Source organism: Equus asinus, chromosome 2, assembly GCF_041296235.1.
Source record: "Equus asinus isolate D_3611 breed Donkey chromosome 2, EquAss-T2T_v2, whole genome shotgun sequence".
Lineage (NCBI taxonomy): Eukaryota > Metazoa > Chordata > Mammalia > Perissodactyla > Equidae > Equus > Equus asinus.
The window spans coordinates 121525442-121651761 of NC_091791.1; the positions used below are offsets into that span (position 1 = coordinate 121525442).

The window sequence follows — 126320 nt, forward strand, 5'->3', positions numbered from 1 at the left end:
CTGGGTAATCTAGTCTATTCCATTGGGAAATCTGTACATCCCTTAGCAAATATCATGCTATTTTAATTAACATTGCTTCATAGTGAGTCCTAACATGTGACAAGTGCCCACATCCCTGCTCTTAATTTTCTGAAATGTCCTAGCCCTTCGCTTTCTTTTACCTTTTACTTTAGAACTGCCTTAACAAGCTCCATTAGAAAACCTGGTGGGATTTTGAGTGGACCAGCTTTGAATCTATCGGTCTATAAATAACATCTTTATGATAATTGTCTTTCTAGCATGAACATGTCTATTTATTTTGGTCTTAGTTATTATGCCGAAATAATGCTTTAGAGTTTTCCTAAAGAGGTCTTTGACATATATTGTTAATTTTCTAAGTACCTGGTATTGATACTATTCTAAATGGTGTTTTTTAGTTATGACTGCTGTAATGAAATGCAACTGGCTTCTGAAAATCAATGTTGTATCTAGCTACCTAAACTTTGTATTTCTAGTACTTTCTCTATAGAATTGGGTTTTCTACAAAAACAAACATGTAATGTACAAATAGTGTTTCCTCCTTTCTACTTCTTATGACTTTGTTTTGACTTACTCTATTTTCTAGGATCTCCAACACAATTTTGAATGTAAGTAGTGATAGCAGGTAGCCCTTTTAAAAGTGAATGAGTTTTTTTCTTTCTGGAACGTGCTTGCTTTTTTGTTTGGTTGGTTTTACATAGAAACTATCAGCTTAAGGAAACTCCTTTCTAGCACTAATTTATCAACAGTTTTTATCATAAATGGATGTTAAACTCTATTATATACGTTAACTGAATCTATTGAGATTGTTATACAGTCTTCTCTTATTTTAATCTGTTAATGCGATAAATTACATTTACAGACTTTAATCCTAAGCCATCATTACATACTAAGATAGAACACACAAGTAGAGTAGTAAGTAAACAAATTTAGGGAGCTGGCCCCATGGCCAAGTGGTTAAGTTTGTGCGCTCCACTTCAGCGGCCCAGGGTTTCACCGGTTCAAATCCTGGGTGCGGACGTGGCACCGCTCATCAGGCCATGTTGAGGCGGCGTCCCACACGCCACAACTAGAAGGACCAATAACTAAGAACATACCACTATGTACTGGGGGGCTTTGGGGAGGAAAAGGAAAAAAATTTTAAAAAAAAACAACAAATTTAAACCTATAAATTTATATTGTAAAATACTGCTTTCATCTGTTTTACATATTTCATGTTGAAAAAAATGGTTGCTGGCAAATAAGTTTGAAAACCACAGGACAAATGATCTTGAGGGTCTTCCTACTCCAGAATTTTCTAATTGCCATGTTTGAATTATGCTCTTTCAGTTTCTCTAATCTTACCAGAAAAAGAAGCTTTTACTAGATGCTAATTCAATGAGAGAGTGCAGAACAGAAAATCAGGCAAGAAAATATGACATCCAAGTGATAGAAAGAAGTTCCTGGCTTTAAAGAAACGCTGATATCTTCAATTTACAGGAATCTAAGAATACAATTTATCATCAAAAGATTAGTGATAAATAGATACAAGATGAATGACAGTAGTACTCTTACAAAATTAATAAAGTAGAAAACCAAAGGACCAAAAATCGAAATGAACTACCAGAAAGAATATATAGAAAAAGTAACACAAGGGAATGCTACGGTTTTCCTTTTTATTTAATCAAAGACTGGTGGATAAACATAAATACAGCACAATTACTTCAGATCATTCTTCATATTGTATATACAGACTGATGAACGTAATGTGAAAGAAACCTGCAGTCAGCAATGAAACGCATACAGCTTTTCCTTTCCCTTGCTCAAAAAAATTTAAAAACACACAAACTTAGAATCTCATCAGCACACACTCCCTTGTGACAAATGATTCAGACATAAATAGTGGGTACAAAGAAACTATACGCTAACATATGTATAACCTTTGTTAATGAAAAAACAGAAGCAGCCATGATGATTAAGATACATTCAGTTACTGATAACTAGTTGTGCCCTCAAGGGCATTATCGAAAGAGAAATCATGCTGCAGAGAAAAAGCTATATATACATACACAATGAGAAAATAAACTGCAAGATCAACGCATGCATGTTTAATACTGGGAAAATCACAACCCTCCAAAATTTCTCCATATTTGTTATAAAAGCCCTCTGCACTCAACTAAAATTAAAATGATCTTAAAGGATAATACTTGTAAAGTTTACTTAAGTCTTTTCGGCCACAGAAACTGCAATGGAAATAAATGTTCAGAGTCATTTTCAAAACAAAAACAAAAATCTATTCTTCTGATGACATGCATGATTAAAAGTTCTATGCAAGATACATTGCTCTACATTCCCAACGACTAGGAAAAAAAAACCTCAAGTCAATTTTTAGTTTGCAGATGGTCAAAGGATTTTGTATTCCAGCAGGAGTTCAAATCTTCTGGATCTTTTCACCAACAACTACTGGATTTTCTTTTCTGATTTTCTCAGCAGCATCAGCTTTGTAATTGTAAGAGCAATTGTGTACATCTGAGTAACGGTGCACACCACAGTAAACATTTCCACACCGGCATTCAAAGCCTGAAAATGGATTAACACACATATGTGAGTTGATGGAAGGTCTAAGTATTAGCTCCTCAGCATAATTAATGGGAAAAAGATCACGTATTTAGGGCAGCAATCTAAGAATCACTCTAAACAAGCAGTTTCATGACCTAGTAACGTTCTCAAAATTCACTACCTGATAGCTCCATTTCTTGTTCCTATATGCAAACATAGGTTTGTACCCCAGCAAGGCATACCCACTTCTCTGAGCTCAAGTTTTTCCACCTGTGACACAGCCACAATTACTTCCTATAAAAAACTGGATTGCTAAATTGAAAATGTGAAAACATTTCTCGAATACAAATACTACAATAGGAAAATAAGCATATGCTTAGAACGCAATCTTAAAATTTAATTAAGAAAGACGAAATGAAATTTCTGACAGAACTGTTAACACACAACACAGTATCCGTATTACTTTCCTTAGGTAACCTCCACTGGAGATGCTGACTATACTTTGGCTGAGTGATTAAGTGCATGGGATCTAGAGTTAGGTTGCCCAAAGCATGAATCTCCTTACTAACATAGGCAAATTACTTAACCTCTCTGAACTCAGCTTCAGCTGAGTTACAGCTACATTCCCCATTTATGCTCCCTGAATATGCCTTATTCTTTCCTTTCTGAGTTTTCATTCAAGCTATTCTTTCTGCCTGAAATGCAGAATTATAAATCCTCCCTATCCTTCAAGACTCAGCTGAAACATTCTGCCTTCATACATTCCTTTAAAGACCTCTACTCCACACTTCTCTTATAAAAATTAATTCTCCTGTCCCTGAATTCCCAAAGCAATCTATCTGACTGCACTCAACGTACTTTCTTTACTAAATACCCAAGTAGTCTTTTGAACATTTTTTCTCCCTCTCTTAATAACAATACCATCTAAGAGCTCTGTTACATTAGTCAACGTATACTCATTACTTATTGTGAGGCAGCACGAGGCTAATCACCTTACATGTATTAACTCACTGAACCCTCGCAACAACCTATGATTAGCCATTTTATACAAAGTATCTCACAGCTCACCAAGTACTTAAATATTCTCTCTCATGCACATTTTCTGGCTCTTTGAAGGCAAGAGCCACATCTTTGCCCTTTCACAGCACCTGGCACACTGACTTTATTTGTCTAATATTCTCAAACTCAGCTGAAATGAATTTTTAAAAGAAAAGCTATTCATTTAACTTTTAGGTATACAATTAAAGCTACTTTTATTTCTTCAGGAAAATTCAGAAACTGATGCATACCCAGTATTAACTATCATGGGAACAGAAACAATCTTAATTGAAGCCAGTAATAGTAAGCCATGAGTTATTTTAAAACAATCTTAATTTTAAACCATTTGATTTAGGCCCTTACCAGTAAGTCCCACTTTCTTCCTGCACATGAAACAGCGATTCTTTTTCTGTTTTGGTTTATCAAGAGACTTGCTTTGCTCTTCAGATGGCTGCTGTGCTGTATCTGATACTGAAGCTGACAGAAATAGGAAGGTGGTAAAACTTATTCAGTAAGATTTGATATTTGGTGGTGGTTGTCCCCTGACCTCCACTGATCTGTTATTCAGAGAATAACCGAGAACTTTATCTATTAGCATGGAAAGATGCTCACATTAAGTTACAAAGTAGTTTATACAATATTACCCCCTTTTTGTTAAATGTATGTACGTATATATGTATGTATACATACACACATGCAGATCTAGAAAAATACATTGACGTGCTAACAGTAGCTCTAGAAAGTGCTGTATTTTCTAATTTTTCTAAAAATTATGTATTTGACCAATAAAAGGCACGTGCGCATGCATGCGCGTGCACACACACACACAGACACACACACAGACACACACACAGACACAACTTGGGTTTCTAAGAGAACGTATAAGAAAATGGCCATGTGTAAACTTCTAAATATTGCTGGGGTCAGAGCTATGTAGATTTCTCAGAGAACAAGGAAAAAAAGGCTGAAACCAAGATTCAGTGGAATACTAAGTATGTTTAAAATTCTCAGAATGTTTCAAATAATACCTTTAAAATGCTAGGAATAAGATAAATTTATTAAAATGTTATAATTAGACAATAAATTGCATTAACGTAGTGAAATCAAGGCCAGCTGCAACAAGATTCAAGTCAAATTACTGCCCGTACATCCTAAATAATGTGACCCCCTCCCTCCCGTCACTAACTACCCTGGCCTTCCTGAATTCTATCACCAGAGTAGAGTCCATAAACATGACCTAGCAGACATGACATCTTGCTCTAAAAACAGTCAGTGGCCTGCCACAGATCAAGTTGATATTGTGTCACCAACCAGTCCTTCAGGAATCTACTGCTCAACCAATCTACGGGGCTATACTAGGCACCTCTGCTCAGACTGTTACCAATTCAAAAGGGCTTCCTTTCTCTCCTTCATTTCATCTAGGTCCTCTTTTTCTTTTTTTTATGATTAAGCTCAAGTATCCCTTTCTCCAGGAAACTCCTGTCTCTGCAGCTTTTCATTCTAATTACCATTAACTCCCTTAAAAGTCTCTACCAAATACTGGGCACTTCACAAGAGCCCCCTTTTCAATCCATGCTTCAGATATTGCATCTAATCATCTGCCTTAAGTGAAAATCTAATGATGTGCCCCCCAACGTTTGAAGTTCTTTGATGACTTCCCACTACCCCCCAGGATGAAGTCCAGCGGTGCTTCATGATTTTTCTCATCCTTCTTTCTCTAGCCTTGTCTCTCACCATTCCTCAATAATACTCCATGCTTCAGTTGTACTGAAGTATCTGTAGTATTCCTGAACATACCAAATTCTCTCTTCCCTCTGGGCTTTTGAAAAGTTGTCCTTTCTATGTGGAACACTTTTTCCATGCCTTCTTGTCCCTCTCTTTATCTGGCTAAGTCCAATTGTCTTTCTTGTTTACACTTATATCAACAACACTTACTCCATTCCCTTCCCCACAACTCAGAATAGGAAACCCTACTATGTGCCCCAACTGCACTTTCCACACTATTATTAATTGCCTATTTGACTTGACTTAGCTTTACGTGAACTCTTTCAGGACAAGAACCTGTCCTTTTCATCCCTGTTACCAGTGCCTAACCCAGTGCCTCCTATCACACAGCAGGCACTCAATAAAGATCTGTTGAATTGAATTACTGAATTACTTACCTTTTGTATTTATGTGCCCTGTTTCCCCAACTACACTGTAAGCCCGTTGAGGAGAGGGATGGTATCTTATTCCCTTTTTGAATCTCCAGCACCTATCATAGTGAACTACACATAGCAGATGCTCAAACATTTGGTATAATGGATTCTAAGCTGCTTATGTTAACATGTTATCTCATATTTTAAAAAAACAGGACAAAAGGCAAAATTCCACAAACTAACAAGTAAATATGCAAGAATGAAGAACCCTATAACACGATTACTGCACCTAAACATTCTGAAGCTAGATGGGAGACAGTTCTACTAATATAAACATTTTATTTTTGAAACAGAATATGGACACATAAAACCTTTTATTTTTAATAAATATCTCTAGAATGTAAGCTCCATGAGGCAGGGGCTGAATGTCTTATTTATTGCTTTTTATCCCCAGCCCCTAGAACAGTATCAGATAAAGTTTAGCTTTGTGTAAAGAGCTCAAAAATAGTTTAACTTGAAATCAGGAAATCTACTATATTTATTGTCTTTGAAATCTATAAGCCATAATGTCTAACCTGTTTTCCCAAGAGTCTGATATTCAAATAAGCAAATATAAATAATGCTTTAATGGCAGTAACAACGCTACCACAAGATTACAATTTTAACGAAACTGGCTGTAACCACTGAGACACAAACTTTGAATGGTATCTGGAAATGGAGAAGCGTGGAAATACATTTATCTGCTATGCATAGAAATGCTACTGCATACCTCAACAAAGACATTTCACAGTATGAACCCCAGAGATCCGCCCAAGGGAAAAGGTTTCTTTTTAACTAAGGCAAATGCACAACCTTTAAACTTAGGGATCAGTTAAATATTGGCAATGTAAATGCTTTTTTTAAGCTAGGGCTCAAATTTGAGGCTGATCAATGTCCACTATATCCCCATTAGACCAAGGTAACCTCAGCTTACCTTAAACTAGTGGCTGTCAGCCTGAATTTAAACATTCACCAAATGAATTCATGGGCAAGATGACATAGTACTCTGTAAAAGTCTATGATACCCAGAAATTACCCCACTTTCCTGTTTATATATGAGATTTAAGACCAAAGCATGATTTATCAAACTCTAAGTTATGTAAAAGGAAACAATTAAATCTTTTATAAGGGCCGTATACTGGATTAAAGGCCAAAAGATCATAATCTTATTGAACTTGAAGCCAAAATATGGACAGTTTCCTCAGAACTAGGCAGCTTTTCACATTCTGAAATGAGAATTGGAAACAGATCACCTGCTTGTTAATGATTAAGAACAGGCGGCTGCCTATGTTGCATCCACTGGTCCTAAAGGTCTATTTGGGAGGCCAAAGCAATGGCATAAAAGCTGTGAAATAAACTGTATAGCACTTGCTAACTTAATTTTTAATGGGAATCCCAACTAGACAAAGTCTGTTGGCCACTACTTTTAAGATACTTCAAACAACACCAGGCAGGTAAAATTAGTTTAACTACCCACATGGAGGATCACATTCAAGAGGAACAAGGCCCTCTGCTCTGGGTCCTGTAAAAAAAGAAAGAAAGAAAGAAAAAAGTACACAAATATAACAATGAGTACACAAAACTATTTAGCACTATCTTGGTTTGGAGGCATAGTCATACACATGGTAAAAAATAAAACTGAACATAACATTTATAGGTAACCCCCAAACATTACCTTACAGTAGATACAATATCTCTGTCATGTATACCTTCCTCAGAGTCATGACAAGTCTCCTCATTCAAGGATTAGACTAAGCATTTTGAGGGGACTATTTCTGCTCACCATTGTACTCCCAGTGCTGACACAGAACAGCTGTTCAACAGTTACTTATTGAATGAGTGTACACTTTTACAATGATCCATTGTGATAAAATTCATTTCCTTTCTCTGGACCTCATTTTCTTATATGCAAAACAAGAAGTTGGACCAACTGATCTTTAAATTATTCCTAGTTCAAAAATTCTTTACAAAATGAGAAAAACTTAAAAATTCAAGAGAAAAATAAGCCTGTATAGTAGCAGGGTCCAAAAGAAATATAATGAGTCATATATTTAATTTTATATTTTTTAGCAGCCATGTTAAAAAGTAAAAATAGATAAAAATATATTACCATATAAAATGTAATCAATATGAAAAATATTTCTGAAATACTTCACATTTTCTTTGGTAATAAGTCTTCAAAACCCAGTGTATATGTTACACTTACAGTGTAACTAGCAAATAAACATGTACTAAATATCTAACTTTGGACTAGCCACATTTCAAGTGCTCAGCAGCTATACGAGGCTAGTGGCCACCATCCTGGACAGGGTAGCTCTGCAGTGAGATCAGTTTTTATTAGCAGCTATCTGGGGGGCAAGAAACTCTTAATCTTCTCAAAAAACAACTTTGTGTCATCTTAAAAACCAAACAAACAAAAAGGAGCCAATCTTCAAAATGTCTCGCTACCTTGACCACTGATAGAAACAAATACCTTAGGGATTTCCTATGATCTGGTTCTAAATCACCTTTCCGGCTTTAGTTCCAACATATACTTGCCAGAACTAGCCACCGCAGCAGCTGTTGTTCTATTTCCCAAATTTCATCTTTTCCTACCTGTATGCTTTTGCTCTCACAATTTTTTCGCCAGCAAAAAAGCCCTCTTCACTATGCCTATCTTTCATATAAACGGAATCATACAGTATGTGGCCTTTTGTACCTGGCTTCCTTTATTTAGCATGTTTTCAAAGTTCATTCATGTTGCTCTATGTATCAGAACTTCATGCCTTTATATGGCTGAGTAACATTCCTCTGTGTGGATATACCATACTTTATTTATCTAATGATCTGCTGATGGCCGTTGGGGTTGTTTCCACATTTTGGTAACTATGAATAATAATGCTATGAAGAGTCTTACACAAGTTTTTGTGTGGACACATATTTTCAATCTCTTGGGAATTCGGAATGGAATTTCTGGGTCATATAGTTACATCTGTTTAACTTTCTGAGTTAACTTTTTAACTGCCAAAGTGTTTCCCAAAGTGGCTGCACAATTTTACATTCCCTACAACAATGTGTGAGCGTTCAAATTTCTCCACATCCTTAACAACACTTGGCCATTTATATATCTTCTTTGGTGAAATGTCTATTCAAATCTTTTATCCTTTTAAAAATTGGGTTGTCTTTTTATTGTTGAATTGTAATTTTTTTTATATATTCTTACCACATATATGATTTATAAATTCTTTTTCCCATTCTGTGGGTTGTCTTTTCACTCTCTTTATCATGTCCTTGGAAGCAAAAGTAAGTTTTTAATTTTGATGTAGTTCAATTTATCTATCTTTTCTTTGGCTGCTCGTGCTTTTTAGGTGTCATATCTAAGAAACAATTGCCTAATTGCCTAATTGAAGGTCATGAAGATTTACACCTGTTATCATTTGAAAGTTTTATAGTATTAGCTCTTACATTTAGGTGTCTGAAGTATTCTGGGTAGCTTTTTGTATATGGTATGAGGGAGGGGTACAAATTCATTCCTTTAAACGTTTCAGCATTGGGGCCAGCCCTGTGGCCAAGTGGTTAAGTTCATGCGCTACACTTTGGTGGCACAGGTTTGCTGGTTTGGATTCTGTGCCCAGCCCTACACACTGCTCATCAAGCCATGCTGTGGCGGCATCCCAGATAAAAGAACTAGAATGACCTACAACTAGGATATACTCCTATGTACTGGGGCTTTGGGGAGGAAAAAAAAGAAGATTGGCAACAGATGTTTTCTCACCAAAAAAAGCATACTTAAAAACAAAAAAAGGTAACAATCTAAAAAAAAAAAAGTCCCAGCATCATTTGTTGAAAAGACTATTCTTTCCCTATTGAATGATCTTGGCACCCTTGTTGAAAATCAACTGCCCGCAAAAAGCAGGAGTGTATTTCTGGACTCTCAATTCTATTCCTTGATCTGTGTAACTAGCTTCATGCTAGTACCACGTAGGCTTGATTACTGTAGCTTGTATTCAGGTTCTGAAGTTGGGAATTGTTAGTCCTCCTCCAACTTTGTTCTACCTTGTCAAGACTGTTTTGGCTGTTCTCACCCACTCGTTAAAATCAGAACAAATCTCGAATTTTTAATCTGGACAGCTTTCCTAAATTAGTCCAAAGGGACTGTTTCTGATTGTTCTGAACCACTGATTTGACAATTCAACTCTGTGTAAAGTGAGGAACCCTCAGAGCTGAAAAGAGTCTGAGAATTATAGTTCACTCTGCCACTCAGGGCAGCAATCCCCTCTACATTGTTCCTGACAATAACTCTAGCTTTCCAGAATGTTTCAGTGATGGAGAGCTTACCACCTTAGTATGTGATTTCATACTACTGTTGGAAAGCTTCAAGATTCTCTTATCCTAAGCCTCCTAGAACTCCCAAGTCACTGTTGCATTATAAAGAATAAGAACATCCTTTGTAGTTTACAAAGCTCATTTTACCTCCATTATTGTACTGACTTCTAATACCCTATAAGGTGGACACGGTTATTATTCTCCTTTAAAAGTAATGAAAACAAGGCTTAGAGTAGTGGGGGGTGTCAAGATATGAAAACAGAACCTCTGAAACCAAATTCCATATTCCTTTTACTATGTTCCAATCTTTGATGGACAGAGAGGTCAACAGAAGTTAAGCATTTTGTTCAATAAGGCAATCAGGCAATCAAATATGATAGTTTAGAGCGGACCAAAACACTTAAAAGTTTTTTTTTTTTAAAGCTAGCTTTTGTGAACTGGAAATCTGACATTCGTAAGTGACACTGTGTAAGTGAGGTACTGCTATTTGTTAAATTAAAAAGCATAATTAAATGAGAAACATGCTAAATCCCCAATTAAACATGAGAATAAAATGAAGAATAAAAATTCTTCAGAGCCATGTCTTTGGAGCCACAAGGACAAAATGAAAGCAGTATCACCCACCTGGTGGCAACATATCCTAACTATAAGCAGGATATCTACTGAGAAAAAAGCTACTTCAACGACACTATTCTGAAAAGTCCAATAAAAAATGTTAGGAAATTCTGGCTTAGGCACACAGCTGCTACTCAGGTACCCTCTTCCATCTGGGGTGGTCTTCCTATCTAAATAAATTTCCCTTGAGGGATGCAAATAGAGTAAAAAGGAAGAAAACATATATCTGGGTAGGTCACCAAACCAATTGATCCTACCCTGTGAAGTGAGAGGGGCTGGATGTGGCAAGAGGAACACATACATCCACATCCCAGTCCAGGAAGCACCACAACTGTCTAGGAGAAAGAATACTGGCCTACAGTCAGGTGCCTGGGTTCAAGTTCCAGCTCAAATGACCATAGGACTTGAGTCAAAGACTTTGTCTCTCTCTGTCTCTTTTCATCCATCTATCAAATAGATGGAAAAAAAATTCTCTGCGTGTGTTCCTAATAAACAGGAAAATCACAAGCACATTTATGAGTTATGAGTGTATGTATATATATATATATATATATATAGACACACATATTTGTGTGCATGTTTATGATAAAAAAAGACATTAATTCAATAGTATAAGTAAGATATTTTTTAAAACCAAGCTGTTAAGAGATTTTACATATTGAAAACTAATGCTCTCAAAGTCAGATGAAACTTGCACCTGATTTTTTCAAAGATTCTGCTATGCTGAAATTATGAATGCTGGTTTTTAAAGATACTTAAAAGTTAATACTGGTTTAACCTGAAAGTCATTGAAATCACACATGACAAAAGGAGTCTATAAATTCTTAAAACCCCCTACAACTTTTCCTAACATGGTATCAAGACCACCTTTTGCATTAATGTACTCAGGGCTAGGTGGAGAAAACTATGTTGTTCTTTATTTACCATGAATGGTATAAAAGCATTTCATATTATGATACTTCACCAATTTATAATCTTCACTCTTTGTCACACTTGTACAATAACTGCTATTGTATCCTTGAGCAGCATACAGTTTTTCACTACCAACATTCTAAAATTTGTTCTATCATAAGACAAAAGTAACATTTTCATGATTAGCAGCCTGTTTCCATTCTTCCTTACTTGGCCATCTCTCAAAACTGCTAAGCAACCCTTGCTTCTTGAAATTCTCCCTTGGCATCTGTAGCCGAAAACTAACCAGGATCTAGATGACTTCTTCCTTTCCCCTTCGCTGACTCATTATCCTACTTGCTCTTCTTGATTTTAAACTCTCGTTTTTCAGCCTGTGCCAAGGACGTCCAAATCTTAGACATAAATACCGATCAAACATTTAAATACCTATTATCTACCTACAATTTCCAATTGAGCTCTTTTAGTTTTGAAATTTGATCACTTCCAACTTACTATATCTAAAATCTTGTCTAACAATATTCCTTTCTTCAGTCTCCTTGTTTAAAGCAATCACATCATTGCCACTGTCATAAAATTGAAAGCTTTAACACCACCCTTGTCTCATTTCCCATGTCCAATGGATAACTACATCTTGGGAATTTTTCTATTCCTACTTTAAAAATATCTCTCATTTCTGCTCTTCCTTAAACTTGTCTTTTTAACTAAAAAATTAATTATTTGCTTATAATATTTATGAATTTATAATAATATGCTGGATGGAGTAGAATACTTATGACCAGGATAGTATATTTTCTTGCTATAGCAAAATCTACAGATAGTAAAATTGTGCTAATCATTTCTTGGGCATGATACCAGAGCAAGGGGAATTACCTAGCTTAACTACATTTAAACTTAAGCAAACTAAAGATTGCCTGATATATCTGTTGCCACCCTGTGACACCATGTACAATGGAAGGTTTCACTGGTCAGAGCATCTTCTCTCTTTAAATCATTCCATAGGCAAAATGACACAATGCTCATCCTTGGGCTTGTCTTTCCAGAATGTCCTTCTTGAATTAACACATTGTTTCTACACACTGGTAGAATATAACTAATTAAGCATAGATTATTTAACAGCCTCCTGAATGCTTCCTCTACTATCTCTGTCCACTAAGAAAGCCTTCATACACATTTTCAAGTCTTCCTAGATCACTTTGATCCACATAATGGAGATATAAAGAGCACAGGCAAGAATAAGAGGCACTATGCCGGAGACACAAGTAATTGAATGTGACTATTGTGCTGTAAGTCACAGATGGGGAAAGAGGGGTGACTGCTAGTCAAGTTAAATAGTCTCTTAGACAATCTGAGTCATAAAACAAGAGATTTCTCTCAAGCCAGCAGCCCCAGTTTGCTTGGAGATGAAGTACTATTTAGATTAAACTGGCCAAAATAGCAAAAGAGAATAGAATACCACCACTCATTCATTTAATTCTATTTCTCAAAGTAAACAAATTCTAAATTTTCTATGTTTATGCCAATGATATAATTATATATGTGAGAAATGACTCCCAACATTTCAGTCAATTAAATACTTGAGAATATAAAATATTCTGCTCACAAAGAAAACAAATAGAAAATTATGTATTTTAGGCAGGTAATTTAAAAAATATACGCAGCTAGGACAGGGCCTGGCCTGTGACACTCGAATGTTAAACAAATGACAAAATACATGCTAGTTCATTTGCAAACCTTGCAGGTCTTCTGTTTCAGGTATTGCTTTGTCCACAGATGTACTGTCCACTTGGGAAGATGCTACAGATTCTGATAAAAGTGACTGATTTGATACAGGGCTAGAAAAGCAAATATATTTATAGATTTTAAAAGGTGATCTCTATGTATGAATAGTACCTAAAATGACATAAGAAGAGTTCAACATATCTAAGTAGATCAGTAAGACAAGAAGTAACACAAGAGATACTTTTTTATAACTTAGACATAACCATAGAGCTTTGAAACTAGAGACCAATTTGGACCAGAAGTTTATTTCTTTGGAAATAAAGGAAGTGTGCGTGTGTCCTTTGTGTATGAATTCGCTAAATGAAAATTAGCATGCTAAAGATCTGCTTAAGGGACCCTAAAACGAAGTTGTAAATGATATACTGGCATAGCAGAACTGAACATTTCTTATTATGAACTGCAAGAAGGAACTACAGAGTAGAAACTTAATATTTGTTTCCTAACAACAGAATAAAAATGAAACAAATATTTCTGTATTTTCAGGCTTCTAAATGATGTGAATTCAAAGTTAAAAAGGAAAAAATACATTACAATACAAATAAATATGAGTATGACGTCATGATATTGAATAAAGAGAATCTGTGACAAGACTATTTTTTTAATACAAAGTACTAATACTTGCAAAATAAGACTATAATTAGAAGAACTTAACTTCAAAAGGACTTCAGGGATGGGTCAGGATAGATTATGAGGAAGAATAAAGGAAAAGCTGTCTAAAAAGGAAATCTGAGACTTAAAAGACAACCTCCCACCTCCATTCCAATGTAAAAACAATGAAAAGCCCTTTTTAACTTGTCAGCAATAATAATGAGACAGATACAATTTTAGGCCAATTAATTCTAAAGTGACTTTATATAGTTTTCCTTAATAGAATTGATCAAATAAATATAGTCTTTATTTTTCATTAGCTTTCCAATCAAATTCAGAGACTACATCTTACCTTGGCTGCACAGATGAAGACGTAGGGTCTAACGTTGACTGAGCTTCTGGGACACTGTCGTTTGTGCACTGAACTGGTAAAGATTCAGACAGACTACTGACAGAAGTTGCTGTAACAGTACCACATTTCACATTACAGATTCTGTACTCTGGGCAGTCCAACACTTTATCTCAAACAACCAAGATCAATTTTCCACAAAATATAGTAAGGAACATGCTGACTTTTAGTTTAAAATTTTTCAATAGTTGTCCAATGAAAAAATGTTAATTTTAAGCAAGAAGGAAACCATATACAAATTGTATGTATTAATAAACTAAACTCCTATTTCTCAGGACTCAATATCACGCAAACCCTTTAATTAAAAAAAAATTTCCAAGTACTAGTGTACAAATGAGTTATTTAAAATAAAAGACAACTTAGCAGTAAGGGAAACAGGTTCAGAATTAAAATCCGTGCTCAGCACATTGGGTTATATTATTTTCCATGTTTTTCGTAAGGCAGAAAGATAGCTGATGATTTAATCAAAAAAAGCTTATATTCATCTGATCTCAGCCTTAAGAAAATTTGAAGAAGTTTTGATTAAATGGTTTTAGCTTTTGGCTTAAACATGAAAGCAGTGACGAGAAAGACTCCACACCAAATTTTAAAACTAAGTAACAGCCTGCACTTTCATTAACCACAAAAATCTATACATTTAGGCATTAACCTATACAAAAGTATCCTAGATGAATACTATTAATACTTTACTTTTGTAAAGCTTACAATCCTCAAGATCATTACACAACTACTGAGACAAACGCCCACCTCAATTCCAAGAGAAACCTTTCACACAAAAGGCATAAAGAACTCAAGTGAACTAGGGTTGAACATCCCTTATTCTGAGTCAAATTGCCACATCTCTCCTTTCTAGTGGAGCAAGGCTTTGGCTAAAGTCAGCTGTGGCTATCTATAACCCACTCTGTCCGTCTACAACTATTTTGGCTTCAAAACTCAGATAAAAGAACCAACGTCCTCTTATAGTCCCCACTGCCTTACACCTTACTTTCCAAGATAGCTATACTATATACTTGAAGTATGCCTCGATTTTAATAAGACAATAGAATTCTGTAGCACAGCAAGTAAGACTACAGAATGGATTTATAGTAGTTATTTTCAGTGGGGAAGGATACTCTTATTTCTGTTTCCCTAACACTGAGAATCACAACATGTAATAAAAAATTTTCCTGATATGAATACAGTAATATAACTACAATGTGAGAGCAGAAAAAGGTATATTGGGTACATTGTGCTATCCAAGTGTAACTCAATTATGAATACTACTATGTTTTAACAGAAATACTTACCAGGTGGGCTTATTCTACCATTACTACTATTCTGTCTTTGAAGATGTTCTTTATAACATACTGAACACATGCCATTTGTACGAGGGTTTCCATAAAATCCGCAGCCAGTAGAACAAAGCATAGGCACTTGGCTGTGATTAGTTTCTTGAGCCATGTTCCTCTGTCACACACCTGAAATTTACATATAATTAGCAAAGAACTCAGATACACACTACAATCATACATTATGTAAACTTGCTTTACATAAGAAAGGAAAACCCACATACGCTTCCCCCTTAAACCATTCTATGCAGCTGTCTCAAGACCTAGGGCTAAGATAGAGAGAGAAAAAATAAAGACCAAAAGGATACAAACTGAACTTTTATGTCCAACCCACTCTACACAAACAGGTTTGTACTGGCTCAGAAAGTATAAAGATCTCCTAGAGAGGTATCTGTTCTGAAGACTCCACACTATCAGAATCTTAAGGAAAATCCTTTGAGTCTAGTTCAGTTTGGACTCCTAGTAATAAGAAATATAAGTTTTGCTATATGTTACACTATTAATTTCTAAGCATTTAGACTTTTGCTCAAAGTTCATGTTTTAACTCATATAATTTATTCTGTTTAAAAACCATGTAACATAATATCAATGCTGGTGAAGAAATGGGCAGAATGCTGGTAAAATGAGAAACTGGTTCAACCTTTTTGGAAAGCAACTTAGCAATTCACCTTAAGAGCCTTGTAAAAGACTGCCCTGAACTAGTCATTCTCCTACAGGGCTCTTGAATAGAATAACTAGGGTATAGTCAGAAAAGAAAACAAAGGATAATATACAAGATGGGGCTGGCCCAGTGGCCGACTGGTTAAGTTTGCGTGCTCCACTGCAGGCGGCCCAGTGTTTCATTGGTTTGAATCCTGGGCGCGGACATGGCACTGCTCATCAAACCACGCTGAGGCAGCGTCCCACATGCCACAACTAGAAGGACCCACAACAAAGAATACACAACTATGTACCAGGGGTCTTTGGGGAGAAAAAGGAAAAAAATAAAATCTTAAAAAAAAATAAAGATAATATACAAGAGATGTGCTTCACAGCATACTTATAATGTTGACAAATGTAAAATAACTTAAACATCCAACATTATGAGAATGGATTTTTTCAAAAGTTATGCCGTCATTACAAATATCTTAGGAATACTCCCTGAAGGAGAAAAATGCTGATGTAATGAATGAAAAGACACAATATGAAATGTATATACAATATACTGCCAATTAGGACAAAAAAGAGCATCTATTAATCATCAGAAAGAATAGGAAAGAATATATCCAAGGATGGCAAAGCTAACGGTGACTTTTCCTCTGATTTGTACCTTTTCAGTACTTTTAAAGTCCTCTTAAATGAAGATACTACCTGGCTAATTTGGAACAAATTATTTGTTTATTTATTTTAGGAAGATTAGCCCTGAGCTAACATCTGCTGCCAATCCTCCTATTTTTTGCTGAGGAAGACTGGCCCTGAGCCAACATCCATGCCCATCTTCCTCTACTTTATATGTGGGACGCCTGCCACAGCATGGCTTGCCAAGCAGTGCCATGTCCGCACCCAGGATCCGAACTGTTGAACCCCAGGCTGCTGAAGCAGAACATGCGAACTTAACTGCTGCGCCACCAGGCCAGCCCCTATTTTCTAAAAGTATTTAAAATTTAAAAAACTAACAGGACAGAGGAACTGTTTGGAGACCACATGAAGGCAATAATCAATTACAGCAGATGGAAGAACCCCACGTGTCATTTCTCCCATACAGCAAGTGGTTCTTTGGCATGAACAACATGACAGAATAACAGGTTCTTTGATATAAAAAAAACAAAAAACCCTCCTCAATGAAATGAAGGCTACTCCAAAATAAGTTCATGTATGTTTACAGATGAGTCTATGTTCAAAGATCATGAAGGAGGGGGCCGGCCCGGTGGCGCAGCGGTTAAGTTCGCACGTTCCGCTTCTCGGCGGCCCGCGGTTTGCTGGTTCGGATCCCGGGTGCGGACACGACACTGCTTGGCAGCCATGCTGTGGTAGGCGTCCCACGTATAAACTAGAGGAAGATGGGCACGGATGTTAGCTCAGAGCCAGGCTTCCTCAGCAAAAAGAGGAGGACTGGCAGTAGTTAGCTAAGGGCTAATCTTCCTCAAAAACAAAAAAACAAAAAAACAAAAAAAACAAAGATCATGAAGGAGAAGACCATCAAAGGAGGACAACGTTTTGCCACTAAAGTCTCCTTGAATTGATAAACACTGAAGGAAAGTATTCACTGTTTACCATTAACAGATATTTTCTTCACCTAAATCATTTGAAAAGACTGTTGTGGGTTGGGGGGGATTTAACGCAAATTTCAGAACCAAGAGCAATAATGCATTTGACCAGATTATAAAACAAAGCAGTAGGCTTAGCATTTGCCTTTAAAATGAAATGTCCTAAAACTGCTCAGAATATTTAGACCTTTAGCCTAGGAATACAATTTGGGAGTTTAAACAAACATCCTTCTTACTCCATGATGGCAAGTCATTTCAGAATTCAATCTTTGCTGCTCTGCTTTATAATACATGACACTTTAGGCACCTCCCTCTCCTTCTGTTCTGCAATATACATATCAAATAAAAAAATAATGATGGGATAGAAAAGCTAACGTTAAACAAAACTTCGTTGAGTTTTTTGGCCTACGTTCCTAGAGATAGCATGTGTTTGGTTTTTGGTATCAGGGTAATTGCTCAAGGTCATGGAAGTAGCTAATAAGTGATGGAGCTGCCATAATTCAGTAGAGGTAGTCTGGTTCCAAAGTCCATGTTCTAAATCAGTGATTTTCAAAGTGTGCTCCATGAATCCCTAGGGAGGTCAAAACTGTTTGCACACTAAGGCTAGCTAGTTATCTGCCTTTTTCACCACGCTGACGTACGCACTAGTGGTGCAAAAGCAATGCTGGGTAAAACACCTGGAGCCTTAACAGGGAGCCAAATTAAGACAGTGGCACCAAAATATACTACTAGTCATATTCTTCACCACCACACTCTCACAGTAAAATTATTAATTTTATTAAATCTTGACCGTGAACACACACATCTTGTTAATGTTTTGTGACAAACTGGGAAGTACACAGAATGCATTCCTGTTGCATAAAGTATGATGACTGTTTGAAGAAAAAGTACTTGTGCAACTGTTTGATGCAAGCTGATCAAGTCACCTTTTTCATGGAACACATTTTTTATTTCAAAGAATGACTGACAAACTATGGTTATTTAGAGTTGTGTACATGCAGACATTTTCACAAAAATGAATGAAGTCAGTCTGTTAATTCAAGAAAAACAGCTAATCGTATTTATTGGCAAGGACAATATTCAAGTGAAAAAAACCTTGACAAGTAGCTCCAGTTTTTAGTTTCTCATAAGATCAGTGGTGATATTAATGATATGTTAGTAGTTGGTACTATATATGAACATTTGGAAGATCTGCAGAAGTCAGTGAACCCAATATTTTCCAAGCGACGAAAGTACAACAGTACAAAAGTACTCATGAACAAAAGATAATTCAAAGCGAAGGATAGGTCAACGAATTTTAAAGTAACAGGACAAAAAGTTTTTATATAGTTTGAGATTCTACACTGCAACTAACCCTTTAAGAAACTACAAATTGTCAAGTTTTGGTGTAATATCAAACAGCAACCTCTATTGTCTGAAAAGGTTATGAAAATACTCCTTCCTTTTCCAACTACATATCTGTATGACACTGTTTTTTCTTTCTAAACACTGTAAGAGATTGAATGCAGAGGCAACTATGAGTATCTTGCTGTTTGTTATTAAGCTAGACCTTAAAGAGATTTGCAAAAATGTTAACAATGCCTCTTCTCTCACTAAACCATAGGTGGGAAAGGTAATTTTGCATAAACTATTTTTAAATAAATTAATAAATATTTTGTAATTTTTCTCAGCCTTAATTTGAAATATGATAAATACCACTAGATATAACACACATAAACAAAAGTTCTTCAGAGTACTCATTAATTTTAGAGACTATAAAGGTCCTGAAGCCCAAAATTTTAAGATTCCACTGCTGTAAACTATGAGAATCAATGCAGGCAGTTATCACCTCAAGGGAACAAACACTGACTCTTTAAGGGAAGGGAGCACGAAAAAAGATTACTCTTTATGTATAAAACACAGATATATATACATAATACATAATTAGATATATAGTATATCTGTGGAATTAAAATTTTATGAAGGTGGGAGGCTGATTAGGAAAAAAACTGTTTAAAAAGACTCTTTAGCGGGAGGAACAAAGAAAGATTAAGCAACACTGTTCTAAACCACCAACCCATTCTATGCTGCCTATTAATGACATTAAAATGATATAAGAAAAGAAAATTAAAGGAAGTTTCTCCACTGGTACTGATAAATTTTTCAGTATATAACTGGCAATCACAAGCATCCAGAAAAGAGAAATATTCTATTTCTATAAAAACTCAAGTAAATGGTCACAGATTAAAAGCACAATATGACCACCACGCCTTTAAAGCACAGTACCTACTACTGAACAATAAGATTAAAATTCAAAAATATGTAACACTAGCAATTTCCCCAAGCCAAACTGCCCTGCGCAGTAGCAAATTAACAATGATTCTTATAAGAGCTTTCCTATTGTAAAAAACTATCATTCAGGCAGACAAAAAACACAAAAGGATTTCACGGGTTACTTAGAAAAGAAAAGAAAAAAAATCAACCTTATTTATTCATCTTTAGACCACTAAATGTACCTTTCCATGAAGATTCAGAAAAAAAACAAAAATCATAAAAGGGTATCTTAGTACATCTTAGTGGCAAAGATAGGGTAGCTATGGAGAAACTGGAATTCTTGCTTTCCTCTTGCTACTGTACCTTTTTGTTGGTAAACAATTTGCAGGGCCCATCAGTCTGGCATTCAGGAAGGAAATGAGGGAAGGGAAGAGAATGAGAAGGCAGAACAATTCTTTAATTGCTATATTGTGAGATTATAATGCTACAAAACCAAGGAGGTAAAGAATGAGATTACCAGACATAAACAGAAAAATTGATTATCGTGGTATAATAAAAAAGCCTTATGAATTGCAGAGAATTCAGAAAATGTGATTTCTGATTCAATAACATTCATAGTCAATCAAAACCACAACCAATTGCCGTCTCTACCCCCTCGGTTACTACTTAACAGTTATTCAGAATTTACTATGGGCCAAGAACTGTTTTTGTGGTTTATTTATATTATTTCACTTAATTCTCTCCAGAACCCTATGATGTTGGTGCTATTGATATCCTCATTAAAAAAACGAGGAGAGAGACAATCGAGGAGACTTAATAACTTGCTCAAGGTCACATATCTAGTAACCAGTTGAATCAGTCTTTTTCTTTACCTAAAAAACGAAGCGAATGATGTTACCTCATCTTGTCCCTAGCAAATCTGTAATTTTGTGAGCATTCATAAATTCTCACTTTTTTCATTTAAAGACAATTTAAAATTTCATTCATTCAACCTTAAGATATTATGCAGCTTTGGGGGCTGGCCCGTGGCTGAGTGGTTAAGTTTGCATGCTCTGCTTCGGCGGCCCAGGGTTTCGCCGGTTTGAATCCGGGGCGCGGACATGGCACTGCTCATCAAGCCATGCTGAGGCAGCATCACACATGCCACAACTAAAAATACACATCCATGTACCAGGGGGCTTTGGGGGAGAAAAAGGAAAAAAATAAAATCTTTAAAAAAAACCCGAAAAAAGATACTATGCAGCTTTAATTAGCTTAACCAAGCTCTTCAGAAAATTTATTTTTCCTTTAAGTCTTTTTACCTAAGAAATTCTCATTAGCATAAAAAATTCAAGATCAAATATTGTAAGACTGCAAAGAAAATTCATTAGCAACTATTAAAATCCTGACCAAAAAACAGCAAGGAAGGAATGCAACACAGACAATTGTAACTGCAAATACATGTCAATTAAACCTATTTCCCTCTGCTTCATTCTCTCAAGTCACCAAGTTCCAATAATTTTCATTTTGAAATGTCTCATTCTTTTCTCTTTTCCATTCCAATTCTGATTCTCATCATTTCACACCTGGGTTATTTTAACAGTTTTTTTCTTTCTGTTTTATTGTCCCTCCTAACAATCCATTTATTTAAATTCTCCTAAAACACCCGCTGCTCATCATATTACTTCTGTTTTAGTTATTGTCCCAGAAAGGAGCACTAGACCTAGCATTCATGCTCTACATAATTAACCCAACCAACCCAATTTCCCTACAAAGTATGCTGTGTGAAAAGAAAATGGGCTTGGGGTCAGATTGGCATCCCAGCTTTGCCGTTTTTATTACCAATAAGCGCCTGGACGTGTTACTAAACCTCTTGAAGTGTCAACTTCCTAAGAGGGCACTTGTATCATCTATCTAACCAGATTAAATAAGATAATACAAAGAGAAAGCATCTAGACAGTGCCTGGGACATTAGCAGAAACTCAGTTACTGCTCTTACTCTGCTTTTCCTAAAAGCGCGGTCCTTTGCTCCCACCTGTGTGAAACAAATCATACTCATTGCTGAAAACAAGCTGGTAGTTCATGCTGCTCCTTCCTTAGTAAATGCTATGCAATTCTGCACACTGCCTATAACAATTCTATCTACTTCAGGAATCAGCTTAAATTCTATTTCACCTAGGTCCATTTCTGCCCACCTTGATCTTCTGCTGCTCTGTATTTCTAAAGAATCTGTATGTACCACCTTTTTGGGGCCCCTAAGCTTATCACTACTCAAGTGTTTTACAGGTAACAGAAGTTATTTCCCAGCTATATTGTAAGTTTCTTCTTCAAATCCCCTTTATGCCTAATATGAATTCCACAAAATATTTTGTTGAATAAACACATTTCATTATTGTTTGAAGTACTGATGTCAGGCAAAAAACAGTTATTTTCCATTGAAAGGGGGAGAAAACAGACTGAACAAAAATGTTTCACCCCACAGTACTCATAATTTATATACTGAAACAATCATTCTGCAAGAATGACTAGTAGCCCAAGCCAGTTATAAATGCATATATTTTTTTCATTTCATTGTTTTTCTCCCTCCTCCTAAAAGAAATAGGGAGGAAATATAATTTATAATGACAAGTTAGTCCACAGAAGTTGCAAACTGGCAAATGAGTTAAACCTGATCCATAGCCATGTCTGGTTAGCCAGTAAAGATTAATTTTTTTAAAATTAGTTGTTAGCATTCAAGAAATGGGGAATATCACATAAAAATTCCAGATTTCTTGCTTCTCTTGAAAAATAGCAAGACCTGACAACAGTGGACTCCTGTTCCCAAAATTAAAAGCCATCAACTAGGACCCCTCTCAGACAGAGCCTGTACCTCCAATTCAAGAGCACCTTCACTTTCAGTTACCTGACTAATCTTAGAAGCATCAGAGTTTTTAATTCCTAGCTTAACATTTATGACCTTTTCAATTGGGAATCTTTACTATTAATTTCAAAAAGAGAAAATATACACATGTTGAGTTAAATAAGAATACACACTAAACAGTGAACTAGTACTGCATGCACAAAGTGATAATGCCTACCTTTTTAAATCACTGGAAAACCATTCAGAATTGGTTAATCTTTGTAATTGTATCAAATAGAGATTCCCAGAAAAGAGCAAGGTAGAATTTATGGTCTATCCTACTGTAATTTTTTTTTAATAATAATTGATCAAAAGAAGAATACTCATCCTGGCAGAGATGCTTTAGACTAGTATTTTCTGGTGGCATACAGTAATTTCCCATAGAGTTCTGAGCATCTGGATCTACCAGCTATCATATGAGCAATACATGTAGGTTCTGGGGGTCAAGAACCTTTGCAGAGATGACAAAAAAAATCCAGGAAAGTTCATATAGCAAACAGATCAGAAAGTATAAAACAACATAAAACACTTGGGATGAACGCTACTCACTCTGATAAAAGTATAGGGACTTTGGATTAGGGTTCCTACTGTACTGAGGATGCTCTGTAGTTCTCTCTCTGTATAGTAGTCCCCAGTTCCCTATGTCAGGTTGTCTTTTCTGCTGTTGCTTGGGCTGAAAGACAAAAAGGCGCGAGTCTAGCTAACATGAGAATAACATCTTCGGGGATACTACATATTCTTTCCCAGCAAGTAATTAATTCATCATTTCCAGTGTACTAGGTTATATAAAAATAAAAGACTCCAAAGTTAATTCTAGTAAATACAAACCTCACTTTCCCAGTTACTGCTATAAGGAAAGTTTTCACTGACTAGTATAATCTATCTCACAAAAAGAGGCTACTGTATATTATTTGCAGCTGAAGAAGACAGGTTTTAGAAAAACTCTGATTGGCATTCCCATCTTAGATGGCTCTCATTTGTTCCATTCTGCCCAAACATGCTTAAATCAGGGATTGGCAACAACTTTCCTGTAAATGATCAGACAGGAAATATTTTAGGCTTCACAGGGCATACAGTCTCTGCTATAACCACTCAACTCTGCTGTTGTCATGCAAAAGCAGTCACAGACAATATGTAAACAAATGAGGATGGCTGTGTTCCAATAAAACTATACTTATGACCATTAAAATTTGAATTTCATACAATTTCCACATCAGAAAGTGTCACTGTTTTGATTTTTTCCCCAACCACTTAAAATGCAAAAAACATTCTTAGCTCATGGGCTGAACAAAAACAGATTGTGAGCCAAAAGTCTGCCAACCTCTGGATTAAATAAGCAAATGACTTTAGTGTAATCATCACTACAGATGATGCAGGGAAGCTATGTACACATGGGACTCAAGTATAGGTAGTATTAACTGTGGGATTCTCTCATCCAAAGCTGAATGTGAAGTATTATTTGCTATTGCTAAGCAGCTTCATCTCTTAATTAAGTACATGTTCATCACCCAATAAGGGGAAAGGACTAGAAAAGACAATCTCATCCAAACCTGTATCCCCAGGCCTGGTTTATACGGAGAGTTACAGCTATGACGTAAAAAACGACAGTAATGCTCTTGGTACAAACCTGCCTCTGTTCAGCACATTGCTTTCTTCTCAACAAGGCTAAATGAATCCATGATGTCTTAATAATTATAAAATCATTCAGTAACTAAACCTGGAAGGTATCTGTATTCCTGAAACTGCTAGGTTTTCTCTGCCTAGTACATTTTCCTTTCTCACTCTTTCAGGTAACAGAATCTCTTTTTCTTATGTGAGGACATTTCATTTGCTTTGGGCAGGCCTCCTTCTCAGGGCCAGACCTGTCTCAGGAGTGGGCACATGATCCAAGCGTGGGCATGTGACTCACGGGCCAATCAATCAGTCCTCCCTCAATTTTACTGGTACTACTGGGAAAGGAGGCAGACAATGTTCTGGGATTACCAGTTGTGAAGACAATACAATGTAAACCTGGTGCTGCTGGTGGCCATCTTTGCCACAAGGGAGGAAGAGTCCATTCAACAATTAAAATAAGGTAGGCAAAACCAAAATGGGTAAGGAGGAGAGTGCTAAGACAAAGACGGGTTGAACTCCTGCGTCCACCTTGCTGAGGACAGATAGCTCCACCCCTTAGACTTGCCAGTTATGTTTATGTGAGACAAATTCTGGTTTTGCTTTAGTTTGGTTTGAGTTTCTATCACCTCCAGTGCAAAGTCCTTAGTAATATTAGAATTAAATGCTAAACATTGCTCTACTAAAACTCTCAAACCTAAGAGAATAATCAATGCATATCAAAATGAAAGATACTCCACGAGTTCAATTGAGATGTCCTATAGCAAAGAAACCTACAAAAGAAACCAATAAATCCTATTCTTTTACTTTTAACATATAAAAGTACACAAGTCACAAATGTAAAGCTTAAATTTTCACAAATTAAACCCAACTGTGTAACTAGCATTCCAATCAAGAAACAGAATATCATCAGTACCCCCCAAAAGCTTCCTCACACTCTTTTCAAGTTATTACCCTTTCCCCCAAGGATAACCACCATGTTGACTTCTAACACCTTACATCAGCTTTTCCTGTTCTTGAACTTTTATAAATGGAATTACACAGTATATACACATTGTGCCTGGCTTCTCTCAAATTGTTTTTGAGAGTCAACCATGCTAACCAAACTGTAGTCCATTCATTCTCATTCCTATCTATTCTAGTCCACTGTATGAATAAACCACTACCCATTCTAGTGTTAATGGGGATTTAGGAACTTGCCAGTTGATGACTATGACAAATACTGCTATTATGAACACTACTGTATGTGTCTTTTGAATAACATACATACACATTTCTGCTTAGTATAGACCTAGGAGTAGAAATGCTGGGTCATAGGGTATGTGTATGTTCACCTTCAGCAGATACTACCAACAGTTTCCCAAAGTAGTTATACAAATTTACTCTCTCCTGGCAACTTAAGAGCCTTGGCAATGTGTGAGCATTCCAGTTACTCCATATCTCACCAATACTTGTATTGTCTGCTTCATTGGGCTGAATGGTGGCCCAAAGATGTGTCTACATCCTAATCCCTGGAATCCGTGAACATGATCCTATACGGCAAAAGATGTAATTAAGGGTCTCAGGAGGAGGAGCATACCCTGGATTATCCAGCTGGGCCAAAGATGTAATCACATGTATACTTATGAGAGAGAGGCAGACAGACTTTTGAGATAGACACACAGAGGAGAAGGTGATGTGAAGACAGAGGCAGAGACTAGAGTGACGTGGCCATAAGCCCAGGAAACGCATGCAGCTACCAGAATCTGGAAGCAAGGAATGCATTCTCTCCTGGAGCTTCTACAGGGAGCGTGGCACTGCCAACACCTTGATTTCAGACTTCTGGCCTCCAGAACTTTGAGAATAAATCTCTTGTTTTAAGCTGCCCAGTTTGTATTAATTTGTTATTGCAACCCTAAGAAATTAATACATCAGCCTTTCTACTTTAAATATTCTTATGACAGTGCAGTGATAACTCATTGCAGTCTTATAATTTTCATTGCCATTAAGAGTAAGGCAGCTGAGCACAACTGCATATGCTATTGGCCATTTGGGTCTCCTCTTTTGTTAAAGTTCCTATTTAAGTTTTTTGTGCATTTTTTCTGTTGGATTGCCTTCTGCTTATTATATCTTCTACTCTGGCTGTCTTTCCCTTTTTAACGGTGTCTTGAAACCAAAACACCTTACTCTAAATTTTGATAACAATTTTCCTTTATGGTTAGTTACGTAATAAATCTTTGCTTACTTCAAGGTCATGAAGATGTTCTCTACTTTTCTTCTACATTTTATTATTTTACCTTTCACATTTAGATCTGCAATCCATCTAGGGTTTTTTTTAATATATAAAACGAGGTAGGGATTAAGATTCATGTTTTCCCCAATATGGTTATCTAATTAACCCAAAACCATTTATTGAAAAGACCAACCTTTCCCTATTGCACTGCAGTTTCACCTTTGTCCACACACTGGGTACTATACCCGTACAGGTCTTTTCCTAGATTCTCAATTCTTTCCACTGGTCTACCTGTTTTAAATTACTATAGATTTTGGATCTCTAGTATCAGCTTAGGTTGGGATATCTGGTATCAGTTTTATTCTTCCTCAAGATTGTGTTGCTTATTCTTGACTCTTTGCATTTCCATGCAAATTTTAAATTCAGTTTGTCAATGTCTATTAAAAAAGAAAAAAAAAAAGACCTGATAGGATTGTGTTGGACACATGGTGTTTAATCTACAGGGGTACAAACACAGCAAAATATTCCTCAATTTATTTAGGTCTTAAGTTCCCAATAATGTTTTATAGTGTTCGTGAAGAGGTCTTACATGTCTCTTGCAGATATCTGTAGGTATCTGATTTGTTAAAATCGACTATATGTAGTATCTTTTAAAAATCTCACTATCTGTTTGTTGCCAGCTTCTAAGGTGTCCCCCAATGATCCCCAAGCCTCTTAGTATTAAGTTCCCTCCCACATTTTATCAGCATTGGTATGGATGATCAATAAGAATACTGTGGAAGCGATGGTGTGTCACTTCTGAGTCTAGTCACAAAGACATAGTGGCTAGTGCCTTGCTCTCTTCTCTTGGATTACTCACTCTGGGGAAGCTGGCTACCATGTCGTAAGGAGAGGTCCACATGTTGAGCAACTGAGGCCTCAGGCCAACAGCTGTATAAGTGAACTTGGAAGCAAATCCTTCAGCCCTGGTCAAGTCTTTGGATGACTGCAGCCTTGGGTGACAACTGGACTGCAAACTCAAGAGAGACCCTAAGTCAAAACCACACAGCTAAGCCACTTCTATATTCCTGACAAAAACTCTGAGATAATAAACGTTTGTTGTCTTAAGCCACTAAGTTTTGGGGTAATTTTTATGTAGCAATTAATAACTAATATAGTTACTGGTATATATGTATCTTTGCTTCTGTTCTTGTCCTCCTATGGTCTATTTTCAATACAGCAGCCAGTGATCATGTTAAAATCTAAAGTAAATCACACTGCTTGCTTACTCAAAATCCTCCAGTGGCTTCCCAATTCACCAAGAGTAAAAGCCAAATTCCTTACCATGACTTGAAGGCTCTTCATAATCTGGTCCCCCATTACCTGACCTCCTCTCCTACTCCTACTCCTCCCTGATCATATACACTGCCAGGTATGTTCCTGTCTCAAGGCCTTTGTACTGTCCGTAACCTCTATGCTCCAGAAATCCTTATGACTAGGCTCCCTCACCTCCTTCAGGCATATGTTCATATGTCATCTTTTCAGGGAGGACTTCCCTTACTACCCTATTTAATACTGCCCCCAGCATCCTTTATTACCATTTCCAGTTTTTTCTTCAATACCCTTATCTCAATCTTAATTTACTATTAAATTACACTTATTTTGTTTATCGTCCCTTTACTAAAATGTTACCTCTGTAATGGCAGGGATTTTGTCTATTTTGTTTACTAATGCTTAAAATAATGCTTGGCACATGGTACGCATTCAACAGCTGTTGAATGCATGAATGAAACTGCACTGCCACCTTGCCAGCACAGAACCTGTAGTAGCCAAGTATTTACCCCAAGGCAAGAAACTGGAATAGGCTCTTTTTAAAGAAACTGAATTTGTTATTTGAGAAGAGATCTAGGTGTGTCAGCAGGGGCTGCTACATGTGGTTACACAGTTTGTGCACTGAACAAAGATGTTTGGCCTCATGCTCCAAGCTTTTGGGTATTTTTCCCAATTCACTCCACTCAGAAAGGGGTTTATTTAGCAATTCGCCTAATTTAGCATACCAAACATAGTAATTTTATAATTAAACTTAAGTTGTAGTCAATTTTATGGTCTCAAACTGACCTAGGTTCCATATCACATACCTTAAAGAATCAGACATAGCTATCAGCTGCACAAGGTAACCCAATATTGTTTGCTGCAAAAGGGGGGACCCACTCAAATTTTCCCAGTGGTTTCCACATTGATGGGCTTTCATTCACTTTTCTTTTCAAAAAGACTAACATAAGATAAGATCTATATATGCAAGATCCATATATAGATCCTTCTTTTTACTCCCTCCTCTTTGACCTTAAAGCTTATAATTCGACCATGCAGACTTCACCTCCCTGCCCTAGGGGAGGTGAGAGATCTCATCTCCTAAGGCAAATCTCTAACTTAGTTTCCAATATTTGTAAATGAATGTCTCTCCCTGATTTCTTCCACTTAATATGGTCATTCTCCCATTCTTTCTCACCATTCACCAAGATAAACTCAAAATGGATCAAAGATGTAAAGGTGAGACCTGAAACCCTAAGGCTTCTAGAAGAAAATGTAGGCAGTACACACACTTTGACAACAGTATTAAAAGGATCTTTTCGGACACCATGTCTTCTCAAAGAAGGGAAGCAATAGAAAGAATAAACAAATGGGACTTCATCAGACTAAAGAGCTTCTTCAAGGCAAAGGAAAACATAATTGAAACAAAAAAACAACCCACTAATTGGGAAAAAATATTTGCAAGTCATATATCTGACAAAGGCTTAATATCCATAATATATAAAGAACTCACACAACTCAACAACAAAAAATCAAACAACCTGATCAAAAAATGGGTGGGAAACATGAACAGACATTTCTCCAAAGAAGATATATGAACATGAAGATATATGAACATGTGCCAATAGGTACATGAAAAGATGTTCATTATCGCTCATCATCAGGGAAATGCAAATCAAAACTACACTAAGATATCACCTTACACCCATTAGAATGACAAAAATAACTAAAACTAATAGTAACAAATGTTGGAGAGGTTGTGGAGAAAAAGGAACCCTCATACACTGCTGGTGGGAATGCAAACTGGTGCCGCCACTATGGAAAACAGTATGGAGATTCCTCAAAAAATTAAAAATAGAACTACCATATGACCCAGCTATCCCTCTACTGGGTATCTATCCAAAGAGCTTGAAGTCAGCAGTTCCAAAAGTCCTACGCACCCCAATGTTTACTGAAGCATTATTTACAACAGCCAAGACATGGAAGCAACCTAAGTGCCCATCAACAGATGATTGGATAAAGAAGATGTGGTATATATATACAATGGAATACTACTCGGCCGTAAAACAGAACAAAATTGTCCCATTTGCAACAACATGGATGGATCTTGAGGGAATTATGTTAAGGGAAATAAGCCAGATAGAGAAGGACAATCTCTGTATGACTCCACTCATATGAGGAATTTAAAAATGTAGACAAAGAGAACAGATTAGTGGCTACCAGGGGAGAGATGGGGTGGGGGGTGGGCACAAAGGGTGAAGGGGTGCACCTACAACATGACTGACAAACAATAATGTACAAGTGAAATTTCACAAGATTGTAACCTATCATTAACTCAATAAAAATTTTCAAAAAAACAGGGTCATTCTCTAAACTTAAATGTCTTCTGTTCCCATCAAACTTTGTACAACACTTTTTCTACAAATAACTGGCTTTACTATTAACTTTATTTAACAATATTTGTATATTGCTTAATGTGCCAAGCACTGTTGTAAGCACTTATAAATATCAACTCCTTTAATCCTTGTAACAATCCTATGAAACAGGTATTATAACCATCCTCATTTCACAGATCAGGAAACTAAGGCATAGGAAGGTTAAGTGAATTGCTCAAGGTCACACAGCTATTAAGTGATGGAAGTGAGAGTCAAGAACCTGGAGAGTCTGGCTGGATTCCATGCTCTAAATCAGCAGTTCTCAAAGTTTATCTGTGGGCCCCTGGGGATCTCTAAGATCCTTTCAAAGATCCAGGAGGTCAAAACTATTTTCATAAAAACAAGAACTTGTTATTTGTCTTTATCTCTGTGTTGACTGGCAGTATAAAAGCAACAGAGGGTAAAACAGCTGCAGCCTTGGCACGAATCAAGGCAGCAGCACCAAACTGTACAAGTAGTCACTGTATTCTTCATCACTATACTCTCACAATAAAAAAGCCACTTTCACTTACAAATATTCTTGATGAAACAATAAAATTATTAATTTTATTAAATCTTGATATTGATTACATTTCACTGCATTCTTCCTCTCTGACCTAATTCTGGGATACTGGCACCCATTCAAGCTTCCTCTCCATACACCCCAAAGGGAAGTCCACCCTTGGACAGAATCTGGGCACACAGCTCCCAATCAGTTTCCCATTTTAGGGACAGGCCGACTAAGGAAATATACTTGCACAAATTCAGAGGAAAAGAACTGATAGCTACTTACAGTAATCAATATCATTCTTCAACATGAATTGAAATATAAACAATGAATGAATATGGAATGGTGGGAACTGATCCTAGAAAGAGAGTAAGGCCACACCATGAAGGCTTGGTATCCATGCTAAGGAATCTAAATTTAAACCTGTAGGCAATGGGGAATCCTATCATCCTAGAATGGAAAGGAGGGTTTAACTAAACACTTCACTACCATTTTTTATATATCTCAGGTTGTTTTGAAAAGGATTCAAGGTGCCTTTAAAAAAACACTAGATGAGGGGGCCAGCCCAGTGGCATAGTAGTTAAGTTTGCACGTTCCACTTCAGCGGCCTAGGGTTCACTGGTTCAGATCCCAGGCGTGGCTCATCAAGCCATGCTGTGGCAGCACCCCACATACAAAATATGGAGGAGCACTGGCAAAGATGTTATCTCAGGGCCAATCTTCCTCAAGCAAAAAGAGGAAGATTGGCAGAAGAAGTGAGCTCAGGGCCAATTTAATATTGTACTTTTCTAGCCCAGTAAAGTTAATTAGCTTCTTAGCACTTTTCTCTATCTGTTTGGTAGAAGAGTAATATAGCACACAAAGAATCATCTCAGAGAAATGGAAATTGGGGACCTATTTACCATCATGCAATCTCCCCCAAATCCTCTGTGGTTTTAAAAGCTTCTCTCTTTCCTAGTGTGTCCTTTCTGCCTAATTTCATATTAAAACTCTAAGTTTCACTAGTATGTTCTAAGGCTGTGTTCACCTTGATTTTGCTTTCCTTCTTCCTTTTTCTTTTTAAATTGAGTTCATAATAGTTTACATTGATGTGAGGTTTCAGTTGTACGTTATTTCTTGTCTGTCACCACATAAGTGCTCCCCTTCACTCCCTGTGCCCACCGCCCACTCCTCTTCCCCTGGTAACCACTGAACTGTTTTCTTTGTCCACGTGCTTGTTTATACTCTACATATGAGTGAAATCATCTGGTCTTTTGTCTTTCTTAGTCTGGCTTATTTCACTTAGCATAATTCCCTCCAGGTCCTTCCATGTTATTGAAAATGGGATGAATTTGTCTTTTTTATGGCTGAGTAGTATTCCATTGTGTATATATATGCCACACCTTTTTTATCCAACCATCACAGTGGATGGGCACTTGGATTGTTTCCATGTCTTGGCTATTGTGAATATTGCTGCAATGAACATACGGGTGCATATGTTACTTTGGATTGTTGATTTCAAATTGTTTGAGTAGACATCCAGTAGAGGGATAGCTGGGTCATATGGTGGTTCTATTGTCAGTTTTCTAAGGACTCTCCATACTGTTTTCCATAGTGGCTGCGCAAGTTTGCACTCACACTAGCAGCGTATGAAGATTCCCTTTTCTCCACACCCTCTCCCAGATTTGTTACTTTTAGTCTTAGTGATTATAGCCGTTTTAACAGGTGTAAGGTGGTATCTTATTGTAGTTTTGATTTGCATTTCCCTGATGATCAGTGGTGTTGAACATCTTTTCATGTGTTTATGGGCCATCCGTATATCTTCTTTGGAAAAATGTCTGTTCATATCCTTTGCCCATTTTTTTGATCAGGTTGTTTTTTTATCGTTCAATCGTGTGAGTTCCTTATATATTATGGAAATTAACCCCTTGTCAAATATATGATTTGCAAATATTTTCTACCAATTGGTGGGTTGTCTCTGTTTTGATTCTAGTTTCTTTTGCCTTGTAGAAGCTCTTTAGTCTAATAAAGTCCCACTTGTTTATTTTTCTCTTGTTTCCCTTGTCTGAGAAGACATGGTATTCGAAAAGAGCCTTTTTTAGTTCGATGTCAGACTGTACTACCTATATTATCTTCCAGGAGTTTTATAGATTCAGGACTTATCTTCAAGTCTTTGATCTATTTTGAATTTATTTTTGTGTATGGTGTGAAATAATGGTCTACCTTCATTCTTTTGCATGTGGCTGTCCAGTTTTTCCAACACCATTTATCAAAGAGATTATCTTTTCTCCATTGTATGCTCTTGGCACCTTTGTTGAAGATTAGCTGTCGGTAGATGGGCAGTTTTATTTCTGGGCTTTCAGTTCTGTCCCACTGATCTGTATGCCTATTTTTGTACCACTACCATGCCATTTTGATCACTATGGCTTTGTAGTACATTTTGAAGTCAGAGACTGTGATACCTCCAGCTTTGTTCTATTTTCTCAGGATTGCCTTAACAATTCAGGGTCTTTGGTTAGCCCATATGAATTTTAGGATTCTTTGCTCTATTTCTGTGAAGAATGTCACTGGGATTCTGATTGGGATTGCATCGGATCTGTAGATTGCTTTGGGTAATATGGACACTTTATGTTTATTCTTCCAATTCATGTGCACACAACCTTTTTCCATCTCTTTGTCATTTCTTTCAGTAATGTCTTACAGTGTTCACTGTATAAGTCCTTCACCTCCTTGGTTAAATGTATTCCTAGGTACTTTATTCTTTTAGTTGCAATTGTAAACAGAATTGTATTCTTGAGTTCTCTTTCTGTAAATTTGTTATTGGACCATAGAAAAGCAACTGATTTTTGTAAGTTGATTTTGTACCCTGCAACTTTACTGTATTTGTTAACTACTTCTATTAGTTTTCCGATGGATTCTTTGGGGTTTTCTATATATGACATCACATCATCTGCAAACAGTGAGAGTTTCACTTCTTCACTCCCTTTTTGGATTCCTTTTATTCCTTTCTCTTCCTCTGGCCAAAACCTCTATTACTATATTGAATAAGAGTGGTGATTGTGAGCATCTTTGTCTCATTCCTGTTCTCAGGGGGATGGAGCTCAGTTTTTGTCTGTAGAGTATGATGTTGGCTGTGGGTTTGCCATGTATGGCCTTTATTATGTTGAGGTAATTTCCTTCTAACCCAATTTTGTTAGGAGTTCTTATCATAAATGGCTGTTGGATCTTGTCAAATGATTTCTCTGCATCTATTGAGATGATCATGAAGTTTTTATTCCTCAATTTGTTGATGTGGTGTATCACATTGATTGATTTGAGGACACGGAACCATCCTTGTGTCCCTGGTATAAATCCCACTTGATCATGATGTATGATCCTTTTGATGTATTGCTGAATTTGGGTTGCCAAAATTTTGTTGAGAATTTTTACATCTATGTTCATCAGTAATATTGGCTTGTAGTTTTCCTTTTTTGTGTTGTCCTTGTTAGGCTTTGGTATTAGAGTAATGTTGGCCTCGGAGAAAGTGTTAGAAAGTGTTCCATCTTTCTGAATTTTTTGGAATAGCTTGAGGAGGATAGGTATTAAACCCTCTCTGAAAGTTTGGTAGAATTCCCCAGGGAAGCTGTCTGGTCCTGGGTTTTATTCTTTACGATGCTTTTGATTACTGTTTTAATCTCTTCCCTTGTGATTTGTCTATTCAGATTGTCTGTTTCTTCTTTGGGAGGTTGTAAGAGTCTAAAAATTTATCCATTTCCTCTAGATTATCCATTTTGTTGGCATATAGTTTTTCATATTATTCTCAGCTCTTTGTTTCACTGGTCCTCTCTACTGCCTTTTTTGTTTCAATAGCATTTATTTCTGCTCTGATTTTTATTATTTCTCTGCTTCTGCTGACTTTGGGCTTTAGTTGTTCTTTTTCTAACTCAGGTAGGTGTAATTTGAGATAGCTTATTTGGGATTTTTCTTGTTTGTTAAAGTGTGCATTGAGATGAATTTCCCATGTAATATGACTTTTGTTGCATCCCATATGAGTTGGTATGGCATGTTATCATTTTCATTTGTCTCCAGATATTTTTTTATTTCTCTTCTAATTTCTTCAATGATACACTGCTTGTTCAACATCATGTTGTTTAATCTCCACATCTTTGTCCCTTTCACAGCTTTTTTCCTGTAATTAATTTCTAGCTTTATAGCATTATGTTCAGGAAAGATGCTTATTATTATTTCAATTTTCTTAAATTTATTAAAGTTTGCCTTGTTTCCCAACATATGGTCTATCCTTGAGAATGTTCCATGTGCACTTGAGAAGAATGTGTATCCTGCTGTTTTTGGATGGAGTGTTCTAGATATGTCTATTAAGTCCAACTGGTTTAGCTTTTCATTTAATCCCACTGTGTCCTTGTTGATTTTCTGTCTGGATGATCTATCCATTAATGTGAGCAGAGTGTTGAGGTCCCCTACTATTATTGTGTTGTTGTTAATATCTTCTTTTAGGTTTGTTAATAGTTGCCTTATGAACTTTGGTGCTCCTGTGTTGGGTGCATAGATATTTATAAGCATTATTTCTTCTTGATGGAGTGTCTCTTTGATCATTATATATTGGCCCTCTTTGTCTCTCTTTACCTGGTTTATCTTGAAGTCTACTTTGTCTGATATAAGTATTGCGATACCTGCTTTCTTTTGTTTGCTTGGAGTATCATCTTCAAACCCTTCACTCTGAGCCTGTGTTTGTCAGTGGAGCTGAGATGTTCCTGGAGGCAGCATATTGCTGGGTCTTGTTCTGTAATCCATCTTGCCACTCTGTGTCTTTTTATTGGATAATTCAATCCATTACTGTTTAGGGTGATTACTGAGGTATTAAGGGCTGAATGCTGTCATTTTATCACTTGTTTTCCGGTTTTCCTGCATTTCCATTGTTTCTCCTCCTGTGTGTTTTGCTCTACCCATTGAATTACGTAGTTTTTTATGATGTGTTTCTTTGTTTTCTCCTTATTCTTTGTGTCTCTGTTCTTTTTCGTTTAGTGGTTACACTGAGGTTTGTATTCAGAATCTCTGTATATCACTGTCCATTTTCTGATGGCCTATTTCCTCAGTCGAAACCGATTCAGTCCCTTTCCTCCTCCCCTCCAAAGTTGTTTTTCTCATATCTTATTCCATCTTGCATTGTGAGTTTGTGGTTAAAATGACAGGATTATCTTCGTTTTTGGTGTTTTCTTTCCCTCTAGCTTAATGCTATAGTTGAATATTTGCTATCTTACTCTGATTCTGTCTACCTGTTTATCTCCTTACTCTGTGTTTTGCGACCCCTTTCTCCCCGTTTTGTCTCTCCCCTTCTTTTTCTTTCAGGTATGAGGGTGTTCTTGAGGATTTCTTGTAGGGAGGGTCTTGTGACTAGGAACTCCCTTAGCTTTTGTTTGGGAAAATTTTAACTTCTCCTTCATATCTGAATGATATTTTTGCTGGATAGAGTATTCTTGGCTGAAGATTTTTGTTTCTTTTAAAGGTCTGAATATGTCATTACATTCTCTCCTAGCTTGTCAGGTTTCTGCAGAGAAATCTGCTGGAAGCCTGATAGGGGTTCCTTTGTAGGTTATTTTCTTCTGCCTTGTTGCCCCTAGTATTCTTTGTCATTCATTTTTGCCAGTTTTACTACTACATGCCTTGCAGTAGGTCTTTTTACATGGACAAATCTAGGAGATCTGGAAGCCTCTTCCACACAGATGTCCCTCTCTTTCTCTAGGTTTGGGAAGTTCTCTTCTATTATCTCTCTGAACATGCTTTCTGCTCCATTCTCCTTCTCTTCTCCTGGAATGCCTATAATTCTTTTTTTTTTTTTTGAGGAAGATTAGCCCTGAGGTAACTACTGCCAGTCCTCCTCTTTTTTGCTGAGGAAGCCTGGCCCTGAGCTAACATCCGTGCCCATCTTCCTCTACTTTATATGTGGGATGCCTACCACAGCATGGCGTGCCAAGTGGTGCCATGTTCGCACCCGGGATCCGAACCGGCGAACTCCGGGGCGCCAGAGTGGAACGTGCGCACTTAACCGCTGTACCACCAGGCTGGCCCGCTATAATTCTTATGTTGCATTTCCTCATTGAGTTGGATATTTCTCGGAGACTTTCTTCATTTCTTTGTAGTCTTAGTTCTCTCCTCCTCTGTCTGGAGCATTTCAACATATCTATCTTCAATTATACTGATACACTCCTGTATGAAGTCCACTCGAGCACTCAGGGAATCTGTATTTTGTTTTATCTCTTCCATTGTGTCTTTCATCTCTAATATTTCTGATTGATTCTTCTTCATTGTTTCAATCTCTTTTGTGACATAGGTCCTGAATTCGGTGAATTGTTTCTCTACATTCTCTTTTACCTCTTTGAGTTTTTGGATGATAGCCATTTTGAATTCATTGTCATTTAGACTACATATTTCTGTGTCCTCAGGACTGAATTCTGGGTGCTTGTCCTTTTCTCTCTGGTCTGGAGATTTGATGTAGTGTGTGATGTTGCTAGAGGTAGGCTGGGTCTTACGCATTCTGATCTTAGTCAGTTACAGTTACCACCTAATGCCACCAGGTGGGGGTCGAGAGCAGCATATTCTGAGTCCTCCAGCCTCAGCCGATATCTCAGGCAGTGGAGCAGTGTGGGGCTGGTGGGTGGAAGGGCGCTTTCTCCTGTATGCACTCCAGGCTTTCTCGATCAGCTCTCGCTATCTGGTCTCCCAGGGTGTTGGCTTGATGAGGTCACCCATTGCAAAAGCTTTTGCCTGTTAGAGGGCTTCCCTCTAGGCTGCAAGCATGCTAGGGAGCCCTTGGTGAGCTCATGAATGAGTGATCCCTTTCCCGTTCCTTCCGTCACGGAACCTCCCTCGGTCATGATCACAGTCTTTAGAGGAGGAAGCAAAGTTCTCTCTTACCCCATTCCAGCTCCTCTGAGCGGGGCTCCAGCCTCTCTGCCCTCCATCGTATGGCTGCATATCTCTCCAACGTTTTTGTGTTGTTAGGATGTCCCCTGTTGGAGTATGGGTGCCCCTTTTTGTCGTATGTTGGAGGGGAGTGAGTCCCAGGCAAATTCACTCTGCCATGATGCTGACGTCCCTCTTTTTTTTTTGAGGAAGATTAGCCCTGAGCTAACATCCACCTCCAACCCTCTTTTTGCTGAGGACGAGTGGCCCTGAGCTAACATCTGTGCCCATCTTCCTCTATTTTATATGTGGGATGCCTGCCACAGCCTGGCTTGATAAGTGGTACGTAGGTCTGCACCTGGGATCCAAACTGGCAAACAGGAAGCGAAGCACGCAAATTTGACCACTATGTCCCTGGGCTGGCCCCGAATTTTATTTTTGACACTAATTTAAAGAGATGAAGGAAGAGTATTGGAGTACAGTAAACAAAATAGTAGCACCAAATTAAACTCAGCTCTATAACTGAAATGCCAAATGACTAACTGGAGAGTTAAATCTCATACTCTAGACCCTAAAACTTCATTAAAGTGAGACTTGTCATCATTAAACAAGGAGATTACATATTTCTTCTTTAGAGCAATTGAAAGATTGGGAACTAGATAAGCCCTGGAGACTCACACAGTGCTATTTATCTTCTGATTAATCCAGAAAGGAAAAAAACTGGGCAAACTGAAACCTCGAGTTTTTAACTGCTTTTGAATGCAACTACATATATCTCCACTTCTGCCATGTACCCTTTGACTACTTTCCTATGAATATCCATATTCAGTGTATATTCTTCATATACTTTCTAAATATCTTCTCATTCACTGATTCCAAAGAGTCAATTTTGATTTTCCTTCAGCCAATACATTTGTGATGTGAAAGAGAAAGTAAGTTTATCTTAGTGCAAATAAGATTCCTTCTACTCCATGTCTCCCTAAACAGTTAATAAGAGTTTATAAATGTTTATCCACATGCTCATCATTTTGCTGAAAGCAACATCTTATATTTTAATCATCTCATCCATACAAACCATACATTCCTCTAAGGGAGTAGGGAAAAAATCAGACCCCTCCAACTGATTCTTGAGGTGGTAACTTTTAGTAAAAGAAAAAGAATTTTTTTTTCTTCAATATGTATTTATAAAGCACTTTTAAAAAACAAAGTTGACAAGTTTAAAAGACTTCCAACTGCATTTAGGTATCAAGAGTTCCTTTATTTTGAAGTATATGCTCTTTCTGATTAAACAGAGCTATTCAAAAAATTATTAATTATAATTTAAATTATTAAATTATCTTCAAGAGCAATTTTCTATATTAATATATAAAATTATATTCCCCAAATACATTTTTATCACTGTTTGGCCAAAACATTACTTTAAAAAGGCAGAAATCAACTGCAAAATAAACAGCAATCTAAGCAATTATCATCTTTTACTTCACAATAAGATTAATAACGCAGGTTCCAATGCTTAGAGTAACTCTGAAAAAAGATGCATGGTCACTAATAATATTTTAGTTATTAAGTGTTATTCTCAAAAACACATTATAAATAAAAATCTACCTCCCACTCCACCCTCAGTATCTTACCCACCAGAAAAAAACAGACCCTAAAACATGCCTCATCATGATGACTTAAGTGTACCTTCAAGCACTTTAGATTTAAAAAATTTTAAGTTACTATGCCCAATTACATAGGGTTACAGGCTTAAGTCTACTCACACAGTTGAGGTTGATGAGCAAACAGCTGTCCTGTATCTTGAGACTGACATTAGCTTCCTGCCTTCCCTATCCTCATAAGCAGCTACTTATAGTTTGAGTTTTATGCAAGAAAACATTTTAAAGCCTTCAGTGTTTTACTGCAGCAGACTTCAGATTCATTCCTGTAACACATTTAACATGAAACAGAGTTGAGACAGTTAAAATTAACTATGTACATTTTAATTGTATGAAACTCTAAGGAGTATTTTCACTATTATAATAGCTACATAAAAAGGGCTGTGAGGCAAAATTAAGAAATAAAAACATTTCATTTGGTATTAGACACCAATAGATAACATAACAATGTGTAACTTTAACATACAGATTTTTCTTCACCTGGCCACAGGCTAGGTGAGCAAGGATTACTTTTCATAATCAGTTATACCCAAAGGGAGCAAAACTAGGTATTTTCCTATTTTTCTAAAGGTTAGCTAATTTATCTAGCATAAACAACCACCAACTAAAGAACAACTTTTACAAACAGTCAGTCAATGGGGTGACTTCAGTGTCCTAAGAATATCCTTTGGGAGCCTCCTGATTGGGGAGAATGAAATTCTTGGTCCTGTTGTGACAGGAAGAGGAGCCCTATTTCTGACACTTACTATGAAGGTTTACAGCACACTTCCCACAGATTCAATTTCCTATAGACCATTATTGCCACAGGTTAATCAAGTGTTAGAAGGCTTGTCTGGAAAATAAAGCTGCGTTCAATCAAAATGTCCTAGAATACCAGGATAACTACTTTTCCCCAACATGTACAATATTGGCCTCAATTTCTATAGTAAATTTTAGGAAAAGCTTTAGGATTTCAGAGTAAATTTACTATTTAAATTAACAACATGGTTTAAAAACACCAGGAGAAATAGCATACACTCAAATATCACTGATTAACTTTTAAAGCATTATTTAATGCTGAAATATTTATTGCAACATTTGCTATGCTATAAAAGATGACCAAAGGTTTTAGGATTCATTCAAAATAATTCAAAGGTTTCTCTATAATCTACTTATTGTGTACATGTAAATGGTTTAAGAAATAATTCAAAATCTCATAAAGGTTGTAACTTAGAGTAACTTTCACACAAGTTAAAATATTTGTCCAAGAGTCTAACTGTGCTTCAGGAGAACTTACTGAAACTTTCTTATTTTCACCACAGGTTTAAATGAGCCCAGAGTACAACACAATAGCCAAAAAAAAATTTGCAACAATCTTGGGCTATAAAATAGATGCGTGCTTTCTATATAATAATTATTATTAGCTAATGAGAGATCATGATGTAATAGCACCCTGAGAATTTTACATGCACACTTAATCTTCATTCCACCCTAAAAGGCAGGTACAATTATGACCAACTCTTTACAGATTATGGAACTGAAGTTTGGAGATATTAAGAATTTGTTTAAGATCACAGAGCTAGTAAGTAGCAGAGAGAGGACTTGAATCCAGATTTATTTGTCTCCAAAGCCTAGGCTCTTATGCATGAAACTAGATTATAGGCAGCAGCAATCAACTGTACTGATCAAACCATGTCTAGAACTGTTATCTGGATTTGGGACCCTATGTTAAGTGAGATATTGATAAGTGAGTGTTATCACGAAGCCAACAGGACAGTTATAAATTCAGGAAAGCCATCTCTTACAAGAAATGACTGTTAGAAATGGGAGTAAGTAACCTAGAGAAAAGATAAAGAAGAATGTATTCTGAAGGGCTGTTAAAGAGCAAAAGGAGGAGGCTTATCTCACTGGCATAAAAGTACAGAATTTGAAACAATGTGTGCAAGTTTCAGAAGATAAATTTCAGCTCAATACAAAATATTTTCTAATGCTAAGGAGTCCAACAGCTGGAACAGACTCCCTCCTCTATCACTGAGTTTGTGTAATTAAATATTTGACCCTCAATCACCACAGTAATAATCAATTTAGGTAAAATTAACAAAGAATGTTAAAATTCTTTGCGGATGAAAGTTTATAAGGAATAGTATATATTGAGTCGCAAACTATCTCCCCACAAATTACTTATTAAGAAAGGAAAATAATAACTTTTGAGTGGAAGCACCTGGCAGGTACCACATTAACCAAAAGATCAAAGTTAGTATTACCAATAATGGGACAAATGGACATGTGCCTCCTGATGTGATGCACTGAGGAGCACACATCACTAACGTAGAATTCCTGTCAAAACTACCTTTCCTAAAGTTAATCCCAAGGACACATAAAACAAATCCAAATTGAGGGAGATTCTATAAATAAATGGTCGGTCACTCTTCAAAAATGTCAAGTCATAAAAGACAAAGAAAGGCTAAGGAAACGTTCCTGATCAAATGAGAATAAAGAAACATGACAACTAAACACAATGAATGATTCTAGGTTGGATCTGGACTAGGAGAAAAATTATTAAAGAATGCTATTGGGAAAAAGACAGAAATCTGAACATGGACTGCATTATTATATCAGTGTTAAATTTCCTTAATCTGATAAGTGAAATGTCCTTGAAAATATGAGATTGCCCATGTTCTTGGTAAATATACATCTAAATATTACAGGGTAAAGGAACATGATGCATGCAACTTAATCTCAAACAGTTCAGAAAAAAATAATATGATAAAGAATGAAAGAGCAAAAGCGGCAAAATGTTAACAATGGGTGAACCTTGCCAAGGGGCATTTGGGACTTACTTGCATTACTAATGAAATTTTCTATAAATTTGAAACTATTTCACAATAAAGCCTGAGAAAAATAAATATTTGAACCTGATGTTCTAAGGATTCCAAATACCTAACAACAACAAGCAAACCGTATTTCCTGTCTTATCTCCATACATTCAAAATCCAATCCAACAGCAATTTAAACTGATCTGTGATTACCTATTCAATGAATTATAAGAAATAGTGCTCTCGTTTAAAACATCAAATGCTAGTGCTAAATGAGGTGTGCCATTCCACTAACAACAAGGTGTGACTCAGCGGATCTGAGTCAAGTGAATGTCTGCCTCCTCCCAACCTTGTTATTCTATTCCAACCTTCCCCAAACAGGACTGCAGTTAAAAACACAAACTTCTCCAATAGAGCACTGCCATTCTTCAAATGGGAATGCAAAAAGCGTCTCCTTGCTAACAACTCCAATTTAAGCTAATTTCTGGTTATGCCAGGTAGCATAGCAGAACCAAAGCAAGAGATAACGAGTGATCAATAATAAACAAGAAAAATACTAAAAAAAAAAAGTCACCCCAAACAAACAAAACTCTATAATGCCAATAAACAGCCAATGAACCATTCATTTACTACAACAGAGCACCTGGAAAACACAAAATAATGTTAATCACTGAGAGACTAACACACAAGTGGATAATACAAAACATTTCAGTGGTATAAGACCATAAAATAAAGAGACAGAAGAAAGAAAAGAGGGAGGGGAAAAATGAGAGAGGGAGAATATGAATGAAAGACAATACGCAAGAAAGGAGAAAATCCTGACAGTCACACATCACCATGCTAATTTCAAGTTCTCCTTCCTCTCCTGTTTATATATTTTCTTCCACATTTTAACTTCGGTTTATCTTCTATTGTCTTCCACCTCACCTGCTGTAAAAATCAGTCTTTGTAAGTACACCAATTATTTGCATCTTATGCCCATACTCCATTTTTTTTAATGGTCAAGAGGCCCAGAACAGTAGTCTCTCTACCAGGAAAATCTCACAATTCATCTTGGAAAGGAGCAAAATGATAGAACACATCACATAGCTCATAGCCTAACAGGAGGAGGAAGGAATTGGAGGGGGAGATAGCCAGTAAAACTGAAGAGCCAGGCTCGACAAAGTTGACCTGGGAAAAAGAGATGCATTTTAGTCTCCTATACTGATCTGTATATACTCTCTATTAGGCATAAACTACCCATGGCACAATACTTAGTGGTACTTTAGCTAATGCCAGATCAGGAGCTCTGTTACTGAGCTGCGGCCTTCTTTCAGAAGGGCTTTATATCAGATTAGTTTTTGTAACCCAAAAGCACCAAACACTACGTTGTTCAAAGAAGCCATTTTAATTTGAATAAGTACTTGTAGAATGCTCAACTGTAAAACAAGAAAAATTGTTTTATCCCAATCCCAATCCCTGCCTTCTCTCTCATTTTCTTAGGTAGCATGTCGTCAAACCTTCTACCCCACCAGATCTATTTACCAGCTCACCAAATTTTTCCTCCAATCTTAGCTCAAACTCCAATTCGCTGAATGCTGCAGGTAGATGCTGTTGTAATAAAAAGAGTGAGAATAACCCACACTGTGAATGAGAGACTTGACCAACTCAAACCTAAAATTTAAGCCAATTTTAAACCTAAAATTCCCAATTTTAAGAAATATGGGATGTGTATATGGGCATTTCTATGTATACATACATAATATATTTGAGAGGGCAGGGAGTGAGTTTTCAGGTACCCTTTGCTTCTAAATCAACCCTTGGCTAGACTGCCAAGGAGATTATAACATAAACATGAGTCAGCAAATACAGCTCACTTCACAGGCTTCACTAAATCATTAAGTCAGATCAACATGGTCTACAGCTGAATTTCCAGCAAACCCCTAATATATAACATTACACATCATAAACCTTTGGGGCCGGCCCTGTGGCTGAGTGGTTGGGTTCGTGTGCTCTGCTTCAGTGGCCCAGGGTTTTGCCAGTTTGGATCCTGGGCACAGACCTAGCACTGCTCATCAAGCCACGCTGAGGCGGAGTCCCTCATGCCACAACTAGAAGGACCCACAACTAGAAGGACCCACAACTAAAATATACAACTATGTATTGAGGGGATTCGGGGAGAAAAAGCAGGAAAAAAAAAAAGAAGACTGGCAACAGTTGTTAGCTCAGGTGCCAATCTTTACAAAGAAAAACATCATAAACCTTTATTTGTAGCTTCTACTGTATTTCCTTTAACTCAAATTGTACTATGTAGGTCCCAACTCTGAGGAGAAAGGAGATGATATAGAAAGAAATGAAAAAAGGCTTCAAACAATAAAACTTAATATAAGGTAGAAATAGTAGGGGCCAGGGGACAGGAAGTGTTTCAAAACAGCCATGGTTCAACTAGCCCATTCAAAATTTAGTATATCTTGTAAAGGCGAGTTTAATAAGCAATACTATTTTAGAAGAGGTTTTAGTTAAGAGAAAAGGTAGCTTTTTGGGAAGGGCAGGGGGAAATAAAGAATAAAATAAAAGTATAAAGAATAAGAAAATAATAGTAGGCAACTCAACTCTACCCCAGCAATAATTTTCACCCTTTTGGTTCAATATAGATTTTGCTTTTTCTTTTCTTTTTTTTTTTTTGAGGAAGATTAGCCCCCAGCTAACTACTGCCAGTCCTCCTCTTTTTGCTGAGGAAGCCTGGCTCTGAGCTAACATCCGTGCCCATCTTCCTCTAGTTTATACGTGGGACACCTACCACAGCATGGCTGCCAAGCAGTGCCATGTCTGCACCCGGGATCCGAACCAGCAAACCCCGGGCCGCCGAGAAACGGAACGTGCAAACTTAACCGCTGCGCCACCGGGCCGGCCCCTCAATATAGATTTTTCTATCTTCCCTACCAAAACTAAGAAACAAAGCCTTACATTTAAACTAGAGGAAAGGTCCCACTCCTAGGTTTTACACACACGTCCACAAAAAGACGTGTACTCCAATGTTCACAGTGGACTTATTTATAACAACCAAGAACTGGAAACAATCCAAATGCCCAACAAACACTGAATGAACAAATTGTGATGTATCCACACAATGGAATATTATTCAGCAATAAAAAGAAAGGAACTACTGATGAACATAACAACATGGAATCTCCAAATTATTATCCTAAGTGAAAGAAGACAGATACAAAAGACTGTATAATGTATGACTCAATTTAGATGGAATGCTGCAAAAATCAGCTAAGACAGAAAGCAGATCCAGGGACCAGGGGTAGGAGGCGAGATTAACTCCAAAGGGATACAAGGAAACTATGTGGGGTGATGGAAATGTTCTACGTCATGATTATGGTGGTGGTTACACAATTGTATTCATTTGTCATAACTAAAACTGCACACTTAAAATTAATAATTTTTATTGTACACACATTTACCTCAATAAAGTTGATTTTTAAAACTGATAAAATAGAACAGAGTGGAAACAGCCATTTTGATTCAAACTATTACTCAGAGTTATATCTATGCTTGGTATAGGATAAGTATTACAAGTTTGAGTTACACCAAGAGGAACCACATAACTGATGACTTCAAGTTTCTGCAAGTATCAATTTTCCACTAATTACTTTATTTTTTATCTTAAAATAATTTTCTAAATAATTATCCTTATTTAGCTATAAGCAGAGAAACAAACTTTTCCCTTTCTTACTGTCCTTCTATGTCCACTTCTTACATCATTTCAACATCTTGAAAAGGATTTGGTACCTTGAACAAGATCAATTTGGATTTTTTTTAATTACACATTATTTAACAATAAGCACAACGCATGAATTGGAGCTTGAACACAGTCATCACCAATTTTTAAAGCTGTATGAGTAGGGCAGCTTATAATTCTGACAAATTCTACTAAATATTATTTGCTAGTCCTAGATTTTAAGTGTAATTGACATTAAGCAATTTATTGCATATCAACAAAAGACATCTCCCAAATAAAGGCAGCATAGCTTGTTCCTTTCATCAGGAATCACCTCTGAATGTTTCCGAATTCTTCAGAAAACACAGAGAAAGCAGTTTCCCCACACTTCCTTGCTCAATCATTAAAGTTATGTTACAAAATAATTCATGTTCCTAAAGAATTTTCAATTTCTAAGAACGCCCGTTTTTTTTAAAAAGTCCTTCTCTGGAAAAGATTAGTAACTAGTATTCAAATATAAAACCTAAAGATTAACTTATAGTAAATTGGGTAATTTGAGGCCAAGAGACTTCTTTGGAGAATTTAGAAGTATTTTTAAGAAAAATCACAATTCATTTAAAACATTTTTACTCATTTACCACAAATAAAATGCTCAAATTAGTTGCTATGTTTTTTAAGCTTAGCCTTTCAATTTAAACAATTTTTCTGAATTCTATTAGTATAACAGTTATATCAATGTTGCCAAGATAAAATACTCTAAACACCTTCAACGAACCCATTCACTCACTGCTGACTCATATGCAGAGCCGTGAGGGATACTAAAACATAAGACACAAATCTAGCCTCAATGAGTTAGGTGGAGTCCTCCTCCTTTCTTAACCACTTAGAAGTTTGAATAAATTAAATGTTACTACCCATCTAATAAAATATTAATATTGAATAATATGTTTAAATACCATGTTCAGTTTATTATATTCTGTTGAGAATACACAATTAATTAAAAAAATTTTTTTTTATTTTAGGAAGATTAGCCCTGAGCCAACTGCTGCCAATCCTCCTCTTTTCACTGAGAAGACTGGCCCTGAGCTAACATCTGTGCCCATCTTCCCCTGCTTTATATGTGGGACGCCTACCATAGCATGGTGTGCCAAGCGGTGCCATGTCTGCACCCAGGATCCAAACCAGTGAACCCCGGGCCGCCAAAGCAGAATGTGCCAACTTAACCGCTGCGCCACTGGGCCGGCCCCTAAAAAAGATTTTTTTGCAACAACCATCAAACCATTTTTTCCCCTGTAAATTCTCTTGCATTCATGCTGGTTAATAGCTATCTTGCACATAAAAACTACGTGTTGCAAGTGAGACATATATATGGAGACAAGTAACTTCAAAAACACTAATACAAAGCACATGTTAAGACACAAGTCACTTTCCCTGGTCAAAGTTAGGTCATGTAAGTCAACCCATTACATTCGATAACACAATTTTAGGAGCCATCTGTCTTGCTCACCACTATATTTTTAGTACCTGGCACACCTGCATAGAACAGGCGGTCTAGGCACTCAAATGTTCATATAATTGATTTAACACTTGACTTGCATTTATCCACATCACAAAAATAAATCCTGAACCCCTATATATCAATTATAGGAAATATCTAGTCATCATGTAAAAATCAAATTACCAGAGTCTTTTCCATCTTTAATTTTCAGAATCAGTCAGAGAATTCTTTAACAGTGCAGAACATACTAATCTGGTTTAAATTAGCTCCTTTCCTCCTTCCAGGCCATTAAATAGTCAGCAGATTAATATATGACAATCTAAAAATAGCATGCCAGAAGACAAGTCCCTGTTTAAGACTCTCTAATTTGTTCTATATTCTCTTCAAGAATTTAACAGCACCAATGGTCACTTAAGAAAGATATAAAAACTGTACTGAAGTACAATCGAGGTAGTCTCTTTTCACATCATTAAAGCATTCTATGTGTATATTTTCACTACTTCTAATGCTGGAAAAAGCACCAGTAATTTGACTAATTTTCAAGTCTCCCTTAATTAGGAAAAAAGTATACAGCATATTAGCTTTAAAACTACTTAGGAGTCAACACTTGAATCTGCACTGACCTCGTTTCAACATTACATAGAGATCACTTTGATACTCTAAGTTCCTATGTTAGTGATACCTGACATAATTTGTTTGGCAGGCCTAAATCCCTCATTCCAAGATCAGGCTTTTCTCTTCTGTTTCTCTGTGTAGTTATAAAAAGCAAAAAAACTGGGGGCCGGCCCAGTGGCACAGCAGCTAAATTTGCACGTTCTGCTTCGGTGGCCTGGGGTTCGCTGGTTCAGATCCTGGGTGTGGATATGGCACCACTTGGCAAGCCATGCTGTGGCAGGCGTCCCATGTATAAAGTAGAGGAAGATGGGCACAGATGTTAGCTCAGGGCCAGGCTTCCTCAGCAAAAAGAGGAGGATTGGTGACAGAAGTTAGCTCAGGGCTAATCTTCCTCAAAAAATAATAATAAACAAAATAAATTAAATAAGAATTTTAAAAAAAGCAAAATAAATTGCTAAGCATCATACTCTTCGAAGCCATTTAGCATTTGGCTGAAAATTGTTTCCACTTCATCAACAATGGACCCCATAATAGCTCCTTACTTAGTGGTTTTAAATCTGCTGGATGAGTCAACTGGATCCAACACTGGCTTCAATGTATTGCTAGGAAGTTGAAGTCCCAATGACTTGGCTTTAAGTCAGCCAGAACCAACTACCCAGGAGAGTATGATTCAAAATGTCAAGAGATAAGCAAGTTTAAAAAGTCAAGAGCTTTGGGACTGGCCCAGTGGCATAGTCAAGTCTGTGTGCTCCAATTCGACAGCCTGGGATTTGCAGGTTTGGATCCCAGGTGCAGACCCAGTACCGCTCGTCAAGCCACACTATGGCAGCATCCCACAAAAAAGAGAGAAAGGTTGGCACAGATGTTAGCTCAGCAACAATCTTCCTCAAGCAAAAAGAGGAAGACTGGCAACAGATGTTAGCTTAGAGCCAATCTTCCTTACCAAATAGAAACAAGAAAGTTTTTCTGAATCCACTAAACATGGATTTCCCTATATAACCTTTACATCAATGTTTCTCAAATAAATGGATTAACAGCATCAGAAAATTGCAAACTCCTAGGTCCCTCCCTACAACCTAATGAATCAATTTCTCGAGGCTGAGCCCAAGGATTAGCACTCTCTAAACAAGCTCCCAGGGATTCTTAGATTCAAGTTTGAGAACCACTACTTTAGATACACACTGGGAAATACTATTTTAGCACAGAACCCAGTAAGTACATATTTACAGCTGAAAGAAAATGGCTTCAAATTACTGTAATGGTGATAATTTTAGAATAATTTAGGTTGCTTAAAATTAAGTCAAAGGATCCATCTCAAAAGAAATCTGTTAAAAAAACACTGGTTTCCCACTATAAACTTTGGAGAACCACCATTTAAAATTTTAGCAAATGCTTTTTGTTGGCTAGGCATAAGAAAACGTAGTCAGTACTTAACTACAGTAGCTGGTAGGTAAACAAGTGGCTTTACCTTTTTGCCATTTAGTAAGCATAACAACTAAAATAAGGGTAGTAGTAATATAGAGATTTCCTAATCAGATACTGGGGCAAAAAATTTATGAGTAAAATTAGGGGGAGGTGGAGGTTAAAGTACACAGTAGGAATTAATCAAGATGAAAAATCTTAAACTAAGACAGTACTCTACTCCTGGGGTGATAATGGTCCATTTCATATGCTTTGCTCTGAATTCCTGGAGACGCATGGTGGTAGAACAGAAAAAGAGCACAGAAACTTCCAGTTTCAAGATTAAAAAGTTTCTCTGAAAACTCATGCAGTAACAAGAAGAACAAGAAATAGGAATACAAACTGTATCTTCAATGAAACATGAGACAACTGTAATCCTGAACCACAACCTATTTATGACATGGTGAGTGAGTGAAGGGGATGGTAAATGACTTAACAAAGGGAAGAAAAGCCAAATCTAAGTAATTGGTTGAAGGGAAAGGGGTCAATATAGCATGAGCCATTTGCCCTAAGGAAATCTGGAAGTTGTTAGGAAAATGAAAGTTTGTATAAAGAAAATTTAGATCTCCCCTCTACTCATCAAGCCCCCACCAAAATGAAAGAGTTCAAACGGCAAACAGAAAAGAAGTTTCTTAGGCAAAACAGTAGTGCATGGAAATAGAAGAATTGGAACCACTATTTTTCTGAAAGTCTCCTTGTAGTAAGCATTGTAAGCACTTTATATACATTTTCAAAATTATCATAGGTTTAAGGGGTTATACTTTTTAGCATTTCATATTTAAAGCATGCACACAGTACACACCTCTCAAAATCTTGGAGATACACATTTAGCTCATTCAATTTATGGAAAACGTGTGCTTTATAATCAAATGGCAAAGCCAATCCTCACTGACCTCACTCCAGTTTGGGCACCACAGCTATAGATGAACTGGTCATATAGGACCAAATGTAGTTGTATAACTAAGGTTCTTTCATATCTGTGACATAAAGTGGAAAAGCTGTGGCAGCTATGGGGAAAAAGAAGAGAAAAAGAATAACTTGAGAAGAGAATAAATCCCTGGCTTCACTCTCTCTGCCTCACTTACTTCCAGAGGGTGAGGACCAATCCACATGAGAATACTGTCAATGCTGTCCTCCTACACTAATAGCAGAGACCAAACAAGCCCTACTTCACGAAGAGGGCTATTTCTCATAAAGAACTGAGAATTTTATAAGTTTTTCCCTGGTTTCTTCCTTTCTTCATAAAATAAGTAACATATGCAACAGGTACACGAATGTTTGACTTCACAGAACAAACTTACAATATATCTACTATGACTATATTATTCCTTGATGTTCATATTTAGCAGAGAATGAAAACTTCTATGGTTAATCTGGTTTCTTTTCATCCTTTTTCTAAACTTCTAAAAAACCAACTATTATGCAATAAAAGTTTCCACCAAAAAGACGAAACACCCGAGATTGAGGTGACGTCAGCAAAATGGCAGAGTGAGCAGTTTTCGCTGTCTCTCCCCCTTCGAATCTACAACTAATTGGACATTCATCAGTCAACAAAGGCTATCCACACAGCATCTCAGGATGCCCGAGAGACCTGTGCTGCTATAGATCGGAAGGCGGATGGACTTCTCCCTGGGAGGAGGTGGAGATAGGCGAAAACTCTCTGACCCCCGACCCCCAGACAGACTAGTACCAGCAAGAGACTTTCTTCTAGTGGACACACTCACAGCATCGCCACGCACAAAGGGCAGACATGCGTGGGTATCGGTGGAGCAACAGTGGAAACAGGTGACTACAGCCCTACCTAAAACCCCCGCGATTGTCCCTAAGCCCAAGGGGAAAATCCACTGTCCCGCATAAGTGGCAGGGAAAGCCTCTACTTGCCATTAGCAGAGAGACCCTGCCCAGCATTCAGAATGCTGGGAGGCTCCCAAAGAGGAGTTCCCAGGCAGGGCAGCAGCCCACCAGCCACCTCTGATTCACGGACTCCGGCTGTGTCCCAGAGGAGGCAAGAGACACCCAGTGTGACTATGTGTGAGGGTGGGGGCGCCTTGGAGTCCCAGTCGCCCTGCTCCATGGTCCAGGGGGAAAATCCATGGTCCTGCACCAGCGGGAGGGAAAGCCTCTACTCGCCATTAGTGGAGAGACCCCTCCCAGCATTCAGAACACCGGGAGGCTCACGGAGAGGACGATCCCGGGCAGGGCAGAAGCCTGCCAGCCGCCTCTGACTCACAGACTCCGGTTGTGTCCCAGAGTGGGCAAGGGCCACCCAGTGTGACTGTGTGTGAGGGCGGGGGCACCTTGCAGTCCCACCTGCCCTTCTCTGTGGTCCAGGGGGAAAATCCACTGTCCCACAGCAGCCACAGCAAAAGCCTCTGGGCAGCATTAGTGGAGTGGTCCTGCCCAGGAATCACAAGGCTTAAAGACCCTGAGGCACAATTAACAAAGCTGGGTGAGCTAAGCACAGACTGCAGTAGATACCCATAGCTCTGCTGTGGCCCACAGTGGACAAGTGAGATCTTGCGGGCCCTGACAGTGACAGAGCTGTGAATATAGGTGATCCTGTTCCCAGCTGCTGGGAAAGCCCATAGCACTGCTGCAGACCCTAAAGTGGGAGCGCGTCTAGGAGGTCTGTGACCAGCAACCTGAGGCCCCCTTGCAATTGTCCCCACAGCTGACAAGGGACCTCACAGGACCATTATGACTATGAGGAAGGGCCCAGGTCCAGGCAGCAACAGCTGACATGGATCCTGGTTGGTGCAGATTAATAAACAGCAACCCTCCCCCCTCTCCAGTAGAAGCAAGTGGAAGCAGTAACTAAACTCTACCTCTATGCAGAGGCACAAATCCACGTCATCAAGCAGTAAGAAAAAATATATTAAATCTCCAGAACAGAAAGAAAATGACAAGTACCCATAAAAGAATCCCAAATACAATGAAATCTACAAGGTAAATGGCAATGAATTCAAAACAGCCATCATTAAAAAACTCAACGAGTTAAAAGAGAACACAGATAGAAAACTCAACGAGGTCAGGAGCTACGTCACAAAAGAGCTTGATAGCATAAAAAAGAACCAATCAGAAATACTGGAGATGAAGAACACAATGGAGGAGATTAAGAAAAATCTGGACTCTCTGAACAGTAGGGTTGATAATACGGAGGACAGAATTAGTAATTTGGAGGACAGGAATATAGACATGCTGCAAACAGAGGAGGAGAGAGAAATAAGACTAAAAAGAAATGAAGAAACACTCCGAGAATTATCCGACTCAATCAGGAGATGCAACCTAAGGATTATAGGTATCCCAGAGGGAGAAGAGAAGGAGAAGGGGTCATAATGCCTGTTCAAAGAAATAATGGCTGAGAACTTTCCAAACCTGGGAAGAGAGATGGAACTCCATGTGACAGAAAGTGAATAGATCTCCAAACTTTATCAACGTTAAAAGACCAACCCCAAAGAATATAGTTGTGAAGCTTGCAAAAGTCAATGACAAAGAAAATACTAAGGGCAGCAAGGCAGAAGAAAATAACCTATAAAGGAACCCCATAAGGCTGTCATCAAATTTCTCAGCAGATACCTTACAGGCTAGAAGAGAGTGGAATGACACATCAAAACTGTAAAGGACAAAAACTTGCAGCAAAGAATACTCCATCCAGCGAAAACATCCTTCAAATATAATGGAGAAATAAAACTTTCCCAGATAAACAAAAATTAAGGGAGTTCATTGACACAAGACCCCCTCTACAAGAAATGCTCAGGAAGACAGTCATACCTGAAAAATCAAAAGGAAAAGGGCTACAAAACCCAGAGCATAGGAGATATGTAGAAAGACAAAATCAGAAAGTTGCAGCTCGCCATCAGAACAGATTGGCAAAACTTAAGTGTAACATTAAAAATAAAAGGAATGGAAACACCAACAAAAAATATAATCTTGTCATTTTAACCACAAACTCACAACACGAGAAGGAAGAAAAATAAAATGACAATAACCTAGAAGGGGAAGAGGAAAAGGACGGAACGTCTTAATCTACGGAAATAAGAGGCTATCAGAAAATGGACTATCTCATCTATGAGATGTTTTATACAAACCACTTGGTAACTACTAAACAAATAACAAGAAGAAAGACACAAATTACAAGTAAGAAGAAAACCAATATAGAAATCTACCTACCTGAATTAGTAGTCCAAAAATCATGGGACGGGAAACGAAGGAAATGTAAAAGAACCAGAAAACAAGTGATAAACTGGCAGCAGTAGGCCCCCACATTTCAATAATCACTTTAAATGTAAATGGATTGGACACTCCAATCAAAAGACACATGGTGGCAGGATGGATTAAAGAACAAGACCCAACAATATGCTGCCTGCAGGAAACACACTTCAGCCCCAAAGACAAACATAGACTCAGAGTGAAAGGACGGAAGACAATACTCTAAGCTAATAATGAACATAAGAAAGCAGGTGTCACCATACTTATATCCGACAAATTAGACTTCAAAGCAAAACAGATAAAGAAAGACAAAGAGAGGCAGTTTATAATGATAAAAGGGACACTTAACCAAGATGACACGACAATTATAAATATATACGCACCCAACACAGGAGCACCACAATTTGTAAAGCAACTATTAACAAAACTAAAAGGAAACATCAACAACAATACAATAATAGTAGGGGACCTCAACACCCAATTAACACCAATGGATAGATCATCCAAACAGAAAGTCAACAAGGAAATTATAGAATTAAATGAAAAACTAGACCAGATGGACTTAATAGATATATATAGAACACTCCATTCAAAAACAGCAGGCTACACATTATTCTCAAGTGTGCATGGAATATTCTCAAGGATAGACCATATCTTGGGAAACAAAGCTAGCATCAACAAATTCAAGAGGGTTCAAATAATATCAAGCATCTTTTCTGATCATAATGCTATGAAACTAGAAATCAACTACAAGAATAAAGCTGGGAAAGGGGAAAAAATGTAGAGACTAAACAACATGCTACTGAACAAACAATGTATTATTAAAGAAATTAATGAAGAAATCAAATATTATCTGGACACACATGAAAATGAAAACACGCGAAACCAACTCATTTGGGACGCAGCAAAAGCAGTCCTAAGAGGGAAATTCATTGCAATACAGGCTCACTTAAATAAACAAGAAAAATCTCAGATCAGCAATCTCAAACGACACCTAACAGAATTAGAACAAGAAGAACAAACCAAGCTCAAAGTCAGTAGAAGGAGAGAAATAATAAAAATTCGAGCAGAAATAAACGATATTGAAACAAAAAAGACAGTAGAAAGGATCAATGAAACTAAGAGTTGGTTCTTCGAAAAAATAAACAAAATTGACAAACCCTTAGCCAGACTCACCAAGAAAAAAAGAGAGAAGACTCACATAAATAAAATTAGAAATGAGAGAGGAGAAATCACAACAGATACCACAGAAATACAAAGGATCATAAGAATACTATGAAAAACTATACGCCAACAAATTTGACAACCTAGAAGAAATGGACAAATTGTTAGACTCTTACAACCTTCCAAAACTGAAGCAGAAAGAAATAGAGAATCTGAATAAACCAATCACAAGTAAAGAAATCAAAACAGTAATCCAAAACCTCCCGAAAAATAAAAGTCCAGGACCAGACGGCTTCTCTGGAGAATTCTACCAAACATTCAAGGAAGATCTCACACCTATCCTTCTCAAACTATTCCAGAAAATTGAGGAAGAAGGAGCACTCCCTAACACATGCTATGAAGCCAACATCACCCTGATCCCAAAACCTGACAAGGACAACACAAAGAAGGAAAACTACAGGTCAACATCACTGATGAACATAGATGCAAAAATCCTCAACAAAATTCTGGCAAATTGAATACAGCAATACATCAAAAAGATTATACACCATGATCAAGTGGGATTTATACCAGGGACAGAGGGATGGGTCAACATCCGCAAGTCAATCAACCTGATACACTACATTAACAAAATGACAAACAAAAACCACATGATCATCTCAATAGATGCAGAGAAAGCATTTGACAAGCTCCAACAGCCATTAATGATAAAAACCCTCAATAAAATGGGTATAGAAGGAAAGTACCTCAACATAACAAAGGCCATATATGACAAACCCACAGCCAACATCATACTCAACAGACAAAAACTCAAAGCCACCCCTCTGAGAACATGAACAAGACAAGGGTGCCCACTTTCACCACTCTTATTCAACATAGTACTGGAGGTGGTGGCCAGAGCAATTCAGCAGGAAAAAGAAATAAAAAGAATCTAGGCAATGACGAAGTAAAACTCTCAATGTTTGCAGATGACATGATCTTATATATAGAAAACCCCAAAAAACCAATAGGAAAACTATTAGAAATAATAAACAGCTACAGTAAAGTTGCAGAGTATAAAATCAACATACATAAATCAGTAGCATTTCTATACGCTAACAATGAACAGAAATAGAACTCAAGAACTCAATCCCATTCACAATCGCAACGAAAAGAATAAAATACCTTGGGATAAATTTAACCAAGGAAGTGAAAGATCTATACAACGAAACTACATGACTTTCCTGAAAGAAATTGATGACGACATAAAGAGATAAAAAGACATTCCATGCACATGGATTGGAAGAATAAACATAGTTAAAATGTCCATACTACCTAAAGCAATCTACAGATTCAACGCTATTCCAATCAGAATCCCAATGACATTCTTTACAGAAATTGAACAAAGAATCCTAAAATTCACATGGGGCAACAAAAGACCCCGAATTGCTAAAGCAATCCTGAGAAAGAAGACCAAAACCAGAGGCATCACAATCCCTGACTTCAAAGCATACTACAAAGCTACGGTAGTCAAAACAGCATGGTACTGGTACAAAAACAGGTGCACAGATCAATGGAGCAGAATTGAAAGCCCAGAAATAAAACCACACCTCTATGGACAGCTAATCTTTGACAAAGGAGCTGAGGGCCTACAATGGAGAAAAGAAAGTCTCTTCAACAAACAGTGCTGGGAAAACTGTTCAGCCACATATAAAAGAATGAAAATTGACCATTCTTTTTCACCATTCACAAAAATAAACTCAAAATGGATCAAAGATCTAAAGATTAGGCCTGAAACAATAAGTCTTCTAGAAGAGAATACAGGCAGTACACTCTTTGACATCAGTCTCCAAAGAATCTTTTCGGACACCACAACTCCTCAGATGAGGGAACCAATAGAAAGAATAAACAAATGGGACTTCATCAGACTAAAGAGCTTCTTCAAGGCAAGGGAAAACAGGATTGAAACAATAAAACAACGCACTAATTGGGAAAAGATATTTACAAGTTATTTATCTGACAAAGGGTTAATCTCCATAATATACAAAGAACTCACACAAATCAACAACAAAAAATCAAACAGCCCAATCAAAAAATGGGCAGGGGATATGAACAGACATTTCTCCAAAGAAGATATAAGGATGGCCAATAGACACATGAAAAGATGCTCACCATCACTAATCATCAGGGAAATGCAAATCAAAACTACACTAAGATATCACCTTACACCTGTTAGAATGGCAAAAATAACCAAAACAAAAAGTGACAAATGTTGGAGAGGTTGTGGAGAAAAAGGAACCCTCACACACTGTTGGTGGAAATGCAAACTGGTGCAGCCACTATGGAAAACAGTATGGAGATTTCTCAAAGTTATAAATAGAAATACCTCGAGACCCAGCCATCCCACTACTGGGTCTCTATCCAAAGAAGCTGAAACCAGCAATTCCAAAAGTCCCATGTACCCCTATGTTCACTGCAGCATTATTTACTATAGCCAAGACATGGAAGCAAGCTAAATGCCCATCAACTGATGATTGGATAAAGAAAATATGTATATATACACAATGGAATACTACTCAGCCATAAAAAAAGACAAAATCATCCCATTCACAACAACATGGATGGACCTTGAAGGCATTATGTTAAGTGAAATAAGCCAGACAGAGAAAGACGAACTCTGTATGACTCCACTCATAGGTGGAAGTTACACATAGAGACAAAGAGAATTGATTGGTGGTCACCAGCGGAAAGGGGGGTTGCGGGGAGGGCACAAAGGGTGAAGTGGTGCACCTACAACATGACTAACAATAAAGTACAACTGAAATTTCACAAGGTTGTAAACTATCATAATCTTAATAAAAAGTTAAAAAAAAAGAAGAAGATGAAATACCGTTCAGAATACACATTCTGAGTAGGCAAATGCAAATTATGAAATAATTAGACCTCCTGGGATTATGATCACTTAAAAATGCTCAGCTATGGCTAACACCTTATAGAAACTCTAAGGTACAACTGTTTTCCTACCTACATTCTGTGTACTTTGAACATTCCTTAATACCTTTTCATCTCTTCTATTCTAACCGTTTCAGAAGCTATGTCTAAAAAATGACAGATAATATACAAAATATTTTACCTGCAGTATAAAATAATTCTACATCTTATCAATCAACACTCAGTTTCCTCTCCCTCTGCTAAAAAAAAACTGTCACCTGGATTCACTTAACTCTAAGATTTCTGATTAGTATGAAATATGTGTGTCTTCCTTAAGTTATTTATATATATTTTTTGTTTTGTTTTAAGATGGACCATAAACTGGAAATCAAATGACCACAACCACCAAGCTAAGATATTGTTCTTTCCCTACTAATAAACACCTTGAATCTTTCTTATTTTAAGAGTTGAGGTACTGAAAATACAAAACAGCTTCTATTCTAATCTGTGAACTGAATAATCATTGCAAATGATTTGGTCTGAACTTGAGAAATAAGCTTTCTTCATTATCAGAGAGTAAAATTTTAAATTCAAGATTTTTATCGTCTCTTGATATTAATCGTCACAGTGAGGTATTAAATATATGTGTTGAAAATTGAGATCTGTTTCTTATTTGAGACAATGAAGAACAAACCAAGGATACTGACAACAAATCAGCAGTCCTCTTGTGCTATTTTCTCTAAAATATTTCACTCTTGATTTTCGTGGGAAGTAATCTCATTTTGTGAAAGCAATCGGACAATGGGTCCTGATAACCCATTTCCTACGAAGGGATATTCAATTATCCTGAGAAAATTATCAAAATTATTAGAAAAATAAAATATAGCTTGAAGTTTAGTCATAGACAAAATAGCAACATCTAGATTCATCAGAGATTCTTGTGATGCTCCCTTATCATTTACACTTTCTCTAGTTTCATGTCCATCCTCTTTGTCCCATTCTCTGATTAAAAAAGTCACCTAATAGGTTACTATACACATCTTACTGACTGAAAAGACAATATAATACTAATGAAATCTTACTTTGCAAGCATCTCCTGAACAGATTTCCAATAACTATGTGTGTACTAAACTCACTTTCCTATATGTTCCTGACCAATAAGCCTAAACACTGTAGGTCTCTTAAAATGGTTTAGGCTTAAATAGACTTAAAGAGAAGCAGAGTGCTATTAATACTATCAAGACCTGAATTCAAATTCCAGCTCTGTTTCTTACCAGCTGGGTAACCTTGAACCTCCAATGCCACCACTTTACTGCCAAAGTAAATACTCAGGCAAATTGCATGATCAGACCACTGTTAGATCAATAAACCAATGGCTCTCCATTACTAGGAGAGTATGTTCTGTTGGCCTGCCTATCCAGCCTCATTCTCCTGCCATTCTTCCTCATGGGGGCCTTGAAGCTCTAAGCTTCTACACTGTTAATCATCTCCTTACATATGCTTTCTCTCCAGCTATAAGGCCTACCCTATCCACACCCCTTTTACTCATTCTGGTTAACTTTTAGTATCTTCTAATCATAGTGCAACCACTTTTTCCTCTATAAAGACTTTTCTGACTCACTCTTTGCTATGAGATATGTATGTGACGTGTATATCACAGGTTCAGATCTCGGACGTGGACCTATGCCACTTATCAGCCGTGCTGTGGCAGCAACCCACATACAAAATAGAGGAAGACTGGCGCAGATGTTAGCTCAGGGCGAGTCTTCTTCAGCAAAAAAACAAAACAAAACAAAATTGGTCTCTTTTTTCCTTCTATCACTAAACATTTTAATTGTCTGTGTATGTTTCTCCAAGATACCCTAAGTTCCTGGCATAGCACCTATGAATTTGGTGAATATTTATTTGTGGAATTTGTTATCGTGGATAACACCACCAACAGCTCACAGGGACAGCAGGTTAAAAATAACATATGTAAAGAAGAAAACATGGTACATAGCAGGTGCTCAGTCTACCTTCATTTTTATCTACTTCATATCCAGTTCAGAGGAGTTTTTATAAAACCAAATTAAAGGAGGCCAAGATAGATCAATTGATTAATAAATTTCTATGAAGCAATTCTGATTCTGTGCTCACAGGAAATCAAAGAACCAGAAGATGCAGACTCAGAAAGGGGAGGTGGAGGCATGGTCCAATGCTCACAAAGCCCCTACAAAACAGGGACTCTATGAATTCCTATCATTTAACACTCACTGAAATAAGAATGAATAATCCTTGCTGTATTCCTCTGTCAATCTCTCTTAGCTTTCCCAGGAAGTTATGTGAAGGCGATCTTAGGATCACAAACCCAAGATTCAAGAACGTTAGTAAAATTACTTAGATTACCATGGAGCTTCAAAAACAATCCTGGCAGTCTCCCTGCCTTGAACTTCTCTCTCTCTCTAATAAGCAAATCTGAATGGCAAGACCATGCTCTGGTGTCAGACTCCCCAATTTGAATAAAGGCTCTGCGCCACTTAACCAGCTGTTTGTCTTCTGCCAAGTGGTCTAACCTCTCTCTGCCTCAGTATCATCATGTGTGAAACAGGGACAATAACAACACCCATTTCATGGTATTGTTGCGAGGACTTTAAAAGTTAATGTGGGAATAGAGGGTAACCTCCTCAAGTTGATAAAGAACATCTACAAAAATGCTACAGCTAACATCATTCTTAATGGTGAGAAACTTGAAGCTTTCCCACAAAGATCAGGAACAAGGAAAGGACGTCCCCTCTCCCCACTCCTTCTCAACATCATTCTGCACTAGCTAACGCAGTAAGAAAAGAAACAAAAATAGAAGGTATACAGATTGAGAAGGAAGAAATAAAATTGTCTTTCTTCACAGATAACCTCATTGTCTATGTAGAAAATCCAAAAGAATCAAGCAAAAAACTCATGGAACTAATACATGATTATAGCAAAGTTGCAGGATATAAGGTTAACAAACAAAAGTCAAATGCTTTCCTATATACCAGCAATGAACAAGTGGAATTTGAAATTAAAAACATAATACCATTTATGTTAGCATCCAAAAAATGAAATACTTAGGTATAAATCTAACAAAATGTATACAATCTATAGGAAGAAAACTACAAAACTATGATAAAGAAAATCAAAAAGGAACTAAACAAATAGAGAGATATGCCATGTTCATGGACGGGAAGATTCAATATTCTCAAGAAGTCAGTTCTTCCAAAATTGATCTATAGATGCAATGCAATCCCAATCAAAATCCCAGTGGCTATCAAAAAACTGATTCTAAAGTTTATATGGAAAGGCAAAAGGCTCAGAATAGCTAACATAATAATGAAGAAGAAGAAGAGAGTTGGAGGACTGACACTATCTGACTCTAAGGTCTAGCATGAAGTACAGTAATCGAGACCGTGTCATACTGGCAAAACAAAAGATAAACAGATTAATGGAACAGAATAGAAAACCCAGAAATAAATCCATATAAATACAATCAACTGATTTTTGACAAAGAAGCAAAGGCAACACAATGCAGCAAAGACAGTCTTTTCAACAAATGGTGTTGGAAAAACTAGGAAAAACTAGACATCTACATGCAAACGAATGAATCTAGACACAGACCTTACACCTTTCACAAAAGTTTACAAAAAATGGATCATAGACCTAAATATAAAACACAAAATTATAAAACTCCTAGAAGATAACATAGGAGAAAACCAAAATAACCTTGGGTATAGCAATCACTTTTTAGATACAACACCAAAGGCTGATCCATGAAAGAAATAATTTATCAGCGGGACTTCATTAAAATTAACCACTTTTGCTCGTGAAAGGCAACATCAGGAGAATGAGAAGACAAGCCACACACTGTAAGAAAATATTTTCAAAAGACACATCTGATAAAAGATCCAAAATACACAAAAAACTCTTAAAACTCAACAAAAAAATACAATCTGATGAAAAAGCAGACTTAACAAACACCTCACCAAAGAAGAGACATAGATGACAAATAAACACTTAAAAAAGTGTTCTATATCATACGTCATCAAGGAAATGCAAACTAAAACAACAGTGAGATACCACTAGACACCTATGAAAATGTTGAAAATCTGGAACACACTCAACATGAAATGCTGGCAAGGATTCATTGCTGGTGGGAATGCAGAATGACACAGCCACTTGGGAAGAGAGTTGGTGGGACTCTTATTTTGTGAACAAGCAATCATAGTCCTTAGTGTTTACCCAAAAGTATTTGCACGTGGATGTTTACAGCAGCCTTATTCCAACTGATAAAACTCTGAAGCAACTAAGATGTCTTTCAGTAGGTGAATGGATTAACTAACTGTGTCAGACAATGGAATATTAAGCACTAAAAAGAAAGCCATGAAGGGCCAGCCCCAAGGCATAGTGGTTAAGTCTGGTGTGCTCCACTTTGGTAGCCCAGGTTCATTGGTTTGGATCTCGGGCGTGGACCTACACCACTCGTCAAGCCATTCTGTGGTAGTGACCCACACACAAAATAGAGGAAGACTGGCACAGACGTTAGTTCAGGGCTGATCTTCCTCATGCAAAGAAAGAGGAAGACTGGGAATAGATGTTCGCCCAGAGCCTCCTCACCAAAAAAGAAAAAGAAAGCCATGAAAAGACACAGAGGAACTGTAAATGCATATTATTAAGTGAAAAAGCTACATACTGTTTGATTCCAACTACATGACACTCTATTAAAAAGGCAAAACTATGGAGACAGTAATAAGATCAGTGGTTGTTAGGGGCTGAGGAGGAGAGGGCAGGGATGAACAGGAGGGATACAGAGAATTTTAGGACAGTGAAAATACTCTGTATGATACTATAACGATGGATACATTTCATTATACATTTTCCCACAACTACAGAATGTACAATATCAAGAGTGAACCCTTAATGTAAACTATTGACTTCAGGTGATAGGAAATCTCTGTACTTTCCTCTTAATTTTGCTGTGAACCTAAAACTGACCTAAGAAAACTGTCTTTAAAAAAGTAGTCAATGTGTCTGATACAGTGTTCAATACATGAGCTGCAAATATGAAATTAATCTTCCTAACACTGTAGTCAGCCAGCCCTAGTGGTCTAGTGGTTAAGATTCGGTGCTCTCACCACCATGGCCTGGGTTCATTTCCCAGTTAGGGAACTATACCACTGTCTTTTGGTTGTCATACTGTGGTGGCTGCATGCTGCTGTGATGTTGAAAGCTATGCCACAGCTATTTCAAATACCAGCAGGGTCACCTGTGGTGGACAGGTTTCGGCAGAGCTCCCAGACTAGGAAGAAGGACCTGACCATCACTTCTAGAAAAACTAGCCATGCAAACCTATGAATAGCAGAGGAGCACTGTCTGACATAGTGCTGGAAGGTGAAAGGATGACACAAAAAGACTGGGCAGGGTTCAGCTCTGTTGTACATAGGGTCACTAGGAGTCACAACTGACAGCACTAACAACAAAACACACTGTTGTCACCACTTTTCTGCAATAGTTCATCGCTGCTCACAATCACACCATTCCCACATCCAGAGTATCCCTCACCACCTCAAGAATCCCAGGAAGTAGGAGTTTACTGGACAAGTGGGAAATTATACGGCATCTGCTGAACCAGGAAAACTTCAGTGGGAGCATCTAGAGTCCCTCTCTTTATTACTCTTTCCACTTTACCATTTCAGGATTGTCCCTTTTCAGGTGAATAGGATAAAGCTTTTGCCATTCATACATACACACACACCCACATATACATACTTACATAAATAAGGCTCTCTGTCACCAGGGCAGTCCCAAACATCTTTAATCTTCAAAGGATGTCTCAGATTTTTCTTTTTCCAATTTCCTGATTATCCTAGCTTACAGTGATCTTTCTCCCTGCAAAGCTTCTACAGCCATCACTTATAACAAACTGCAATTTGGCACTCAGTAATATATAATACTGACTTACAGGAAAGGAAATTACTCATATCCCTCAACTTAACCAAACAGTAAGTGAACTTTCTTTAGAAAAGGACCAGTCTTTCAGCACTTTGCAAACTCACCTGACTAGGTGACTAGGCCTGACTACCTGACTAGCCTCTATGCACACAGCTCAGTAAGAAATTTGCTAATTGAAACAATTATTTTAGCAATTAATGAGATCTTTTCAGTGTAGGTTTTCACTTTAAATAATCTGCCAAGAATAACTTTTCCTACTAAAAGTGAATCTATTTTATTAAGTTCTATAGCTACTAAGACTTGGTATTCATTGAGAAATAGATACACTATATCTTAAACAATTACCTAAAAATTTACAAGCAGTTGTAACCATAGGGCCATTTAGAGCCAGTTCAAACAGACCCCATCACTTATCAACAAAGTGATTAAAGACTGTCCTTCAGAAAAACTGCAAAGTCACGTAGCCACGGCATGGGCAAAAGAAGATATTGTGACCTGAAATGACCATGGAACCCAAGATCCTCCTTCTCACAGAACCCAAGGAGAGGACACAACCAGAACCTGAAAGTTGGATTCTTATCAGAAGCGAGAAGTCCCTCATTCAGGAAGATGTGGTGTTAAAATTCCTTTCCCACCTCATCAAAAGTGTTTAGAATCCCATCATAAAACTGTAGAACCTCATCATAAATGTTTAGAATCTTGTCATAAATGTTTAAAACCTTATCATAAACGTTTGAAGCCCACCAATCAAAACCTGTCCCTTCAGCATTTCCACGTGCCAGCCTATTCTCCCTACCTCTTAAATTTTGCTCCAAATCCTGAATCAGGCCGACAGATCTGAGAGCACACAGCCCTGTCTCCCTGCACATGGATCTTGCAGAATAAAGCTGATTTCTCCCCCAAAAGCTGATGCCATAATTAACTGGTTTTTTATTTATGTGCATCAGGCAAGAGAACCCCAATTTTGTGCGGTAACAGTGATTGTACATTCTATTTATCAAAGGTAAGAAACAGATTCTTTTCAAATTATATTATTTCATTATTATAATATAAACATTATTATAACATTCAGAATCTATTAAATGAACCATTATTTTCCTTTTTTTTTAAAGACTGGCACCTGAGCTAACAACTGTTGCCAATCTTTTTTTTTTTTTTCCCCTGCTTTTTCTCCCCAAATCCCCCCAGTACACAGTTGTATACTTTTAGTTGTGGGTCCTTCTAGTTGTGGCATCAGCATGGCCTGAGGAGTGGTACCATGTCCGGGCCCATTATCCGAACCAGCAAAACCCCAGGCTGCTAAAGCGGCAGCGCGAAGGTAACCACTCGACCACAGGGCCCCTGCATTTTTATTATTTTAAAATACAGCAAAGATTATTTTGGACAGAATATGCCAAATTAAAACCTTTGAGAGTAGTATGGCATTTCCTGCCTCTAAAAAACTTCAATGGTAAAACAAAACAAATCTTCTGTTTTTATAATGGGTAACCAAGAATCTTTATTAAAAGTTTATAATTACATTAATTCTCAACTATAGTTAAGACTTCAACCCTTTTAAAGAAACGAATGTTTACCTAAATTTTCAAAAGTTCTATCCATTTGATCTTTTTAACACCAAGTTGTTTTCAAAGCTATAGATGAAAAAGCTTCCCTTTTTTTGGTCAAATGAAGGTCCTTTTGCCTTAAAAATACGTGGGGGGAGGGGTTTGGGGGGGCTGGCCCTGTGGTCAAGTGGTTAAGTTCTTGCACTCCGCCCAGGGTTTCGCTGGTTCAGACCCTGGGTGCAGGCCTAGCACCGCTCATCAGGCCATGCTGAGGTGGCTGGCATCCCACATAGCAGAACTAGAAGGACCTACAATAGAATATACAACTATGTACTGAGGGGCTTTAGGGAGAAGAAGAAAAAAGAAAAGAAGAAGATCGGCAACAGTGTTAGCTCAGGTGCCGATCTTAAAAAAAAAAAAAAAATTGGAGGGGGATAGTAGAGAGAGATAGAAAAGAAATGAAAATGGTTCCAAATGAACTGTTTTTCAGTTTACCTCAATCTTTTTAGTGAGATTAGCTGCAGTAGTATTTAAAATTTTATGACATAATATTTGATGCAAAAGAATATACGTAGCCCATTTCTCTACCTGTAAGTTACTCAGTAGCTTATTTGACTTATGTTCACAGGTAGATGTTTTATACACCTGGATGCAAAAATGAACACAAGGTCCAGGCAAATAGCTACTTAAGGAGGTCATCTGCATTTCAAACAGCTCAGATAAAGTGCTTTCACACTTTGCCTAATCTTTCTCTTACAGAGCTTGGTTCAAGCTTTCATTAAATGTGAGGAATTCAACAGCTCTGAATTCAAAACTAATCACATATTTTAAACTACCTTTATTTTTCCTATGTTTCATTCTTTTATTGTCTTATATTCTGGGGATGCTAAACATCATATCTTTTTTGCAGTGTTCCAAAAAATTGTCTGAAATGCTTTTTAAAAAATGTTTTCCTTAAAGCACTTTCAGACTTAGGCAACAAGTTTTGAGCATGCCCTAGAAAGAGGAACTGCAAATGGTTAGAGGATGAAATGAAGTGGTGTGGGGAAAAAAAGGATGGAGTTAAGTAAGCAGAGGCCAGCTTAGGAAGGCACATAGTCAGTGGTTAAGAGACAGGACTTGGTCTGGCAAACTTCAGTTCAAATTTTGCTAGTCATTTACCAGCTAAGGCAACCTTGGACAAATTAGGTAGCCTTTCCAAATTGTCTCACTTATTTAAATGAAGGTTAACAACACTTACTTCTTAAAGTTGTTTGGGGGCTACCTTGGACAATTTTTAGCACAGAATTAGCTAGAATTATTATTCATCCTCCGTAGTTAAGAAAGTTCAAAGGGCAACAAGGAATTACTCAAGAATTTTAAACAGAGAAAGACGCACATGACTGCATAGTGAAGAAAGTATTACAGAGCTAAAACTGGAAGAGAAGATCAGTTAGGAGGCTGTTTTAGTAATCTAAATGATAAACCACAGTGAGGTCTGTGTTAAGATGGTGAGGGAAAAAAATGGATGGATTCCTGAGATATTACAGATTTAAAATTGACAGGAAGTTGTGACTAACTGAAGGTGAAGGAGAATAAGAATCAGAATGACACCCGGTTCTGGCTAGGATTGTAGTACCACCCACTACTGCGACAGGAGGGAAAAAAGGATTTGAGGGATACTGGTTGAGAGGACAAAATAAGCAGTTAAGTTTAGCTTTGTTAAGTTTAACAGAGGTATGAAAGCAACATTTGTGAGCTGGATGAATATGGGTCTCAAGTGCAAACAAGAGATCTGGATTTAAGATAGGCATCTTAGAAACACTAATGTATATCAGATGTTAACCGAAGATATGGGATTGCAGACTACACAAGAAGTATAGAGTGAGAAGAGTGTTAAGGTCAGAATCCAACAAAATTCCAATAATTAACGGCTGTAAAAAGAAAATATTTGCAAAGGACAGAGATCACAAGTAGGAGGAAGCCCACATAGGATCATTAAACTCATGAGAAGAGTTTCAAGAAGGAAAGTGCTAAATTTTGTTGAGAAATCAAGTAAGTACTCACAAAAATTCACGAGGGGGGAGGAAAGGGGCGGGGGAACTACCCAGGGTGCTCATACTGGGGAGGAAAAAAAAAGATATAAAGAGAGAGATGGATCTGCTCCCTTCCACCAAAACATTACTGGGGCCGGCCCGGTGGCGCAGCAGTTAAGTGCGCACGTTTCACTTTGGCAGCCCCGGGGTTCGCCGGTTCGGATCCTGAGTTCGGACATGGCACCACTTGGTAAGCCAGGCTGCGGTAAGCGTCCCACACATAAAGTAGAGGAAGATGGGCAAGGATGTTAGCTCAGGGCCAGTCTTCCTCAGCAAAAAATAAAAACATTACTAACCACAAAAATGTTTCGAGTTCATTTTCCTAATGACATCCACACACAGAAAATCAGATTCACTCGAACAGGTTCATAGACACATCAGTAAATAAGCACTTCCTATGTTACCAAGAAAGAAATTAACTCCTAAAACATTTACCTACTTTCATAAAAATGCCATAGAGGAGAAACATTACAAAACTGTAAAGTCCTCCTATTATACAGAATAAAGAGACGTTATAAATACTAAGCCACTGATTCTAGGTTCTTTAAAGTTTCACCGACTTACTGCCCATTAAAATTTTTCTTTATGTTATTAGAACAAAAAAAACCCCCACTGCATTCCCCTTGAATGGAGACTAACAATAGAGATTTTGAATGCACATTTAATAGCCCCTCTAGATTACTTTTTTCTCCATTCCAAAAGATTAAAATAGAGCTATCACTATTTGTATCTTGCCTCAGTATTAGGTCCTTTCAAGAGTTTTCTTCTCCCTCTAGAAAACAGGTTTCTACACTCCAAGTGAAACCAATGTACTAAAAGGATACTTCCCAGTTTTGCCACCCAGAGACCAGTACAGCGGAGATACAGAGAGAAATGACTAAAGGTTACTGTTTCCCAAAATTCTAGCGTTCCCAGAGTACTAGAAAAGTAGGTAAACCTTTACTTTGGGTATCCATTAAAATGTAATCTACAGCCAAACTTGAAATGACTTTCACCAAAAGTGTTATATTTAAAATTATCTTCACCTTTACCTGGTAGCAATAAAGATTAATCTGTTAAGAAAATTAAATACATCTTCTTAAATTCAAAACATAGAAATATTCATGATATAAATATTTAAGCACCAACTCAAATCTTAAATACTCAAGTGAAACTCAAAACAACTGTTCTATTCATGAAGAAAGGTATTTGTATAAATTCTGACACATCTAGCAAATATAAATGCATATAAAATGTATTTCATAAGAATTATTTCACTAATTAAAAGTGAGGAGCTCTAAGTTTTTCTCTTCTAAATGTTAAGAATATCAAAGTATCTGGAAAAATCAAACTCTTTAGCCACGACAAACAAAATACACACACACAAACCTTTCCCATGAAACAAACACAATGGCCAACATGCCAACATTAGCTCTGAAAGTTAGATATTAAGTTATCAGTAAATTGAAATAAAAATTTACAGAAAATAAGTTCAATTATTTAAAATGCAAAATGAACTAGACTATTTAATTCGAGATTATACAGCTCAACTAACGGGTGCATCAATGAGTTAGAGCCTACCCATCACTTACCTGTTTAAATTTAAACTAATATTTTTAATTATCTTGAATTTTGCTTTAAAACAATTTAAGTTTATTCTGCAATACTAGTTACCAAGTTCATAACCTGAACAGTTACAGCCTATTCCATTTAACAGACTAGCTGGTAAAAGTATACATAATCACCAGTTATTGCCAAACAAGGAATGCTCTCCAAGACAAACAGAAACAACACAGGGCTAGTACCATTACATGTGTGTACAGTCATCTTCTGACCTTTAACTGAAAACCTATGAAATACTGGAACAGCGCTGCTATACCATTTTAAAACCTAGATCTATACATACTAATTCTGTTTCTATATTGTATAAAAAAAATCAGAAATGCACATATAGTGACAAAGACTATTCATACCTGTTCAGAGACAAGTATTGTTAGCCGGCACTACTCCAGCCCCCTCTCTGAAAATGTTTCTGATATATTTTCTTGGGAGAAAATACTTCTTCTGATATGTGCTTACCAGAAGCAACATGTACCGAGGAAAGCTGGCCTGAACAATGCCAATGCAAAATCTTAAGCCCTGTACTTACTGATAGCAATACATATAACAAGTAAAATACTCAACAAAGATCTAATTGCTCACTTAAGTGGGTAAATATTTTCCCAATTCCCTTCAGCTTTTTTAATGATCAGAAAATGGATTTAGATCCATCTACATCTTGAAAAATGGAATTTAAGATAGACTATTAGTTTAGGCAAAAACTAATCAATAAGTCAGAGAGCTTCAGAGCTACACTTTAATAGAACATTTCAGGGACTACCCATTAGAGAAATTTTGAAGCACGTCCTGCTGGTAGCAATATAAATTGGTATAACCTTTTTGAAAAGTAATTTTGCCACTGAAGTGTTCACATCCTTTGATTGAGATAAACCCAGTCCACGGGATTTTTCCAAAAGAAATAAATCTTTAAAAAAAAAAAGAGGGAAATATTTTAAAATTTACACACACAGGTCTGTTCAATACAATATCATTGAAAATGATGAAAAATTAGAAACAATCTAATTGTAAAACAGGCAAAAGACTAAGCAAATCAAGGTCCCACTAACCTAGGACAATTATATAGCAATGGAAATTAAAATAATTTTAACAACAGATGATATAGTTTAGTGAAAAAAAATGCACTTGTTTACTATTATGGGAAAAACACAAGAATATGGTGAGGTATAGAAATGAAGAGGAAAAAATGTTAAGACCACAACACAACGATCTTCTTGTAGGTATATGCGTGACTTTTCTTGACTTTATTATTATTATTATAGTATTGTTTAAGCAAGAGATAAAGCAGAATAGCATTAATTCAAGAACTTTTGCATGATCTGGAAGAAGTAGCACAGCAAATGTAAATATACTAGCTGAAATGCTTAGCTGGCATTTGGGTTGATTATTCAAATAAACTTTTATACCTTAATTTCTATAAAATCTAAGAGCAACAGTATAAAGAAAACAGTCTCTAAAGAAAACTTCTGGTACAGAAACATACTACAATTATTTCATAAGTAGAAATGCTGACAGATTCAGATTTTTTTTTAAGTTTTGGTAGCCTACTTATAGCTCTTAAAAATATAAATCCATTCTTATTTCCTGTTTCAAAAGGGTGTTACTTATCTCCACCTTTGAAAGAAAAGAAGTTTGAATGAAGAAAGCAGTTTTTACCTTGCTTTATATAAAATGAATCAATGATCTTTTGAAAAACAAACCTAAAATTATGAGCATATTAAAAATGCCAATATATTGCTAAATTTAAAATACAGTTAAGTGAAAAAGGGGGTGTGATGGGAGTAAAAAAGAAAATTAAACAGCTGGCATTTCAAGTCTTTAAAAAGGATAAATTTAAGCCCACCACATTTATCTATCTTTTAGCAACTTAGTAACATCGTAAGTTTAAGGAAAATGACATATCAAATAGATCTTCTCAAGATGTCATTTATAAAAACTGACAAATGACTGCTCAAATGTCCAATCCAAAAGAAAAGCCTGTTACTGGAGATGATTTTGATTCAAACATGTTTTAATGACACTGAAATTCTGGTCTAAAAATAATGATAAAAGAAAGTCAAGTTTGATTCTCTGAACACCTATTTCCTGTCCAAACAGCCCTTTTGTTCTGCTTCTCTGCTTAATTTTAATGTTCAGTTTGCATCAGAAAATAGCAACAATGACAAAATCTGGCATACACAGAAGCATAAAGGAGCAAAAGTGTAAAATAAAGAATCATTAAAAGATTAGAACAAAAATCCTACCAACAAAACCTCCACAATTTTCTGTTTGCTTCACCTCAGATTAACTTCACTTGGAGCTGTACTCCCAAGCAACCAAACCTGAATACCAAGCTCCTCCTTCTCCAATTCTAGTGGCTCAACAGTAAAATCTCCTCCCAGTTAGTGAAATTGATAATTGTGATTGGATACAGCTAATATCCATTATTTTAAAGAACTTTTCCTTGCTAGCAGGTTAGGTTAAACACACTAAACTCCCCCTGGATAAGCTGGTTTCTTAAAGAAACAGTAGGTAATGTGTCAGTTTTCCCATCATATACTATTTGCTTACTCTTTTGTCTAGGTAGCAAAGAAAGAAACTAACACCACTGAAAATCTCACAGAAGCTTTAATTTGCAGTTCAGTGACCAACAGTTTAAAATACAAGGCTTTTAACCTAAGTCATTTAATATTTTTACAGAGCTCTGAAAGTGAAGCTATGCTTTATAAAGACTCCTTTTTCAATAGAGTTCATGGTTTGCCTGAAAATTTTAAAACAGCAACAGAAAAGCCATTGCAAAATTTTGCTAAGAGGAACAAAACAATATTTTCTCTAAGACTTAAAGACCATACTTAAGTGAAAATAGATAGCACTAAAATACAGAAAATTTTAGTATAAACGCAGAAAATTCATTTCTAAGCTATCAAATTCACTGATAACACGCTCTCAGTATCACAAGAACAGAGTAAAATTTTCAATGACATTTAAGATTGATTTTTCTACTTAAAAATGAAGAAAAAACGAGGCAGAAATTATTTCTATACCCCCTCATTTATAGGTTTGATGTTGTGTTTTGCCAAGGTTAATGCTTATCCATTGCAAATGGTCATCTATAACACAAAAAGGCAACTTGTTCTGAAGACAGTATCTCCAGATATAAAGTTTAGAATGGTTTAAGTTTTATTTTATTTTTAAATTATTGTTGTTTTTCAAAAGAAGGGTAGACACTATTTTTTCACCCTACTTCACAGTATTAAGGTGGCATGGGCACCCCAAGGTGTAGGTGTATACTCCTCTTAAAATGCTAAATTACATTATATGTTATTTTTACTACAGAGATTCTAAAGAAATACCATATAGGCACTTGGATTTCTAAACCAACTGTATACATTATTAAGTTTCCTATATTTTGCTACATGCTTAATTAGAACCGCTTATGTTTTAGTAGCTTGGCCCATCAAATATTACTATGACATTAATTATTATCTGATTGAATAGCATTAACTTGTTCAGTAATTTTCACCTCTACCAAAAATTTTGACTGATTCATAAAAATAAATTAAAAATTAAAGAAAATTAGCGTGGCTTCGTCTTAAAATATATTTTCAACAAGTTTATATAAAGAGTTTTAAATTTAAATTTACAGTTTTCGAAGTTCAAAATCTTGCAAGCATTTTTCCTCAAAGGAAATTCATGTATTACAACAACACAAAGCCAAAAACTTGTTTTGAATACAAAGAGAAGTCTTTGTAAGAAACTGAAAATTCACATAATTGGAACTAGACATGAATATGGAGTAACACCCTGCAGAAGTCCAAACAGCTGCATAATCTATTATGCCTTTTAAGTGGACAAACTGAAAGAGCCAATTCACAGTCTAGTCCCAAGATCCTTTGCAAGGATTCACTGCTTTGAACGCCCAGTACTTCCCGAGTCAAGTTCAGGTTTTCTCCCACTATGTAGACACACTTGCAAAAAAAGAGGAGTAGGAGCAAAGAAGAGAAAGAATACATAATTTTCATTACAGCCTAAAACTTGAAAAAACAGGCTTTAGATGGCCAAATTTTCCCTAACAGGGTTATGGAAAAAGAAATGGTAAACATTCTCATCTTAAAATTTGGCAAACATAAAATCAGTAGCTATGAGAACCAAATAAACCTTTGCTCTCACATCAATTTTTCACTTCAAAATTAATTATTTGTATAAAACAGACACATATTACATACACTAATACCAAGACCACTCTCAACTTATAACTAAAAGAAAACAGAGATATGGACTCAGCTATTACAGATTGTTCCAAGATCTCCAGAACCTACCTCAAAGAACTTCAAGGTGATAAATATCATTTTATGTGGCTCACAGGTTCAAATTAAGGGTATGTTATCCCACTTCTAAATCAGTTGCAGAAGAAAACAGCAAAAATAAATAAAAGGAAAGCAATACCACAACCGAGATTATTTGAAAACAATATTGCTTCACAGGAACAAGGAGTCTGCAAAGGCTCCAAGCTCCCTGATTGCATGTGACAATATCACTTTTTGAACATCAAGTATTCAAAGGATGTGTTGTACATTCTTTGACAGAGCTCAGAGGTTTTCTCAAACTATGAAGTGAAAACAATTCAGAAGAGAATAAGCCACTAAACAACAACTTGGTCTCACTTCAGTTTTGATTAAAAAGACCTTATATAATAAGAATACTTACACTATTAGAAATAACTTTTGGTACGTACAGAGCAGGGTGAAAACTTCCTTATAATTTTAAAGGACTGAGAATAGCTCAAACTAGTCTTCCTACAACAGAAGTTTATCCTTCGCATTAGCCCTGGGCACTACAGCCCTGGGTTTATGCTGCAGCTGATGAAAGAACCACCCTGACACTAGCAAAACATGACTGGGGTCACTAAGGATCAAGTCAGAAAATCACCACCTAACGGAGAAAAAAAATAATTAAAAAAAATATTTCCCTGACAAATACACATCGCCTACAAAAGTGAGTTATGTATTTGAGTTTGCAACTTCTGATGTGTATCTTTTAAACCATTAGGGGAAAAAAATACAACGTGAGTATAGGGGGTAGGGGGAGGGTAGTAATGGCCCATTCAGCAAAATACTAAACACAAAGGAAACATTAAGGAAGGAAGCAGATCAGAAAGTATAAACCAAGCTGAGAAAAGAGACATCTTTCTGTAAGACAGTAAATTGCTTTAAGTCTAAAGGGATAAACAAGGTCTAATAAATGTAAATTAAAAAGGAAGGGGGGGCAGCACGCCCGGGGGCAGTGGCTGAGTGGTTAAGTTTGCACACTCCACTTTGGCAGCCCAGGGTTTTGCAGGTTCAGATCCTGGGCGCAGACATGGCATGGCTCACCAAGCCATGCTGAAGCCCTACAACTATGTACTGGGGGGCTTTCGGGAGAAGAAGAAAAAAAAGGAACAGGAATCACAATATCAAGATCAAAGTATAAGTAAAGGAAAAAGCATTCATAATCCTCAACGATTAAGATTTAATAGTCATAAATTTTCATCTGCCAAAACATACCACAGATCATCTAAGTAAACTGCCAGACATAGAAAAATGACAGAAAACTGATTAGTAGACTTTAAGTTCCCTCTCTCCTTAGCAGACTAAGCCAGAAAAAAATAAAAGGAAGATAAGAACACAAATGATCCATGCTAATTATTTAATAAGATTAATTTTTTATATCACTATCAAAAGAAAAGCTTTTCTCAACAGTCATAGATTTTTACAAATGACTGTCACAAACAAAACAATTTTGAAAAGCAAAAGTTGAATAGGTAACATTCTCTAACGATTATACAATAACTTTCAAAGTTAACATAAAAGTTTATTCCTTCATCAAACCTTGTGAACAACTACTAGCTGCTGCAGATGCCATGGGGAACTGTCCCTACCTCTGTAGAAACTTATGGTCTAGAGTCAGACTAACGCTGTTCAACAGGAATATAATGGGGAGCCACATGCAATTTCCAATTTCCTAGTAGCCACATTAAAATAAACAGTTAACTTGTAATAATATATTTAACAGAAAACATGTCAAATAGCATTATTTAAATATGTAACCAATATTTTAAAAATTTTTTGTACTAGAAATCAAGTTCATGTTTCATACTTACAGCACATCTCAATTCAAACTTGTCATTTTCAACAGTCAGATGTGGCTACTTAAATTTAATAAAATATCATAGCTATTAGCCACATGATTATTTAGAAATCAAGAAAAACTTCCCATCATTGCAAAAGACTCTGTATCTCTGCTGTCCAATACAATAGCCGCTAGCTACATGCGGCTACCGAGCACCTGAAATCTGACTAGAAAGACTGAGAAATTGAATTTTTAATATTATTTAATTTTAAATAACCACAAGTGGTTGGTACCTACCAGAATGGAAAGCACAGCTGTAGAGGAAGAAATAGACACTAAAACAAATCACATATACTTAATGAACCACAGTTGTTACAAGTGTTTACAAATATGAAATGATTAAATGTAGCCAATAGAATGACTTAACTTTGGTCAGCATCAAGGAAGGATTCTTCAAGGAAATCACAATTAAGCAAAAGTGGACAGCATATGCAAAGTTCTCGAGCAGGAAAAACTGAAAATGCAATAGAAATAAAGGAGGAAAGTACCAAGGTGCAAAATAATCTAAATTACTTGTAGAAGACTGATTTGGATTACAGAATCTAAACAGGACAGGAAGAGGGAAGAGAAGTCAAAGCAGCCCTACCACTTGGAAATAATAAAAATTTCCCAGATAAGTCTTGCAATAACTTCGTTTGTTTCACTCTCCTCACTCCTTAAACTCCAGTCATTCCAGTCTCCTGTCAAATCCTAAATCAAGCCAAGCACTTTGAGTCCCCTTTGTGCTAGCAGCTCCCTTCACATGGGAAACTTCCCCCTGCTCTTTCTTGATCTCAGAACTCAGAACCACAATTCCAATTTTCCATGCAGGACAAGATTTGGGGCAGAAATCTGGTTTGAAGATGGAGGAGGGCCTTGAAATTGTTTCCAAGGCAATTTTCACAAAAAAGTTTACAAGAGAAATTCAGTGTTTCAACATTTTTTAAAATGTACTGACAGAGTGGGGAAGCTAAAGTAACTCCCTAAACAAAACTCACTGCCACCACTAAGCTTAAACGTCACATCCTCAGAACATCCAATTTACTTCCAATCTCTATTAGCACATCATATTTCTTTCCTTCCTAGTACTTGTCCAAAACCTGAAAATTCTTTATTCATTGGTTTGTTAATAGCCTAGCTTTCCCAACAGACTGTAAACTCCATGAAGGCAAGGACCCTGTGTCGTTCATCACTGTATCTTCAACTTAGCAGAGTGTCTGGCATGGAGCAACAGTGGAAAGAACAAAAACTGCAACTGTGGGGATTTTTTAAATACATATATATAACAAAAATATTACACGTTAAAACTTAAAGAACACAGATAAAACTATACTCAAAAGAAAACTTAATGGCATTAATTTTTTTATTACACACAAAATATTAAGTGTAGAAATAACACTATCATTTTTTTAATTTAAAAATTCAAAACCAAAAACAACCTGAAGACTCTAAGGAATCAATTAAAAAACTTAAGGACTAACAAAGCAAGAACCAAAAATTTGGGGGGGAAAAAGGGAGGGGGAGACTCACAATAACAAAATGAAAATACATCATTACTCCCAGTTACTAAAACAATGTGCACTGGTATCAAATCAATGGTATTGAACAAAAGCTAGAAAGAAGCAAGTACGTATGGATTTAGTATATGGTAAAGGTAGCTTTATTTCAAGGCAACAAGAAAAAGATTTTTTTTAATGGGGCTGAAATAACTGATTAACTATTAAGGAAAAATAAGAGAAGTTATTTCACTTCAGTCAAAATAAATCCCAGATGAACAGAAAGAGACATATGTGAAAAATTAAACCATAAAAGAACTAGAAGAAAACCGTTATCTGGGTGGGAAAACCCATTAAATATGAAAATACGGTAGAAGCCATAAAAAGAAAGTATTAGCCTAAATTTCTTGAAAGGTTAAAACTCTTTCATGTTTTAAAAAAAAAACTGTAAGCAAATAAAAGGCAAATGGAAAGCCAGGAAAGATATTTGTAGTATGTGGCAAAGGGTTGCTATCCTAAATATATAAAAGGCTAAAAAGGGTATCACAAATAAAAAATACTAACCAAAATGAGTAAAAGACAAACTAAAAGATCCCAATACCCATATCTCTGTTCATCATCATAATTAATTAAAGAATTATATAATAAATCTTATGAAAAGGGAAGGAAGGCAGGAAAGAAAATACTCTGTTGGTAAGGATATGGAAGAAATGGATATTCTCTCCTATTTTTAGTCAAACTTTATACTGGTTTGGTCAACTTTATATTATGTTAGTCAAACTTTTAAGACAAGATTTGGAAATATTTATCAAAAGACAAAAAAATGTTCATATGCTTTGACTCAGCAGTTATAAGACAGACTTAATCCTAAAGAAATGAGAAAGACATAGAAAGATTTAGCTCTTAAGATGATCTTCACCACACTCTAATAGTGAAAAAAAAATAAAGTTACACACAATAGGTGACTGGTTAAATTATAGTACTTTTGTATGATGAAATGGTATGTGCCCTTTAAAAATCTTTTTTTTTTTTTTGAGGAAGATTAGCCCTGAGCCAACATCTGCTGCCAATCCTCCTCTTTTTGCTGAGGAAGACTGGCCCTGAGCTAACATCCGTGCACATCTTCCTCTGCTTTATATGTGCAACGCCTACCACAGCATGGCTTTTGCCAAGCGGTGCCATGTCCGCACCCGGGATCTGAACCGGTGAACCCCGGACCACCGAATCAGAACGTACACATTTAACTGCTGTGCCACCAGGCCAGCCCTAAAAATCATATTTTTAATATATGAGGCTCTAATGGTAAACATGAGGAAATCCTTGCCCTCCAGTAGTTTACATTCAAGAAGGGGATAGAGACAATAACCAAAAAAATCTTATGACATGATAGGTTCTGTAAAGAAATGAAGCAGGATAATATGGTAATCAGGGAAGGTGGCCTGTGAAGGCATCTCTGAAGGAGTGATATTTGAGCAGAAATATGATTGAATGTTGCAGGCAGGAGGAATGACAATTTTAAGAGAATCAGCGTGGGTTGCGCAAGCACCCCAAAAAGGCCAGTATAGCTGGAGGTGTATGAGTCAGGGAGAAAGTGGTAGGAGATTCGTCCATGAAGCTGGCAGAGCCAGATATTCTAGACCAGTACCATCCAATTGGTAGCCACAAGTCATGTGTGGCTACTGAGCACTCGAAACAAGGCTAGTCTGAGATCTGTTTTAAGTGGAAACACACATCGGAGTCAAAAAAGGAAAGTAAAATATCCCATTAGTAATTTTTATACTGATTATTTGTTGAAATCATGATATTTTGGGCTAAATAAAATGTATTTCACCTGTTTCTCTCTTTTTTTTGTAAATGTGGCTATCATAAAAAATTTTAAATTACTTATGGGGCTCTTATTTGTGGTTCCCGTTATATTTCCAATGGACACTGCTGGTCTAGGGTATAAGTATCATAGTAAAAAGTTGAAATTTTATTTTGTGTATTGAAAAGTCATTAGAGGGGCCAGCCTGGTGATGCAGCAGTTAGGTAGGAACGTTCCGCTTCGGCGGCCCAAGGTTCGCCAGTTCGGATCTGGGGTTCGGACATGGCACCACTTGGCAAGCCATGCTGTGGCAGGTGTCCCACATATAAAGTAGAGGAAGACAGGCGTGGATGTTAGCTCAGGGCTAATCTTCCTCAAAAAAGAAAAAGAAAAATCATTAGAAGGTTGTGAGCCTGAGAGTAAAGTAATATAATTTACACGCTTAAATGACTGTTCTCCACAGGAACAATGAATAGACCACAAGGGAGTGAAAGTTGATGCAGGGATGGCAGTTAGATGACTACTATTACCATCTTATGCACAAGAAAGATGTTGAGATGGATCATATTTGGAATAAGTTTTGAAGGTAGAGGCTGCATAATATTGCTCAGAATTCAACTTTTAATTGTTTAGGATATGAAGAATATACACAAACAGAAGGACTGAGGGGTACACCTGCCAAAATGTTAACAATGGTTATTTTTTCTTTGTAACTTTCTATTTCTTCTGAAAGTTTGGGAGAAAAAACCCCAAAACACAGTGCCCTTAAAATCAAATACAAAAATGAGGTTTTTCTAAGCAAGATAAAACAGCCCTACCGAAACAAAGCATTGTGATGTGTGTCTGCAAGCTACATACCCTGTTAAAAAACCAATCAAACCATCTCTACTCCCATGTCTCTAAACAAAAACAGGTTATTCAAAGTTCTAAACTCGTATTACTTACACACACACACACACACACACACGTGAATGCACGCCCACGCACACACACCATTTTCAGGAAGTTAATACTGCTCCCTTATTTGTCACCACATTGCTATTAGCATGATAAAACAGATGGCTCGAGAAGCACACCTTGGGGCACTCCCAAATCTGAGGCTAAGGAAGTAAAAAGGACTTAAATGTGTCGTTAACATATCTTGATAAATACACAACACACATCTTTCCGCAGAATGTTCCAAAGGACACACTCAATGTAATTCCACAGAAAAACACCTTGATCCTAATCCTTTTCCTTCAAGTTTCTGCCATTTGATAGGTGCTTCCCTTAATTGAAGTCTGCAAGACTGGAAGGATAAACTCAGGACACGTTCCTTTTACATGAGTATGTTAAGGCACAAGAGAAGTTTTAAGTAACTTGGCAAAGATTATACAAAAGGAGGAGGGATGGATACACAGAGTGATTTATTTTACATACAATCAAGTGCTTTTTCCTACTATATTTACATTGCATTGAAACACTAGATAGCAAATACTGCCTGACTTCTTACAATGTGATTTCAAAGGAAAAGACTCACTATATAAACATTAACGGGATTCTTGGTTTCTCACACAAATGTTCAAAAACTATGAATCAATCACTATGGTTATGAATCTTCCATTAAAACATAAAAGAGAATCCTAAAGTTTTTCATTCCTCTTGTTTCTAGTATTTCAATCTATTTTACTCCTGATTACCTAAAACTTTCTAACGCCTCCTACATTGTTTACTCTAGAGACACTCTTGCATTTGGACACCAAGAGCCAGGAAACAAATGTTCATGGAGCACAGTTGGTGATAGCAAAACAAAATAAAAAAAATAATCTAAATGCCCATGAGTTATGGAATATTAACAGAATTATACAGCAATGAAGTGTCACGCCATCCTCATACAGCTCCAAAGAAAACTAAACACATTGTTTGAACATACAAATATATGTGATGAAACTAGTTTAAAGGCCAGGGAATGATAAACACAAAATCGACTAGACAGGAATGATTCCCTCGGTCAGGAGCACAGGACAGAGGTAAGTTTTGGAAGTGCGCCAGTTCTTGTTTGAGGGGAGGAGTCAAAGATTTTCATCACGTTTTCTCTCTTTATACTATATGGTGTTATGTATTCTTTTGTGGTATTAAATACATCTTTTGAATACTTTTTTTGCTTTTTAAAAAAAGGTTTTATTGAGCTATAACTGACATACAATAAACTGCACATACTTAAAGTGTAAAATGTGATCAGTTTTGACACATACACAGATCATCGCTAGAATCAAGATAATAAATAACCCACCAACCCCTAAATTTTCCTCCTGTACCTGGGCGAGTTCTGCCTCCCTTACATGTATTTTAAAACGTTCAAAAAAAGATAAAAGACAACTTGTTTGGGAAATTTAAATGTGCGCATTTTGCAGAAAGAGAACATTTTCCACTGAAGCCCTGGAGTAAGAGTAATTCGGCCAGGTCCTAAAATTGGTAACATAATTATTACATAACTAACCCTAAAAGTTTATAGTATTTCACATAAAAAAAACAAATTCCGAGTTTGATGTGAAAGAGGAATTTAATCCTCTTTCTCAGAGCATCAAAAACTGCTCAGTTTTTACTGGCAACTTTAAATAAAAGTCGTGCGTAACACTGAGACCTTAACTTGAACTTCTTCACATTGGTTAACCACTTTCTAGCTGTGAAGATCAATTATCACAGCGTTTTAACCGTGTGGCTTAGCACAATATTTCAAAATAAAATTAAAATAATTTTAAACACAATATTCTTCTGTACTTGTTCACGTAGGGAGACGCAAACTTGAAAGTACGGTTTCAAAGGAGAGAAAGCACGCCCCGAAACCGCGAGCACGCCAACAGGAGCAGCGGCAGGCGCCGAACCCGCCCCCGTCCAGTCCGGCGGGGGGCGTCCCCTCCTCGCCGGTGTGTGGAAACACGGCAGGTGGAAAAACAGTCCAAAAAGGACCTCAGACCCGGAGGATGCGTTCTGGTGACAGGGACGCGCCCAACGGGGCTCGCGGCCCCTCCGAACCCCATCTCCCAACTGCTCAGAATGCGGCCAGCGCGGCGTCCCCCGCGCCTGAGGAGAAGAGGGTCCCGACCCCGGTGCGACACTCCCCGCGGGAAGCCGGCCCGGGGCCGCGGGCGCCCGGCGCGCGTAGGAAGGGCCAGGCCGGGACCCTTTCCCCCCTCGGCACCCAGCAAACGCTGGGCCCGGGCGGGCGAGCCGGCGACAGGCAGCCGGCCTCCCACCTGCTGCGCCTGCCGGGCGGCCGGCCGCCCTCCGCTTCCGGCTCGCGGCGCCGGGAGGGGCCGGGGGCGGGCCTCGCCTCGCCTCGCCTCAGCCGGGTGGGGGAAGGGAGCGGAGGGGGAGGGGCGGCGCTGGGCCGCCCCGGCCCCAAGAGCCGGACTCCTCACCTGGCGGCGGCCCTCTCCGCCTGACGCGCTGCCCGCCGCCGCCGGTCGCCGCCGGTGAAAGGGGCACAGGTGAGGCCACCGAACCCCTGCTCGCTCCGGCCCCGCCGCCGCCAGCCCCTCCGTCCGCTGTTTATTAAACTTTTCTGTTTGGTTGTTCGGCCTGTGACGCGACCGCGGGGAAGAGCTCGGGGATTGGCCGGCGCCTGGCGCTGACGCGGCATCCCCCGCCCGCAGCCTAATTATTACCGGCCCGGGCGGGCCCGCGGGCCGCAGGAGGTGGCAAGGGGCGGGGCCGAGGCTCGGAGCGCACGGCGATTGGCCGGGGCGGAGCGAGGGGAGGCGCTCCTCCGCCCTCTCTGCCGCCTCTGTGCTGTCTTTCGCCCGCCCCTTGGGGCTCTCCTTCCGCGGTCTCTTTCTCCCGCAAGGCTGCGGGAACTTGGTTGGAGTCGGGGCTGACGGAGATTCAAAGGTCTCGGCTATAGGTTCAGGTCCCTCAGCGACTTCCCAGGGCGTGCTGTGTTCCGGTCCCGGATTGAGGCTCCAGAAAGAGTTGCGCTCCACCTGCCAATTGTGTAAGAAGGAATTCTGAGATCTCTCCACATGAAACCCCCTACCACCAAGCGCAAAGTCCAAGCTCTGGGTACGTGCCCGAAGGCAGTACTCTGCCCAGTCCTGAGCCTGGTCTTAGAAAGAGAAGCATGAGTAGAAACGCACGGGCACACGTGTGCCAAGCACGCATGCATGGGCACACACGTCCCCACCAGCACCGGGTTCCCACCCCTTCCCAAAGCGCGTGTCCAGTTCTCAGCTGAGTGGTGCAGGCCGCGCTTTGCGCTCCAGCAAGGGGTGATGAGAATGGCTTTCCCAAAGTTTCTCAGCCTTCGGGTTCGCGTGCAGCAGAAGCAAGAAGTACAAGATCAGGCATAGTTCGAGGTCACTCAAATCTACCATGAGTGAGAGGTTCGGTTGGGGCCGACAGGTAGGAGGCAGACTGAGTCCTGAGGATCCTGTCTTTAATAGTTGTTTAATAGTTAATAGTTGATGTTTTGTTCATCAAGAATTTTTTGCATTAATTTTGATGTTTAAAAAATATAGTATTAAAATGTTACTTATCTTGGTTACTGAGCTTTTTGGTGCCCCTTTAAAGTTTACTCTTGAAGTGAGTTTCTCACTATCCTCACCCGTGTCAGATCTCACTTGAAGAAAGGAGATTTTGATGTGACTGACATTGTAAGGGTTAGGTATTTTGCAGTAGACCTTTGGGACAAGAAGTGGTTAATTGTAGAAGAGAGGATAGAGGCCAGAAAGAAGTCTCCAAGGAGGAGATGGCATTCGTTTTGGGCACTGAAGAGTGCATAAGCATGCTGGGAACAGAAGGAAACACTTTCCTGCTCTCCTAAAGAGACTGGAAGATGCAGTTCAGGATTTGAAGAACAGAGTGTGAGGTGTTGTGAGGTGACAAACGGATGCTTCAGGGGCATGGCAAGGAATATAACATGTAAAGTTGAGTCCAGTGTAAGCAATAGGAGAGGAACTCGTAAACTAGATGGTGCTTGTCCAGAGCCTAAAGGTATTCGAAATGTGTTGTTAAAAGACATTCAAATTTAATTTTAAAAACATACAATGGGCTAACCCAACAAAAGAGGATTTTACCCAAGGATATCATCTCTGGTAATGGAGACCAGTTATAATGGAGACTAGATAGTTTGAGGCAATTATTATAGCTCTTAAAAGCCAAATTGAGTAGTTGACTTAGTGGGAAATGGGAAGCCGTTATAGAAATATAAGAAAGGAAGGAAATAGTAAATTATAGCAATTTGGTGGATTCTTCTGATACTAGGAATAATTTTGCAGCCTGGGGTACTTTCAACTGTTCACAATCCTCTTGTCGTTGGATAGAAGAACTATATGGACAGAATTTAGGATTGTGGCCAGGATTCAAATCCTTAACTCCCATAGGAGTCAAGAAAGCCTTCACCAAGGAGCAGGTGGTTATACTGGGTTTTGAGGGATGAGTAGGAGTTTGGTAGGGATAAGCAGAGAGTACATGCACTAGGTGAGGTCATGAACAGGGCTGGCAACTGAATGAAATGAATGTTAGGAGATGGGCAGAAGCGTGGCCGTGAGTTGACAGAGCTGCTTGCCTGAGTATCTTCTTCAAGTGCAGTACCCTTTCGACATTTTTTTTTTTAAAGATTTTATTTTTTTCCTTTTTCTTCCCAAAGCCCCCTGGTACATAGTTGTATATTCTTCGTTGTGGGTCCTTCTAGTTGTGGCATGTGGGACGCTGCCTCAGCATGGTTGGATGAGCAGTGCCATGTCTGCGCCCAGGATTCGAACCAACAAAACACTGGGCCGCCTGCAGCGGAGCGCACGAACTTAACCACTCGGCCACGGGGCCAGCCCCGCCTTTCAACATTTTTAAGACACTCTCTCAACATGATGATGGTTTAGACCAGTGGTTCTTAAAGTGTGATTCATGGGCCCCTGGGGGTCCCTGAAACCCTTTGAGGGGGTCTGCAAGGTCAAAACCATTTTCTTTCTTTCTTTCTTTTTTTTTTTTGAGGAAGATTAGCCCTGAGCTAACATCTGCCAATCCTCCTCTTTTTGCTGAGGAAGACTGGCCCTGAGCTAACATCTGTGCCCATATTCCTCTACTTTATACATGGGACGCCTACCACAGCATGGCTTTTGCCAAGCGGTGCCATGTCCGCACCCGGGATCTGAACCGGCGAACCCCAGGCCGCCGAGAAGCGGAACGTGCGAACCTAACCGCTGCGCCAGCGGCCTGGCCCCAAAACCGTTTTCATTATAAGAGTCGTGATTTGCCTTTTTTGCTGTCTTCTCATGAGTGTATAGTGGAGTGTTCCACAAGCTGCGTGATGTGGTGCTGCAACAGACAGTGCAGAAGCAAACAGGAGACTCAAGCTGTCTTCTGTGAAGCCAAACGCGAGGAAAGAGATGTGTGAAAACGGGACACGTTGCCGCTCTTCTTACTGACTTATATTCTGGAAACTATAGGAATTTTTCGTTTTTGAAATATTCTTCATGTTAACCTGTAATAGGTTTGTTATTGCTTTTTTTAAATGAATTAATAAATATTTTTAAATGTCTCATTCTTAATTTCCAATACAGGAAATATTGATAGATATAACCCACATCAACAAAATTGCTTTGGGATCCTTAATAGTTTTTGAGCATAAGGAGGTCATGGGACCAAGACGGTTGAGAACCTTTGATTTATATGCCAATGAAAAGGTCATTAGAAGAAGCATGATTAACACAAGTCTGTGAGAAGTTTTTCTAAGGGTACTTCCTCCCCCGCTAACCAGAGCCTCAGATTCTGCTCTGGCCCCACCCCTCCCTGGCCAGTCCCCCCTTAGATTAGAAGTCAGTGGGCCCTTGGAGACATATTGAAAAGGTAGGCTGGTGGGTGGATTAATACCGCCAAAAATTCTTTGCAAGTTCCTTGCTTTAAAAGGTAGAGTCTATTTCCCTACCTCTTGAATCTGGGTCAGTCTTGTGACCTTCTTGAATCAACAGAACATGGCAGAGCTCACACCCTTTGTATCCCCAAAACCTCCACGCTGCGAAAGACCATGTGGAGTGAGAGACCCAACTGAACAGGATCACAGCTTCTCCATGAGAAACCCCAGGTAAGAGAGCAGAACTGCCCAGTCCACCCACAGAATTGTGAGAAATAGTAAATCATTTTAAGGCACTAAATTTAGGATGTTGCCTATGGAGCAATAGACCTTTGATAGATTTAGGGACCAACTGGCTAGCCTCAAATGCAAAAGTTTGTATTTTATCTCCTACAAACACTGCCAGGGTTTCTCAACTTGGCATGGTTGACATTTGGAGCCAATAATTCTTTGGAGGGGGCTTCCCTGTGTATTGTAGGATGTCTAGCAGCATCCCCAGTGCCACTAGATGATAGTCACACCCCCACCATCCACTTGTAACCACCAAAAATGTCTCCAGACATTGCTAAATGTCCCCTGGGGGACAAAATCAGCCCCAGTTTAGAACCGCCATTTTAGGCCAAACTATTCTGAGAATGAGAATCACCTGCGGGCTTATTAAAACTAGATGCCCAGGCGCATCCCCTAGAGATTCTGATTTACTGTGTCAGATTATGAACCTGCCATCTGAATTGTTAAAATACTCCAGGTATTCTTATTGGAGGAGTTTGAGAACTGCTCGAGTTGGAATGGGGAGCCAACAGAATTTGGACCTGCTCAATTTGTGTTTTAGGAAGATCCTTTTGGAAGCAGCTGGAGGATCAAGTGGCTCGGGTGTGGGGGATGTAGAGAAGAGAATAGGAGTTGGTGGCTTTTGCTTAAATTCAGGTGAGAAGTAATAAGAAGGTTGTACAGTTGAGTGGTGGCAGGAGTACATTTCAGAGATATTTCTAAGACAGAATCAGTGAGATCTGTGACTAATTGGATGTTGGGGAGGGGGAGAACTTAAGAAAAAGATGAGTCAAAAACTTTTATACTTCAACTGATAGCTTGTAAGTGAAGAAACTCACAAATGGGATAAAATATTTGCAAATTATGTATCTGATAAGAGACTTGTATCCAGAATATGTAAAGAAGTCTTACAACCAAAAATGAAAAGACAAATAACACAATTCAAAAATGAGCAAATGATTGGAATAGACATTTCTTCAAAGAAGATACACAAATGGCCAATAAGCAAATGAAAGGATGCTCAACTTCATTAGCCATTAGGGAATGCAAATCAAAACCACAAGATACCATTTCATACTCACTAGGGTGGCTATAATCAAGAAGACAGACAATAACATGTGTTGTCAAGGATGGAGAAAGTGGAAGTCTCGCTCGTTGGCAGGAGTGTAAAATGGTGTAGCCCCTTTGGGAAACAGCAGTTCCGCAAAAGGTTAAACAGAGTTATCATATGACCCAGTAATTCCACTCCTAGGTATATACCCAAGGGAAATGAAAACATATGTCCCCACAAAAACTTGTAACAAATGTTCATAGTAGCAGTCGTCAATAATAGGTGAAAAGTGAAAACAACCCAAGCGTACATAAACTGATGAATGTATTGATAAATAATATGTGGTACATCCATATAATGAAATATTATTCAGCCATAAAAAAGAATGAAGTACTGATAAAACATGGATGAATCTTGAAAACACTATGCTAAGTGAAAGCCAACAGTCACAAAAGACCACATATTGTATGATTTCATATTTATGAAATATCCAGAATAAGCAAATGTATAGGGACACAAAATAGATTAACGATTGCCTAGGCTTGGGTGGGGGGTGGTTGGAGGAAAAGAGGAGTGACTACTAATAGGTATGTGGTTTCTCTGGGGGTGATAAAATGTTCTAATCTTGATTGTGGTGATATTAGAACAACTGTATGAACATACTAAAAAATACTGAATCGTATCCTTTAAAGGGATGACTTATATGGTGTGTGTATTACATCTCAATAAAAGTGTTTCAAGTTTTTTTAAAGAAAGAAAGGAAAGGATGAGATTCTAGCTTTAATACTGGAAACGTGGTGTCACCATTAGCCAAAATTGGGACTACAAAATGCAAGAATGTATTTGGGGGAAGAAAATGAGCCTTGGACATACTGAATGCCTCTGATGCACAGACACTGGATATCCTGGTCTGGAGCACAGAGGAAGGGCTGGGGATAATAATGCTATTAAAATATCATTTATTGAGCATCTATTATGTGCCTATGTTATAAGTGTATTGTTTACATACAGTGCCAATAAGAAGTGTTATGTACACAAGTTGGTGAGTGGAGGGCCTTTCTCTCTTACTCCCTGCTGTATGCAAGCACTTAACAACACATTATGGCAAAAAGTCGGCACACAACATTCACTGGATGAATACAAATGTAGTAGCTTTTTTTTTTTTTTTTGAGGAAGAGTAGCCCTGAGCTAACATCTGCTGCCAACCCTCCTGTTTTTGCTGAGGAAGCCTGGCCCTGAGCTCACATCCATGCCCATCTTCCTCTACTTTACATGCTTGCCAAGCAGTGCCATGTCCACACCCAGGATCTAGACTTCTAACCTAGGCGGGGACTGGCCAGGGAGGGGTGGGGCCAGAGCAGAATCTGAGGCTCTGGTTAGCGGGGGAGGAAGTACCCTTAGAAAAACTTCTCACAGACTTGTGTTAATCATGCTTCTTCTAATGACCTTTTCATTGGCATATAAATCAAAGGTTCTCAACCGTCTTGGTCCCATGACCTCCTTATGCTCAAAAACTATTAAGGATCCCAAAGCAATTTTGTTGATGTGGGTTATATCTATCAATATTTCCTGTATTGGAAATTAAGAATGAGACATTTAAAAATATTTATTAATTCATTTAAAAAAAGCAATAACAAACCTATTACAGGTTAACATGAAGAATATTTCAAAAACGAAAAATTCCTATAGTTTCCAGAATATAAGTCAGTAAGAAGAGCGGCAACGTGTCCCGTTTTCACACATCTCTTTCCTCGCGTTTGGCTTCACAGAAGACAGCTTGAGTCTCCTGTTTGCTTCTGCACTGTCTGTTGCAGCACCACATCACGCAGCTTGTGGAACACTCCACTATACACTCATGAGAAGACAGCAAAAAAGGCAAATCACGACTCTTATAATGAAAACGGTTTTGGGGCCAGGCCGCTGGCGCAGCGGTTAGGTTCGCACGTTCCGCTTCTCGGCGGCCTGGGGTTCGCCGGTTCAGATCCCGGGTGCGGACATGGCACCGCTTGGCAAAAGCCATGCTGTGGTAGGCGTCCCATGTATAAAGTAGAGGAATATGGGCACAGATGTTAGCTCAGGGCCAGTCTTCCTCAGCAAAAAGAGGAGGATTGGCAGATGTTAGCTCAGGGCTAATCTTCCTCAAAAAAAAAAAAAAGAAAGAAAGAAAGAAAGAAAATGGTTTTGACCTTGCAGACCCCCTCAAAGGGTTTCAGGGACCCCCAGGGGCCCATGAATCACACTTTAAGAACCACTGGTCTAAACCACCATCATGTTGAGAGAGTGTCTTAAAAATGTTGAAAGGGTACTGCACTTGAAGAAGATACTCAGGCAAGCAGCTCTGTCAACTCACGGCCACGCTTCTGCCCATCTCCTAACATTCATTTCATTCAGTTGCCAGCCCTGTTCATGACCTCACCTAGTGCATGTACTCTCTGCTTATCCCTACCAAACTCCTACTCATCCCTCAAAACCCAGTATAACCACCTGCTCCTTGGTGAAGGCTTTCTTGACTCCATTGGCAAAATTAGGACTCCTGTCTTTTGTATTTTCACACGCTTTATTCCTCCTTCTGCAATAGCACTTACCATGTTAAATTGAAATTTATCAGTCTGTATGTTTCCCTCCTCTCTAATTAGACCTGAAAGTTGTTTTTCTGAAGTTTGATTTTTTTTTCATGTTGCCGTGAGATCAGGGTGTAAATTGGTCCATTTCCAAATCTCTAACCAATTATTCTAACAAATACATCAATCTTCCCCTTCCTCAGGGTTTTGTCTGAGGCCTCCTTTATCATATATTGACTTCTGTGTGTAATAGATTCTAGATCTGGGCTTTTCCACTAGTCTTGTTATTCCACTTCAGCAGTGTATTTGTTTTTGTTGAAAACCCCTATATTTTAATCATATTGCTTTATAATAAGTGTTAGCATCCACTGGACCTTGTCTTTGCATCACCTATTGCTCTTTTTCTTCTGAATTATATTTGAAATCCTGATCTATTTGTGCCTCCAGGTTGACTTTAGAATAATTTCATCAGTTTCCAAGAAATATCCTGCCAAAATTTTAATTGGGATTGCTGATGCCTAAAACAATAGGGGGAGCAGGGGGAGAAATAGGTATCTTCAGAGAATTTGGTCAGCCAGTAAAGAAATTCGCTGGGTTGATTTTTTTTTCATTGACTCAGCTTAAAAAGAGTCTCAATATATTTTATTTCCTTAATCTTATATAACTTAGTGAAATGCTAAAGAGAAATACACATGATCATATTATTTCTCATTAATAATTCACTTACTTATATTATGCTTTGTTGATACCGTAGATGAAATTTTGCTTTTTCTTATGTTTTTAAAGTAGTCATTGATAATATATTATAATGCTATTTAATTCTATATAACTATTTTACATCTAGCCATTTAATTGATCTTTTTTTTTTTTAATCTGGGCAAGCCCTTTATTTATTTATTTTTGCTGAGGAAGATTTGCCCTGAGCTCACAACTGTTGCCAATCTTCTTCTATTTTGTGTTTGAGTTTCCACCACAGCATGGCCACCGATGAGTGGTGTAGGTCCATGGCCAGGAACCGAACCTGGGCTTCTAAAGTGGCAGTACGCCAAACTTAACCACTAGGCCACGGGGCTGGCCCTAATTGATCTTTTAAAATAGTTTCTAATAATTTCCAGTTGATTGCTTTTTGTCATTAATAAAATAGTATTTTCCCTCTTCATTGCTAATTTTTATACTTTTTATGTCTCATTTCTTACTGCCATAGCCAGAATTTTCCAAGCAAAATTAAATAATTTTGACAAAGTATGACACTCTGGACTAGTTCCTCACAAATGCCAATTTGTTTGGAATAAATACCTTTTTTAAAAAATCATGCTAAGGAAGTAATTTCTATTTTTATATTTAGTTTTTATTAGAAATGGCTATTGAATTGTATGACTGACTTTTCCCCATCTGTGAAGATCATTTCTAAGATCATTTTCAAATTTGATCTATAGTTATAAAGTAGTATATTAATATATTAACTTACTGAATTTTTCTTACGTTACTTATCATAGCTATGGTGTGTTTTTTATTATGTGGTTTAATTACATCGGCTAGCATTTTATTTTAGATTTTTCATCTATATCTACTTGATATAGCCTAATTCATCGGTAGTATCAAATGAGCTTACATTAAATGGTTCTAAACTCCCATCTTACCTATGGTAAAGGTTCTTCTCCCTTACCCTTTGTTCCATGATAATTCCAGGAGACTTTCTCAGGCCAAAGGCTACTTACCCTTAAAGAGAGAAAACCAGAACATCAATCAAACCAGCAGAGGAGTCTGTGCTATTTGTTTGGTTGTTGTTGGTTCCATTGCTCCAGCCGTCAATGTCCTGGTAGTCTTCTCCATATGCTTTCTTCTCTGGCAGTAGTTCCTCTGGGTAAAAGAGCAAGGAGCTAGGAGATCTGCTCAGTGGTGGGACTAGTATTCACATCATTTTTTTTCTCCCCAAATCCCCCCAGTAGATGGTTGCATAGTTTTTTAGTTGTGGGTCCTTCTAGTTGTGGCATGTGGTACTCCACCTCAGCGTGACCTGATGAGTGGTGCCATGTCTGTGCCCAGGATTCATACCGGCGAAAACTGGGCTGCCTCAGCAGGAGCACGGGAACTTAACCACTCAGACACAGAGTCAGCCACATGGTCAGCCCCAGGGGCTAGTATTCAAACACTACCCTCACCCCTACCCTCCACCCAGCAACAAGGAGGCAGGGAGGACTAAAAGCTCACCCTGGACCAAATCCTTCCCCTGTCCTCTCTAGGTTCCAAGCTCCATCTGCTTTAAGATGGTCACATGCGGGAACAGCCATTGCCTTGCCCCGTGGGCCCACTGACCATTCCAAAAGTTGGTGTGTTTATAATTTCCAGTCTGTCCATCATGCTTATAGTCTGCTAAATACATATTTTCATATGTGAGATTGGTTTTCCAATATTATTCTTGATAAGTTTCTCAGTGTCTGCTTGACTCACTGGTGGAGTCAGGTTTTCACTCCATGTTTTCTCCATTTTGACAATATATATTTTTATAGAAAATGGTCTATTTCATTGAGATTTTCACATTTGTTAGTGTTTGCTTGTACTGTGAGTTCTCCAGTGCTAATGTGAGTTGCCTCCAAGCCCTTGGATGGAAAGTCTGCTGAGATTAAATTGTAAACCCAACTCGTAAGGATCATAGTACAGATGTTTAAAGGTTGTAGTCATCATTTTTAGGTTGTGGACCTCTTTGAGGGTCTGATGAAGGCTATAGGTTCTCTCCTTAGAAAACTGTGCAAACTGTATGTAAAGTTTTCCATCTGTTTTAGAAAGTTCCTATAGCCCCTAGGGCCTATCTGTGGACCATGGACCTGTGCCTAGGAACTTCATAGCTAAAGAGAGAGTGGTCCTCAGGCCTTCCATTGTTCTTGTAGCCTTTTCTAATGCCCTAAAATATCTGAATGAAGCATGTGTCAATCACAAGAGGGGGAGGGTTGGTCACCCTGGAAGCAAAGACAAAGGAATTTCAGAGATGGGATTGTGGGCAGTGCCCATCACAGCACTGTCCAAGGGATGGGCAGGTTCAGCTGCTGGATTTCGTATACGCTGGCTTAGCTGGCAAGACCATCCTTATTATAAGATGAAAATGTTTATCCAGTTTACGTTCTCTACAAGGCTATTTTGGTTATTAACTGCTCAATTTATCTGACTTCCTTTGATAGGAGTTAATATGATTAGGCTGTTTTCTAGCCTCAGTTATAGTTCTCATTTTTTTTAAAAGATTTTATTTTTTTCCTTTTTCTCCCCAAAGCCCCCAAGTACATAGTTGTATATTATTCGTTGTGGGTCCTTCTAGTTGTGGCACGTGGGACGCTGCCTCAGCATGGTTTGATGAGCAGTGCCATGTCCGCGCCCAGGATTCGAACCAACAAAACACTGGGCCGCCTGCAGCAGAGTGCGCAAACTTAACCACTCAGCCACAGGGCCAGCCCCTATAGTTCTCATTTTTAATTTATAAATTGGTGCTTGGATTTATACATCAGTCTTGTGAACTTGGTTAATGTGAGTCTGCCTATGAGAAATGACAAAATCAGCATTCTGAGATGCAAGACTGAGGGCCTGATTTGGTAACCACAGGAGGGTAGGGAAGGCTGCCCCATGAAGCCTCTCAGGGTACATCCCACTGGCCTCATCCAGGCAGGACAACTTAACAACATTGTGATGGCCAAGCCAGCCATTCTCTACACCTAGAACTCTCCTAAACCTCCTGTATATCCCTTTTCTTCATTCTAATTGTAATTACTCCCACTCCTTGCCTGGAGTTCAAAGGATTGTCTGTTTTTATTCTCTCTTTTAAAACGTACCATCTTATATTTATCAATTCTACTCTTTTTTTTTTTTAATATTTTATTTCTCCCCAAAGCCCCCTGGTACATAGTTGTATGTTCTTCATTGTGGGTCCTTCTAGTTGTGGCACGTGGGACGCTGCCTCAGCGTGGTCTGATGAGCAGTGCCATGTCCGCGCCCAGGATTCGAACCAACGAAACACTGAGCCGCCTGCAGCGGAGCGCACGAACTTAACCACTCAGCCACGGGGCCAGCCCCAATTCTACTCTTTTTTAATAGCTTCTAATTGATGTAAATACTTTATCTTAATTACTTTCTTCCTATTGGTTTCATTAGGACCTTTCTCCCTTCTCCTAAAATCATAGAGTGAATGTCTGTTTTCTTCTCTCTCTGATACAGAAGACTTTATGATGGTGAATTTACCTCTCTTCTCTATGGAGGTCCCACACTGTTTGATTTCCATGTTGGCTTTGTTTCTCCTACACTAGGCTCATCTCATTTGTATTTTCAGAATTTCACTTCATTTAGCCTATTTTAATCTGAGAAAGTGCCTAGAAGAGCCTAAGGACACATGACAATTAAACGCAGCATGGGATCCTGGATGGGTGGGATCTTGGAACAGATAAAAGACATTAAGTGAAAACTAAGGAAATCTGAATAAAGTGTGAACTTCAGTTAGTAATGTATCAATATTGGATGATTAATTGTGACAAATGTACCATAAAATGTTAATAATAGGGGGAACTGGGTGTAGGGTATACGGGAACTCTCAACTATCTTCATAACTTTTCTGTAAATCTAAAATGTTTCTAAAATAAAAGTTTTATTTTTTAAAAAAACCTCTCAGTAACCCCTCAGACACCCATCAGAACCTGTTCCCCTCCAGTGAGCTCCCATGCAGCAGTGACCTGCTTTGACTGGGCCTTGGGCCGACGGACCCCAATGCCTGGCCCCTTCTCAGGTGCATCCTGTTCACTGAACAAGCCGAATGGACACCCAGCCGTTTCTGGGACCCAGCACTGATGTGCAGGAGACAGGATTCTGGATGGTTTTTATTTGCCCCTCTAGATATGCTTTTTTCATATTTTCTCCCCAATGCTGTGCCTTAGAGGCTGACCCGCGTGGACTGCCTCAGTGAGTGTCCTTGTCCTTTGGCCTCCAGCTCTGTTTGGTCCATGGCAAACACTGGCAGGAGGTGAGAGGGAGCAAGAACTGTGAGATTGTGGTATTTATTCTTGCCTTGCTGGGTCACAGAATGTTGGTGACGTTGTACCAAAGGCCACCGCTCCTGTCAGTGTGGTCTTTTCCATTTGGCTCCTCATCTGGCTTCTCCTCACAGCTCTTTGCCCTCATCTCTTATCAGCCCAAAACAGCTTTAGCTCAGCACTGTGGGTGTCAAGCTTATAGGTAGCACCTGGCAGCCCCACCAGTGCCTGGTACCAGGCAGATATGTGCTTGCCCCATTTTTGGCCCTCAGTAAATGTTTGTTAAGTGAATGAATCAGTCAGTTAATCACAAAGTGGTTAAAGTTACCAGAGACCCTTGTGACAAAACAGCTCAGTGGTTAGAGCACTGGGCAGTCAGTGCTGGGCTCCAACTGTGGCTCCTTCACTTACAAGGTATGTAATCTGAGGCAAGTTAAATTTTCTAAGCCTCAATTCCTAATCTTGAAAGTGGAGATAGTGTTTTCTTCCTTAGGTTGATTAAATGAAAAACAGTTTATGCAAAGTGCTTAGCACGGTGTCTGGCACAAAAATAAATTCTCAGTAAAGAGTAGTTATAAATGTTATCTAATCCAGTCAGGGCTAAAATTAGATGGTCTCTTGCAATAGATAAATGAGTAAGGACACACAGCCAATTAGCAAGCAACTAAAAGTAATTGGCAAGCAAAGTTGTAAACATGTTCAGCCTAGCTAGTAAGCAAAGAAATGCAAAGTAAAACAACAGTGAGATACCATGTCTTGCCTCCAAATTTAGAAAATTGATTTAATAATACTTAAAGCTGGAAAGGGCACAATGAAATAGGGACTCTAAATCATTCATTTTGGGGCCCAAAAATACCAGGAGGCAGTAGTTTTCAAAATTTAAAATGCACCTACTTCTGACCCAGTAATGCATTTTTAGTAGTCTAATCACAGAAATACACAGAAAAAGTGTGAATAGAGAAGTTTCTAAGATCATTATTTGTAATGACAAGAGACAGGCAGCTAGCTAGCTAGCCAGCTAGGCAGACAGACAGATGGATTTAGAGAAAGAGAGAGAGGGAGAAAACCACCTAAATATCCATCAATAAGGGGACACCCAACTGAATTATGATACAGCCATCCTATGGATTGCTATGTAGCTATTGAATACAATCAAGTGCATCTCCAGGGCTGCTGTGGACTTGAGTTCAGGTTGTTCACTGCACAAGTGAGCCATAGCCAAGAGAGCTTCGTTGACATCTTAGACACATGCTGAGATACGAGAGCTTGCAGGTCCTCATGTTTAATTTAGCACTGGCACACATGGCTATGCATATGCTCAATGGCATACACATGTGCATGTAGTTAAAGCCCGTCCCACATGTATTCTGAGAGCCCACTGAAGTCTCTTCTTGTTCACGTCCTGCCCCACTTCCTGCCTCCTGTCCAACTCTAAGTATATCACAGATTCCTCATCTGGAGATAAAGTGTGCACATTTTGGAGGCCCAAGCACGCTGGTGTCCAGGGAGTTCATGATATACGTGGGTGAGAGTGTGGGTGCCTATAGGTGCACAACCAGGCTGCTGCCTGCTGTGCTCTGGAACACATCCTTGGCAGAGATGATCAGATTGAGCAGTAACACGCTAACAAAAATATTTTGTTTGAGGAAGGAGTCCCTTTTTCTAAATCTGGTAAAGAGTAAGGGCGTTGAGTAGGTTAGTGAAGGCCCTGTTGATTTCTGTGTGTTTGGCGGAAGCAAGTTGCAGAACAATCAGTACAGTGTGATTCTGATTAAGTAAATGTGTACGTATATGTCAGTGCTTAGAAAAGAAACTGTCACTAGCGGCTGTTGCCGGACAGGAGTATGGGTGGGGATGAGAAGGTGGGCAAACTGTAAGATTTTCCTTTTTTTTCTTCTTTATAGTTTGAATTTTTACAATGTGAATGTACCCACATACTGCTTGTATAATTTAAAAATGTTAAAATCAGGAATAACAACAACAAAGAAATGCCAAAGAGAATTTCAACAGCTATAGCCATTCAGTGGAGTATTTCAGTTTACAAAAAGTCTGTGAGCTACCTTTGAAAGTTAAGTAATTAAAGCAGAAGAGAAAGTTCTATAAACATGAAAATGTCGATAATATATTAAATGAAAAAGGCAAGTCACAGAACAGTACTATGTTAAAATCATGTTTGTGTTAAAAATATGGATACATGTATACATACAAATAAAATAAATGCCTGAAAAGATAGATACTAAATTGAAAATAGTGTTTATTGTCTCTGAGGGATGGGTCTGAAGTGTTTAAATTTTTTTAATGAATATATACTGTTTATAATAAAAACTAAATTATATGTAAGCAGATGTATAAATTATATATATTTATATTTATATATACAGATGCATATACATATATGCCTAGGAAAATAGATGAGAATATTATACACCATAAATGTTAATAGTTTTATTTTAGTAATGAATAATGGGATTATGGATGATTATTACTATTGGCCTTTTTTCTGTGTATTTTCCTGTTTTCACCGATGACCTTGTATTTTATAATCTGAAAAGAAATCTTTAAAAAAACAAAGGTTAAAAAAAAGAAAAACCTAATAAAACTGTATAGTATGATTACTGGTTGATAAAAACAAGCAAAAATGTTGTACATGGGGAAAAAATCTGGGGAAATCTAGAATTAGTGGAAATTTAGACTTTAAGCATTTTTCTTCCTCCTCTGAATTTTCCTGTTTGCTGTTATGAATGAGTATTATTCTGGTGCTAAAAGAAAGCATAATCTTTTAAAAATTTATTTAATAGTACAGTTAGGTGTGTTCAAAGATCCACCATTTTAGAGATGAAGACACTTATGGGCAAGCAGTAGCATTTGCTGCCAGAGGGGGCGCAGCGCCGGAGCCGGTCTCACTGCTGAGTCCCCAAGCTCCTTCCCATCTCCCTACAAGCCGCCCTCATGCTTCTCTTCTGGAGTTTGGAGAGCACACGAACGAGCACCTGACTGAGGGAAGATTCGCTCCTGGCCCCCAGGTCCTGGTTGGCTCATTCTGATTAGTACTAGGGTGCCTGAGGTGGTGAAGTAGGGTGTCCAGTTCATCCCAATTTGCCAGGGAGTTCCCCAGTTTTAGCACCTAAAGTCCTGCATCTAAAAATGGGGCTGGTCGGTCAGCCTGCAGTGAACTGTGATTCCAAGGACGCTAGCTGGGAATCCGGGGGTCACTGTTCTCACTCCAGCCCCAAGGCTTGTAAGTTATCTCCCAGTAAAACAATACTACCTGCCCTGACTCTGCTTTAAAGGGTCATTTCAACGAACAAAAGAAAATGTTGCATGTGAAATTGCATTCTAGACTAAGGGCTGTGTCCACAAAGGGAGTGAGAATGGTTAGGGTGGACTTTCCTCTTGGAAGAGTCAGTCAGGTAGAGCCATGGAAGCATGCCCACAGCTTTCTCATCACAGGCGGCTCTCCATTTTCCTGCTTGACACCCAAGATCATGCCCGCTTTGAACAAAGTAGAGAGTTGACTTCTGCAAAATTCTCTCACAGGCCCAAGCCAACGTGTCTTCAGCTCTGGTGAAATGTGACTCCCCAGGGTTGCTCTGGTGTAGTGTTCTCCAAACTTTTTCTGTAAAAGCCTGGCATGGTTAATTTTATGTGTCAACTTGGCTGGGCCATGGCGCTCAGATATTTGATCAAACATTATTCTAGATGTTTCTTGAAGGTGTTTTTAGATGAGGTCAACGTTTAAATTGCTTTGAATATTTAGATTTAAACATTTAAATGCTTTGAGTAAAGCTGATTGCCCTCCATAATGTGAGTGGGCCCCATCCAATCAGTTGAAGGCCTGAGCAGAACAAAGACTGACCTCCTGCAAGCAAGAAGGAATTCCCCAGCATGTGGCCTTAGGACTTGGACTACAGCCTAGGCTCTGCCCTGGGTCTACAACCTGCCAGCCCACCCTACAGACTTTGAATTTGCCAGCCTCCATAATCACATTGGCCAATTCTTTAAATCGATTGATTAGTCTCTCTCTCTCTCTCTCTCTCTCTCTCTCTCTCTCTCTCTCTCTCTCCCCCTCTCCACACACACACACACACCCTGTTGTCTGTTTCTCTGGAGAACCCTGACTAATACAAAGCCCAAATGAATAACACTTTAGGCTTTGCACATTATACGGTCTCTGAAACGTATACTCGACCTTCTTGTAGCTCAGAAGCAGCCATAGACAATATGTAAAGGTGTCCTCAACCTTGACACTATTGACATTTTGTGCTAGAAAATTCTTTGTTATGGGAGCTATCCTGTGTGCTGAGGAATGTTAGCAAAATCCCTGGCTTACCCACTATTTGCTAGTAGGAGCCCTCAGTTATGATAACCCAAAATGTCCCCAAAGGGGCAGAGAAGGGAACATAACCTCCCTCCCCAATGAGAACCACTGATGTAAAATAAGCATGGATGTGTTCCAATGAAGCTTTTCATACAAAATAGGTAGTGAGTTGGATTTGACCTGCGGGTTGTAGTTTGCCAACCTTACTCTGGGCAATGAGGACAACCTATACCAGTGCTGACCTGGAGCTCTGCAGAAGGGGACCTATGGGTTGAGAGTGATAAGGGGCATTGTAGGAGACCCATAATGTCAAACTAGATCCTTGCAGAGCCTTGGACCCAGCAAGTTCCCAGGTCAAGGATCCTGGCCACATCTCAGGTTTTTGGGGCAGATGATGATGCTCTGGCCTTGACAGTACCATTGCTGCAATGAGGGGAGGCCTAAAATCAGCTTTAATATTCTTCCTGTGCATCCTGGTTGGGGTTAAAGGGTTGGAGATGACAGGGATAGTAGATGCCTCACCATACTTCCGCTGGGCTGCCCTCATGGCTGCCTCCTTTCCTTCTCACCATTTTCACAGTCTTCCACCAAGCAAGAAACTGTTTCTAAATCTTTAATTTCATTTGGCAGCCAAAGTATGTCAGCCTGTTTCATGGGGAAAGCAATTGTTTTTCACATTTGTTGGCCTGGCATGCAGATAGGCCAAGGAGAAGAAGGCAGGGGAGGCATCAACAGATCCCAGGGAGGAAGAAGGAGGGGTACCACAGAGGTCTGCCATGGAAGGATTCATTAGCTATGGCCTGCCTTTGTGACCCCCACGCTGGGCACATTTCATTCCCTGAAAGCTCCAGTTAATAGGAGCTCCATGATAATTTAGATTCCAACAGAATATCTTCCTGGTCAAGCTATGGGCTAAGGGGAGGGGGCACTGAGGCCCACTCCAGTTGTATCTGTAGGATTGACAACATAAAGCTCTCTTTAGGGAAGCCAACTCTCCCAGGAGCCTCTGGCAGGGGGTTGTGCGAGGGTCTCAAATGCAGGTGGTACTACCCAATCAGGCCAGCCATGTGCAACACGCAGGGATCAGTCTTGGATTAGAGCAATGGTTCTCAAACTCCAGTGTGTATCAGAATCACCTGGAGAGCTAATACAGCCCACTGAGGCCGAGGCTCATTGAATGAGAAAAGGGCCTGGGCCTTTGTGGTTTTACCATGTTCTCCAGGTGGTTCTGATCCAACTGAAGTTTGAGAACCACTGGTTTAAAGCCTTGCTAATCAAGTGTGGTTTGTGGACAGGAAGCATCAGCATCATCTGAGAGCTTGTCAGAAATGCACCACCTCTGAGCCCTCCAGGACCTACCGGATCAGTATTGCCATTTTAACAAGATCCCTAGGTCTTTTTATGCAGCTTATACTTTGAGAAGCACTAGGTTGGATCGTAAACTGACTGGGTAGCAGATAGGCCCCACAGAACAAGACTCCGGCCCAAAGAAGAGACCTTAGCCAAGCAGGGCCAGCCACCAGGATTAGTTCAGTGTGGGGTCCCATCTGAACTGACAGGGACACGGAAGACTCCAGTCAGGTAGAAAGAGCTCCCTGGTGGGGAGAGGAAGGAGTGGTCTGTTACTCAAAGAAATGGATCCTGGGTTTGGGGTGGTAAAGAAATCTTGGGAAGCAACATAGGCCCGGACCATAACCGGGGCCAGTTACGATAGGTCCCAGGCACACCTTCTATTTGCAGGGACTCTCACAGTCTATCTATGCACGTTGCCCAGGCTTCCTGCTCCAGGCCAGCAGCTGCCTGAGTACTGAGCCCTCAAACTTTCCTCTTTCTTAGCCCCAAACTCAGCCTGCGGATCCAATAGTGAAATCCAAATTCTTGGTTTTGCAGGTCCTGATATCCAGCTTGTACTTGCTGGTAATGGCTCCAGGAAACTGCCCTGAAGACCCAGTCTTGCCCCAGGCCCCACCCTGCCATTGGGAGTCTCAGGGTGGGGAGTGTATTTGAAAGCCCCTAGGTGGTCCTGATAGACAGCCTCCTATACATGACTCCATCTTTCCAGGTTTCCTCCCCTCATCCTTCAGGGCTACCAAGTAAGACCTCCACTGCTACATGAGGCAGGTCACTGTACCACCCTATAGTTCTCCTGTATCCCACCTACAACTTGGTAAATAGTCCCTTATGAAACAAGCCTTCCTCATATCAGCCTAATTTGAGTGAGCTACCTGTTGGGACCTGTTGACACAACTGGAGATGATCACTTCCTTCAGGAAAGCCCTCACCCCAATCAAAATGGTGGCCGCTGAGCGCTCCAGAATCCCAGTGTTCACCATCAGAATATGTCATGCACGACAAGGGGCTCGCTTCCTTAGAAGAGACGAATATGTGGGGAAAACTTCCTAACAGTGAGAATGACTCAATCAGTAACTAGACCCTGGAAAGGGCGCGAACATCCATCAAGGTAGATTTACGCAAAGGCTAAAGGCCCCTTTGTCTGCAGAGTGTGGCAGGATTCCTTTCCTGCACAGGTTGGAGGCTGGGCTCAGTGACCCAGACAGTTCCTACCAGCTCTGAGGTTGTAAGTCTACAAATAGCCCCATGTTCCTCCTACACCTTCCTCACAGCTCTCCAAGGACAAAATGTGTTGATTGGGATGAAGAGGGAAGATTGACACTTCTCTTGGAGCCTCGTTTTCACCTCATCCGCTGGCTAATTGTAACTGACCCTGAAGGTACTGCTGGGTGGCAGTGGGGAAAGAACCCACAGGAGTTGCCAGCTCAGAAGTTCGGAAAAGTCAACATATAGATTTCCCAGAGGAAGTGTAGGGTAAAACATAGGATCCTCATCTAGGCAGTTGCCAGACTTCAGACAGTGGGTGACTGGGCAGTCAGCAGACTGGAGATCTGCCCAGCAGGTGGAAACTCCAGCAATGGGCCATGGGAAGTCTGGCAGGAACAAGGCAAGGCCAGGGACAGAGTGTTGTCAGTTACTGGCCAAGGGGCCTGGGCGGCTTAAAGAGTTCCCTTGGGGTGAGAAAACAAGAGACGGCTGGATTCCAGGCAATGTGGATGCTCTAGGCTGGTCCCTGGTGTCTGGAGGTCCTGTGTGCAAATGGCAGCAGAGAAGACCTGAGAAGGGAGGCACGTGGCCTGGGTCAGGGGCTTACTCTAAGCCCCACTGAATGTCTCCATGAGTTAGGACCATGACCACTCCTAACTCATTCATTATTGAGCCCCTGCTCCTTGGAGCTCTGTGCTAGCTGAGAAAGATAGAGTAATTAACGAGACCAGCACAACCTCCACCCTTCCTCACGGAGCTCCAAGCTGCCTTTCCTGCCTCCATCAGGATTCAGCAGGTGAGGTACGGCTGAACCAGCAGGCCGCAGGTTTGAGAGGCCTGGATCCTGGGAGCTGGGGCTGGTAGGGCACTAGATCAGAGAGGCAGATGCTGACACCAAGATCCTTCTGTGCAGCAGTTGATGCCTCTCCCTCTATTAGCCCCGATCCAGACCAGCTGCCCTGGAATGTGTGCGGGTCAACAAGTACAGCAAAGGACATAGACTGTAGGGAGACTAACTGTCCCAGTTTACCCAGGACCGAAGGATTTTCTGGGACAATTCTAAAACTGAACCAATCGTGGGCAAACAGGGACAGTTGGTCACTCTAGGACAGAGTGGTGAGGCTCAAGGACTGAAGTCCTTGGGCAGCTGAGAGTGAGGAGTGGACGTGTACCAAGTGAGACCGTGTACAAAGTAATTGCTGGCCTCAAGGCAAAGCCCCCAGGCTTGATCCCTGCAAGTCTGAATGCTGCAGGGTTGGTGTTTGTTCCCGGATGCTCTAAAAGACCACACAGCTGGGTGTGTGGGAAACAATTAGTGGCACCTCTGACCCAAATTCCCCCAATTCCAGTTCATAAGTCATTCTTATACATGAGAAAATTGTCAGGAAAAACATTGAACATCAAATGCTACATTATTTTTGTTTGGGTGTCTGCTCCCAGTGTCCCCTGGGTGCTTTGTTCTCTTATCACTTTGGTTTAGGCGTGTTTATTGTTTGGCTGTCTTTCCCAGCAGATTCTCCTACAGAATCTCGAGTCTGGCGACTTAGTCTCTAGCACAATCAGGACTCAGTGAATGTTTAATGAGCAAATGCATAAAGATACAATTTATCTGTTGCAGAAACTAGGAGCCCAAAGGGCGGAATGAAATGGTGAAGTTGATAATTTTGAAACATGGTAAGTCAAAACGAGAGGACCAGAATAGACACTATAGGAAGTCTGGTTTCAAGCAAGCAAACAGGAAACATTCAAGCAACAACCTCACAATCATCCACTGCGCTTTGTGTTAGATTTCCTGGCAAAGGTTCTGTTTGTTTAGGGGCCTCCCCAGCAGCTGGTCTGACTGCCAGGCCCCCGTGCTCTCTCTTCTGCTGGCTATTCATTCCTCTAACACACATTTGCTAGATCCTACCAAGGAAGCACTGGGCTCCGTAAGGCACTGGGCAGGGCATTGGCAGGATGTAGAGACTATAGAAAGGGGAGGTCCCCCTGACAACAGGGGTACATGTGTCCCAGGGGTTCAGCCCAGACACACACAGACATACAAACAGAGCCACAATGCAGTAGAGAATTGGTGAAACGTCAGGTGTGGATGTTTCCTTTTGAAGGCCATGGTGTGACCTGGCAGGTGTAAGCCAGAACCTTCAGAGCAGCTGGAAGGATGGCTTCCCCAGTGACTTGGGCCTGCCTTGTGGCTCCTGCTTGAGTGTCCTGCACCTGTGTCCTTGCTCACCTCTGCTGGCTCTGGGCTTGTCTCCAAATGACTCTCAAGTGCCGCCAGCATGTATGTGCTCCCCTTGGCTCTCAGCCTCTTCTGTGCCAACAGATGCTGGCAGTTGACTTGTGTTTTACTCACTGCCAACTCCAACCTCTCCTGACCGCTGACTTTGATGCTTGGTGTTTACCTCCTATGCCTACTAACTCATTAAATATTAATATGCAATGCTTCCTCTATGCAGGCAGTGGGCTGGGTGCTGGGCTACATTGGTAAACAAGACAAGTTCCTGTGGAACTCATTATGGGGGAGGAGGAAGACAATAACCAGTCAATTATACAGTGTGCTGAGTGCCATGATGGGTGTAAGCACCTGTGCCATAGGGTGGAGTATGGGTTGGAGGTGGGCAAATGTGGAGTAGGGAGACTGGTGAGGAGGCTGCAGCTCTGTTTCTCAATTGTAGAATGTGCCATGAATTACAGCTTCATATCTTGTCCATCTGTCCCCATCACCCATCCCCTCATTTATGCATACATTCACTGGATCATTCACAAACTATTGAAACACCTGTTATGTGCCACGTACTCTGCTAGGTCCTCGGAATACGATGATTAAAAGGCTGATGCCTATGCCACATAGGACTTTTGGCTTCCCAAACGGGTCCTGTTCTTCCTTGCCTTAGAACCTTCACACTCACTGTTCCCTCTGCTTGGAAGATCTTAGTCCCACCCCCATTGCCAATTTACTGCCTCCATCCTTTAGACCTCAGCCCAAAGGTCACCTCCTTGTGGAAGGCTTCCCTGGCCCCTTGACCGGTTTAAGGCCCCATTATGATGCTCTCATGACAACTTGTCATTTTCCTTCCTAGCACCTGTAATTATGTATTTATTAGTGGAATTATTTTATTAATGTTGGTCTTCTCAATCATCTCTGTCAGAGACTCACCTATTATAGTATTACATTATCTAGAACATATTAATGCAGTTAATAAATACTGATTGAATGGATGGTTGGATGGATGGATGAACTGCAGCTGAAGCCAGTGAGGGCAGGGACCAATTAGGAGACTGACCCAGTAGAAAGAGAAGAGATGAGAATTGGTGAATAGGCCAAGGCAGCAGAAGTGGGAAAGCTGAGGAGAAGATTGAGAGGAGAGAATCTGCAAGATTTGGTCTCTAGTTGAATGTCAAGAGTGAAGCAGAGGGAGGAATGCAAAGTGATAACCAGGGTTCTGACTGAGGGCTAGGGAGATTGAAAATAAAAGGGAGAGCAAATTTAGAGTTGTGAGATGCAAAGGATGACCTGCTGAATTTGAGATATCTGTTGAGGCAATGAAGCAGAAATTTTAAATTCTTTTTGGCCACTATAGAAGTTTGAATAATACAAGTTTCTCTAAGAAATTAACTCCACAATATATGTGGCCTAACACAATAAAAGTTTTTTATTACAAAAAAAATTGTTTGGTCCACATTATGGTCCAATGCAGGTATTCCAAGTCAGCATGATGACATGTGTTTAGGGACCCAGGGTCCTTCCGTCTTGTGGCTCCACCATCTAGGGCCTTGGAGAGAAAGTGGAGAAACACACTTTCTTCTTAAACACCTTGGCCCAAAAGTGCCACCTAGCCTCCAAGCCCTCTTTCAAACTTTATGAAGCAGAGGCTACCTCCCACAATAAAGCTAAAAATCAGGCTTGCTTTCTGAGACTTCCTTGAGTCCAAACCATGGACATATGCCCCAGGCTCTGTCCTTCAGACACTTCACCCCCAGACTTTGGCTTGGAAGATAAAGACTCAAAACAGCAGCAGCCAAGCAAAATCCACTCAGGAGAGGGAGGCGCTGACGGTGTTGAGAGGCTGTAGTGACAGCTGTTCTAGCTACAGCATTCACTATTCAATCTCAGTGATTAGTGGCCCGAGAAGCTATGCCTATGTCCACTGCTGGCAGTTCCGGGGCATGATCTTTGACACTGTTCTTTGCTATGCTGCCTGGTTGTCCTTTCAGGGATTCAGGGAGTTAACTTAATATCTTTTTAAATTGAGTATTTTCCTACTGGAATTTTCCAGAGGTGTTTTCTGTTGCTTGCAACTGGACACTGGGTCTCATACAGACCAAGTATAAATGTTCAGACAGCAGTTGGATACAGAGGTGTAGACCCTGGGAGATCTGGGCCAAAGATATCCACGGAGGTGTTTGAATCCATGGGAGGGGATAAGATTGCTCTGGAGTCTGTGTCATGGCAATGGAAGAGGGCCTGGCCCGGAGACTTGACAAGTGAGCAGATGAGAAGGAGCTAAATGTTCAGTTCTGTTCCTAGCCCACTGAGTCCCTGGGGGGAGTTGCTGTTTGGGAAATCAACTCCTAGTCCAACACTATATATCACTTGTTTCTTCAAGCCACATTCTCTTTCAGGTGATTTTCTGCTGCTTCTTTAATGACAGAGTTTTGTCATCTTAAGGCTGCCCCAGAAGACTTCTGCCATTATGATGATAATTACAACATCCACTCATCTAGAGTGATAATATCAAATATGTGACATCTGTGATTGCCCTCCCAATGCCAACAATATTTGGTAGTTACAACAGACATTCCTGCCAGCAATTGCACTATTTCTCAATGAACCCAGAGACAGCCTCAGAATCCTTCTCAACACAGTTCTCCAGACAGCCCTAATGAATTCATGGGAGTTGGCTCATGAGATGTAGCCTACTTGCTAGCTCAGGCCAATAGTTTTTCAGTTTACACAAGTGTTTTGTATACATTGTCTCATTTGCTTTTCTCAACAGCTTTATGAAGTAGTCGGTATGAGGCCTGTTTTATAGATGACAAAATTGCTATGTCAAGAAGTTAAATGATTTGCTCCAAATTAGACATATAAATAATGTGAGAGTCAGGATTTGAACTCAGAGATCTTGATGTAAATCCCAAGGATACCAACAAGATATTCCTCACCTATGTGTCTTATAAGTTACAAGGGCTTTTTAATGCATTTTGGGAGACAGAGAAAGTCAAGACCAGTTGCTAAACCTCTTGAGCTGGTCCAGAAAATAGTAATGGTTCATCTAACTGGGAAATATGATCATGTTCTAGATGAGCAGCTGCAACCTCACGATCTCTAGTTGGAGTTTGGGCAAATGTTTGGTTCCATGTTCTAAAAAGCCATAAGTATATGCCAACAGGAGCTAGAACAGAAACTTTTAAATGTCCAAGAAGACATTTGGAAAGTTGAGCATCTGGAAAGTTGGATCATGGGGAGTAGAACCATAGCCACTGAGATTTAGGGAAAGAATTTTGTCCAATAATTCAAATGTTTAAAAAAGTAAACATGTCTGGCTCTTTAAGGACACACACCAAGCCCAAAACATATGTGGTAAACACTTGGATTGATAAACACACACTCATTCTAATTGAGAGGACGGAGCTAAAAATGATATTTTCCAGACTCTCTTATCCCTGGAATATAAGATGTGAATCACTTTCTACCAACCAGATGGACTCACACGTGGCTGTATAGAGCTGGTGGTTGCTGTTGGCTTCCTGATTTAGGAGGTGGCTTCTTGGAGATGGCTGGGATGGCAGCTTCCTGCTTCTGAAGCTTCTTGATCACACACAAGCAGAAGATTCTGTGGCTACACAGTTCTGTGTTGTGGTTTTGGGAGTCCTTCCTGGAGGCTCATTTCAGTGTCTGTTTCTTTAGTGTCTCCAGTGATTCTGTGATCTGTCTTTAACCCTTAATAAATACCTTCCTATTCAAACTAGCTGGAATGGATTCTGTGGTCTGTAGCTGAGAACTCTAACCAACACCCCACGCCTGGGACGAATGTGTTTGCCTGTAGCTGGGTTCTTCCTGGTAACTCAGAGGCCTTCAGAGAGGCACATTCTGAGCATGGAGCAGACGTGCTGCCTTCCCCTGGGACTAGGATGTCCCACTGCTCTGGTTCCAGCTCAGTGGGTATCCTTTTCTGAACTAGAAGCCCCAGTCCTCTGGGAGTTATACAAGCTTCCAACTGGGGAGGTGGTTACTGTTCCTAATATCCCTGGTAGAAAGGAAACAAGAAGGAAGAAGTGTCCATTCTGCTTCTAGAAAGAAAGTAGAGAGCTATACCTTGAGCACCTCTTTCAATAGCTCTGGCCCAGGGCCTGCTTTCTCTGATTCTACTGTCCCGTGGTTGGGTAGAGAGAAAGAGAGAGAGAGAGAGAGTGTGTGTGTGCATGTGTTAATAATTGAAGGACCAATCCTCTGGGGGAATTCATGCACACTAAGTACTGGGCTTACCCCTTGTATTAATCATGCCTTCTATTTGCTGTATTTTGATGCTTTGACATCTTGGGGCCCTGATCATCCTGGAGGGACTGCCCTTCCCAGGGTTAGCCAATTCTTAGAGATGGTAAACAACTCACCTGGGAGTGTGCCTTTTAAATGCAAACCAACCAATCCAGAGCCCACCACCCACCTACCTGCTCTGTTAGGCTCTCACACGCCAGGCCACTACACATCTGCCTGAATCACACCACTCCAAGAACAAGTAAACTGAAGACAGCCCCTCTCTTTTTTATTATTATTTTTTATTGAGTTAATAGTAGGTTACAATCTTGTGAAATTTCAGTTGTACGTTATTGTCTGTCAGTCGTGTTGTAGGTGCACCCCTTCACCCTTTGTGCTCACTGCCCACCTCACCTTTCCCCTGGTAGCCACTAATCTGTTCTCTTTGTCCACATGTTTAAATTCCTCATATGAGTGGAGTCATACACAGATTGTCCTTCTCTATCTGGCTCATTTCACTTAACATAATTCCCTCAAGGTCCATCCATGTTGTTGCAAATGGGATGATTTTGGTTTTTTTATGGCTGAGTAGTATTCCATTGTATATATATACCACATCTTCTTTATCCAGACATCATTTGATGGGCACTTAGGTTGCTTCCATGTCTTGGCTATTGTAAATAATGCTGCAATGAACATTGGGGTGCATGGGACTTTTGGAATTGCTGACTTCAAGCTCTTTGGATAGATACCCAGTAGAGGGATAGCTGGGTCATATGGTAGTTCTATTTTTAATTTTTTGAGGAATCTCCATACTGTTTTCCATAGTGGCGGCACCAGTTTGCATTCCCACCAGCAGTGTATGAGGGTTCCTTTTTCTCCACAACCTCTCCAACATTTGTTACTATTAGTTTTAGTTATTTTTGTCATTCTAATGGGTGTAAGGTGATATCTTAGTGTAGTTTTGATTTGCATTTCCCTGATGATCAGCGATGATGAGCATCTTTTCATGTGCCTATTGGCCATCCGTACATTCTCTTTGGAGAAATGTCTGTTCATGTCTCCCACCCATTTTTTGATCGGGTTGTTTGATTTTTTGTTGTTGAGTTGTGGGAATTCTTTATATATTATGGATATTAAGCCTTTGTCAGATGTATTACTTGCAAATATTTTTTCCCAGTTAGTGTGTTGTTTTTTTGTTTCAATCGTGTTTTCCTTTGCCTTGAAGAAGCTCTTTAGTCTGATGACGTCCCATTTGTTTATTCTTTCTGTTGTTTCCCTTGTCTGAGAAGACATGGTGTCCGAAAAGATCCTTTTAATACTGATGTCAAAGAGTGTACTGCCTACATTTTCTTCTAGAAGCCTTATGGTTTCAGGTCTCACCTTTAGGTCTTTGATCCATTTTGAGTTTATTTTGGTGAATGGTGAAAAAGAATGGTCAATTTTCATTCTTTTACACGTGGCTGTCCAGTTTTCCCAGCACCATTTGTTGAAAAGACTCTCTTTTCTCCATTGTATGCCTTCAGCTCCTTTGTCAAAGATTAGCTGTCCATAAATGTGTGGTTTTATTTCTGGGCATTCAATTCTGTTCCATTGATCTGTGCACCTGTTTTTGTACCAGTACCATGCTGTTTTGATTACTGTAGCTTTGTAGTATGTTTTGAAGTCAGGGATTGTGATGCCTCCAGCTGTGTTCTTTTTTCTCAGGATTGCTTTAGCAATTCGGGGTCTTTTGTTGCCCCATATGAATTTTAGGATTCTTTGTTCTATTTCTGTAAAGAATAAGACAGCCCCTCTTATGCCCAGAGTTGGCTGACATTATTCAAACTAGCCAATCCCAAGCCTTCTTACCCTACCTCACCTGTTCCTTCCTGCAGAAACCGCAGTAAAGGTTTTTGCCCACGTTTTGCCCTTACTCCCTCTGCCTCCTGACTAACCTGGGGCTCTCCTGTGTGTCCCTCATGGTTTTTCATGCCTTTGCGTTTCAAAGACACACTCCCAGGTGAGTTGTTTACCATCTCTAAGAATTGGCTAACCCTGGGAAGGGCAGTCCCTCCAAAGTCAGCAGGGCCCCAAGATGTCAAAGCATCAAAATACAAACTATTTTTTCAATGACAGTCATCTCCTGGTCTGTTGACCTTGCCATACCTAAAAAAATTATAAAACCTGTATTTTGAAACACCCCTCCATTCATCTATCCATTTAAAGAATGTCTACTTAGCCCTCTTAAATGCCAGGCATGATTCTAGGCCTCAAGAATCCAGTGATGAGCAAATCAGACACCCTTGCTGCCTTTATGAAGTATAATTAGGCCAACAGCTAGGAAACAATCACATGAATAAATGTATAATTAAAGAATATGACAAGTTATATGATGAAAAAATTGCAGGGTACTATGTGAACATAAGGGAGCAGGATGTGGCTTCTAAACTAAAACCTAAAGCATGAGTCAGGTGAAGAGTGGAGGAGAAGAACATTTAAGGGGAGGAAATAGCATGTGCAAAGACCCTGGGGCAGGAAACAGGGTATGGCAGAGGAGAAGAGTGGGTTAGGATGGCTAAAACATCATGAGTGAAAAGAAGCAGGCATCAGATAGTTCCAGAGAGGGTGGCAGGACTAGATCACACAAAGCATCAAGGAACATCTTAAGGATTTTGGAATTCTTCCTAAAAGTAACAACATATTTTTGAAGGATTTTTAAGCAGAGAGTTATCTAATCTCATTTACTTTTTTTGTTTATTGTGGTCATAATAGCTTATAATGTAGTGAAATTTCAGTTGTACATTATTATTTGTCATGCACCATATAAGTATGCCCCTCCACCCCTTGTGCCCACCCTCCATTCCCCTTCCCCCAGTAACCACTAATTTGTTCTCTGTAAGTTTGTTTATATTCCACATATGAGTAAAATCATGTGTTGTTTGTCTTTCTCTGACTGGCTTATTTCATTTAACATGATGCCCTCAAGGTCCGTCCATGTAGCTGCTAATGGGATGATTTCATCTTTTTATGGCTGAGTAGTATATATATACACACATACCACATCTTTTTTATCAAATCATAAGTGGATGGGCACTTGGGTTGCTTCCACGTCTTGGCTATTGTGAATAGTGCTGCAATGAACATGGGGGTGCATAAGTCGCTTTGAATTGTTGATTTCAAGTTCTTTGGGTAAATATCCACTTGTGAGATAGCAGGGTCGTATGTTATTTCTATTTTTAATTTTTTGAGAAATCTCCATATTGTTTTCCATAGTGGCTGCACCAGTTTGTATTCCCACCAGCAGTGGGTGAGGTTTCCCTTTTGTCCACAACTTCTCCAACATTTGTTCTTTTTTGTCTTGGTGATTATAGCCATTCTAATGGGTGTAAGATGATATCTAAGTGTAGTTTTGATTTGCATTTCCTTGATGATTAGTGATGTTGAGCATCTTTTTCTGTGCCTATTGGCCATCTGTATATCTTCTTTGGAAAAATGTTTGTTCATATCTTCTGCCCACTTTTTGATTGGGTTGTTTGTTTTTTTGTAGTTCATGTGTGTGAATTCTTTATATATTATGGAGATTAACCCCTTATCAGATATCTGATTTGCAAATATTTTCTCCCAGTTGGTGAGTTGTTTTTCATTTTGATCTTGGTTTCCTTTGCCTTGCAGAAGCTCTTTAGTCTGACGAAATCGCACTTGTTTATTTTTTCTTTTGTTTCGCTTCTCTGAGTAGACATAGTATTCAGAAATATCCTTTTAAGGCTGATGTCAGAGAGTGTACTGCCTATATTTTCTTCCAGAAGTTTTATGGTTTCAGGTCTTACCTTCGAGTATTTGGTCGATTTTGAGTCCATTTTTGTGCATGGGGAAAGGTAATAGTCTACTTTCATTCTTTCGTGTGTGGCTGTTCAGTTTTCCCAGCACCATTTATTGAAAAGGCTTTCCTTTCTCCATTGTATATTCTCGGCTCCTTTGTTGAAGATTAGCTGTCCATACAGGTGTGGTTTTATTTCTGGGCTTTCAATTTTGTTCCATTTATCTGTGTGCCTGTTCTTGTACCAGTACCATGCTGTTTTGATTACTATAGCTTTGTAGTATATTTTGAAGTCAGGGATTGTGATGCCTCCAGCTTTGCTTTTGTTTCTCAGGATTTCTTTGGCTATTCGAGGTCTTTTGTTGCCCCATATGAATTTTAAGATTCTTTGTTCTATTTCTGTGAAGAATGTCATTGGGATTCTGATTTGGATTGCATTGAATCTGTAGATTGCTTTAGGTAGAATGGACATTTTAACTATGTTTATTCTTCCAATCCGTGTGCATGGAATATCTTTCCATTTTTTAATGTCATTGTCAATTTCTTTCAGTAATGTCTTATAGTTTTCTTTGTATAAATCTTTCACCTCCCTGGTTAAATTTCTTACTAGATATTTTATTCTTTTTGCTGCAATTGTAAATAGGATTGTATTCTTGAGTTCTTGTTCTGTTAGTTTGTTATTAGAGTATAGAAATGCTACTGATTTTTATAAGCTGACTTGGTACCCTGCAACTTTGCTGTAGTTGTTGATTATTTCTAATAGTTTTCTGATGGATTCTTTAGAGTTTTCTATATATAAAAGCATGTCATCTGCAAACAGCAAGAGTTTCACTTCTTCAGCGCCTATTTGGATTCCTTTTATTTCTTTTTCCTGTCTAATTTCTCTGGCTGAAACCTCCAGTACTATGTTATGAGTGATGAGAGTGGGCACCCTTGTCTTGCTCCTGTTCTCAGAAGGATGGCTTTCAGTTTTCCCCCATTGAGTATGATGTTGGCTGTGGGTTTGTCATATACAGCTTTTATCATGTTGAGGTACTTTCCTTCAATACCTATTTTATTGAGAGTTTTTATCATGAATGGATGTTGGATCTTGTCAAATGCTTCCTCTGCATCTATGAAGATTATCATCTGGTTTTTGTTCCACATTTTTTAAATATGGTATATCACGTTGATTGATTTGCGGTTGTTGAACCATCCCGGTGTGCCTGGTATGAATCCTACTTGATCATGGTGTATGATCTTTTTAATGTATTGCTATAGTCGGTTTGTCAATATTTTGTTCAGGATTTTTGCATCTATGTTCATCAGTGATATTGACCTGTAATTTTCCTTCCTTTTGTTGTCCTTATCTGGCTTTGGTATCAGGGTGATGTTGGCCTTATTTGATGTGTTAGGAATATTTCTGTCTTCCTCAATTTTTTTGAATAGTTTGAGAAGAATAGGTGATAAATCTTCCTTGAATGCTTGGTAGAATTTTCCTGAGAAGCCATCTGGTCCTTGACTGTTATTTTTGGGGAGGTTTCTGATAACTGTTTCAATCTCTTTACTTGTGATTGGTTTATTCAGATTCTCTATTTCTTCTTGATTCAGTTTTGAGAGGTTGTGAGAGTCTAAGAATTTATCCATTTCTTCTAGATTGTCCGGTTTTTTGGCATATAGTTTTTCATAATATTCTCTTGTAATCTTTTGTATTTCTGTGGTATCCGTTGTAATTTCTCCTCTTTCATTTGTAAGTGAGCGGCTGCCCTGAGCAAGGAGATGAATAGGGATGCAATAATCAGAAAATGGCAGTTTCTTATAAAGTGAATCACCAATTTACCATATAACCTCACAATTTCACTGTTTAGTATGTTACTCAATTTTGTTTATCCATTCTCCTGTTGATGGACATTTGGTTGCATTTTAGAAAGGAGACTCCAAGGGAAGAGCTCTCTCGCCATGGTGCTGACGTCACTCCGTTTACTTTTTAAAAGACCATTTGGCTGCTGTGAAATGGTTATAGGCTTTCAGTGGATTTCTCAGCAGAAACCTTACAGGTTAGGAGAGAGTGGAATGCTATATTCAAAATCCTGACAGACAAAAACTTTTAGCCAAGAATTCTCTATCTAGAGAAAATCTCCTTCAGATATGACAGAGAAATAAAAACTTTCCCAGATAAAGAAAATCTAAGGGAGTTCATCACCACAAGACCCCCCTCCCCCACAAGAAATCCTCAATAAGGCCCTCATGTCTGAAAGGAAAAAAAAATAGGAAAGGGGTTACAAAGTCCCGGTCTGGTGCTCCAGCCCCACGCTAACTGGGAGAGCAGCACAGTGAGAGGGGGCCGGCTGGGGGAAGGGGCGCGGTGCACAGCTGGGGAGAGGCGCCCAGTGCCAGCCCAGTGCTCCAGCCCCACGTTCGCCAGGAGAGTGGTACGGTGAGGGAGGGGCCAGCTGGGGGAGGGGCCAGCTGGGGGAGTTGTGCAGCTGGGGAGAAGCGCACAGTCCCCACTCGGCACTCCAGCTCCATATTCCAGCCCCACATTCGCCGGGAAGTCAGTGAATTGAGAGAGAGGCCATCTGGGGGAGGTACACAGCAGGGGAGAAGCACAGAACCACATTCTCCCAGCTGTGGCCCCTCTCTTTCCATGGAGCTCCTGCCGATTAGCTTCAACTTCCTCTGGGAGATCCAGCCCCATCACCACCTTAAGGCATATGGCTGCATAGGGCTCCCAGATGTCTCCTGTGTTGTGTTTGAATGTTCAACCAGCTTGGGGCTGTTATGAATAAAGCTGCTATGAATATTTGAGTACACTTCTTTGTGTGGATATATACTCAAGAAATTGTACATCCATGCAGTGGAACACTGATCAGCAATAGAAATGGGTCGCCCATGCATGCAGCACCAGGGAGACACTTTTAAAACATTATGCTAAGAAAAGAAGCCAGACACACAAAAATTACATGTCATATGATTCTACACACATGAAATTCTTGAATGGGCAAAACTAATCTTGTAATGGCAGAGGAAGCAAACCAGTTTCCTGGGCTGGGGTCTGGGAATTGACCGCACAGGGGCACAAGGAAACTTTCTGAGGTGATGGAAGTATTCTATACCTTGAGTGTGCTGGCTGGCAGTTACATGGGGATTTACACTTGTAAAAACCCATTGACCTAAAAAAACAAAACAACCCACATCAAACTGTATACTTAAAATGGGTGCATTTTATTGTATGTAACTTTTACCTGAGTAAATTTGATTTTTTTAAAAAAACAGCCAGCCTCATTTTTTAGCAACAGAACAACTAGTTCTCCATGCGTGAAGTGGCAGAAGTAGATAGTTGAGGGGTGGGTGTCCAGTTCTTAAAAAATGCAATTACCTGGGGCTGGCCCCGTGGCCGAGTGGTTAAGTTTGTGCGCTCCACTGCAGGCGGCCCAGTGTTTCGTTGGTTCGAATCCTGGGCGCACACATGGCACTGCTCATCAAACCACGCTGAGGCAGCGTCCCACATGCCACAACTAGAAGGACCCACAACGAAGAATATACAACTATGTACCGGAGGGGCTTTGGGGAGAAAAAGGAAAAAATAAAATCTTTAAAAATAAATAAATAAAATAAAAATGCAAAGGTCATCTCATTTGAAAATATAAATGGTAACTTAAAAAAAAAAAATGCAGTTACCTAATTTGTACTCCCTGGAGAAGACATGTCTTATTAGTCCTGGAGAAGTTGTTCTACCCTGCCCTGCCCCCCCCCCCCAAAAAGGGGCCAATGACTCCTTTCAAGGAATATTAAAGATAAGCAGAAAAAAAGGGGGAGAAATTCATATCCTGTTAACCTGCGGTTCCTTCTTCCCTGTGAAATCTTCAGCTCTGTTGGGGTCAGGGCAGCAGAGATAAGCTCAGGGTACAGGTCCCTGGTCCAAGTCCTTTTGTGGCACAGGTCAAGGACAGGAAGGGAAGCTGAACAGCAGATGTTTTCACACCTCTTCCAGCATCGCCTAGACACCTATGAAGAGAGGATGGGCTCAGGAGCTTGGCCTGGGGCTTTTCCAGAGCCCATACTCCAGTAAGGACAGAGCTAGTTACACAGGAGAAGCTCAGGCTATCTTGACCAAGAGTCATCCTCCCTCATTCCTGCTACTCAGGGCCAGACAGCGGCAGGATGAGGTCTAGAACGAGCTTCTATATAGCCTCCACGTCTCCCTCTCCATCACGTCCACCTTCAACCCATCACCAAGTCCTGCCAATTCTAATTTTAAGCAAATTTCAAATTCATCCCTTTTTTCTGAATCTCTCCTGCCACCATCCTAGTCCTCAACAGTTTGCACCTTTGCACTTGTCTCCCTATTGCTCTTCCTGCTTCCATTTTTGTCCTGATAGGGTTTCCTTTGTAAGTTATTATTTTCTTCTGCCTTGCTGCCCTTAATATTTTTTCTTTGTCATTGACTTTTGCCAGCTTTACTACTGTATGCCTTTCAGTAGATCTTTTTTTTTTTTTAAAGATTTTATTTTTTCCCTTTTCTCCCCAAAGCCCCCCGGTACATAGTTGTATATTCTTCGTTGTGGGTCCTTCTAGTTGTGGCATGTGGGACGCTGCCTCAGCGTGGTTTGATGAGCAGTGCCATGTCTGCGCCCAGGATTCGAACCAACGAAACACTGGGCCACCTGCAGCAGAGCGCGCAAACTTAACCACTCAGCCACGAGGCCAGCCCCTCAGTAGATCTTTTTATGTTAACATAGTTGGGAGTTCTGGTAGCCTCTTTCACTTGAATTTCCATCTCCTTCCCCAGGTTTGGGAAGTTCTCCGCTATTATTTCTTTGAACAAGACTTCTGCTCCATTCTCCTTCTCTTCCCTGTCTCGAATACCTATAATCCTTATGTTGAATTTCCTAATTGAGTCAGATATTTCTCTGAGAGCCTCTTCATTTCTTTTTAGTCTTAGTTCTTCCTTCTCTTCCCTCTGAAAGCTTTTCTATAGCATTATCTTCTAAATTGCTAATTCAGTCTTCCATATTGTCAGTTTTGTTGTTTAGGGAGTCCAGATTTTTTTTTTAAATCTCATCCATTGTCTTTTCCATCTCCAAAAGTTCTGATTGGTTCTTCTTTGAAGTTTCAATCTCTTTTGTGAAGAAGCTCCTGAATTTGTTAATTTGTCTTTCTGTGTTTTCTTGTAACTTACTGAGTTTTTTATAATAGCTATTTTGAATTCTTTGTCATTTAGGTTATGGATTTCTGTGTCTTTGGGGCTGGTTTTTGGGTACTTGCCATTTCCCTTGTGGGCTGGAGATTTAATATACTATCTCATACTGCTTTATGGTGTGGATTTTTGCCTCCATATGACATTATTATCTGGTCACTGCTGCCATGCACATTGGGTGAGGATCAGGCACTGCATATTCTGGGTCCAGCATGGTCTGGGGCTCCCCAGCTCCAGCCACTGGCTGCATTTCTCACTGTGTGATCCTCTGGCTGATGGCAGATCTGGAGCTCTGGGCAGGGGGAGGGGTACTCTCCTTCCCCTGTGCTTCCCCCAGCCTCTCCTTCTCACTCTGTGTGGAGCTCTGGGTGCTTGCAGGACTGGAATGCCAGGTGGGGAAAGAGGCACTTTCTTATACCTGCGTGACTCCCCCAACTGCTGCCTCTCTGTGTGGTGCTGTGGGCACTCACAGGGTTCCACCAGCTGCTGCTTCTCTCTCTGTGCTGTGCTCCCAGTGATCATGGGGCTGGAGTGCTGGGCAGAGACAGGGTGCCTCTCCCCAGCTTTGCACCTCCCCCAACCAGTCCCCCACGCTGTGCTGTGTTCCAGGTGACTGTGTGGCTGGAGCCTGGGGCTGAAGCGCTGGGTGGGGAGTGGGCGCCTCTTCTATTTCTGCAGGTTGAGTTGCTGCCACTCTCTATAAAGATGTGAAAACATTATACAGAATAAACATATTTCAAAAGATCACTTGAAGAGACAAAACTTTTTTTTTTCACTTTTTAAGGTAGGAGAAAAACCTGTACATTTTGACATTATTAGAGTCAGGATGGTATCTGTGTCTAAGCATTTGTAGATAAAGAGTTGACAATAGTAGAGGAGAGACTAGAAAATGGTAACTGAAAAATTATTGTGTATAATTAAAATACTGCTCTTTCCAAAGATCTGGGGTAAAAAAAAAGACTTCAAGAGGCCCAAAGCCAGCAGACAGCTGGAGGTGATGGAGCCTGAAGGGCTCAAAATAAGAGAGCTGAGCTATTGAAAATATTAATGAATTCAAGGGTTTGATAAAATTGAACTCACCTTTGGTGAGGTTTGAGTGAGACCTCCTGGGCCACAATAACCCGAATGTTTCATGAAAATTTATCCTTAATGGAAGATCTCTCTCAATGTGGACAACTTTTTATTTAATAGTTTCAAATTATATTCTTTTCTTTACATGGTAATTATACATGACCAAGTTTCATTTTGAGCCACTTCTGCTTCATTTTCCTAAATGTCATTCAAAATGTATTAGTGCATCAAATTACGAAGGCCCAGCTTTTGACCTATAGTTACAATCACTTCTGGTTTTTCTTATGACATGTTTAAGTATGGAGCAATTAATTCCAAGTAGATGAAGCAGGTCAAAGAGTCAAGAACCTGCAACTAGATGTGCCCATGGCACCTGGTGTGGAAACCAGAGATGTTGTCAAGAGGTAGGGGTGGTTCCAGGTGAATAGCTGGCCCCTGGGAATGGTGATATAGCATGGACAGGGGGACACATATCCCTGTACGCATACTAATATGCCTTTCTCCTAACATTTCAACTTAATTTACTCATGTCATACCCATATCCTGACTTTCCAGAGTAGGGAAGGAATGTATTGGCAAAAAAATGTAGTTGGACATAAAACATGATAGAATATGATATCAGCTATGCAGCTGGATTCTAGTGTTCTATTGTTCTGCTACAGCGTAAACATCCCATTTTGGCTTTTGTCCAATCAGGATAAAGACTAAAAGCAAAGACAAACTCTGGGTGTTACCTTTTGCCCAGGAGAGCCTGCAAGAAATGGCAGGAGTCCTCACCAGTTATTTAGCACAGGAATGGGAAGGTAGGAGCTGGCACTATCCAGAGACTCAGCCAGGATCCACAGATTCTAGGAGAGCTGAGGCCCAGGCAAAGAGATTCAGGTCACTGTTACAGAGGGACTCTGGGATATAGGATCAGCAGCTAGATTGCCTTGTTGCTGAAGCCCCTCAATGCCCCTGGGGTCCCCTAAGTCTCCCTTGTCTAGGAGCCTGGGGCAGATGGGAGTTAGAGAGCCACAGAAAGGAGAGGAGGGGGGGAGCCGAGCAGGTGCTGATGTGCTCAAGATGAATGGTCAACATAATGTGACTTCCTACTCACCAGTGTGTACTCATCTTCATTAGCTCACCTTTCAGCTAATTTGAAGGATGTTTGTTTATACTTAGTTTTATTACTCATCTCCTTGGAGAGGACGCTTTTCAAGATATTCAGCTGGGGCCGGCCCCAGGTTAAGTTTGGGTGCTCCGCTTTGGTGGCCCAGGGTTTTGCTGGTTCCGATCCTGGGTGCAGATATGGCACCACTCATCAGGCCGTGCTGAGGTGGTGTCCCACATAGCACAGCCAGAAGGACCTACAGCTAGACTATACAACTGTGTACTGGAGGGCTTTGTGGAGGAGGAGGGGGGGGAGAGGGAGGGGAAGGGGAGGGGGAGGGTGAGGTGGAGGAGGAGTTTGGGAACATATCTTAGCTCAGGTGCCAGTCTTTGCAGAAAAAAAGATATTCAGCCAATCTAAGAACTTTGTGGTGAGGAATTCAGGTGCAAGGGAATGGGGTGGGAGGAGGGATTGAGGAAACCCACCTGGACCACCACAGGCCCTTGGCACCTCGTGTAAGACTCTGTACTGGTCCTTTTGACACCACCATCCACAAAGGCTGCCTATGTAAAATCTCTGGAAACAGCCTGCCCTTTTCATATTTCACATTTTGTAGCATCTGGGACCTCCCCAATCTGTGAGATCACCTCATCCCACTAATTACCATAAGGGCTTAATTCTTTTGTGATCCTTGGCCGAGCCTCAGTAATGATGAGTGGAGGCGTGGAGGCAGTCAGTCGACGATGTCTAAGGAACTCTTACCAGGGCTCCCTAGGTTGCTGGGGAGGAGAGAGGTGGCAAAGAAGCCAAAGACTGGGTAGGAGCTCCTCTTCTGGAGCCCTCTAATTTGGGCAGGGAAAGAAGCATTGCACAGACTTGAGGAGTCTGATGTTGAAAGAATGCATGGTGCACATTATCATTTAGCAGTGCCTCTGGAGTAAAGTCCCAGTTCCTTACAATATTTAAAAAACAAAGCTTCAAAATCATACGAAAAAATAATATAAGGAGATATTGTCCCTTCCAGAGGTGGAGCTTTGTGCAAAATAAAAGAGGACTTCCCTTCCTCCAGCAGACCCAGAATATGCCAGGATAGATGGCTTTGCACTCTTGGCTGGGTGCCAGTGCATGGGGCACAACCTTCATAGTCTCATGTGGTGGCTATATTCATAGTCCCTCATAATCTGGCCTCGAATTGTCATTCCGGCTTCATCTGTCATTGCTCCATTCTTTGTTGTGGGGCCACCAGACAACCCTCCCTGCCCCCACCATGCCATGGATCTGCAGGCCCCATATCTCTCCAATGCTCTTCTCTCTGTTGGAGAAACCCTACTTCTCCCTTCTCTGCCTGGTGAAGTCTTACATAGTCTTTTTCTTTCCCCCAGTACTTTTTAAGCCTCTTTCTTTTTCAATATTTTGAAATGTAACAGTCACTCAGAAAAGTGTTTAAAACATAAATCCACAGCTCCATGAGTTATTATAAAGCAAATATCCAAGTAGTAAGCAACACTCAGATCAAGAAATAGAACATTCCCGGCATGCCAGCATCACCTCCTCCCACTTCTGCTCCCCTCCCTCCAAACATTGTCTAATTACAATCCTCTCCCTCCGTCATTTTGACTTTTGTGGAAACCACCTCCCTGCTTTTTCTTTTTACCACATAGGAATGCAACTCTAAATTCTACAGTTTAGTTTGGCCTGTTTTGAACCGTATTTAAATGGAATCATACAGTATGCACTCTTGCGTTTTGCTTCTTTGGCTCAATTTTATTCTTGTGAGAGTCATCTATGTTGCTGTGCAGAGCTGTGTGTAGTTCACTTACAATGTTGTATAGATCTCCTTTTGTATAAATATGCTACAAATTATTTATGCATTCTACTGTGATGGACATTTGGATTGTTTCTAGTTTTTGGTGATTATGAATAAATGCTGCTGCCAATATTCTTTTGCAAATCTCCCTCTGTACACATGCATGCATTTTTGCTGGGTGCAAACCTTGGGGTGGAATTTCTGGATCTTAGGGTATGCATATTGCTAACTTTAACAAATCCAGCAAACTCGTGATTATATCAGTTGGTACTCCCGTTAGCAGTGCATGAGAGCTGCGGGTGCTCTACATTTGTACCAACACTTGGTATTGTTGGTCTTTTAAACTTTAGCCGTTCTAGTGGGCATAGATAGTTTGAATTTGCATTTCCCTGATGATTAGTGAGATTGAACACCTTTATATTTATTTATTGGCTATTTAGTATTCTCTATTGCAAAGTGCTTATTCAAGTGTTTTGCTCTTTGTTTTTTTACTGTGTGCTATGTCTTTTTCTTTCCTTATTTTGGAGATGTGTATATATTTTATAAATATATGCATGTATACACCCATACATGTATACATATATACATACACATGCATTCATGTATGTGTATAGAAAATAAACACACATCATAAAATGTCTTTATTTATATATGCATATAATTTTAATGTATGTGTAAATATGTACATATATTTATTATATACATATACGTGTGTATAGTCACTTTTTTTTTTGATGAGGATGATTGTTTCTGAGCTAACTTCTGTTGCAATCTTCCTCTATTTTGTATGTGGGATCCCACCACAGCATGGCTTGATGAGTGGTGTAGGTCTGTTCCCGGGATCCAAACCCTTGAGCCCAGGGCTGCTGAAGCAGAGCACTCGAACTTAACCACTACATCACCAGGCCAGCCCTTATAATCAGTTCTTTACATAATATGGACATGATGCTCTTTGTCTGTTACATGTATAGCAAATATCTCCACCACTCAGAGGCTTCTCTTTCTCTCAACACCATCCTTTGATAGAAGTTTTTAATTGTTATGTAGTCAAATTTACCAGTCTTTTCCTTACTGTTGGTGCTTTAATGCCCTATTTAAGAAATATTCTTCATGAATATATTCTTGTATCTAGGAGGAGCTTTCAAAAATATTTGAAATGGAGATATAACATGTATAAAGTGTGTAAAGTGCATGAAGCTTAAGTGAAGTGCTCAATGAATTTTTACATATGTACCCATGTAACCATCACTTAGTTCAAGATAGATATTTATGGCAAACCAGAAGGCTTCCCACTACCTTTTCCAGTCAATTACACCCCCCTCCCTAAGACAACCACTATTCTAACTTCTGTTTATCTTTTCTCCTGTTGTTGGAAGTCTGAGTTGTTTCAGTTTTGGGCTTTATGAACATTGCTATGGACATTCTTGTACGTGTCTTTTGGTGGCTGCAGCAAAGATTTCTCTTGGGTATATACCTAGGAATGGAATTGCCAGGTCATGGTATTGATATACGTGTAGATAGCACCAAACCTTTTCCAAGGTTGTACCAGTTTATACCCTGGAAAGCAATATAGGGGAGTTCCAGGGCTCTACATCCTCACCAACACTTAGTATTGTCAGACATTTTAATTTTAGCTATTCTACTTGGTATCCCTGTACTAAAATCATACTGTCCTAAACTAATGTAGCTTTATTATAAATGTTGAAACCTTGTAGTTCAAGTCCTTCAACTTTATTTTTTTCCCACATCATCTTGGCTATTTAGGTCCTTTGCATTTCCACATATATTTTGGAATCAACTTGTCAACTTCCACAATAAAATAATTAGTTGAAATTTTTATTGAGATTACATTGAATAGACATTTAAAATATAGTCTTCCAATCCATAAACATTATATTTCTCCATTTATTTAAATTTTCTTCAATTTCTTTCAATAATATTTAACATTTTTCTGCAGGGAGGTTTCATCCATCTTTTCTTAGATTATTGCTATTTATTTGACACTTTTTATGCTATTGCAAATCATATCTTTAAAAAAATTCTCTTATTATGAAAATAACTTCAACATATACAAAATAAATGGCATAGTTTAATGAAGTCCCATCACCCAGCTTTAACAAGACTCAATATTCTTGTTTCATTTATACCTCCCCTCATTACCCACCTCCACTCAATTATTATTTCTTAGGGTTCTTTATTCTTGACGTAAAATTTAATACATTGAAATGCACAAATCTCAGCTGTAGAAGTTTTACAACTGGATATCCTGTGTAAAACAGAGCCATGTCAAGATGTAGAACATTTCCATCATCCCAGAAAGTTCCCTTAATCTCCTTAGACCACAGAGAAACCACTGTTCTGATATCTTTTCCACCTTAGTTTTACCTATTTCATTGTCCCCTGTAAATGAAATCATACAGTGTGAACTCTGGTGCCCAGCTTCTTTCTCTCAGCAAATGTCTTGAAATCCCTCCATGTTGTTGCATGTACCAGTAGTCCATTGCTTTTTATTGCTGATTAGATTTACATTGTATGGATATAACACACTTCAGACACTCTTCTGTTGATGGTTATTTGGGTTGTTTCCTATGTTTGCCTATTCTTGAATAAAGCTGCTATGAACATTCTCAGACAAGCCTTTTTCGAGGACATATGTTTTGTGGGCATAGGTTTTCAATTTTCTTGTGTAAATACCTAGAGGTGGAGTTGCTGCATCAAAGGGTTTTTCCCCCTAACATTTTATTATAAAAAATTCCAAGCATATGCAAAATTGAAAGCATTTTTTTTTAAGGAAGATTAGTCCTGAGGTAATATCCACCACCAATCTTCCTCGTTTTGCTGAGGAAGATGGGCCCTGAACTAACATCCAGGCCCATCTGCCTGTGAGACACCTGCCACAGCATGGCTCAATAAGCAGTGCCATAGGTCCGCACCCGGAATCCAAACCAGCAAACCCTGAGCCACAAAAGCAGAATGCGTGAACTTAACTGCTGCACCACCAGGCAAGGCCCAAAAGCATTTTTTAATAGTAAATGAAAACTTGTATACCCATCAAAACTTGTATACCCATTCTACCATTAACATTTTACTCTACTGGATTTATCACATAACTATCCATCTTTTCATCCCACTATATATTAATTGATCCATTTTATTTTGGTCAATTTTAAAGTAAACAGCAGATATCAGTTCTCCCAAAGAGTTCAGCATCCATATTATTAACAAGAAGTCAATATTTGCTTATAGTTTTTTTCTGATGTAAAATTTACGTCAATTAAGTGCACATGAGATTCCTCATGATGCATGTACATTTGCTTAATTTTGACTAATGCATATGTAACCCAAACCCCCATCAAGTTATAGAATATTGCTATCACCCCAGAATGTTCTCTTATACCTTTCACAGTCAATCCCTACTTTTACTCCTTAGAGACAATCACTTTTCTGATTTTTTTCCACCATAGATTAATTTTGGCTGTTCTAGAATTTCATATAAATGGGATGATATTTACCTTTTTTTAAGGCTTTTTTCACTTACCATAATGTTTTTGACATCCATCCATCCATCATATTGTTGCCTATGTCAGTAGTTTATTCTTTTTTTTTCACTACTGAATAATATTCCATTTATATATGTGCCACAGTCTGTTTATTCAGTATTCTACTGATGGACACCTGAACTGCTTCTAGTTTGGGGCTATTATGACAAAAAACTTCCAAGAACATTATTTATTTTTGATTAGGAAGATTGTCCCTGAGCTAACATCTATGCCCATCCTCCCCTATTTTGTATGTGAGATGCCACCAAAGCATGGCTTTATGAGTGGTGTAGGTCTGTGCCTGGAATCCAAACCCACGAATCCTGGGCTGCTGAAGCAGAGTCTGTGAACTTAACCCACTATGCCACGGGGCCAGCCCCTCTAAGAACATTCTTTACAAAACTTTGTATAAACCTATATTTTCATTTCTCTTGGGTAAATAACTAAGAGTAGAATTGGGAATCATATGGTAAGTATACTTTAACTTTAAAAGAAAATATCAAACTATTTTCCAAAGTAGCTGTACCATTTTACAGCAAGCTATGAGAATTCCAATTGCTATACCTCCTCACCAACATTTGGTAATTGCTAATTTTTTTTGTGGCAAAATATACATAACATATAATTTACCATTAGTGACATTTAGTACATTCACAATGTTGTACAAACCTCACCACTATTTTAGTTCTAGAACATTTTCATTACTCCCAAATGAAACCCATGACAAATAGAAATGGCAAGCAATAGGATATATTGGAGTATATGAGGAAGCCATTTGGTGTAAACCTAATTCAGCCTGACTTTGCTTTTTCCAAAAGAGCCTGACTGTGGCCATTGAGCACGCATTGTATATCTGCTTTAAACATTTTCTATGGCCAGAATAAATGGCCTTAAGATAAAGGTGCAACATACCCCACATTGGCATTTCCTTAAGGATAAGCATCTTTCCTCAGGCTAGGAACTGATTGTTGTGCTCACCTTTGACCACTCAGCTCACCTGTGACCACCCAGCTTGAGACAACAGCCCTGCCACCCTGCTGTGTCCACAGAGACAGCAGACCTACCTGCTGTGTCCATCAATCGCTGTGCCAACAGAGCAGTCTCGTGACTATTCTAAAAGGACATTTCAATCCTATGTGAAACATCCTGTTTGGGGGTATATAACCACTCTGTGCACCCCACTTCTTTGGTGCCCTTCCTTCCTTCAGGAAGAAAGGCCCCAGGCCATGGTCCTCACATTTTAGCTCAGAATAAACTCTCCCAAATTTTCATTTATAGATCGGTTATGGCTTATTTTCATGAACACCCTGTACCCATTAAGGAGTCATTTTCCATTCTCTCCTCCCCTGGGTCTCTGAGAATCACTAAAACAGAATCAAACAATATGTGGCCTTTTGTGTCTGGCTTCTTTCACCCAGTGTAGTGTTTTCAAGGTTTACCATGTCGTAGCGGTATCAGTGCTTCATTCCTTTGTGCGACTGAATAGCACAGCATCGTACGGATATGTCACATTTTGTTTATCAGTCCAGCAGCTGATGGACATGTGGGTTGTTTCCACCCTTTGGCTCTTGTGAATAGTGCTGCCAGGTGCACGTTTTTGCTTGAACGTGTTTTTCAATTCTTTTGAGTATATACCTAGGAGTGGAATTGTTGGGTCATATGATAATTTTGTGTCTGCTGTAGGTATTATTTTGTAGATACTTTACTAGATCAGAAAAGTTCTCTTCTATTATTAGTTTGTTACCTTTTTAAAATCCAAAATGGATATTGCATTTTATCAAAGGTTTTTCTACACTTATTAACTTGATGTTGTCATTTCCCTTTGTATTATGTTAATTTGGAAAATTATTCTGAATAATTTAAAAAATATTAAATCAACTTTGAATTCTGGAATAAGCCAACTTTGTCATGATTTGTGTGCATCAAAATTACTCTTAGCCTCCCAGCTGTCCCATCCAGAAGCAGTAAATACCTCCTGGAGAAGTGGCCCCAACTGCTTAGGCTCACTTCCCTGGATTTCCTCCCTGTCTCGACTTCCCTCCTTGTGTCTGGGCCAAATTATCTTTCCTACCTTCTTACCTCTCTGCTGCCATTGAGCAGGTGTTCTGGTTGTCCTCAGCAGGAGAGCTGGTCTAAACTGCTTAGTTCAC

The 126320-nt window shown here is 39.1% G+C and overlaps 1 protein-coding gene across 24 annotated transcripts; it reads right to left on the reverse strand.

Annotated features, from left to right (window-relative positions):
- Positions 1 to 1656: 1656 nt before the first annotated feature.
- ZFAND6 (zinc finger AN1-type containing 6) lies at positions 1657 to 82281 on the reverse strand. Of its 24 annotated transcripts, none has more exons than XM_070497215.1 (10): positions 71434 to 71488; positions 47291 to 47403; positions 39762 to 39922; positions 23634 to 23757; positions 15666 to 15836; positions 14323 to 14431; positions 13335 to 13435; positions 7249 to 7293; positions 3958 to 4071; positions 1657 to 2577 (listed from the first exon to the last, which is right to left on the reverse strand). In XM_070497215.1, the coding sequence occupies exons 5-10, from the start codon at positions 15817 to 15819 to the stop codon at positions 2429 to 2431; spliced, it is 672 nt and encodes a 223-aa protein (XP_070353316.1). In that variant the 5' UTR covers positions 15820 to 15836; positions 23634 to 23757; positions 39762 to 39922; positions 47291 to 47403; positions 71434 to 71488; the 3' UTR covers positions 1657 to 2428. The 24 variants fall into 24 exon arrangements, with proteins under 24 accessions (XP_070353316.1, XP_070353312.1, XP_070353301.1 ...); XM_070497211.1 differs by lacking the exon at positions 47291 to 47403 and adding an exon at positions 70009 to 70097 and having other exon boundaries at positions 71434 to 71476; XM_070497200.1 differs by lacking the exons at positions 47291 to 47403; positions 71434 to 71488 and adding an exon at positions 82018 to 82231.
- Between the last annotated feature and the right edge of the window lie 44039 nt (positions 82282 to 126320).

What these genes read in the sequence shown, in the direction of transcription:
- ZFAND6 (XM_070497196.1), bottom strand. Translation starts at nt 15,819, where the DNA reads ATGGCTCAAGAAACTAATCACAGCCAAGTGCCTATGCTTTGTTCTACT. An exon ending in TGGTAGAATAAGCCCACCTG is followed by an intron (nt 14,432 to 15,665) that starts GTAAGTATTTCT and finishes GTACTGTTACAG; the next exon opens with CAACTTCTGTCAGTAGTCTG. An exon ending in GAAGAAAGTGGGACTTACTG is followed by an intron (nt 2,578 to 3,957) that starts GTAAGGGCCTAA and finishes ATCCATTTTCAG; the next exon opens with GCTTTGAATGCCGGTGTGGA.